The sequence below is a fragment of the Genypterus blacodes genome, unplaced genomic scaffold, assembly GCF_046128005.1.
Source record: "Genypterus blacodes isolate CSIRO-AG114 ecotype Tasmania unplaced genomic scaffold, CSIRO-AGI_Gbla_v1 ptg000214l_1, whole genome shotgun sequence".
Lineage (NCBI taxonomy): Eukaryota > Metazoa > Chordata > Actinopteri > Ophidiiformes > Ophidiidae > Genypterus > Genypterus blacodes.
In genome coordinates, this window is record NW_027467013.1 from 669,487 (window position 1) to 789,460 (window position 119,974).

Below are 119,974 nucleotides of genomic sequence, written 5' to 3' on the forward strand. Positions count from 1 at the left end.
CAGACACCGCCTCCAGGCTGCAATGGTATCATCTATATAGGGCACTTCATCATAACCATGGACCAAATGGGTCATTTCTGTGAAAGACCCATATCTTGGACAAGGTAAGAGCGAGACCTATAGAAATTCAAACACATCCTCTATATGGCACAAGGATAATTTGCTGCAAGTTTGGGGCAAATTTAAATTTTGGTCAAATTTGGGAAAAATGTCATGGTAACCATGAACCAAATGGGTCATTTTGTAAAAAGCCCATATTTTGACAATGGAAAGCGATGCGCTATGAGCGCTATGACTGAAACAGAAGAAGCGGAAATAGCTCAGTTGGGAGACCGTTAGACTGAAGATCTAAATGTCCCAGGTTGAGGCAGAAATCATCCTTGTCACCCAAATGTCAGTGTAACCATGGACCAAATGGGTAATTTTTGTAAAAGGCCCATATCTTGGACAAGGAAAGAGCAAGACCCCGAGAAATTAAAACAAACCGCGGTCATCGATCGTTGAAACTAGAGAAAACATGAAAAGCCCATATCTTGGCTAAGGAAGGACATAGAGAGTTAAAATTTCAGACGCAGCATCCAGGCAGAAATGGCATCAATTTGTGTGAATTTGGGGCAAATTGGGGAATATTGAATTTTTGGTGAAAAAGTTGACCCCGTGGTCAACGTTTTTTTCAACAAGAGAAAACATGAAATGCCGATATCTTGGTTAAGGAAGGAGTTAGAGAGCTCACATTTCAGACACAGCATCCAGGCTGCAATGGCATCAATTTGTGTGAATTTGGGGCAAATTGGGGAATATTGAATTTTTGGTGAAAAAGTTGACCGCGCGGTCAACGTTTTTTTCAACTGGAGAAAAACTTGAAACGCCCATATCTTGTACAAGGAAGGAGTGAGAGAGCTCCTTTTCAGACAAAGCATCCAGGCTACAATGGCATCAATTTGTGTAGATTTGGGGCAAATTGGGGAATATTGAATTTTTGGTGAAAAAGTTGACCCTGCGGTCAAAGTTTTTTTCAACAAGAGAAAACATGAAACGCCCATATCTTGGATAAGAGAGGAGTGAGAGAGCTCACATTTCAGACACATTATCCAGGCTGCAATGGCATCAATTTGTGTGAATTTGGGGCAAATTGGGGAATATTGAATATTTGGTGAAAAAGTTGACCCGCGGGTCAACGTTTTTTTCAACTGGAGAACATTGAATTTTTGTTGAAAAAGTTGACCCCGCGGTCAACGTTTTTTTCAACTGGAGAAAACCTGAAACGCCCATATCTTGGATAAGGAAGAAGTGAGAGAGCTCACATTTCAGACACAGCATCCACGCTGCAATGGCATCAATGTGTGTGAATTTGGGGCAAATTGGGGAATATTGAACTTTTGGTGAAAAAGTTGACCCCGCGGTCAACGTTTTTTTCAACTGGAGAAAACTTGAAACGCCCATATCTTGGATAAGAGAGGAGTGAGAGAGCTCACATTTCAGACACAGCATCCAGGCTGCAATGGCATCAATTTGTGTGAATTTGGGGCAAATTGGGGAATATTGAATTTTTGTTGAAAAAGTTGACCCAGCGGTCAACGTTTATTTCAACAAGAGAAAACAAACTTGAAACGCCCATGTCTTGGATAAGGAAGGAGTGAGAGACCATACATTTCAGGAACAGCATCCAGGCTGCAATGGCATCAATTTGTGTGAATTTGGGGCAAATTGGGGAATATTGAATATTTGGTGAAAAAGTTGACCCGCGGGTCAACGTTTTTTTCAACTGGAGAACATTGAATTTTTGTTGAAAAAGTTGACCCCGCGGTCAACCTTTTTTTCAACTGGAGAAAACCTGAAACGCCCATATCTTGGATAAGGAAGGAGTGAGAGAGCTCACATTTCAGACACAGCATCCACGCTGCAATGGCATCAATGTGTGTGAATTTGGGGCAAATTGGGGAATATTGAACTTTTGGTGAAAAAGTTGACCCCGCGGTCAACGTTTTTTTCAACTGAGGAAAACTTGAAACGCCCATATTTTGTACAAGGAAGGAGTGAGAGAGCTCACATTTCAGACACATTATCCAGGCTGCAATGGCATCAATTTGTGTGAATTTGGGGCAAATTGGGGAATATTGAATATTCGGTGAAAAAGTTGACCCGCGGGTCAACGTTTTTTTCAACTGGAGAATATTGAATTTTTGTTGAAAAAGTTGACCCCGCGGTCAACGTTTTTTTCAACTGGAGAAAACCTGAAACGCCCATATCTTGGATAAGGAAGGAGTGAGAGAGCTCACATTTCAGACACAGCATCCACGCTGCAATGGCATCAATGTGTGTGAATTTGGGGCAAATTGGGGAATATTGAACTTTTGGTGAAAAAGTTGACCCCGCGGTCAACGTTTTTTTCAACTGAGGAAAACTTGAAACGCCCATATTTTGTACAAGGAAGGAGTGAGAGAGCTCACATTTCAGACACATTATCCAGGCTGCAATGGCATCAATTTGTGTGAATTTGGGGCAAATTGGGGAATATTGAATATTCGGTGAAAAAGTTGACCCGCCAGTCAACGTTTTTTTCAACTGGAGAATATTGAATTTTTGTTGAAAAAGCTGACCGCGCGGTCAACGTTTTTTTCAACTGGAGAAAAACTTGAAATGCCCATATCTTGTACAAGGAAGGAGTGAGAGAGTTCCTTTTCAGACAAAGCATCCAGGCTACAATGGCATAAATTTGTGTGAATTTGGGGCACTTTGGGGAATATTGAATTTTTGGTGAAAAAGTTGACCCTGCGGTCAAAGTTCTTTTCAACAAGAGAAAACATGAAACGCCCATATCTTGGATAAGAGAGGAGTGAGAGAGCTCACATTTCAGACACAGCATCAAGGCTGCAATGGCATCAATTTGTGTGAATTTGGGGCAAATTGGGGAATATTGAATTTTTGTTGAAAAAGTTGACCCCGCGGTCAACGCTTTTTTCAACTGGAGAAAACCTGAAACGCCCATATCTTGGATAAGGAAGGAGTGAGAGAGCTCACATTTCAGACACAGCATCCAGGCTGCAATGGCATCAATGTGTGTGAATTTGGGGCAAATTGGGGAATATTGAACTTTTGGTGAAAAAGTTGACCCCGCTGTCAACGTTTTTTTCAACTGAGGTAAACTTGAAACGCCCATATTTTGTACAAGGAAGGAGTGAGAGAGCTCACATTTCAGACACAGCATCCACGCTGCAATGGCATCAATGTGTGTGAATTTGGGGCAAATTGGGGAATATTGAACTTTTGGTGAAAAAGTTGACCCCGCGGTCAACGTTTTTTTCAACTGGAGAAAACTTGAAACGCCCATATCTTGGATAAGAGAGGAGTGAGAGAGCTCACATTTCAGACACAGCATCCAGGCTGCAATGGCATCAATTTGTGTGAATTTGGGGCAAATTGGGGAATATTGAATTTTTGTTGAAAAAGTTGACCCCGCGGTCAACGTTTATTTCAACAAGAGAAAACAAACTTGAAACGCCCATATCTTGGATAAGGAAGGAGTGAGAGACCATACATTTCAGGAACAGCATCCAGGCTGCAATGGCATCAATTTGTGTGAATTTGGGGCAAATTGGGGAATATTGAATATTTGGTGAAAAAGTTGACCCGCGGGTCATCGTTTTTTTCAACTGGAGAACATTGAATTTTTGTTGAAAAAGTTGACCCCGCGGTCAACGTTTTTTTCAACTGGAGAAAACCTGAAATGCCCATATCTTGTACAAGGAAGGAGTGAGAGAGCTCCTTTTCAGACAAAGCATCCAGGCTACAATGGCATAAATTTGTGTGAATTTGGGGCAAATTGGGGAATATTGAATTTTTGGTGAAAAAGTTGACCCTGCGGTCAAAGTTTTTTTCAACAAGAGAAAACATGAAACGCCCATATCTTGGATAAGAGAGGAGTGAGAGAGCTCACATTTCAGACACAGCATCAAGGCTGCAATGGAATCAATTTGTGTGAATTTGGGGCAAATTGGGGAATATTGAATATTTGGTGAAAAAGTTGACCCGCGGGTCAACGTTTTTTTCAACTGTAGAACATTGAATTTTTGTTGAAAAAGTTGACCCCGCGGTCAACGTTTTTTTCAACAGGAGAAAACATGAAACGCCCATTTCTTGGATAAGAGAGGAGTGAGAGAGCTCACATTTCAGACACAGCATCCAGGCTGCAATGGAATCAATTTGTGTGAATTTGGGGCAAATTGGGGAATATTGAATATTTGGTGAAAAAGTTGACCCGCGGGTCAACGTTTTTTTCAACTGGAGAACATTGAATTTTTGTTGAAAAAGTTGACCCCGCGGTCAACGTTTTTTTCAACTGGAGAAAACCTGAAATGCCCATATCTTGTACAAGGAAGGAGTGAGAGAGCTCCTTTTCAGACAAAGCATCCAGGCTACAATGGCATAAATTTGTGTGAATTTGGGGCACTTTGGGGAATATTGAATTTTTGGTGAAAAAGTTGACCCTGCGGTCAAAGTTTTTTTCAACAAGAGAAAACATGAAACGCCCATATCTTGGATAAGAGAGGAGTGAGAGAGCTCACATTTCAGACACAGCATCAAGGCTGCAATGGAATCAATTTGTGTGAATTTGGGGCAAATTGGGGAATATTGAATATTTGGTGAAAAAGTTGACCCGCGGGTCAACGTTTTTTTCAACTGTAGAACATTGAATTTTTGTTGAAAAAGTTGACCCCGCGGTCAACGTTTTTTTCAACAGGAGAAAACATGAAACGCCCATTTCTTGGATAAGAGAGGAGTGAGAGAGCTCACATTTCAGACACAGCATCAAGGCTGCAATGGCATCAATTTGTGTGAATTTGGGGCAAATTGGGGAATATTGAATTTTTGTTGAAAAAGTTGACCCCGCGGTCAACGTTTTTTTCAACTGGAGAAAACTTGAAACGCCCATATCTTGGATAAGAGAGGAGTGAGAGAGCTCACATTTCAGACACAGCATCCAGGTTGCAATGGAATCAATTTGTGTGAATTTGGGGCAAATTGGGGAATATTGAATATTTGGTGAAAAAGTTGACCCGCGGGTCAACGTTTCTTTCAACTGGAGAACATTGAATTTTTGTTGAAAAAGTTGACCCCGCGGTCAACGCTTTTTTCAACTGGAGAAAACCTGAAACGCCCATATCTTGGATAAGGAAGGAGTGAGAGAGCTCACATTTCAGACACAGCATCCACGCTGCAATGGCATCAATGTGTGTGAATTTGGGGCAAATTGGGGAATATTGAACTTTTGGTGAAAAAGTTGACCCCGCTGTCAACGTTTTTTTCAACTGAGGAAAACTTGAAACGCCCATATCTTGTACAAGGAAGGAGTGAGAGAGCTCCTTTTCAGACAAAGCATCCACGCTGCAATGGCATAAATTTGTGTGAATTTGGGGCACTTTGGGGAATATTGAATTTTTGGTGAAAAAGTTGACCCTGCGGTCAAAGTTTTTTTCAACAAGAGAAAACATGAAACGCCCATATCTTGGATAAGAGAGGAGTGAGAGAGCTCACATTTCAGACACAGCATCAAGGCTGCAATGGCATCAATTTGTGTGAATTTGGGGCAAATTGGGGAATATTGAATTTTTGTTGAAAAAGTTGACCCCGCGGTCAACGTTTTTTTCAACTGGAGAAAACTTGAAACGCCCATATCTTGGATAAGAGAGGAGTGAGAGAGCTCACATTTCAGACACAGCATCCAGGTTGCAATGGAATCAATTTGTGTGAATTTGGGGCAAATTGGGGAATATTGAATATTTGGTGAAAAAGTTGACCCGCGGGTCAACGTTTCTTTCAACTGGAGAACATTGAATTTTTGTTGAAAAAGTTGACCCCGCGGTCAACGCTTTTTTCAACTGGAGAAAACCTGAAACGCCCATATCTTGGATAAGGAAGGAGTGAGAGAGCTCACATTTCAGACACAGCATCCACGCTGCAATGGCATCAATGTGTGTGAATTTGGGGCAAATTGGGGAATATTGAACTTTTGGTGAAAAAGTTGACCCCGCTGTCAACGTTTTTTTCAACTGAGGAAAACTTGAAACGCCCATATTTTGTACAAGGAAGGAGTGAGAGAGCTCACATTTCAGAGACATTATCCAGGCTGCAATGGCATCAATTTGTGTGAATTTGGGGCAAATTGGGGAATATTGAATATTCGGTGAAAAAGTTGACCCGCGGGTCAACGTTTTTTTCAACTGGAGAATATTGAATTTTTGTTGAAAAAGTTGACCCCGCGGTCAACGTTTTTTTCAACTGGAGAAAACCTGAAACGCCCATATCTTGGATAAGGAAGGAGTGAGAGAGCTCACATTTCAGACACAGCATCCACGCTGCAATGGCATCAATGTGTGTGAATTTGGGGCAAATTGGGGAATATTGAATATTCGGTTAAAAAGTTGACCCGCCAGTCAACGTTTTTTTCAACTGGAGAATATTGAATTTTTGTTGAAAAAGCTGACCGCGCGGTCAACGTTTTTTTCAACTGGAGAAAAACTTGAAATGCCCATATCTTGTACAAGGAAGGAGTGAGAGAGTTCCTTTTCAGACAAAGCATCCAGGCTACAATGGCATAAATTTGTGTGAATTTGGGGCACTTTGGGGAATATTGAATTTTTGGTGAAAAAGTTGACCCCGCGGTCAAAGTTCTTTTCAACAAGAGAAAACATGAAACGCCCATATCTTGGATAAGAGAGGAGTGAGAGAGCTCACATTTCAGACACAGCATCAAGGCTGCAATGGCATCAATTTGTGTGAATTTGGGGCAAATTGGGGAATATTGAATTTTTGTTGAAAAAGTTGACCCCGCGGTCAACGTTTTTTTCAACAGGAGAAAACATGAAACGCCCATTTCTTGGATAAGAGAGGAGTGAGAGAGCTCACATTTCAGACACAGCATCCAGGCTGCAATGGAATCAATTTGTGTGAATTTGGGGCAAATTGGGGAATATTGAATATTTGGTGAAAAAGTTGACCCGCGGGTCAACGTTTTTTTCAACTGGAGAACATTGAATTTTTGTTGAAAAAGTTGACCCCGCGGTCAACGTTTTTTTCAACTGGAGAAAACCTGAAATGCCCATATCTTGTACAAGGAAGGAGTGAGAGAGCTCCTTTTCAGACAAAGCATCCAGGCTACAATGGCATAAATTTGTGTGAATTTGGGGCACTTTGGGGAATATTGAATTTTTGGTGAAAAAGTTGACCCTGCGGTCAAAGTTTTTTTCAACAAGAGAAAACATGAAACGCCCATATCTTGGATAAGAGAGGAGTGAGAGAGCTCACATTTCAGACACAGCATCAAGGCTGCAATGGAATCAATTTGTGTGAATTTGGGGCAAATTGGGGAATATTGAATATTTGGTGAAAAAGTTGACCCGCGGGTCAACGTTTTTTTCAACTGTAGAACATTGAATTTTTGTTGAAAAAGTTGACCCCGCGGTCAACGTTTTTTTCAACAGGAGAAAACATGAAACGCCCATTTCTTGGATAAGAGAGGAGTGAGAGAGCTCACATTTCAGACACAGCATCAAGGCTGCAATGGCATCAATTTGTGTGAATTTGGGGCAAATTGGGGAATATTGAATTTTTGTTGAAAAAGTTGACCCCGCGGTCAACGTTTTTTTCAACTGGAGAAAACTTGAAACGCCCATATCTTGGATAAGAGAGGAGTGAGAGAGCTCACATTTCAGACACAGCATCCAGGTTGCAATGGAATCAATTTGTGTGAATTTGGGGCAAATTGGGGAATATTGAATATTTGGTGAAAAAGTTGACCCGCGGGTCAACGTTTCTTTCAACTGGAGAACATTGAATTTTTGTTGAAAAAGTTGACCCCGCGGTCAACGCTTTTTTCAACTGGAGAAAACCTGAAACGCCCATATCTTGGATAAGGAAGGAGTGAGAGAGCTCACATTTCAGACACAGCATCCACGCTGCAATGGCATCAATGTGTGTGAATTTGGGGCAAATTGGGGAATATTGAACTTTTGGTGAAAAAGTTGACCCCGCTGTCAACGTTTTTTTCAACTGAGGAAAACTTGAAACGCCCATATCTTGTACAAGGAAGGAGTGAGAGAGCTCCTTTTCAGACAAAGCATCCACGCTGCAATGGCATAAATTTGTGTGAATTTGGGGCACTTTGGGGAATATTGAATTTTTGGTGAAAAAGTTGACCCTGCGGTCAAAGTTTTTTTCAACAAGAGAAAACATGAAACGCCCATATCTTGGATAAGAGAGGAGTGAGAGAGCTCACATTTCAGACACAGCATCAAGGCTGCAATGGCATCAATTTGTGTGAATTTGGGGCAAATTGGGGAATATTGAATTTTTGTTGAAAAAGTTGACCCCGCGGTCAACGCTTTTTTCAACTGGAGAAAACTTGAAACGCCCATATCTTGGATAAGAGAGGAGTGAGAGAGCTCACATTTCAGACACAGCATCCAGGTTGCAATGGAATCAATTTGTGTGAATTTGGGGCAAATTGGGGAATATTGAATATTTGGTGAAAAAGTTGACCCGCGGGTCAACGTTTCTTTCAACTGGAGAACATTGAATTTTTGTTGAAAAAGTTGACCCCGCGGTCAACGCTTTTTTCAACTGGAGAAAACCTGAAACGCCCATATCTTGGATAAGGAAGGAGTGAGAGAGCTCACATTTCAGACACAGCATCCAGGCTGCAATGGCATCAATGTGTGTGAATTTGGGGCAAATTGGGGAATATTGAACTTTTGGTGAAAAAGTTGACCCCGCTGTCAACGTTTTTTTCAACTGAGGAAAACTTGAAACGCCCATATTTTGTACAAGGAAGGAGTGAGAGAGCTCACATTTCAGACACAGCATCCACGCTGCAATGGCATCAATGTGTGTGAATTTGGGGCAAATTGGGGAATATTGAACTTTTGGTGAAAAAGTTGACCCCGCGGTCAACGTTTTTTTCAACTGGAGAAAACTTGAAACGCCCATATCTTGGATAAGAGAGGAGTGAGAGAGCTCACATTTCAGACACAGCATCCAGGCTGCAATGGCATCAATTTGTGTGAATTTGGGGCAAATTGGGGAATATTGAATTTTTGTTGAAAAAGTTGACCCCGCGGTCAACGTTTATTTCAACAAGAGAAAACAAACTTGAAACGCCCATATCTTGGATAAGGAAGGAGTGAGAGACCATACATTTCAGGAACAGCATCCAGGCTGCAATGGCATCAATTTGTGTGAATTTGGGGCAAATTGGGGAATATTGAATATTTGGTGAAAAAGTTGACCCGCGGGTCATCGTTTTTTTCAACTGGAGAACATTGAATTTTTGTTGAAAAAGTTGACCCCGCGGTCAACGTTTTTTTCAACTGGAGAAAACCTGAAATGCCCATATCTTGTACAAGGAAGGAGTGAGAGAGCTCCTTTTCAGACAAAGCATCCAGGCTACAATGGCATAAATTTGTGTGAATTTGGGGCACTTTGGGGAATATTGAATTTTTGGTGAAAAAGTTGACCCTGCGGTCAAAGTTTTTTTCAACAAGAGAAAACATGAAACGCCCATATCTTGGATAAGAGAGGAGTGAGAGAGCTCACATTTCAGACACAGCATCAAGGCTGCAATGGAATCAATTTGTGTGAATTTGGGGCAAATTGGGGAATATTGAATATTTGGTGAAAAAGTTGACCCGCGGGTCAACGTTTTTTTCAACTGTAGAACATTGAATTTTTGTTGAAAAAGTTGACCCCGCGGTCAACGTTTTTTTCAACAGGAGAAAACATGAAACGCCCATTTCTTGGATAAGAGAGGAGTGAGAGAGCTCACATTTCAGACACAGCATCCAGGCTGCAATGGAATCAATTTGTGTGAATTTGGGGCAAATTGGGGAATATTGAATATTTGGTGAAAAAGTTGACCCGCGGGTCAACGTTTTTTTCAACTGGAGAACATTGAATTTTTGTTGAAAAAGTTGACCCCGCGGTCAACGTTTTTTTCAACTGGAGAAAACTTGAAACGCCCATATCTTGGATAGGTAAGGAGTGAGAGAGCTCACATTTCAGACACAGCATCCAGGCTGCAATGGCATCAATTTGTGTGAATTTGGGGCAAATTGGGGAATATTGAATATTTGGTGAAAAAGTTGACCCGCGGGTCAATGTTTTTTCAACAAGAGAAAACAAACTTGAAACGCCCATATCTTGGATAAGGAAGGAGTGAGAGAGCTCACATTTCAGACACGGCATCCAGGCTGCAATGGCATCAATTTGTGTGAATTTGGGGCAAATTGGGGAATGTTGAATTTTTGGTGAAAACTTGACCCCGCGGTCAACGTTTTTTTCAACTGGAGAAAACTTGAAACGCCCATATCCTGGATAAGGAAGGAGTGAGGGAGCTCACATTTCAGACACAGCATCCAGGCTGCAATGGCATCAATTTGTGTGAATTTGGGGCAAATTGGGGAATATTGAATTTTTGGTGAAAAAGTTGACCAAAAATTCAAGCGAGACCTCTAGAAATTCAAACACAGAATTATAACTGCACCATATTGCTATGAATATTTTTACACCTGCTGATAATTACAATAACTGCTAATATCAAAGTGTACCAGGTTGGCTGTTGCACGACATTGGTGTCACCTGTAAGTGTTTGTATTGGTGAGATTCTGCATTAACATACCTCACAGACTTACACTGCCGCCATTGTAACGCAGGAACAGGTATGTGGTTGAGCACGTATAAAGCATGTGCAACAATAAAGAAAATAGTTTCACATCCGGGCTGAAAAGAGAAAGAGAGAAGAGAAGAGGAGGAGGAGGAGGAGGAGGAGGAGGAGGGGGAGGGGGAGGAAGGAGCGAGGGGCACTTCAGCTGTTCTCGGCCTTGTGAGGTTTTTGTCAGCAGCGGGGAGGATGAAGGACACATAAGACTTTGTCCGCTTTCACTGTGTCTCATCCTTTTAAAGATCATTTTCTTCCTACGTACTTGCAAACACAAATCCGGGGACAAAAGCGTGTAGCGCGTTTAAAAGCCATTACTTTTGTAACATCAAGTCTTTTGTTCGATGAAAGAAAACGTGTATGGCAGAATATGATGACGTGATGATGTGGCTAAAGAGTGTGTGACATGTCATGCATGTGTGTGTGTGTGATGTCTGCGGGGAGCATTTATAATAGATTTGTTCTGAGGGCCCTGACATTACTTCCCAATTAAGGTATGAAGTCATGCTCCTTAATCAGTATAACAAATGGAATGTTTCATGAAGTAACCAGGTTTAGAGATTAAAAAACGCCTTATGTGCTGGATTTTCTGCTGAATTACATTAAGTTTCACATTATTGCCTTGCTGGTCATGAAGGTATAAAGGTACATTTTCTCTATATGTCATTATGGTGCAACTGTGTTGCCGTTCCAGTCCATTATAGTGTGTGTGTGTGTGTGTGTGTGTGTGTGTGTGTGTGTGTGTGTGTGTGTGTGTGTGTGTGTGTGTGTGTGTGTGTGTGTGTGTGTGTGTCAGCTATAGACACGAGATCAGACGCATCTAACACCCAGGAAGCCATAACCATAAACAACAACATACACATATAATTCACCTTTTCAAATCTGGGCCGGACTTCCTCCCTTCCAGCTGATAAACGTCCCAAATCCAAGTTCCCATCTCTGTTCTCCAGCATTCCAACATTCCTGTGCAGGGGAGATTAGTCACGCAGCGGCGTAATCAATCCCCGCTCATCTATCCCACCGCTGTTAATTACAACAAGTCTGCAGAATTTGAGTGCGAAACCACCGCGTGTCACAATACCAGGGTGTGAATCGGCACGGCCTAATCCTGTTAAAATGTAATAAATAATCCCTGTGAATTAATGTTGGCAAAAAAATTCATTTAAATAACTTCTTGGGAAATTGAGAGAGAGGAGAATGGATAGCATTAGACATGTCACTCGCTTCAAGTGTGTGTGTGTTAGTGTGTGTGTGTGTGTGTGTGTGTGTGTGTGTGTGTGTCTGTGTCTATGTCTGTGTCTGTGTGTGTGTTTCATTAAAGGTGCAATCTTCCAGCCTCCCAGATCTCTGTTGTACAAACTGAGAGGAATAATCTGGTATTGATGGGCACATATGTAGCAGAGAGAATATGCCAAGTGACAGGTACTTATCTCTGCCTCTGTCCTGTGTTACAGGAAGATATCATTCTCTGTCACTGCTCCTCAGGGCTTTGGCTCTTCAACTTCATTATTTCCTTATGATAGATATATTTTTCCTTGAAACACCCAGGAATTAATAGCACAGCCAGCAATCTGTGCCAGCGGTCATTTGGAAAGGGAACAAAACCCGGAGTGTCAGTTTGGAGAACATTTTTTCAAGGATGACATTATTCTAATTTAGTGATGGACTCCTAACATTATTCTGCTTCAGGTTTCGGATTATTAACTTAATGATGGAAGTGACTTCCTAGACCAGGAATAGAATCTTTTGAGGAAGTATTATCATGTCAAATATTTTGATTGTGTCAACTCACAACATTTGTGCATCAATTCATGACAAGTTTATACGATATTGAACATAGATGTGAACATATTAGTGCAATGAGAAGTTTTAAACAGCAGTGGGAGCTTTAGAGTCAGACAGTCTGCTGGGAGCAAAATGGTTGTTCTTCACTTTCCATGCTTCTTTCTTTGCACTCTTCTTCTGTCTTTGCTGTGAGGAATTTTGGACCTCCTCAAAAATGAAAGACACCAAAAAATAGCAAAATATCTACAGTATGAGGCATGTTCAGGGACATGCTCGGGTGATCCACAGAGCCCACAACTGGATGTGGGCTCCCTGAATCATCCAGGGTTTTCCCCTCTAAAGGCTTCTAATAGCTCCCATGGATACAACACACACACACAGAGAGAGAGAGAGAGAGAGAGAGAGAGAGAGTCAGGTCTGGCAGACATCCTCTGTTTCAGCTTATGTGCTCAGAGAGATTATACCACTTTAAGGGAGGAGACCGTTGAAATCTTCCTTAGAAAATCTTGGGATATCTTTCACAGATTTCATTGTTTTAGGTTGAATTTGGCCAGAGGTTAAAGTTCAGAAAATGTAACTATATGGATGTTAGTTTCAAACCTAACTTGAGACATTGACAGCAATATTGATGATTCTTAGGCCTTTAGAAAATGTTAAGTGGTGCCAAATGATGTTAAAACAAGTCTAAGGGCCTTGAACTGGCGATGGCTGCAATAAAGGGGGTTGTGAACCCAAACGTTGCTTTCTTAGAGCTTAAAATCTGCAACCACACTCCTCCACCTCGATCTCAAAAGAACGTTGACTTAACGAATTGAACCAAACTTAAACCTTCTTTGGTTTCCATTCCATCCCTTATTCCTTTGAGACTAGAACTATAGAGTGTACAAAGTGGGATCCGTCCTGCATGTATTCTCTTCCCAACAATGCTGCAAGGAAACATCAAAGTCAACTTGAGGGATCGCGCAAATGAAGATATATAAGAGCACAGAGAGCGAAGATTAAAGAGACATTTCACATATGGGATAAGATGTTGCTTTGCTATGCTTTAGTGTGCATCATCTTACCTGCAAGATGCTGAGGCCATCTTTGCAGCAGCACCACATGCCCCCCAAACCGAATTCAAGCCTTCCCCGGTCTCTGAGCTCCAGCTGCGGTTCCATGGAGTCCTTGCATTATGTGAGCGTTAAACAAACTCTGGCTTCTTGGAGGCGCGCAGGGCCCCACTTCAGAGCCGCCGTGGCCTGTTTGTGGGGACGGACTGTGCGAGTACACAGCTGTTTCTCATTTCTCCCACTGACCTTGGGCACAGTGACACGTGTATGGTTTTGAGGCTTTGATTTGCCACGTTGAGGTGTTGGGGAAAAGGTGCTATGCAAGATAATTTTTGGGGCATTTTCCCCTCCTGGGAGCGTAGAGATGTAAGAAATACATCAGTTCATACTCTGGAGATTACAGGTAATATGCCACCACAACCTTCATAAACATTCTTGACCCAACCTGATGATGGAGAGATTGCTTCAGGAGAGACTTTTCACACTTTGATTTGCCCAAAATGAGATGGAGAAGTGAGTGATCAGAGTCTTTGAGGTTCCTCACAGAGCACGGCAGCACACACACATACGCACACACGCACACACAGATAGACTGTATGGGTGTGTATCTCTCAGCACAGAGCGCACATACACACACACACACACACGCAGGGCCGTGACAACCAGGTGAGAAGCCAAGAAGCAGACTGCTGCAAACAAATAGAAAATAACCTCAAAGAGATGATATTGATGTATTATTCATGTTAGAGAAATATACTAAAGTGATCCATCTCCAGCCATTGAAGCTGGGTGATAATCCACATACTTGTAGGGCAGCCGTGGGCGAATTAGGGATGAGAGAACCATTGTGTGTCCCTGTAAGGTCAACGCGGTTGAACCGGTGCTACATATGTATGTTAATTTGCCTAATCTCACTTCTACAAATGTCTTACAGGCACATAAAGGGTTTAACGTGCAAAGATAGGACGATGATATCAGAGCCGGAGACGCGGAGGTGAGGCGGCCACGGCTTTAAATCTGATGATGTCAGTATTTTTTGAGCTAAATTAGAATATCAATGTACGTATTTGGGCTCATTTTCACTGATTAAACTGAGTGTGTTTGTAAGATTGATTTGATTTTAAATGCAAACTGAACTCAGACTATTTTATTTAATGTTGTACACAATGTGAGCACATTTTATGATCAGGTATTTTCAAATTAAAATTCCTTTTTACATTTTCTATTTCAAAGCTTTCTACATATTTAAAATATATTCAACTTTAATTAACAACACAAATAAGACTATGAAAGAAAACAATAAAGTATTTCAGTACCGAGGTCAGACTTTATCTCACAAAATATTTGATTTGAATTCTCTATAAATGAATTTCTCACACATCCAGACTCTCCTATAATGTCCATACAAATAAGCCACTCAATAATATGCTCATATTTGATGTATGGTGAAGTATTGAATCAAATTAAATCCAACATTTATCTGAAAAAAGAGATTTAAGATTTTTATTTTCTATTTTTTTTTTTTTTTTTTTTTTTTACATCTGGTCCAGCTTGTTGTCAGTGTTCACCCATTCACACACACTCACACTCATCCAAACTTCTTCTTTCTTTTTAAATAACAGAATAGATTTAAATTAGAAGGCAAATTGTGGGAAAGTCACTCACATGGGACGACAACTTTATTTATGTTTTTATTTATTTATTTATTTTCTGATGGGGTGTGTGTGTGTGGGTGTGTGGGGGGGTGAAAGCGGGTTTATCGGGTTGTCACTTTTGAACAATACTGAAATCAAGACTGACAAAACACTTCATGAGAGAGAAGAAGAAGAAAAAAAACTTGGCCTCGACTTATTTGCATCTCCACCTTTTCCCATCCAAAGTTGTCTTAAACAGAAAAAACACACATAGGCTGTCCATTCAAAAGGCATTTAGTCCATTTCTTTCTTGGCCGGTAAACCCATTCATCAATTGTTCTGCCTTGTAGATTGCATTCTAATGCTAATCTTGCGTGTTAAATATCTTTTTGTTCCCCTTTCACCGTTTTGTCATTCAGTTTATCCAGTTTTGGCCACCCATTTTATTTATTTATGCGCCTGCGTCTATTCATGCGCTCATGTATTTTTTATTATGTTGTTTCACTGTCATGCAGTGTCAACTCACTCCATTCACTGTGGGCTACTTGAAGGGCTTGCAGGGACAAAGCGTGTACACATTGCAGCGCTATTCACTCCGGCCAGCTGGAGCGGCTGAAAAAAAAAACCTTGTGAAAAGAAATCCTCCACAATGGACACAGAAGAAGTGCACAATGCTAACAGTTTTCCAAATACCACTGATTGCTTTCATCACAATGAGGGAAAGCAGCCGCTTTTGCTGAGCTCCACTTCAACAAACAACACGCTCACAAAACCTCCCAACCCACGTTTTGTTCCCGGACAAAACCTCCTCGACCGTCTAAACGCTCCCAGAGTTTAGAGGGGTGGGGTGAGAGGAGGGGGAAAAAAGGTTCTTTCAACTTTCTTCCCCCTTTTCCTCAAGAAAAATATAATAAAGGGTCTGAAGAAAGCGAGGGGACTGGCCGGTGAACCCGTCAGCCGAGTTCCTTTCACCAGCCTGGCGACCTCTCATGTGTTTGCATCAGACGTCTGACTCGACCTCTCACCGTCACAGCCATGGGATCATCAAACTTTGCGCTTATTTACACGTTTCCCCCGCATTTCTTCCTCTATTTTTAAATTCCGATCTCCCCAAAAAATAACGGTATTAAGTATAACATAATTTAGAAAAAATTAAGAAATTATTAAAAACAGAAAAAGCCAGAATAGATGAGATTGTCGTGTTGTTGGGGGGTGAGGTGAGTGTGTGAGATGAGTGTGTGACATGGGGAGTTTGGGGCTCTGCGGGGTCACCGGCGCGCTATTTCTAGGGGGCCAAGAAGGAAGTTCCGTGGAGAGAAGCGACCGTGGCGTCACAATGGACGAATCCACAGCCGCTCAAAAGGGTTTAATTAACCGTGACGGAGATAATTATCCCTGGACTGTCCAAATTAGTTTTGCATAATCGCCCCCCTGATCCTTATGAATTAATCTGCCAGTGTAATCTAAGAGGGGCAGTTTGCTGCTGAATTAACGCGGGGTTTGACGCAGAAACGGAGGGGCCTGCGACGTACACACGCGCGCGCCCAAAAACACACGTACACGCACGCGCCTCAGATTCCAGCGATGAGCGTCTCCTTCTTTTTTCTTTTCTTTTTTTAAAATTGAACTTTACATTAAACCCTCTTTCTTTTCATTTCCTGTCCCCCGGCTCGGGTTCGTGCTTTGCCCCGGCTCAAAGCCTCTCCTCCCTGGGAACAGCAGAGACCGAGGAGCCGCTGACACTTTTATCCTCCTCCTTCTTCCCCTTATTCACGATTAAAATTGTGATAAATAAAGGTTTCTGGCTCTTGATTACAATGGCTTGATTTAGATTCCAACTCCCTCCCCCCACCCCCACCCCCTCTCCAGTATAAAACCATTCACAGCGCGGACAAAAGCGGCCTTTGGAGGATACACTTACACTTCACCTGGACTGACCAGCACCAGGGTGGAAGAACTGATAACAATCTGGTTCATCTCATCAAGAACTGCAGCCGCGATTCTCTCTCCGTTTTAATCCGAACATCAGGCTTTTATTGTCGTTTGTCCTTTTTTGCTCAACAAGTGAACATAGTAGCAATAGTTTGAAGTACAGAACGGGAGGTTGAAAGAAAACACAAAAAAACATACAAATTCCATTAGAGTTAAGTTTAAAAAGTGTTTTTTTTTCTGCTGCACATGATAAGAAGAGAAGCAAAGAGAGGAAGCTTCCTATAATAAACCTCCTCCGCCATCTGTGTGTCTCTATAAGGAACTTTGTTACTGTCTGAGGGAAGGAAAGGAAAAGAAAGAAACCAAAGCTGAAGCAATGCACTGAAATATCACCTTCAAAATAAATTACATCCTCATGTGCAAATAGAACAGAACTAAAAAAAAAATTGTCCTCTTTAAAATTGTCCTGGTCACCATAGATTCCACTAAACAATAAATATTACAGACATCTATAAAACGGGTTTGTTTTTTGTTGAAAAACTCAAAATATACACCGGACTCCTAGAAACAGCTGAGATACGTCACGATCCTTCGCCCTCTAATATCAAACACTAAAGCCTATAACGGCAAATTAACTAAAGTCATTTTCTGCTCTGTACACATTTACAGTGATCGAGACTCTGTGACGCATCCTGTCCTGGTTGTTGTTGTTGTTGTTGATGAGGATGATGATCCTGCCGCTCTGATTCATCTCTGCCCTTCATCATTCCAACAGGTTAGACAGGTGCAAGTAGCCAAAAAGAAAAGAAACGGAGCGGCGTCCCTCCTTCCTTCCTTCCGCCTGTTCTGACACCTTAACCTCCGTTTTGCTGCCCCCCACCTGCCATCCAGGATCAGATCAGTGCTCCGGGGTCGGATATAGAGTTCTCTAAATAAGTATGACCTTATAGATAAAGGCATTAATCAATATACATACACATGTGATATCTGAGACGACGAGCACTTCATCACATGTACAAGAAGTTTGTGCATGCATAATAAAACTCTTGCATGAATAGCGGTTTTTTAAAAGTTTTTTTTTTCGTTTTCACATTTCGCGTTGCCATGGAGTCCAAAACTCGGGGCCCTTATCATAACGCCGCCGCGTAGGCCGAGTACGGTTCGAGCTGCGGCTTCCCCATCCCGGGCAACAGGATGTAGGCTAAGGGCGGCTGGAGCCCCGCTGAGGGCCAGGCCGAACAGTTACAAGGGATCATGTAGCCTGGGTTCCCCGGGGACGGATGAGAGTGCGTGTGTGCGTGCGTCCCGCCGCCGATGGTGCCGGTCCCGGCGAACGCCGTGGCACCGCCCGGGTAACCGAGAGGCGACCCGTACGGAAACGAAGGCGGGGAGAGCTCGGTCATCTTGGAGCCCAGGTCGAAAAAGGAATACGGATTCGTGGCCATGGACGGGTTAAAGAAAACCCGGGCAGCCGCGGCCGCGGCCGCCGCCGCCGCCTTGTCCGGGTTCCCGAGGAGCGAGTCGGAAAGCACTCCGCCGGTAAGCGCGCTCACCTTCAGCGCGTCGTGCTCCCCGAGGTTGTAGGGCACCGGGAAAGAAAACTTGTCTTTCTTCATCAGAGTCTTGGGCTTCCGCCTCGGCCTGTACTTGTAGTCGGGGTGCTCCTTCATGTGCATCGCCCTCAGCCGCTTGGCTTCGTCGATGAACGGCCTCTTCTCGGACTCGGTGAGAAGTTTCCACTCGGCTCCGAGCCTCTTGCTGATCTCGGAGTTGTGCATCTTGGGGTTCTCCTGAGCCATCTTCCTCCTCTGGGCTCGGGACCAGACCATGAAGGCGTTCATCGGGCGTTTGACGTGATCCATCGGTTTAGACATGTCGGCACAAACTTTTACTTTCTAGAAACAAATATAGAAGACACAAAGAGAAGTGTAAGGAAGTTGTACAAAAATCAGAACGCGATCACAACCACAGGTATAAGGTTCGACTACTCAGTGACACATTCAAGTGTAATGTTCTGGTTACTTACTTAAGACTTCAGTTCCATCCCACCGGTGGTTATCTTCAGTAAAAAATCAAGCGTCGGCGTCCAGATGTATGTGTGTGTGTTTTTCTCGCGGAATCTTAAGTTTTCTTACTCGCGTTTGCATCCATTTGAGCAAAAAGAAAGAGAAGAAGGTGATGTTGAAGAAGAAGAAGAGGGAGAAGAAGCGCTGCGATTCGGTCCTCTATGTCTCCGGTGACTGTCAGCCAACACTCGGCAGCGGCGTTTACGCGAGTGATCGTTCAGTCCCGCCTGCCCCATGTGAAATACACCACTGCGAGGCAGGTAGGGGAAAGTGCCGCCGGCGCATGCGCGGTACGGCCCCCGATCGCATCTTTGCAATCCCACTGCGAGCGCAAGGGGAGGGGGGGATGGAAGAGAGTGTGTGTGTGTGAGAGAGAGAGTGTGTGTGTTGTGGAAGGTTTTAAGTGATTTAACTTAATCCTCTGTGTTGTTCGGGATCATTTTGGAACATTCTGAGTGTTATTCTAAAGAGGTAGAATTAGCCAATCGCCACCAATCTGGTTTGTTAAAGTCGTTACCCCCCCTAACAAAAAAAGTCTGATGGTTTAGGGGGGCACGTGAACGCAGCGCACTTTTGGCATCATAAACGCGTTATAAAAAAGAAGCTGAAAAACAACACAAACCTCTTCCTCACCTCTTCCTCCTCCCTGCTTTATCTCGTCACTTCGTCTTCCATCACTTCCACCCCTCACTCCTCTCCTCCGCTTCTCTCCATCCATCCCGGGCGCGTCTGGCAGCAGCAGCCGGTCCACATCATGGAAGGAAGGTAACGGATGTCTCCTTCTTCTTCATCCTCATTCCTTCTTTCATTTTCTCGCCCATATCTGTCGTTTTTGGTCGCAAACACACACACACACACACACACACACACATACACACACGCCGAGTGTCTCTAATCGCGCCGGGTTGAAATTAATTACTTTCCTGAAATCCCTCCTTGCTTTTCTCTCTCACTTTCACTTCAAAGGACTTTCCCAAGGGCAGCGAATCGACAACTGGAATTAGGTTGTTCGAATATTCAACTAAGCAATTACAGCTATCTGGGAGACTTGTTGAGTAAATTGTATGTTTAAGTGGTTTGTTCCCGCACCTTCTCCGTTGTACATAATTATATATATATAATTGTTGTTTTTTTTTATCCCCCCTTTGCAAGAAATAGAGAAGTAGTGTATCAAACAATGTCGTAAATGAGGAATTAGGCTGCAGGTCGAGCGCTTAAATTGGGGCATAAATGGATGTCAAATTCAATTCACTGTCTTTGTTGTTCATTTTTTAAAACCTCGTTATTATATTAGGTTTTAATATTGTGATCATTATTTGTCGGCAGATTGTTGTGATTCTCGGTGGGGATTCGATCGAGATTTGAAGCTCACGCGTGAGGATCGGAACCAAGCCGGGAGATGATCCACGATGAGACGAACCCCCCCCGAGTCGCAGCATCTCTCAACGCCGGCGGTGGAGCACCTTTTGTCCGCCACTTGTCATTCAGCCTCCCCGCCACATTCCAGCGAGCCACACACACACACACACACACGCATGCAGGCCCTCACACGGGCTAAATGACTCTAAACGACACGAATGAGTCACTGTGGAAAGTTCTTATCGGGAGTTGACAGCTGCAACTGAACACACACACACACACACACACACACACACACACACACACACACACACACACACACACACACACACACACACACACACACACACACACACACACACACACACACACACACACACACACACAGCCAGATGCTTTTCACCTCACAGATTGCCTATCTGGACATTTCAAGAATTTAATTTCTCCCTGGAATGTTTTTGTTTTAGGCTTGTTTGCTTGTTTTTTTTATGTCAGCCTGGTTGAACAGCTTTTCATGTCAACCTGCTGTCATGGATCGTGTCAAAAAAAAGACAATTCACCTTTAAATTCTTCCAATATTTCCCAGACAACTCCCATTTAATTATAAGATCTGATACCAAATACAATCATTGACACTCGTTTGTTGTGTCTCCCCCTCCCTTCCACCCCTCCTCCTCCTCCTCTTCTTCCCTCCCATCTCTACCTCTGCCACCGTCCTATAGAAATAACACTTAAATAATTCAAGATGAGTTAGTGAGAGTGGGAGAATTACCTGCCGATAAAGCCTGCATGGGTCCAGCCTCTGAGACGGGGAAGCCACAGCACTCCCACCACCTCACAGCACACGGGCCGATAAGGCTGAATAGAAAAATATCATGCAAATAGGTGGCAGACAGCAGCAACAACAAGCCCATGGGGACATTTTCCTATATATATATTTATATATATACACACAGACACACACACACACACACACACACCCAGTGAGAGAGAGAGAGATCGCACGCAGTTAGCCGCAGAAAAAAGTGCTCAAGCCATCACTCTGAAATGGAAGCCTGAGGAGGTGCAAGCATCTTGGAGATAGCTGGGGTTATTCTGCTCCACACTCCCAACTAACTCCAGGAGAAATTACACAGACTTGATGAGGATCCCCTTTGGATAATCCCAGTTTGCCTATAAGAAGCCCTGGTGGAGAATATTTGTGCCGCATCCTCTCTTTTCTCTCCCATAAGTGATGGCTGTTTGGGGAGGAATTATCAAAAGCTTTATTTATTTAGTTCATTTCATCAGAGCAAAGGATGGCCTTTTGCTATCTGATGGCTTTTTTGTTGTTGTTGTTGTTGTTGTTGTTGCTTTTCTAAATGTGAGCACGAGGGGTAAACAAGAGAGCAAAAATCCTTTCAGCCACTTCATGTCCCTGAGGAGAGTGCAGAGTATTTACTGCAGCATGGAAGTTTGTTCATTATCAGGGGGGTTTGGGAGTGAAGCGGAGGGAGGGGTCCTGATGGTGTACCTGATGTGGCTCTTTCTGCTTGTCTGGTCACAGCCCTCTCCACTGGCGGACCCCCCTTCCCCTCCCTTCCCCCCTCCTCTTCCCCTTCAGTTATAAGCTGCAGGGCCGGGCCAAGACAGAAGCAGTAAAATAAAAACAACAACCCCAAATTCTTCTAATTTTCACGTAGGATTTCATAATTTTCATCAAATCTCTTCAGCTGATTTTCACATGAAGGATTTACAGTGTGTGTGTGTGTGTAAACAGCACAAATCTGGCCTTATAATATCACATTAATGTAGCTAAAGCCAATTTAAATGCATCCTTGGTGTCATAATACAGATCTAAGGAGGGAGGAATATCAATCATACTTGCTGTATTGTGGCAAAGATAATTTCATTTAACTGTTTTCATGGCGTAGCCTCGATTTATGAATCATTCCCGGAAATAAATTGCAATTAACAAAGATTAAGAAGAGTCGCAGTGAAAGCCAGGGAGATTAATAAGGTATCTTACATCAAAAATAAGGGCGGATTAAAGAATAAATAAGGTAACAAAAATCTCAGAATGCTTAAATATATTTTCCAAAGGAGGGGGGGGGGGGTTGACATGGCGGCACAGTGGAGGACAAAAGTCTTCCCAGCGTGAGCCGGCGAGCATTCAGAGTCAATTTGTCACTATCACATGCCATTAGCCACTGAATGTTATCTTAACGGAGCCTTTGATATATGGCTAATGACAAACAGTTTAGTATTCCAAAGGATTCAATTGATTACTATTTAAAGATGGTTGCATTTAGATTACAAGTCATTCTGCCTAATGAGGACGCTTTATAGTTTGGACAATATGTAGAAAATATGCTTAAGCGCGGGGAAACATAATGATTGGATTGGTGCGAGGGACAATGGCAGACTTTCAGCGTCACCTCCAAATGAGTCACACCGGCACGTCGGGGAATAAATGCATAATTAATGTGAATAAAAGTTAATATTTTGTTGTTGACCTATTTTGAATGTTGTGTGTTCTGGAAACATATTCAATAAGTGCCAAATGAGTCGTGCGTTCCTTTAATCGTTCTAATTATACAGTCATTATTGCTCCTTAGGGCAGACTTTTCCTGCCTTTGTCTCTGCCGGGAATTATTTTTGGTGACGGACCAAAATGTTTACTCAACCACAACCTAAATATTACGCATATCAGGAGGAATTGAGAAAATAATCCCCTCATACAGCGCAGTATTAACTTAATCACATTAGCGGGAATACTATTGATAGTGGTCGTGATCCTGAGTGAAGGAATCTGTAATTCAACAAGGAAGCACATACAAGGTGGAACACACTGCCGACTGAAGACCCTGAGGAGTCTGACTGCCTGCCTGTGTGTGTGTGTGTGTGTGTGTGTGTGTGTATCTGTGTGTGTACAGAGGGTTGAAAGGCGAGTGATTGTCAGTTCAATCTTCAAGCACCTGAATTGGCAGACACAACAAAGTTTTGAAAGCACATTATGGAGGGAGAATGGCTGCACAGAAGGATGTGGAGTCCACGAGCTCGATAAGACCGTCATCTTTAAACTGCGGCTTGTCAAAGTATTATATGTAATCTCACGCCGCGGAATATCTCCACACCCTGAGGGCCAAACAAAATAACGGCACGGCGGCGGAGGCGGCAGGCTGCAGTCAAACCCGGCTTGCTTGATCATTAAAAAAAAAGCCGCTCTGTCCCGTGCCTTTGTGCAAAGTCAGATTGGTGAACTCTGATTTGCTGTTGCCACCCTACGGGGCTGTGTGTGTTTGGCTTTACAAACCTTTCCACGTCTCCTCCGTCGCCGAGCCCACAGACGCTCGTTTCCCCTCCAGGCACCGAGATGACTTTTCCCATGATAGACTATTTTCAACCATTTAGCGGATACATTATCGCCGGCCCTTTTTCTCCCCCTCATTATAGCCTCCTTATCAGCACAGCATCGCCGCAAAAGCCCCCCAAATAGAGTGTTGTAATTACCCAGACTGCCACCTGATAGCGGCCCCCTTCTATCAGCTTCATCACTGCAGGTCCTGCTAACTCATCACGGGGACAGAGGAGAAGAAAAGGCCTGCTTGTGGCACAGATAGCTCATCTCTCCGATACATTTATAGTTCCAGTTGGGATCAGAGAAAAGTGATGCACCAAAGCAATTTTTTTCATCCTACCCCTTTTCCTTCAGCCCCCTACAAAGACTGCTCTCTCTCAGTCCTCTCCCGCTCTCTCCCTCTTTATGTGCGCGTTGAATTGAGGCCGATGGGCGAACAAAAAGTGATCCAATCTCCTTGAACCCGTGGCTGCACAGTAACGCGCTATATGAGGCCTTCGCCGCTCCGCCATCGCGTTCACCCCCCCCCCCCCCCCCCTCCCTTTAACATTGCACCAAAGTTCAAAGACGTCTCGTGCGCCCGTGTATACAAGTTGACTTTGACGAGATTAATTGTGAGTTCCTGTGACGTTTATGAATAGAGGGAGACGAGATGAAACTATGGATTTGTGCTCGTGGGGACTAAAGGAACACAGGAGGCAGAGTGGCACGGTGACCTTAAAGGGAAAGATTACAGGCCAGGAACAAATACTTTTCAGTATTCGCCACCTTTTCAATACTCTAAGAGTGCAAAAGGGGAAAAATAACTGAGGCTCTCCACAGTATTCACACGTCACACAGAAGAGGACATGATTGCCTGGTGAACCTGCTCGTCTCGTCTAGGGACGGTACCGAAGAAAACAAAGCACATCGTTTAATTACAGTGGAGAGAAAAAAAACTATTACTTAAGTGTCTTTCAAATACTGCGGCTCCTTCAACACATTTTTTAAATACATTTAGTAGTTATTAACTGGTTTTGACTGAATTTGGTGAAAAGGTGGAATGTGATCCAGGATGCAGGAATGAATTTAATCATTACAAGAAAGTTTACCATAATAATAATAATAATATACTAATAATACTGATTAAATACAATGAATAATACATCAGTAAATCATTCTTAGAAGACAAATACTGACTTTCTTCCTGACTTTATTATAATTCCTATTCATAATTTACTGAATGTACTTACCGCTCTAGCAGACAGGGAGGTGTCGTGTCTGAAAACGTTAAAAACAATTACAGTAAACACATTCTTGCCATTTTCTAAAACCCCCACGTGCTTTGAGTCTGTGTTTGCATTTGTATGACACATTGGCGGCTCTGCATGGCTTCCTGTCGTGCATTGTGGACGTCTGCTCTTCTCTATCCGTTGTAACAATGAAAGAAGCTTTTGTACGTCGCCTCTATCTATCAGTATGTCAAAGAAACAGCCCGAGTGACTGTGACCTCTATCAAATGGGGGAAATTGTAAGGATGCATTGGAACTCTATGGTTCCCATGGCCTGGGCGCCTTCTGACAGAGGCTCTCTAACACAGCCTGAAAGGGGAAATCAATCTTATTTGAGGAGATTAAGTGACCAAGATAATAACCATGTCATTGAGTGAGGGAAGAAAAAAAAAAACTCCCACTTTTCAGGAGTGAAATAAGTGAGTTCCTGCAGATGGTTCATTGTTACGGCTGAATGTCACATCTCTCAAGGTAAAACCCTGTGCAGCAAACATGTGGTCATGCAAACAGCTGGAGCCAGAGATCACGCACAGAGGAAGAGGGAAGAGGGAAGAGGGAAGGCAGTGATGATGTTCTCGCTGGATTTTGCCGTCTGAACTGGCGGACGTGTGCGATTCCTTGTTGCACGTGTGTGTGTGTGTGTGTGTGTGTGTGTAAGTCTCTCCTATGCATTGGCTTGAATGACAATGTGATCAATGGCAGGGCAAGTGTCCTGTCAGCATGTCCTCTGTGTGTGTGTGTGTGTGTGTGTGTGTGGTGGGGGGCAGTGACGGTGGCTGTCTCAGGTGATCTCATTATTTGATGGACACAGCGGTGGAGAGATAGCGTTCATACGAGCAGCTCTACACGTTGATGCTTAATCAGGCCATTACTCACCGGGAGCACCTGAGGCACTTATGGGAAATATTGATCATATTTTGACAGAGTATTCTCCCCTCTCCATAATCAGCAATACATTACCTCCATGACACTGATACTGTGCACACAGCACACACAACTGAGTCATTAGATGCCATTGGAGGAGGAGGGTGTGTGTGTGTGTGTGTGTGTGTGTGTGTGTGTGTGTGTGTGTGTGTGTGTGTGTGTGTGTGTGTGTGTGTGTGTGTGTGTGTGGCAGGGGGGGTTACACTTATCAGCATTCCAAAGGAGGCAGACTGTGTTTGTTAAGATTTTTGCCTAATGATTGAAATAATCTGTTTATTTCCTCTGTTTATCTAAGCAGGCTGGGGGGACGGATAGTAAAGCTCGTAACAGGGATTTGACAAATCAAAGACTTCAAAGCGTTAATCGGGTGCGTGGAGATTAATGAAGGACTGCTACGCACACACTCTTGCTTTTTTTTTCGCCGGTGCAGTTTTTATGTTTGGCAAAAGTCAATAAGCGTGCAGTGCTCCAGCCTGAATAGACGACTGAACCAAAAGGCCACAGCCCTCCAGGAGCCACACCGCCGTCCCCGGGAGACTTACGGCTAAAGACGCTTTGACACGCCCAGAGAGGCAGAGCTCCATCAGGGCCACGAGGGCTGTTTGCATTTGGCAGCCCCAGCCGAAAGCATCCTCTCGGTCCAAATTAAGCCTCGCCAAGGGTCAAGTGAAATCAATATGTTCATGCATAAATTGTCCCTTGTGATAATTACGCAGAGGAACAGTAATTACAAAAGACATTAATTTACTTCTTAGATTTTGTGCCAGTGCAGAGTTTCACACACACAGTCTGGATTCATCGACAGAGGAAGCATCCCTTTTAGAAAAGCTCCGGTCGATTCTTTGAGGGAACAGTCGGCGCACACAAGCTCTCGCTCAAAGCGCTTTTGGATACGCCACAGGATTGTTTGAAGGTTTTCAAACCCCTGTGTAGTCTGCTCCAGGGATCTTACATTGATCAGTCACTTGCAAGCAGCGGTGACAAAGCTTCCACAAAATACACACTTTTGTTCACTATGACAACGTCTCTCGGCCATTAGCATAATAATAATGTAAAAATCTATAGGGGCTGTTAGGGGATAAAACCTTGACGTCCTCCTGGCCTCTGGTGGAGACACATGGAGCGTCGCGCTGCTTTAGCACAGAGAGACAACCTGTACACATTTTGATCCTTTTTTCTTCCCGGCCACTTTGAGCCGTGGCACAAACATTGTCGAAGCGTTCTTGTCTAAACCCCGGGATGCAGCGGGTCTGCCGCTCGCTGTGCACTGCCAAGTGCAAGAAATGTGTCTCTTTTATCAGAATGGAGCAAATCTGGGCTAATGTGTCTGGTAGAGAGTGTCCCAGGGAGCCTCGCTCTCCCATTCTTTGGCCATTCTTTCCACTTTTCTCCTCTCCTGCACTTGGGATAATTGCAGTTTAATTGGGTGACAAGAAATGAAAACTGTGTCCACATTATCTAGGATTATCTCTTTTTCCTCCAGCTTGCCATCAATTCAAAGAAGCCCATTTATCAGCGCGGGGAAGCTGATGCTTGGTCAGCGGAGGAGAGGCTTTGAGCACCAGTTAGCAAAATGAAGAGAGAAAGGGGCCGGGAGCGAAGGGAGGGGGCCTGACAGCAAAGAAAAATGCTCTTTGTATCTTATCATAGAGCTACATTCATCTTCAAGATGCATATCTCTTTTGCATTATAAATCAATACAAGTACAATAATATTTTTCCTAAAGAACTGTGTCTTGAGAAATATGGAAACACAGTATCAGTCTTGCCACTACCAGCTGTCCAACTCCAATAGTTTGTAGCTTTGTATGCTTGTATTTAATAATTTGAAACCATTTCACAAAACCTGCAATACATCACATCACTTTAGCAACCGTGACAAAAACTGTTGATGAATACCAATAAGTCTCCCAGCATTGTGGTCTGGATGTGTTCATTCATTTGTATTCATCCATTCCTCAGCGTTCTTGAATTCTGCATGGCAAGGTTATAAACATTGAGTCATTCTCAGGCCAGCACTGGCTCACCTTCCTCTTTGTCTGAGCTGTACTCAACCTTAAAAGCCCTTTTCAGAAGGCATGAATGCACTTCATTTTCTCTGTAAGAACTTTGCACTGATAGCTGAAAAAGGGAAGGCTGTTTAGAAAAGGAAGGAGAGACAATGAGAACAAAAATGAAAGCTTTCAGATTCCATTATGAGGGTTGCCCTCCATTCTTTCCAACTGTTTATACATTTTCTTCACAATAATGCCCCTTTGCCTTGATACGCTGGCTGCTCTCTCAAGCACAATTCTAAATGGGCCTTGCATCAGGGTTATGGTAATACAGTAAATAATAGAGAAACGATGGTAGAGACTGGAGAATGGTACTCTGGAAGAGGATCAAGGTAAAGCGAGCAGATCAGAAAACGGCTTCATTTATACTTTGCTAGCCTCTGCACAGAAGCAGCAGAGAGGAGAGACCTTGCCGATGCACTGTACTATATACATATTCAGCCGGAGGAGCATTGTGTAAACATTTAAGACGGCCTGATCTTTTGGTGGAAAGAACAGGAGGCTATGAGCATCATTTAGGCAGGGAAATCAGCTCCACATTGATCAAGATGGAGTAGCTTTCAGTGGCAATGCAACTCTAAACACAAGACAGACCAAGGTTACAGGATAGATTATTTGCTCATTGGTGTGTGTGTGTGTGTGTGTGTGTGTGTGTGTGTGTGTGTGTGTACAGTATGTGTGTGTGTATACTGTATATGGGCGTAAAAAGAAAGAAAGATTATGGATATAAAAAAATAATCAGAAGAAAAACAGAAAAACACAAAGATTGTGGAGGTCTTCTTCTTCATCAAAATTGAAAGAAACAATAGCCATCTTAAATTCATGAACTGATTGCATTAGGTCAATATTTTATATCAATTTTGGCCGATGAAGAAAATCAGATCAGAAGTTGTTTCAGAGGTGAGAGAGGTTTCACAAAATAGCTGGTCCCAGTTCTGCACGCTGTCTGATTCACCTTTGCCATCGTTGTAGAAAATACTCATTTCTCTGGCTAGTTCTGTGAATATCCGTCTTAACACAGTCGCACACACACACACGTTTCTGCATGATGCCTGTTCCAGAATGAGGAACACACAGAAAAATTGCAATGGTGAACGTTTGCCACATTCACTCAGACGGTGTTAATCATTTTTATGCAGGGCGGCAGTACAAAATTGCTAAAGGAGAATTGCTTTAGCCTGGTCAGTGCGGGGAGCAGTTTGTCTAATCAGAGTGCAAATAAGGTTTGATCACTGTCCAGTGTAATCTGGCCCACAAGCAGCATTTACAGCACTAACTCAAGCGTCGGGGAAGCTGCAGGTGCTGCCTCGCAGACAGGCGTCCCCCTCGGGGGCCCTAGGCTGGGGAATAAACAGCAAATAAATAGCAGAGCCGGGAGAGCGATGAGCTGATTAACTCACTGCAGGGCAGTTTCTCATTATCCCCTTAACCCAGACAGAGACCTCGCCAATCTAAAGCCTGTCTCACTTACAGTGGAGGTGCAGCCTGAATGACACTGGCTGGGTTATATTTTCAATGCGATAAAGTTTGTATACATATGGGGATGAGGTGTAAAGAAGAGAGTGGATGTGTGTATGAGGGTGGGCGTGTGGGTGTGTGTGTGTGCGCGCGCGTGTGTGTGTGTGTGTGTGTGTGTGTGTGTGTGTGTGTGTGTGTGTGTGTGTGTGTGTGTGTGTGTGTGTGTGTGTGTGTGTGTGTGTGTGTGTGTGTTGCGTGCTCCATCTCTGGGGAGGCTGCTAATGTGTCAGCTCCATGGCTCATTTCTTTCAATTACAGCGGCCGGACCAGCAGAGCCCACCAGCAGTCCACTGACAGCTCCATATGGGTCCCATCAGCGCTTATCACAGGCCACTCGTGGATAATTCATTTACCCTTCATTGAATATGACATATTAGCACTAACAAAAGCAGTTATATATCACACAATTCACACGTTGTTAATTAAAGGCCGCTTATCGTGGCCGTCATTTCAAATGTGAAATGACGCTATTCAAATGTATGTAGAGTTATTTTTCCCCGCCAGAGATGAGCCGTTTACAATTTACTGCAGTGCACCGGAACACAATCAGAAATAATGGTATTGTGTTGGGAAAGAATGGCGTTTCTTGTATAAAGTTTCAATAACCTTAGAAACGTAAAAAGGAGCCGCATTCAAACGGAGCAAACTCACACTTTAAGTGTTCCTGACACTCGGGAGGAAAAATTAATTTTCTATTTTAAATTGTTGATTTGGCTTGTCACCTGAATATAAAGCATCCTCCGACATACTTTGAAATGAGCTGCACTCTTTCCCATTGTGCTTCCCCCTGTGGTTTCAAAGCGAATTAATTAACATGATACAGAAATAGGTAGAATGCAAATGTTGGAGCCCTCACTTTAAGCCTGGGTTTCCTTTTGTTCCCCTTTATTGTAGCAAATTATTTAATTGGGTCTCTCTGATTGTGCGCAGACACAAGGAGGAACACAGGCCATTGTTAGCTTCCATACAAGCCACAATACGGTATCAAATTCAATTCCCATCAAAACGGCGGGCTGCTGTAGAGCCCACAGCGGCCCCAGAGATTAATGAAGATCTGCATCAAGGCAAAGCGCTGGTCTGAGATGGGAGATTTCTCAGAAATAAAAGGCCCCTTCAACAAGAACAAAGGGGCCCCTGAAAAGCAACGGGATGTTCTGAGAGGATGAAATAAATCAAAACAAAGCAGTAAGAGTTTGGGACGAGGTGGAGAACGGCGCTGAAATAAACCGATTTCATTCTTTGTCACTTTTTTCAGTCAACAAACTCAAACAATCCAAGCGGAGGCGGTGGAAAAATTGATGTTAGTATTTTAATAACAGAGGTTTTTCTATCTTTTAATTCTGAACTAACAGCTTTCTAAATATTCTTTCTCACTTGAGATAGGCTCCTACTTTTAAAAAGATGTTCTCTGGTTATTGTTGCATACTACCTTAAGTAAATCCGGCACGTCATGGTTTACCTTGTGTGCACTGTGTGTTTTGGAGTATTAGGAGAGACTAATATGAAACAGCATCGGCCACAATGGAGTGAATGCAGTGACTGACAGCGCCTGAACTGAATCAATACGCAGCCTTTCTGTTTTGTTCTTTCACATAACAGTCATCCGCAGAGAGACACACTTCAACTGTATTCAGAGTGTGTGAATGGATTCCTTCTCTTCACTCGCTTTGTACGACTTCAACAACTGGATGACTCTCCAAGTGCGGCGTGTCGACAGGTGGGCTCTTTCAGCTGAAGGTAGCGCGACGCTCGGCTCCGATTCAAACGCTGGGCTCTGTGCTGAATTCTGATCAGGCTTCCAGTTGTGAGATTAACGCAAAAAAAATAAAATAAGCCACACGCTAAACTCTCATTTCCTTACATTGCGTCCTCATGTCTGTTTTGATACTCTGCCACTCTTTCACACACTACGAGCTGAATTCAGTTGCGTTGATATAATAATAATAACAATTACTGCCGACTAGATTCTGCGAGAAAGATTAAACTCAGGCTGTAAATGGAAGCATTATGTCTTAAACTTGCAGGTCAGCACCGTTTAAAAACAGTGCAGTCCACTTCCTCCCCATCCAACCCACAGTCTGTCTGCCCCAGCCCCCCCATATTTACTCCAGCGCCCCCCCTCTTCCCCTCCCGATTCATAGATGCTGCTCGCTGGACCAGAACCTTCCAGCTGCCACCTCAACATCTCATTATTTTTTCCGAAATATCAAGCTTGTATCTTCTTGATAAATAATTCGCAGTAGTATAATGTATCAGACTAAAACATATTTTCAGGGGGGCACCGAGGTTAAAGTGCCAATCTCACCTTTTTTAATTTTTTTCCGCCCCGAAGACAGAGATTTCCATATATAGAGTGACCATGGTTTGTGTTCGACACGAGCAATCGGGATGAAGCGCGCGGCGACACATATTGCTGTCAGAGATTGGAAATGAGGCCTGCTAACCTGTAGGCAGCCTCCCCAGACCAATCAGCTTTACACATTCCCAATGCATTTGCAGCCTTGGAGAAAGAAAAAAAAAGAATTGTGACTGTGAAGTTTTTATCGGAGTAGTTGACAAACATTACTCTTTAATGCAGTTTTGTAGAAATGCATTCTTATCCCTCTTGGAAGGCATTTATCTACTTGAAACCTGCAAAATGGTTGCCACAGGGAAGGATTTCTTTTAATAGACTACAAAAGGCTCAGTATGGGACACATTCTGATTTCGGTGGCAGATACGGCGCCCGGCCCATATATTCATGGGAAATTGTTTATCTTCAAGCGAGGGGAGAGAAAGGCCCATTTTACAATAGCATTTCAACTTTCATCTGAAATGATTCTTTTCACTCACAGAAATTGTTCTGTAGAATTCAGGCCCGACGCTTTTCAGGGGGGAAAAAAATAAATATCAATCTGCAAAAGGAGATGTCACCAAACATGAATGGAGGGAATAAAATGTGTCCATGCTCTTCTGTGTGCGTGTGTGTGTGTGCGTGTGTGAATGTGTCAGAGCAGACGGCAATCTTACCGACACATTTCTATTATAATATTATAGCAACATTTTCTATAATTATTATAATTAAATCAGCGTCTACAAAAGATCCATAACAATTACATTCCTGTTGGCATAAAAGTGGACGAGAAAAGCCCACTGTGGGAGGCAAATGTCCCAGTGCGTCCGCTATTCAGATGAAGCCACATTGTGCCTCGGCGCTCTCTCTCCCCCTCCCTCCCTCCCTCCCTCTCTCTCTCTCTCTCCCACTCTCCCTCTCTCTCTCTCTCTCTCTCTCTCTCTCTCAGGCCTTTTCCTGCTGCTCGGGGGCTTTTCCTTGTGAGGTCCTTGTGATGCTTGGGCAGGGCCTTTTTCCCTGGCCTGTCTCTCTAACACAAGCCGGCAACCGGGCGACACAATGCGAGAGCAGGGCCTTAACACCCAGGGGGGGTGGGGGGGTGGGTGGGTGTGTGGCGGGTGAGTTGGTTGGGGGGTTGTCGGGCTGGGGTGGGGGTCGGAGGAGGGGGGGAGTCTTGTGCGCCACTCTCAGGAAGCAAGTTGGGGGGGGCCGGCAATAAATCAATAGACTGTCCCTCTCCAGTAGGGGCCAAATGTAAACAAATTGAAAAGGATGGGGAACAAAACAGATCGTCAACTGAAACACACAGACGCTCAACAGGGGCACTGCCACAACTGGAATGCCTTTGTGGCTATTTCCTTCCCGGCGTGCAACCGTGATTTGCGCCGCCACCGCCGCCAACGTGCCGCCGAGATAGCAGCCAACCAAACAGGCTTTTTGTGTTGTTGTTGTGAAAAGCAGCACCTGCCTGCGAACGTCTACAGCTGTATCTGTCTACCTGCAGCTCATTCCGGGAATCAAAACCTGCGACGAACATACTGTACGTGATCTGATACGGTTTACTCGCGCCGTCGTGATTTGCAAGCGCGACCCATCATGCCGGTGATCCGCGGCGAACATCTTACAGCAGACATTATAGCGTTCAGCACTCAAGGGCACGAGCACAGAACTGGTGTGCATGTCAGAGCTGCATGCCACAAGTTCAATTAATGAATCTTTAAAAGGTTTAGTTTTTTTAATGAGAGAATCTGTTGTAGCTTTTTATCAAACCTCTTCATATTTCACTGAGGTGGAATGATGCACCGCATTTGCGAGGCAGAACTAATGCTATATAAATCTCAAGTAATAAGCGGGCCCTGGGGGCGCCATCTAAATGAAGATTTTACACCAATTTAAAAACCTGCCTGCAATTCTGAATCCCGCCTTAAGTGCATTTGTTTAACAGGTGCTGGAGATGTAAGCCTGTTCCTTCCAAAGTGTCGCTATGTCTCCTTTATTAATTTTCCGGATGGCGAGTGGGTGGGGTGGAGTGTGAAAGAGAAAGGGGAGTTGACAAACACTAATCAAAGGTTGGGAGTGGGCTGATTCTGCCGTGGAAGCAATGTACTCTTTGCTTCATTTGCAAACTAATGATTTTAAACCCCCGCAATCTGTTTGGGGTCAGCTCCTGTGTATTTAGGATACGCTTGGCTATTAGCATCAGTGAAAGCTTCAGATGTGTCAAGCCTACTCCCCCTCAAGTGATAGTCACCTACTTTAATTTCCCTGCAGGCCTCAGAGGGGGATGAATTCAACTAAAATCACAAGCTGTTTTGTTGGCAATCCTTTGTGGCCTATAATGAATCTAATGAATATAAAGAGAGGGGCAGGGAGGGAGGGGGGGAAAGGGATGGAGGTGAATACATTTCATCCACACTGTGTTGCTTTTACTTGACGATTTGTGACCCCGAACAATGGAACAATGGCCAGTGTTTTTGTACCCTTAATTTGCCTTTGTGTTTCAGCTTCATCACTTTCACCACCAAAGCACTGAAAAGTCGTCAGCTGAAGAATAACTGCTGACGCCACGGTCTGTCACACAAAGGGGGAGGCTTTGAGATGAATCCCTAACTATCACCCAGCCAGGGGAGCAGAAAGGGAAAAAGGGGGGGGGGCTCAAAAGACAACAACGGGCCAGTCAAAGGTAGCATTAGCTAGAAAAAAAAGATCTGAAGCACTTCCTCCTCTTGTCTCGCTCGCACAGCAAACGCCGCCGTAACATTTGTGCTTCCCCTTCTTCTTCTTCTTCGGAGAGACTTTTTTGGCACATTAATTAAAGCGGCTCATCTGATAGGAGCGGTAGGCTGGTGCAGGTAGCGGCCCAGTGGAGCTGCGGTTTGTTTCCCTGTGCAGTGATTTCACAGGCCCCTCAGGTGGCAGGATCGTATTAACAGCCTTATTGTTCCCGGCTCCAGCCTGCATTCAGGTCAGGAGTTAAAGTTAGACCAACTTTAACAAACGCTGCTTAAAGCCTTACGTCTATTCAGCAGGTAGAACAGAAGCTCTGAGACAATATAATAAAAAATGACCCGAGCTCAGCGACGGCACGCTAAATGTTTTAACGACAACCAACTTTTGAAGCGGCGTAGAATACTCGGTTAGATGATAAAAAAATAAAGTTCTGTGTCACTGGTCCATGCCGGTACACTCCCCAGTCCCTGTAATGATTTCTATTCATAAACATGCAGTGTGCTATCCTCCACCTGGCAGCTGCCTCTGTGCATATGAGATTACCATTATGCATCTTCCATCCCCAGGATAAACATCTCTCCACTTTTGAAGTTTGCAAGCGCGAGGCATATTTTAGTGCCATACGACTTAAGCATCCCTTCAGGTATCACTTGCCATCTCTTCTCATTCTATATACATTGTTCGACTTTAATGGGTATCTAATTTGTGTTATCAGCTTACAGGGCAGTAAGTAATAATTTGCATGGCTGCCCTAAGCAAATATGCTTCCATAAGCATCCCATAGTATATAGACAGTAGAATGGATTAACCTCCACATTGGCTATGCCCCAACGGTCAGTGGGTTTTTTAGAAATAAGTAGAAGAGATTGTTTAGTTTGGTGGCAATCGCGCTGTGGAAACTGTCTGGATTTACCACAAAAAGCTTCTACCTTTTAGATGCTGTAATGGATAAAGACCTTTTAACCCATAGCAATAATACAGGAAATCTCACCTATGGACTGGATACACATCTCCAGCGATGCTCTCTTACTCAGACAAACACATAATATGGAATTCCACCTGAATTCTTTAATGTTCTCCTCTTTCATCGCCCGCTGTAGCCTCTTATCCTCCACTCTGGTTCACACTCAAAACCAGAGACGGAGCGTATCGTTTCCCTTTGCTTGGTTTTAGCCCCGACTGCTATCTGTGGGTCTACTTGGCAGAGATATTCAGGCGTTCTCAAGTCCTGTTTTCCTGCCTCGGCGGCGATAACGAGCCCACAGGAGCGGCGAGGTCAGTGCGATTCCTCAAACGTGTCAAGACGTACACAACGGAGGCTATCACCGCGTATAACCTCCGCCAAATTCACTTCACTTCACAGGTAATAGCGCTTAAGACAGAGAAAAGCCCGTCGAATCTGCCCCGGGGGCCTTTTTCCTTTGGCAGAGCTAAATCTGACGAGCCCCCCCACAGGGATGACAGCCAACGCCAGTTACACTAACAAAAAAAACTCCACATCCGTACTGGTGGGAATAAATCTCATCTCTCTGGAGCAGCATCTTAATCAACATTTGGAAAACAGCTACATGGATAGCGGCTTCACGGCGGCATCGCAGGGTAAACAGGGATACGTGAGAGAGTCGCTACTGGCTTGCATCAGGCGTGTGTGTCATGCCTGTTAGCTTAGTAGACAGTTAATTGCCATGGTGGGTGGTTGGAGTGCTAGAAGCCTGATCTTAGGAATATGTCAGATTCGTTAATCGGACGTGCAGATGCAAATAAAGTGTGACAGACTGTGACCTACACTACCCGGAGATAAATGCCGTTAACTTCAGGAATGTTCTTGGCTGAGAGATGTCACTGCATAAAGGCTATAAAGACAACCCACTGTTTATCTATTTATTTATTTTGTTTTGCTGTTCCTGTTCATGGGCCAATGTGACAAAGGAAGTATGATCACCAAACAAAAATCCTACTGGAATAGCAGCATGCCAGATCGCGCTTTGTTTGCGGGGGGGACTTATGTCGCACGATCCCACACGATCGAGTGGGGGAATTGTCGGCCAGAACGCGCGACACAAAGAAAGCGCCGTACGCCGCCTCCTGTGCCGGACAAAAAGTGAACAGCGGTGATGCACGGCCTCATTCATATTCCTAGAAGGTCTTGTAATTTGCAAAACTCATCAAAAATATCTGACAGGAGGGTGCAGCCTCTTTAAAACTATGCTATTCAAACTTGCATACGGCTTGAAAAGCTTGTCCATAAAGATTGATTAAAGTTGTAAAGATTTTGTATCAAAGGGCGCTCTCTGATTAAAGCCATCCGCCACGGAGATGCGACTCTTTTGCATCTGTCCTGTAATCTCCCTCACTTGGTGAAATTGTTGTTAATGCAGAAATAATATCAATGCAAACTATATTAATAACCATGCTATGAGAAGCCGGCCCAATGTCACTTAATCAATGAAAACAAATCATGCACACCTTGCTATGATTATCGGAAGGAGTGTGAATATTAATGCTCGCGTCTAAATCAATGTTGAGGTTGCATATATTGCCTCCTGTGTTTACTTACAGTTAAGACGTTTCTATCCGTTATACTTCCGCCGCATCCCTGCATGTAATCAATTAAATACTAAATAGAGATATGATGCCGGCTATTATAGTAATTCAACAACAACGGTAACAAAACACCGGCAATTGTATCGTTCTAGATGGGACGTTCAAATTTCAATTAACTTTAGTTTGTATTTGCTGATATTAATTAAGAGGGTTTGTAGAAGAGACACAAAAGAGACAGGTTCATTGTCTCAGATTATTCTCATGAAAGTAGCATTAGTATGTAGTGCAACGCTACCTAATTAACTGGCATAGGAGGCAAGACATTACACTGGAAACCTTTTGATTTGTGGGAGGTAATGGCATCGAGCAAGAGACAGATTCTTTTTTTCCCATTATTTGATAAGGAGGCCTTTAATGAAAATATCAGCCAGGAGCAATGCAAGTCAACACCACCACTTTGGTTTTAAAAACTCCACTTCAAGGAGTATTGTTGCAGGCGATGAATTACCACACCACTACAGTTCATTAAATAAAATGTGAAACACACCTGGTGGGCTAATGGAGGTCAGACGCATAAGAAACTCCACGGGGCGTTCAGGGGGGGGTTTGTGGCAATCAAAAACAAAAAAGCGGCCTGAGCTTGGCTGACAGGTTGGACGCGGCTTAGTCACAGCGCATGTTCTCCTCCTCCTGGGTCTCCATTAGTTTGGAGTCAGCGATATAGTTGTGTAACGTGACATTGTTGTATCGGTGTCACCCAGAGCAATCATAACATTCCTGTCCTCGTAGTCCAGGGCTTGTTATAAATTCCCTTGGCAGCAGAATGCTTTAGGGGGTCAAACACACCAAATCTCGGAACAATAATGGGCCAACTATCGGTTACATCTCTCACCTGTAATCATTGGCCGGCATTAAAAGCATTTTTTCAGCCCCGCATACTTGACTGTGAATGCTTTTGAGCCGAGTATAATGTAATCTGTGCAGCAGATATCTTCTGCTTTTGTCTATCTATCCAAGCCGTGAATGGTGAAGACTATCGGTTACTATCTGGAGGTGATGTATATGCTTTCTAGAACAATGCTACAAACAGATGAAGACTATAGCTTGCTGCCCATTTTGCTCTCTCAATTTTCAAGGCTTCTTTTTTCTCCCCCTTTAGAAAAAACATTTTAGCAACTTTTGTGAATATGACAAAGATTATCTCCTGACTGGAAGTTACTGGGAACTGCAGTGAACACAACAGTATCATAAACAACAGAAAGATAGTAATGAAGTAATGTGAACACTCAATCCACCTCATACCACCAACAAGGCCTGAACAAGCTGATCAAAACTGTATGAATGCTTCTGAATCAGCTGCACATCAGAGGCTGTTGCATGACTGCAGCCCTAGTTGTTACTTTACTAATATCATTGCATTTATTGATAGTCAACATGGGCCGGGAACGTAATAAGTTAGGGCACAAAGACACAGTAAGTATAACAGGGATGTGTATTAAAGATGGGACTTATGATATCATTTTGACATTATCTTATAGACTTAAAGGTTTTTATTCTTTGATAGTGACATACGTGTCAGATTATCCACCTGGCTGTCCGTCTGTATTATCAGTTCGTTTTCACACTGAACATTACTAAAGAGTAAAGACACAGGATGTAAACAGATCAACCTCCCTGAATAGACATTTCCCACCAGATAGGAAGCAGATAAGAGTTAGACAAATCTCTGAACGCATCAACTTGCATATTAAAGGATTGTCTCAGATGACGACTTGTAGTATTTAGTTAGAGGTGAACTTTTCGGTCTATTCTAAACTTTCTTTTAATTAAGAGGCGCATATGTTTCTTTATATAAGCTATAGGGAAAAACACACAAATACAAACGTCAGTCATATCCTCAAATATAAACTAAAAGAACTGAAGCTTTTTCCCTGAAGGAGAGCTGTAAAAAGATGAGGCTGCAAAGTTTAAAAACAGCTACGTCCTAAGTAGAGGAAGCTATTTGAGTAATTGTAGAGGAACATGAAATGGGCCAGTTAGTATACTCTGTTTCACTTTATCAGGCATCTCCAGCATTGTCCAGAGGGAGTTAACTTTTAGACTGTTTACTGGCTCAAAGGCCAGGCATGCATCTGAAGCCACACTGGCAAGATAATGTATCCCAGGCTACAAAAGCGGGCAAATCACTGTGCATTAAGACTGGACACACAATAGACAACAATGGCTTGCATAAACACTATTTAGAACTATTCACATGGCATTGAAGAGATGGGCGTCGACTCACTATTGCTGCAAAGCTGGCGCATTGTGTGGAGGTGAAAAGAAGTCTAATGAACAGGAAGCCTTATTTGAGAGAGCTGACAGTAACCATACAACAGGCGCATTGTGAGCTTGCCACCAACCCTGTGGGTCTCTACATTAGGAGAAATGATGAGAAAGTAACCCGAAAAGACACAGAGGGCCCTTGGACCCACGTAAATGCAACCAGACAATAATGGGGGACACAAGCTGTCCCCACCTTTACCCAAAACTGCACGTTTACATGCACAGAACATCAACCGCTCTCATGGCCAAGGATAAAAGCCCCATGGCCAGATGGAACTTTGAAGTACATTTGAGTTCGTTTACCACCAAAGACTGCAATTTTAGTGCAGCAGCAGTTAAAATATATGTCATGCATTTTAAATCGCACCAAACTCAACTGGGGGAAAGTTAAAAACTCTAGAGTTTGGTGATCGAGGTCTGCACGCATGCACACACACACACACACACACACACACACACACACGAAGGCCCCTGCCTCAAGCTCCACCAATCTTGCACAAAGGGATGACATCACCAATAAGCATTGCTTTTATAGCTCTGAGCAATAAGTCTTATTTACTGATGAGATAATCCCTCTGCTATTGTCCGGCCCTCCACTTTTCTTCTTTCTCTCGCTGCTGAAGAATCAAACAGCGTTTCGCTAAAGTAACAGAACATGCCCAGGCTAAACATTGTGCAAAGGGCTTCCAAAGTGCACAGGTAAAAAAACCTAAAAACCAATGAGTTCAACCAAAACAATAAATGTAAACTTAAGAATTTGAACAGCTTTGGCAGAATCATTTTAGACAGATTAACTGCTGATTTCCATACGGATCTTTCATATCAAATATTGAAATTACGTCAAGGGGCTTTGCTGGATTTCTTTGCTGATATTCTGTCGTATATTAAATATTACTCATATTCTACATCGTCTGAAACAAACCACAGCCCTGAGGGTTTACAGAGAATAATCATCAAATGCACGTGTGACCTGTAATTACTGTTTGTAGTGCATAAGGCCACCAAAGTGCTGAGGCACGGTGATGCAGTGTGGTTGCTGTGTACATGCAGGGGGACAAGTACCTGCAGTTAATATTCCAGTTTGTTTGAGACGACGAGTTACACATCCTCTGGCGCAAACCTTTTGAACACAGATTGCACCAGGTAAGCAAAAAAAAATACAGTAAGTACTTCAACAACAACAGGCCACCAAGAAGAAAAATCGCTGAGAACCCTGAAGCCTACATGTGCGCCGTACTGATACTGACACGTTAGCAGTCTGTCCGTCCGCTTACAGAACGCTTACATGGCTCTGGGTAACCAAAGCAGCGCAAATGTCCCTCACCATAGCCTCGTCCCCGGGGCTCAGTGTGAAGCACTGAAGTGTGCAGCACAAATGTCCCCCTACATAGAATAGATGTACATAGTGTGTGGGGGGGCTGCAGTCTATCAGACAGCACACAACAGACACAAAAAGGTCAGAGTCAAATTGAATTTGAACCCATGACCTTCTTGCTGTGAGGTGACCGGTGTTAACCAGCAAGCAACTGTGCCACACAATTATGGGTCAATAATTTGCTGGAATTTCCTTCCATAAATGTTTTCATAATTTGCACGAAATTTAATATTGGTGGTGCAAAGTTTGAGAACCACTACGAAAGAAATTTGAAAAGGAAATAAAATGTCTCGCCCATTTATTTGTGACTTACTTACAAAAAAAAACAGATTACAATTATTTTGACTGTTTTGATCTTCTGCAGAAATGTTCCAAATCAACTGCCGCACGAGTAACACTGCTGGGACACGAACCACAGATTGAGAAACCGCCGCTCTACATCCACTTTTGGTAGTTCTTACTTTTTTTTACTTTAACAAAGTCTGTCACTGGGGAAAAAGAAAAGTAAGTCTAACTAGGTTGTTGCGACAATCTAGAAAATATAGTATCAACACATTCCCAAACTGAGGACCTATTTTTAACAAGATAAAAAGTCATTTCCTATCACACTGCATCCAGTGTCAACATATGTAAGTTAAAACGCGCCATTTGTTGTTTGTTTTTTTTCCCCCCGCTCTACATGGAGTCATGTCAGGTCTTGGGAACTTGTCAGATATTCAGTTTGTAGTCACTTTAGAAAGGCTGAGCGCGTAGTCTCTGGGGAATCACTCAAGTCCCCCCCCCACCCGCCCCATGTCACCAGCCAGGAACAAAGCCGCCATAGTCAATTCTCCTAATTTCACCGCAGCCTGTCGAAATCCTGTTCTCCCTTTTCTCCGTCTCTTCAACAAGTACTTTATGCTGGGATCAGTCAGGTCTGAGTCGCCCACAAAAACCGGAGGCTCTGGCTTCGTCGTCTTTCAGCGCCGGGTTTGACACTCCCCAACTCCCCGCCATTCACATGCCTGCATCGCGCAATTTGTTTCCATTTGTCAAACAGCAGTATCCATCACAAAGGAAAATGCTGGCACAACAAAAACTTTTTGAAAGAACATTGTCTCCTCAACCCCAAATGGCCAGGAGATTGTGTGTTTAGGAGCCAATAATAAATCATTTAACACTTTACAGCACTCCCAGTTGTTATGGATGCTCTCAACTAACAATAACACCTTTAACTGAATAGGAATCACAACATGAAATCAGCACCGACGTAGCACTTCTCTCTTAAACGGCTGCGGTCTGAATTCATCCATCGCCGCATTGTGCCAATTCTTATTTTGTGCTTTATTTCTTTAAGATTAAATTTCATTGTGCGGCCCAGCCAGGTTTGTCAAACAGCTATTTATTAAAGCTTACATCAGCACTATGTTGATGGCATTGCTATTTGCACACCTATTCAGTGACGTGTGAAAATGCGGCTATTATGAGGAGTATAGGAAGGTATCTGGTTAATAATAGTTATTGTGCAAACTTTGTTGTCGCCATTCTTGTGTTTGCTGTTATCGAGGGGAGAGCAGAGAGGATATATGCTGACTCTGATGTAGATAGTGCCGTGAGTATTGCTATTGTTGCGTTTGCCGTGTGGCGCAGTCCCTGATAGGGTTTAGAATGCTGTCAATGCTGTGTCAGGTGCATTAGCACCTCGGAGACCCATGATGCTCCAGCTGCTGTGTGCCCACGTCTCCCCGGGCCCTGGCCGCCTGCCTGACACCCGACACAAAGTAATCACAGATCACAGCGTTTAATCACTGAAACAAGCACTCCAGAGGACCCCACTGTCAATATCCCACTCTCTCATTATCTGTTTGGATTGCACATCCACACTGTCAGATAAACAGAGTGGAAAATTAAGATTAAAAATATGGTAATTTCATTTCAGGCAGCCGGCTCCTCTCACTGGCCCATTATGCTATTGATTACCTCTGAATTCAATTTCTCTTTTCAATGTAAACTTTAATCTATTCGCAACCCAACAATTCAACTCCCACGGGGCTATTTGAGAGTAAGTAACCATTTAATATGACGCTGGCTGAAGATTCACTGGCTTTAATGAATTGTGTAAATCACTCAGCTTTTAAAGGAACGGGTGTCGCCCAGGTCACAAACCCAAATCTGTGCCCCGGTTAAATACTGAGCTGTTTCCCCGGCAAACCCTCTCTGACTGTGCCATCGTGGCTCTGCTCTTTGTGGGAGTAAAAGGAGAATGAAGCAGCTCTTATTCTAATTGACCTCATGATGATATAACTACATTTTAATTAAAGCTGGTATTGTAATGTGAATGAAGTAATTGAGCGCAAATAGCTAGCAAATACGTAATAACTGTGAAGCTGAATTTAGAAATCACTTGACTCAACAGGATAATCACTGGGATCCTGCAGTACTTACCAATGTGCAGCACGGTGGTTAAAAGCAGCTGGAGCCACTGACCTGAGGCAAAACACACCATTCACACAAACGAACACAATGTGAGCAACAGCAGGACAAAATGCTAGATGAATCTGTGTAATATAAAGAGACAAAGCTATAATACCGACATGGATACACGGAAACGTTGTGAAACATTGTGCAACATAGACCCAATAATAGTCGGAATATGTATAATTTGAATTGCATGCAGTTGTCTGGATGGTTTAGCGGAAAATAAATCACCTGTAATATTCATTTGAATTCTGCAACTCGGTGCAATACAATGACTGTTTTTACAAAATACACTTCAAAAATAACTGATATAAATTATGAAACGTGTGTAATTAAAGTTACATATAAACAAAACATTAACAAAGTGTTCAATTGTCAAAAAAATAAGCATTATACTGGGAAACTTTCACTCTAATTTCCAGAATATGAGGCATTCTGTTTCACCTTTGTTGTCATTTACGACATAAACACTGTCGGCCACGCACACACAGCCCATTTAATTAAAACAATGTAATTACAAAGGATCAATACCCTGACTAAGAGCCGATAATTGGTGAAAACACCCGTGTCTCCTCTTAGGTTCTGCTTGTCTTGTCGAGCATTTTCCACATAATACAAACGGTCTTATCTTGAAAGCTGTCAGCCACCAATAATTTTAGTTTTGCACTCGGCAACAATATCTCAACTCTTTTGAGAGCGAGCCCGGGATTGAAGCTACCCAAGAGGCCGGAACACACACACACACAGACACACACACACACACACACACAGGCATTAAGATAACAGAGTTTAATCAATAAACAGCCATTCTTTACTATGCTGCCAATACAGGCACACCCTGCCCTGATAGCTGCCTCTTTACTGTTACTGCCTAAAAGCCAACGCCAATCAAACACACTACACACGACACAGTACACACTGCGCAGGAATGTCTGCTTGAGATTGTGTTGTAAGTATATGTGGTCACCTGCAACGGTTTAGGATCTGGTCAAGCTCAGGGGTCACAGAAACTCTCCAAACTCTCCAAATAGGTATTTAGAGATGACACAGCTGTGGAAAGCACACCGCAGGTCCGCCGCACGCTTTTTGTTCAGGTAAACCCGAGAAAGGTGTTAGGGAAGTGGTGTGACAGAATACAAGCACGCAGTCCAATCTGAGCTCTGATCTGGTTGAGGTGTTATTTATGACGGAAGCAGAAGCGGGCTGAAGGGATTTGTCACCCACCAGAGCATGCAAAAGTGGCTTATTTAGCTTTAGAACAAGTGTGAAAGATAATCACTCAAATCATTTATAGACTTTGTGTCATCAATATTGACAAAAACAGGCTTGGAAGACATCACGCCTGGCACAAAATGTCTGTGGAATCGCCGGATTTCTTCACACACAAAGTTTGCGAGAGAAAGGTGAGAAAGGTAAGAAACACATTCTGTACAGTCTACTTTGGGATTCTCTTTGACAACTGACAAAAGGAGCTTGAGGTCGATATCAGATTATTGAATGCATTTAAACCTTGACTGACAACTATAGGAACCTGACACACAACATGCGGACCGTCTCAGTATATAATAAGTGGTGCTAGACAGTCGTGGATGCTGCAGTAATCTGATCTAAAGGAGAGCACCCTATAATAAAGAAAGGAAACGTAAGGGCTTGAACAATGCCACTACCAATCCGCCAGTGTGCAGTGTAAGGCGATACCAAATAATACCACAGTGTGCTGAGTCTTTGAAATCAGTATTTTACTCATTTCACTCTCGGGGGCTGAGGAGATACAGTCGGGCTGATAAATTTGTGCGAGGGACAGAGAGAAAATGAAATGATGCCCACTTTTTTCTTATTTCACAAAGACCTGTTTGAAGTTGCAATATGGTATCTGTGGTCCCAGACAGATGCACATAAAAATGGAATTGAACAATGAATAGCCGCCTCTTATCTGCGCGGTGTCTGAAGGGGAAATACATCACAAATGAATTTCACAGGGAAAAAATATGGACATTCTCTATTACAGTAATCCCCATAGAAAGTTTATCCCAAATCGCGATGAAGTTTAAACCCAATATTTCAAAATAGATATAGTGCAAAGAAAGCTGCTTTTCTGGAATCATCGCCAAAATGATCTCAAAATTACATTATGAGGAAAAAAGATTATACGCAGAGTTTCTTTGATAACATCAGAGGATGTAAATCTACAAAGGGACAATTTCCCTCTTGAAATTAATGTTATGGTGTCGCAATGTTCCAAGTAGACTGTTTAAATTAAAATGGTAATCATGTGTCTTTGCATTGTCAGGGTTTATGCACATGACTGTATTATTTTGGAGGTGGGCACTTAAAGGGGAGAGTCTGGGATTTATCTGGAGACATTCTGGGACGGAAGGTGGGTGTGATTCACCTGTTTGGACATGCGGAGCGGCGTCGGCCTCCCCGCCTCCCGCCTCAGTTCTGCCTGTTTGTAGAGCATCGCGTCCTGGTTCTGGTAGCGGCACCTATGCCTCATCGCACTTCGGTATTCCGCCGTCATCCAGAACCTGCAATCACACATACTCAGTGACGGGCGTGTGTGTCGGCACCCGTATACTTTGCGCAGTGAAAACTAACATTTCAGCTGTTTGGGTGCTGAGTGATGCACACAGACGGCACAAAGGGAAAGGGGAAACAGTAGTTCTCTGCACCTTGAACCCATCCATTTTAAGTGACTCACGCTGACAGCAAACGCCCGTGCCTGCTTCTGTTCCACGGGGCCTCACACAATGAGCGGCAGGCTGTTAGCAGTGTGAAGGTCTAGCACGCTGACACTGACAGACTGGAGATCAGGCATTTATCCATGTGTTTATCGCAGCGTTTCACTGGCTCAAGGGTGGTCCTCAGTCAAAGCCAACAATCACACCTTTTACACGTGCTTGAAAATTACCATCATTTCTCCGTTATCGCATGCCATGTACACCGCACAAAAGAATAGTGCCAATTCAAGCAGTTTGGAAAAGACTACAATTATATCACAGACAAATTTTAACAAGCGCAATCCGCTTACGGTGGTAACGAGTAGTTTGTCTCAGCTTAAACCCGGTTTCAGGGATTGTCTGGTATAGAAACACACTCCTGCACCTGCTGTCGCCCTCTACACTTTACTTGCAGGATACTAAGAGATGGAGTTTGTATTTTGCAGAAAGCATTCTTGGTGTAAATATGCCACAGTTTAAGATTTTGGATGAGGCTATTCATGCAGCGCCGTGTTCAGCGCTCCCGGAGAGTGAAACAATCTCAGGGCATTTAACAGAAATGTAGGTGTGAAATGGTCCCCCGCTGTGTGATATTTGGCTTTTCTCAGCGACCCTCTCAGTGACCAGTCAGCCGCCGGGTCATGCCCATCCTCAATAGACACTAAACAAACGCTGCCACAAATGGCACTAATTGGCACCTCTGCAGGCTGCAGCACGGAGGGGCAAAGGATCGAGTGGCATGGGGCACGGGGCTGAATGAGAATAAATGGAGTGAGGGAGACATCATTGCAGCTGTTGCAAAAGAGAGATTGAATTAAAATTCCATAAAGATCATCGATTTGGCCTCGTACAACAAAACCCCGGAGCTGTTTGTCAGCTCTGAACCCCAGGTGTGTTGGACTTAAGGTAATACAATTTACTCAAAAAGTGGAGTTAGTGCAGGCTACCTCACAGTACGGCTCACATTCAGTAAATATAAAAGAATAAAGTCGGGTGTTCAAAGTTCATGAAGAGCTATCGCAAAATTTGTCCTTCTGTAGTCATCCTTCAATTTTTGTCTGTGTGTGTGCCAGGCAGACATGCTGAAACTTAAGTCTGCGGTATGCTTCATCCAAAAAGCCTGTTAGAGCGTTGGAAGTTGGCGGAAAGTCACACTCGGTCACACTCGTTTCATGCGGCGATTGACCGGGTGTGGTGAGGTGTGAAAGTGGGAAGAGCTTCTATTTTCTCTCCAAAGCTCTGTTTCTTGCTGTGAAACTGAAAGTGTTGTTCTTTATCTCCATTTGTAACGTGGGGAGATTACAAAAATATACACAAGACCATTCCTGTTGAGAAGCCCGTACATTTATATGGGCAAGAGCATCCTGCATCATGAGTTAATTTCATGTTTTAAGTTCTTCCCTAAATCAACTTACAACCATGTAATCTAACCCTGTAGACAAATTCCGATTTTGATGTTGTTATGGAGTTCATTTATTGGTGTTATCGGAGTAGAATTGGAGTTTGCAACATGCCGGTGATTCTGCCAGGTTGTGTGACTATGAACAGACACTGGGTGAGGAGCTGGACCGACAACGGAAATGCACTCCATCCTAATTTACCAGTATTAATTCAAGTGTTAGCATTGAGCCTGTGAGAAATGCTGAGGACTGTGCACTATTGAAATTTGCCCCAGATAGTCTGCTGGATGACACTGTCAGTTCTAAAGGAGAAAGGGAACACAACACCTCAGCAGAAACAAAACTCTCTTCCTATAGACCCTTGGGCAGGGATTTTACTCCACACAAAACAAAGGCTGATCCTCAGCAGGTATGTGCAGTGGTAGACACACTTGAAATAAAGGGCAGCAGAGGCCGTTCTTGTTACAAAGAGCAGATGCAGGGTTCACTTGTTGAATTGTGTGGTGTATAACTTCTGATTTGGTGAAGCTGAAAAAAGCCCCAAGCTGAAGAACCGTCAACCGATTCTGTCGACTTTTCTTCAGCATTGTCCTTTTTTACTTGTACATCTAAGAAACGTCCCAATGTGGACTCAGTTATTTGAGTTGCATGTCAGTGTTTTGAGCTTCACATTCCCACCTGGATGGCCTTGGGTCCACATTGGTGCGGTCTCATCTCAGCAACGATAAGGATATTGTTGTCCCAGAGGTTGACCCTTGCCAGACACATCCCTTGCATTTGACCCTCGCTTGAAGTTAGAGCCTGACTCGGTAAGCGCTGTGTCCGGCCTATTGGGCAGCTCCTCCACCGTGGCCTTCATCTGCACCTGCAGGGAAGGAGAGCAGAGCACCAACCCTTCATTACTCCTGCATAAAGCCCTCATGTGGAGATGTCTTTAAAGAGCCATCCAAACACACCCATTAACCGCCTGGCACAAAGCAGGGCCAGGTCCACTGATGACCTTGGCCAGTGCTCCCTTGTGGCCAGCCTCTAGCTTTAATCCAGGCCACCAAACCCATTCAGACGCAGGACCAGGAGCTGAAGCCCTTCACTGTGGGGGGAGCCTTCATCCTGGTTGGCCTGACTGCCCAAACACATCTACCCCAGCTTTTTCAATGGTTCCCAGTTACAAGCCGCACATTGAGCTGGGCCCCATGGCCTTAATGGGATTTCCCCCCATGACTTGTGGCGAGCAGGGAGGCTGAATGGCAGCATTGTACAGGGGGACAGAGGGATCCCCCCTGGGCCGGCAAGGGGGAATCATTCAGAACCACGCTGGAGTACCTCTTGGAGTGCATTCCACAGGTCCTCATCTGTGTGCTGCCTGAAAGGGTCCAGATTCTTCCTCATAGTGCCCGTGAAGAGAACTGGGCCCTGTGGATAGATGGATATAGAAAGAGAAGGCCGTGGCCAGTTAAGATAATGACAAGGGGGAAGATGTATGAAAGGGTTAAGACAGGCTTTATAGAGCGCCGCTAGGCTATGTGTGAGGGAAAGATGTTCACAAAGGCCGTGCTGCTCTCAGGAGCTCTATTCAGCGCTTCTGCCCACTATGCTTCAATAAGTTGATCGTTTTACTTGGAAAACCAGAGCTTGTGCTCTAGTGTTGGTGGAGAATAACTGTCTGAATATATAATGTAGGACAAAAAGGTGCCCGCTTTCAACATTCTCTCACCAAAGATATTGCTTCATTCAGTTAAACGTTCAAGCATCTGTCAATTGAACGCCTTCGCGAAAGGACAGCCTTGAATTCCAGACAACTAGGATGCGCAAGATATGTGTTTATGGTGAGCCGCACACCTGTATCAAGGTTCAGCCACACAGTCGTCTATAAGAAAGTAAAGAAAGCTCTTTATTATAGAGCGGAGGAAGCAGCCTCCCAGTGCACAGGCACCGTTCCAACATGCCACTGTGATTGCGGTAAACCTGATAAACAGAAGAGAGGCGGCTTCTCCTTTTGTCAGGTCAGATATTTATTCATAAATCCTGTTTAGGGGATTTACAGAACACTTACAAGGCCTCTGCTAGGTCATAAAGAGATGATCTTACCTTTTGTCTGGCACAGAACAACTGTAGATAAACACGTCCTGTTTGTTTTGTCCTTGTGTCCTCATTGTGAACAAATACAGCGAGGCTTTTGTTGATCACATCAATGAATTTATGACACTAAAAGGGATGGAATGACCATTTGAAAAACCATTAACAAGCCGTAAATGAGTCTATAACAGCCACAGAGATCAGGCAGGGAGACTAGCAACCATGTGCAGGCAGAACTGAATCTGTCTCTTCAATATAATCAAGGTAATAGGATAAATCGAGCTGACTGAATACAACAACCTCACCTTGAATTAAGATAGGAATGTTCACCTGGCAACCGTGTGATGAACCACAAGCACACTGCAATAATAGAATGCGCTCAGTCTCATACAATGGACACAAATACGCCGCTCAGATACAAAATCATTTCTCGACAAACCTTCCTTTATGCGCTAAGACTCTGGACTAACTGCTCAATTCCAATCACAATCCAGAGGGAGAAAATAAAACATTACAGGACTTCATCCCTGCTTCCAATGCCATAGAAAATTGTTCCACCTCTTTACTTCCAATAAGCTTTTCTCCCTGCCACCCAACGACCACCTTGTCATTGAGCCAGCTGAAGTCCCAATTCAAACTAGTTTTTTGACACACTTTAATTGAGGATTCAATGTTATGCTGGGGAGAAAAAACTGCTTTTAAGCACAGCTTTCCACCGACCGATTATGTGCTCCACCAATTCTAAGACCTCTGTTTGCCACCAAATTCATTTCTTACCGAGTCATTCCCTGAGAATTGAATAGAATCTGAAATGGATCCTTTTTTTAATGTCACATGCTAATAAATGCTTATCCTAATCAAATCTGGCGCGAGGGAAAAAAAAAAGAAGAACAAAACTCCTCGCCGGTAAGGCAGGAGTGCACATATCAGGATCTTGACATGAAGAAGCAAAGCAACACGCAGCTCATGAGATATTTTCCATATGAAAGGCCGACTGAATATCAATTTATCTCTGTCATCTAGCGAGAGAATAAAACGGCTTTGATTTGATTTTTTTCTTTGTAAATCTAACCTCCCTCCATATAAGTTTGCCTAAGTAAAAAATCAACTACTCCAAATATCTGTGAGACTTCATATCATGTACATGTCACCCTGCATGTGATCCAGAGGGGTGTGCGGCTAAAGTTCTGACTCTTAACCTGCCAGTTCATGCACGTCTTTCCCCCCCGGGAGAGTAAACAAAGTCACATCAAATACACATCACATCCATCTCAAAAACTAGTTTGGACTCGGGAGCAAAACTTTATCTAAGGTAGTAAGCAATGCCAGAAAGCTATCAAATCCATAGAACGGCATTAATGAACGTGTTTTTGGGCATCTGGCTGCACCCTGGAAAATGTTTAGAGATTTGTGCTAAGTGATGGTGTAAAAGGGGAACTCTGACTGTGAGGATGGGGGAGACGTCTTCTAAGCAGCTTTCCCATGTTTGGGGGGTAGAGGGCTAATCCTCTGTCAGGGATGGGGAGCTGCTCTCTTCACAGTACAGGCCGTGGGAGTCTTCTCCCCTCCCTCCTCCCTGCTGACACTCACCCGCAGGCTGGCATTTTCTTAATGCCGTATCAGTTTCAACAAGCGGAAATAAAGTTAAACTGTCTCAAGGCATCCGTTTGTCTCACTTTCAGAAATCCCCTGAGTGATGACTGTAATTCTCCTCACTTGTTTTTGCTTCTTAAAAGTGTGAAGGTTTCTGTTACCAGTGTTCATCTGACGGCGACACAGAACCTCACAGGAAATGTCACATCAAAAGTCAAACATAGCATAGATGAGAAAACACCATAAACACAATCACTGACACTGTGGCATCACATAAAAGACAAGTATGGGATGATTGACACACAGCATGTTGACCAATGTTGGCTTGAAATCCTCTTAACGGATCAGGACTCGGGTGTTGTATTTATTCTATTTTCCTGTATTATTACATCATTTCTGTCTCTCTAATTTAAGTATTTTCCCAACTGCAGTAACGACTGCACACCTGGCCATTAGAGGAGAGGAATCTCCCTTTCAACTGCCTCTCCTAAGGTTTCTTCCTTCTTTTCCTTATATGTTACGTTTGTTTTTAAACCTTGTAAAGCCCTTTGAAACACTGTATTTAACATTAGGCTACACAAAACTATCACTATGGCATGGAAACAATACAAACTGGATGATGAACCACTGTATATAAGAAACATTGTATATACTTGTACTTGAATATTGCAGAACTAAGACCTGAGCTAGTTTTGGTACCAGCCTTTACTTTACATTGATAATGTCTTTTTTCCTGAATTTCCCCTCTCATCTTATAAATAACATACTAGCACAGGTTAAAACCACACATTATCTCTAGACAGTAGATGATAGTGGAAAATATTCACGCAAAACTGGCAATTCTACACCACAGCGCTCATTCTAAATGCAGCGAGCAGTCCCTCTGAGAACAATGGCCCAGGCTGGGCACTGGGCATATGTGCAAAAGACTGGTGAGACAAGCAAGAGGTGGAAGGGAGGAGGAAGAGGCAGTGTTGTTGCCAATGGTGCACACAATGAGTCGAGTCCTTCCTGGTCAATGTATACCTCACTCAGTGCAGCAGGTTTACTCATGTTACCCAACTGGCACTTTGGTAAACAGCCACTCTGCTCTCTCCATAAGCTGGTACCCAAAGCTAAAGGAGGGACCGGTACTGCTACACCGTCTCAGCCGTGGCGGCTTCTGCAGTAAAGAAGGGCCAGGAGACTGCTAACCTGCAGCATGACAGTAGCAAAGTGTTACTATCTCAGCCACAAACTCTGGCTTACACAGGAAATACAATTGGGGACATAATGAGTAAAGACTTCTGAGAAACAATGTGAAAGTCCAACCTCACAAAAAGAAGTTGGAGATCAGCAAAGAGCTATCTGAGGACATTTGAGAAGATCCTCCACCATTGCCAATGACTGTACGCCCTGACAGCTTTACACCAAGGCACATAAAGAACCTCTCATGCAGGCAAAGCCACATCTTTTAGTACAGTTACCTAAGGGTGAGAAGCTAAGCCTGCAGAGACTATGGAGTACAATTACAGGGTAAAATGCATGTGAAGTACAATGAAATGTCTCGTCTATTAGAGCATGAGTGAAATTAACACTGATGTCTACACACAAACCTCCCTTTGTTCCTGATGAGGTGCAACTGGCCGACTGTACATCAGCTGCAGCTTCGCTGTCTCAGACAAGATTGACCAGGGTGGATCAGTCGCACATTTCTGGGCCTTTATCAGGAGAAAAATAAGAAAAAGGGTGATCACACAAACTGTATACTACATACACACACACACACACATACAAACATACAGTGTCTCAATTTGATTAAAAACATATTGGGCAATCATAATCTATCAGTGCCAAGATGTGAGCACAAAGCGTTTGTTTTGCTGAGCTGTTCAATATGAGGTCTGTAGGTGTGAAGTGCAGGTTTCCTTGAGAGACGATGTCAAAGAAGCAGTCAGGATGCACAATGCCTTTCAGCCCTGTGGCATGCGGCGAGATCCCTCCCATGGGCTGTCAGAATCAAGGCCTCTCTACTTATCAACTCATCCATTGTGAAATCAGCAGCCCTGGCCAAGCATAGCCATGCAAAATACACCCCCTGCATTAAACACAATTTCAATCATCCTCAACCATCTCCCTCTGCCTTCCTCTGTCTCTTCCGTCTCCCCCCTCCCCTCTGCTTCATCGCTCTCTTTTAGTGAATAAACTGTCGTCACTGTCAGGTAGCTCAAAATGCAAATGGGAACAAATGGATCCACTTGAACAGCCTTAATTACATGATATGTATTCCATGAATCACAAATGCTATAGTACTGGATATTCAGAAGCACAATATGGTGTCCCTTTAATAATTGATTTGAATATAATGCCCAATAAAAAGGAACCACACCACACTAGCTGCATATCAACACAAGTCATGGGCTGTGCACACCAGTACACACAGCACGTCTGGGCATGAAGACAAGAACCTCTCCTCTGGATGTGATTACAGCACTCAGGTTCTTTTGGCTGGCTGGTGGAGCTGGTGTGTGTGTGTGGGTCTGTGCGGCCCAGGGCAGGAGCTTGAAAATGGGCCCCGACAACATCCCATATATAATAGAGAGTGTGTTTGTGTTTGTGAAACTGTGAAATTTACTGTGTTTGAATTTTCTGCATAATATATGTTGTGATCTTCATCCAAGTCCCAGTATAACACAAACACAAAGCTGCTTAAAGTAATGACAAATAAATGTTTCTACTTAGTCCTCACATTCACCTCAACGTTTTAGACAGCAGGGAGAGCTGTAGGGATCCATGAGACTGGGAGAGGCCAAGGGAATCTGAGGAAATGGACAGAAGGAGACAGAATGGAGACAAATGCAGCTAATGAGGATTTCAACTAATTCTACAAATTCTCCTCCGTTGCACTTTTAGAACTGCGATCTCTGTGCTATGTCACTGCCAATGCAGACCTCAGACTCACCTGCTGCTGCTTTATATTAAAAAATTTCAACAGCAGAGACCTAGAAGAGCAATATCATATCAGTGGCCAGGGTTAGCCACCACCTCCTAAACATTTGCCAACTCTATTCTATAAGGCTTTTAGTGCATACATTTAAATACACCCCTTTATTCTGGGGAAATGTGCTATTTAGAGTTCATTGTTTCTATCTGTTAAGTTTACAAAACCCAGGACAAAACCTGTATGTTTCCTAGGAGCTATTTAATAGAACTTTTGTCCTTTAAGAAGCAGTTGTCCAATGTGCATTTGGGCTCTCAGCCTGGAATAAAACAGATGAACTAAGGCTTGCACTGGCCTAGTCATGCCCACTTGGCATTTTCCCCATTGTATGTGATGTCATGAACTCCGTCTCTTGAGAAAGCTGCGTGTGGCCAAGGCATAGGCCACTGCCACCTTTAGCCTTTATGCTAATGACCATGGCTTAATTCAATGGTCTATTAGCATTCCCTTGGTTCTGCTTTTGTCTCTTACCACAAATGGACACTCCCCCCACCCCCCCCAAAAAAATACTGGAAGATCGTAGGTGCTCCTGTGCTTCCTGGAGGTCTGCAGGAAATAACATCACAGAAACAGGAAGGCAACCACAACAACAGGAGTGTGTATCCAGGGCATGGCACAAGCAGCTCCTGCAGTCGCTCCAAAGACTTGGAAGGAAGAATACCTGGAATAGAGGGAAAGTTGTGAGTGCTCCCTCACAGCCAAACAGAAAGCGGAGCCAAAAGTGTTGCTGCTGTTCCTGTGTGGGCTTCAGCTGCGGCAGTGAGGCCTGGTTCTTAAGTCGGAACATGCAAAACTCTTTCACTTGTGTTTATGCAAGATCATTACGGCCCTACAGTAAGGTAACAGCAGGTTGTGGGACTGAGGTTGTGTGAGCCGCAGTGTGAAAGGAAAACGATCGCAGCGCTAATTCTCACTTAGTAGCAGGTGAGAATTTACCACTTGGCCACTGTGCCTCATATCGCTGGCTCCCCCGGGCTTTCCCCTCAACACTTCTGGCCCGTAAGCCTCGCTGGCAGAGCAGCCAGCCAACAGGCATGGTCACAGTGACTGGCAGAGGACTCTGGGAACCACACTGTGGGTGTCTGATACATCACACTCAAACCACACAGCCCTCAACAACACAGTGACTCATCACCCGTGTTAATGGCTATGTGACACATCCAGACCACAGGCCACATGCACTCCAATGCCTAAACAGGATTAGAGGCCACGAGGATAGCAGCAGTAAAACAATCATGCAGGGGGGGGAAATGAAAATGGAAACTGATGTGTAACAATACAAATAAATATAAAAAAATACATATTTACAGTACATACAGATTTTTTAGTTTATGAATAATTACGCACGAGAATGTAGGATTATTACATGCAAGAATCAAATCCCCTATGCGATTGTAACTGCTTATCACGATGACGAGATAGTTGCTTGATGTAAAACAATTAAAAGGATAAAAAAAACAATGTACAGGTATTCCTTCTTAATTGAAAGCTATACTGTGTTACATATTTCCTATTCGATTGATAGATGATAAAATTGAAACCCCACACCTTGAAATTAGAGACATCACAAGAGGACGACTCCTACGAGCGGCGGGGGAGATTAGGATCGAGCGGTTACCTTCAGTGGTCGCACGCTAGCCCAGAGAGATGAAAATTTAATTTAGCACCTTAATTACGGATGTTATCAGTCACTTAAGCACACATTTAAGCATGATCACTTTCAGCGTGGTTTTTATGATGAAAAGCCACTCAATTCCATTTGCAGTTCAGATAAGAGGGTATTACTAGTCGAACCACTGCTGCAGTGAACCCCACACAATCAAACAGAGAGTGGAAGCTACTGAGCACAACTGATCCTGAGAATTTCACAGTACATAAGTTTCAATCTGAGCCTTCTGATGGAAGGCTACCAGACTGCAAAGTGAGATGGTGGCACGCAGGCTATTACTGCGTGTTATCCAGCTTTCCTTAGAGGGGGATCAAATATTAACCTGACAAACGTGTTATTATATTAACTGTATTTCTTTTAAGCCTTCCTGCTGTGGAGAGGGGCAACCCGGTGACATCGTGTGTTCCTGTGCGCCCGCCGGGTAGCTGTAATTCCAATTAGCCCCTATCAGGGTCGGGTGGGGGCCGGGCCGGGCCGGCGTATCTGACAGTGGGGGTCATCTGAGGGGACAGGAGAGGAACAGGAACTATTAGATAGAGGTCTTTCCTCCTCCTCCTGCTCCCCAGAGGGTCTGCTGTCGCCAAGGCTCCTGTTTGATGTGATCCATTTGCGCGGCGCAGCACTTATCATGTCAGCATCGGAGAACACCGCGGCCCCCACCCACACTACACACAGATGACTCTGATAAGCGGCGACGTACCCCCCATACAGACCAACACTCCACCCCCCCAACCCAGCTCAGACCACATTCATATCTCCTATGAAACCACACAGGAACAGAAAACACCCAAAGCCACATCCCATTGCACATAAAAGTGGATGAAAGGATTTGTATACAAACACTTTAAATAAGAAAATGACCTCTAATTGCTCTTTAGCGAGAAAAGAAAGCTGCTGCACGCATGTGATTCAGCAGTTCAAGTACACTGGGTGCACGTCTGTGTCCAAAGACCATTCAGATCTCTGCCCACTGTAATTGCTTTGTTTTCTCAATGATTCTATCGTGGTCTTTGATGTCCGAAAAAATATCGAAAATTGAAGTTAATTGCTATATTTGTGTTGGGCGATGATAGCGGGCTGTTGTTCCACGGTGGAAAATAAAGACTTCCCTTTAATTAAACATCCCTCCGGACACAAGGAATCAGAAGAGTTTTTACAAGCCCTTTTCATCCTCCCTTTATTTACAGACAGTGGGCTGCCACCGGGGGGGGGAAAGCGCAAAGAAAACGGGAAATGAGGGGAAAGAAAATTCCTCCCAAGAAGTCTTCTGTTATCTTTGGCATTTTCTTTTTTTTCACTCCACACTTTCTCTGACAGAGCGGCACAATAAGTTGCAGGGGTCAGTAGTACTGAAACAAAACGGGGCTGTTCCACTCGGGCTTTGGAACAATGGCACTGACCCAATCCATTCTGTTCTGTCTTTGGGCTTTAGTTTAGCAATAAATGCCCAGATGCTGTGGCCTTTCTTTGGGAGAAATGACTGTGGACACCTCCTTCACATTTTCCCTTTCTGGGCCATTTTCACTTCATAAAGCTGCAGTCAATGTGTTTTGTGTGTGGTGAGGAGGGTCTGACACATACTGTGGTGGTCTCAGTCGCTGTCTACATTGGTGGCTCAAGTAGTCCTAGGATTAGGCCTTTGTGTGCTGTGAAAAGGTAAAAGAAGTCACTTATTTGGGCTCAGTCAAGCTGTTGATTTCCACCCCCATTTTGGAAATAAGAGAAAGGCTTTGAAATGCTCTCTCTCTCTCTCTCTCTCTCTCTCTCTCTCTCTCTCTCTCTCTCTCTCAGTCTCTCTCTCAGTCTCCTTCTCTCTCCACTATAAATCATTTGGGTCCAGCAAACTGCAAATGCCTACACATACACGCATGAGGTCATTCCTGTTTTTCCTCTCACAGACGGCACAAAAACATTTCAAAAGGATTCACAAATACCAAAGTCTCTTGACAGGAAGTGCAGAATTCATCCTCTTCAATGTACTGATATGTGTGTGTGTGAATGTGAGTGTGTACGTGTGTACGTGCTTGTCTGTGTGTGTGTGTGTGTGTGTGTTTGGGGTGCGGTCTAGATTAGCGTTAGACTGTTATGTAAGTTGCCATGTAAGAAACGTCTCATATGTCTGAGTCAGAGCAGGTGAGGTGCCACGCCGCAGCATCACGGGAGACCACAAACACACACACATACACACACACACACACACAGTGGAGGCTTTGGCCATCTATCAAATGACCATGTGTGGCATTGCTGAGTGGCCAGTTCCACCCAGCATAAGCACACATGCGCCCTTTTTTTTTTCTCCAAGCTCTTCCTCGCTTGATTTTGGCAAATAAACCACGGCGGGTAGTTCATCTTTTAGACTCTCACCTTTCTGTGTCACTCTTGTGTTTTTCCACCTTGTGCACGAGGACAAAGGCGCTGCCATGAAACAATGGTCAACAGGGGGATTTATGACATCGCCTATATATTTCCACGTGGGACGCGGGCTGAGTTTCTCAGGCTAACCTGTGTCACGCCTGGAGCCAGTGCATTCTTCCCGTCTTGTGTCACCCCGGCTTGGAAAAAGAACCAGAGAAAGCCGGTGAAATCCCATCCTACAGCACTCACGGTTACGTCAGCAGTTCTCATATCCCACAAAGCCACTGAAGAGGCCTGACACACAATGTGCCACAATATACAGACTCGCACAACGATCCACCCGCCAGTGTTTTGAGACAATAGCCGTGTACGCCGTGTGTCCCTTCGGTGTGTCTGCGCCGGGGTTTGTTTCTGCAGTAGTATTGAACTCTCACACACAGGGAGAGACAGACACAAACACACATCTCTCCCTCTCTCTCCAGATAACCGTAGGGTTTACTGCTGTAATTTATGGTGACACAGAGCCAATGTTTATGCATGCTTATAAGCTAGTAACAGTGCTGAGACCAGGTTAAGTCCCACTCAGTGAAAGTCACAATCATGCTTACTGCGATACTTTGACTAGACGCTGATACAGTCTCTGAAGCCGTATTAGTTATCGCTCAGCTCTTTCCCTGGGTGTTTCAGCGTAAACATGCCAACAAACTAAATCTGGGTAAGATGGTTAAGACCTACAAATGTAGCTTTAGACCTCACAGTTAGCAGTGTGTCTTGGTCAAGAGCCTTCATAAGAAATCCGCCCCCAAAAGACCCCAGTGCTCGGCCCTCATTGTCTTGCCCACCTCCTCTGCCCCCTCTGTGAAAATAGAGGCAACCCCAGGATTTAAAGGTCAAGGCCACACAAAAGCCGATGGCCCCCGAAGCCTGAGGTGTTTTAATTGACATTTCTGTCTTTGTCCCACCACCCATAAAGAACTGAGGGAAAGAGAATCTGTTAAAAAAAAAGGGAGAAAAAAAGCTAAATTACTACTAAATGAGACCTGTGGAAAAAAAATAGAGCCTGTTCCCTGAGTTTGAGGGAATCCCCTTGTTAGGCATGTGTGTGTGTGTGTGTGTGTGTGTGTGTGTGTGTGTGTGTGTGTGTGTGTGTGTGTGTGGGGGGGGGGGGGGGGGGGGGGGGGGGGGGGGGTGCAGGGCTGAGGGGCTGCGAAGTGCTTACTCCACCGTAAAGGGCTTGGCTCTGATGCAAATCCCCACGCAGAAGCGGCCTCTCCCCATAGAGAGAGATAAACCAGTTAGGGCATTGTTTATGAAGTTTCACTTTATTCCCCCCTGACAACCATTTAAACAATGACTGTGGGGAAATGTCCTTCCACGAATGAGCAACAATGGTCGGGATCAGCAGCTTTTCTGTCCGACTAATGCTTTGATAAAAAGAGTGAAAATCGTCCTTCCTGAAAGCATTAAAGGCCGCCTCATGAAAGACACCTGCAAACAAGAGCAGCAAGCAGCACAAACAAAAGTACTTTGTCCCGAGGATGACACTTTTGTCCTCCGCCACAATCGCCTCCCATTTTCTACTGCAGTAAAAAGGCCGGCATCAACAATGTGCACATAATATGTCCATTCTTATTTTAGCAGTTTGTTGAATTATCACTCCACAATAGTTAACTGCAGGACTGTTTTCATTGTGCCGCAGACAAACAACGCTACTGTGGTTATTTGTTGGTCGTATTTAACTATAATCAAAAACAGACGGGCATTTGAAATGGAAATATGGATATGTATGTATGTATGTATGTATGTATGTATGTATGTGTGTATGTGTGTATGTGTGTATGTGTGTATGTGTGTGTGTGTGTGTGTGTGTGTGTGTGTAGTACAGTATTTATGTACACTCCTGCTTCCTGGCATGACCTAGTCTGCTTTCACTGGTTTTCGGTTGGACCTATGGGCCTTACTCAACGTTATTATTTTACTCTAACCATTATTCACCTTATTATCAAAATGAGGGGAACTATAGCAGACAAAAAGCTTTTGTGGGTATGATCTTTTGTGCTTTGAGCATTTAAGATGGCTTTTGTCTCCTGTGAGATGGGTATCTGCCACAAACATCACTCAGGCATTGTGGAGGGGGGATTCGTTTTCAGCGCGTCTTTGTTCTATTCTTTGGCCCTAACCAAGGAGCCACGCCTGCTCCTCTACCTCGAATTGTGCAGCGAACATTCCCTTCTTTGTGGTGCTAGGTGCATGAGCTGGCTCATCTCTGAGGACTTTCGTGGGAGATGGCTGTCATGGTGGCAGGGTGGCATTTGGTAACCCGACCTGGCTATGCATCAGGGTGGCCTTTGGCTACCAGACCTTCAACTACAGTAAGGTAGATTAGCCTACAGGAGCTGTTGAGTAGATTAGGTAAATGGTAAGTTCTCACTCTGGACCCTTCCCCCTCTACAATATTTGCAGCACCTTGTGAAAATATCACACCCCCCCGTGTTCGCTCCTCTTCTCCTCCCCACTCAACACGTTAACCTTGTCATCCCCTCCCTTCCTGTTGGCTTGTTTTCTTCCACATCAGACCTGTCGTCCTGTGGCCATTATTTCCTCTGTGGTACTTTTCTCTTTCCCAATAGCTTGCTCAGTCTCCATACACGTTCTCTAAAGATGCCGCCTCTGTTGTGCCGCACTGAGGGAGCCACGCCCTCAGCCTATGTGCACACTTTTATTAAATCTGTGCAGGCGCTGGGCCGCGCTGGCGGGTAATCCTACAGTAATTGTTTCCAGATTAGGGGACCTGGACCACAAAGCAGGCTTAGCCAGGCATGAAATGGCCTCCCCATGCTGCAGCGGCAGAGACCAAACCTGCCGACGTGAGACTCACCTGGATAAAGTCCACAAACGTCCATGGGAGCAGAGAGTCCAGGTAGCCAATGTCCTGAGGGAACCTGTTGAGGATTCTTCCTGCAGATCAGCACAACAGAGGAGAACAAATGAGATGAGATGAGGTCATTATCACACAATCTACAATACAGAAATAATTCTGGTATTAAACACCTGAAACGTTAAATAAATAAATATAACTTGTGAACATGTAAATGGTGCTGAGTATTTATGATTTCTCTATCAAATGAATTTTAGAAATAGAAAAAGATAACATTTTGTCAATTTGTATTTCTGAAATGATGTCACCCATCTCACCTGATCGTCAGGTGACATGTGGAGCAACACTCTCTAAGGCAAACACAGATAGGCTTTTTTCCATTAGCTAATCTGCAGGCATACATTTCAATTTCTTGTTTGATTTCCCTCTAGAGTCTTAAAGGTATTGAGTAAATGTTACCAAAGTCCCCTCCACGTTAACAGAAACAAGCTTATACATCCAGCGTGATATCGGACCAAAAAACGGAGAGGCCTATCTCGATTAAACAATGAATCATTATTTGTCTTGCATTTCATAAAGACTGCCCTACTCCTGGCTGAATACGTGAGGGAACCTTTTGTTTGGAAACAAAGGGGCAACAGAAGCTGTGTACCGGCTTTTATGTCCTGACTGTCAGTGTCTGTGACGTTAATTGAGTTGCCTCCAATCTGCTCAGGTGTTCATTATTTGGGCTGTGGCTCTGCAGGTGCTCCAGCAGCCCCTCATTGTTGCTCCTTTAGAAACTTTGCTCTCCTATTCTGATCCCAAGGCACATAAGATTACACTCCAGCTGCTTTCACACACTGTTTACTGCAGGGTCAGTGATAGCCAATCCCCACACCACGGCACCCAAAGGCAGGCAAGACTGAAAGGCTTTCTCTATCTCTCTTCCTTAAAGAATCCTTCAGAAGTACAAAAAAAAGAGAAAAACACTCAAAAAAAACAGAGAGGTCTCACAAGCTACCAGAGTTAAAGCGCAGTCAGAAGGAGTGGATGTGGGTTGTGTCGCCTGCAGTGTTTTCCTTGCTAAAGTCCCTCAGAAATTGTGTCATAATGATTCCTACGCGAGCAAACCGCTATCTCCCACCGTGACGCATCACTAAGCAAACAATTCAATGCATCTGAGCGAAACGTAAACAAAGCCGCTTTCATACATTTAGGGTTGAACCCTTGACACGGTAACAGTAAAATGAGCAAACATGCAGATGCACGCTTGTAGACTGGCTGGAAAAACAGGATGCCTCTGGGTTTAGGAAGCAGTGGAAGGAATTGGTTGAGGGGTATGTTGGCAGCGTGTCGTGGTATGGCATTCTGGAGGTGTGGTGGAGCCGGGGCACGGCTGACCTAAAAGTTGCCTCCCTGCCTCCCAGTCGCTCCTATGGCGGTGGGCCCTGTAATCAGCTCTCTCCACGGCCGTAAGCAGCTTACAGCTTTATCCAAAATGCCGCTCCTGCCTAAAAACATGCATGCAGACGAGGCTGGGCTCCCCATAACAGCCATTGCATAAACCCAGCCAGCACATTATTCCCCGCAACAACCCCAGCAATGCTCCAAATCAGCGCTGATTCAAAGTCAAGTGGCGTAAGCATGTTGTACACTTTGAGGCAGACTAATCTTATTCACAGTGTGAGTGCCCCTTTAGCATACAGACATCCTGAGGGGAGGGTTCAAGCGACGGGTTAGTGCTGCTACTGTGCTGCTGCAGAATCTCCCTGCTTATGTCTGGAAACCAGGGGAGTCCTTGTCAAACTGTGTGTGCAGAATATCCAATAGTATTTTGTGTAATTTTACTGTCTAAACCATAGATGACCTAAATTCATGCGTATCTGACAAACAATGCCAATAAGAAACGGATATGTTGCTCCTGGTTACATCATCCCGTGGTTCGAGGGTGTTGGAATAGAGAACATCAGTCAGCTATCAGCTGTTTGACAAGCGCTCCAGTTAACAGACGGGATGAAGTCAAAACCTTCCTCTATCTCCTGCACACTATAGAAGGGATACATTACACTGATGCAGTTACACAAAGACTGTCACTGCATGGAAATGCCTATGAGGTAAGATCGGTATAGGACAATGGCTTCAATCACGATGGGTGGTTGTCAACAATATCACCTATTGTGTAGCGACGGGTATAGACATTTCAGGATTTCAGCTGCATTAGTATCAAACAATTTCTCATGGTTTAAGACTCCAGGGGTGATTTGCACCACTTTTCAAGGCTCAGGACATCTCAAGCTCCGCCAACCAAGGTGGCCCCTTAGGTGAAGATATTAGGTGAGCAGGGGCCCCAATCATAGTTAAAGAGGTGGAACAGCGGGGTCCAGCTAGAGTGGGGCGTGTGGCAAATCCCTGTTCCCTGTAAACATCAAGATAAGGGGAAGAGACTGAGTCACTCCATGTGTGGGCCACAGTACAGTCGGTGAGGCCTTTCAGGGAATCAAGTGCGATAATGAAGGAATACTGAAGAGGGGGCTGCCAAGGCTGGAGGTGGCACAGCTCACCTGTACTTCCATGAAGGGCCCAGGGCCTGGGGCAGCCTCCCACCGCCGGCGCCTTGCTGCCAATACTAATACATTCTAAATCCATTCTCTACGCTCACACTGCCAGGCTCCTGCAATCTCCTCTCCTTCTCTTTCATGCAATTAAATAGTGGAAGTGCCGAGCGAGGGGGAGCCCTATCAGCCACACTGCACACACACACACACACACACACACACACACACACACACACACACACACACACACACACACACACACACACACACACACACACACACACACACACACACACACACACACACACACACACACACACACACACACACACACACACACACACACACGGCTGCATCTCCACATTCAATTTACACACTTCGATATCATCATCCTCTCTGCTGAACTTCCTCCACTTCACTCCTTACACTCTTGCATCCCAAACCTGGAATGTAGACGTTTCAAAACATCGCCTCTGTACGGCACAATTAGAATCTCCGACGGGAGATCTAAAGTTCCTCGCGTCAACAGCAACTGAGTGACACCCAGTAGAGATGGCTAATGATGTAAAAGGAGAGCGTTAGAACTGTGTGTGTGTGTGTGTGTTGACTGAAACCCCACTCCTTCCCCCTGCCTGTGCTGATGAGCTGCAGCCCTGGCCTGCAGTCTCTGAGGGGATTAGCCCACTCAATGACACTAAATTACAGGGATCAACATCAGCTCAACACATCCACTGCTGTCTGCGCTGCTCTAACTGGATCACATTTGTATGAACAGATATAATAAGACTGCTTGTATTCCTTCAAATTCAATGAAAAAAGGAGCACAATACATTAAATAAATTCATACAAAACGGAGGAAATGTCGAGTCGAGCCGCATCGTCGCCAGCATCTAGTCGGCCTATCAAAAGCTTTGTAAAAAGGTTTGTAATCACCTAAACTCGCAAATCAACTATCTTCACACGGCGCAACAGATAACAGAGAATACAGGTTTTTGATAGAAATAGCACAGAGGCGTTTGGCGGCAGATACAGGAGAGCCACAATATGTCTCCATCAATCATAATTCACCATAGCTGTGCTCCTTTGTTATTAAAACCGCATTCACCGAATTACAAATAAGACCTTTGTGCAGCGACGCCTGAAATGGTAACCTTTAACTCCGGGGACGGCTATCAAACACGCTGCCTTGTTCGGCGGCGAGAAGCACCTATCGCTTACACGTGTAAACAGTTGTCAAAGTCTTAAACACGCAGGCACGCAAATCGCAAGTGCATCACTCACATCTGTGGCACCGGCGGTCTCAGAAGTCGTGGGAGAAAAATCTGAAAAACAGTAAAAAAATGATGTAAGGATATAAGTAAATAGTTCATGTGTCAAAGGTTGTGTCAGTAAAGTTTCATTCAGGTGAGAGAATCGATTCAAAGAACAAAGAAGGAAACGATCCGAGAGAAAATATTAAAAACAATGTCAATATGTTTGTGCTTAATCAGTTGACTGGAACAGGAACAAAGACACACTTGGACAGTTGTCTATAAATCCAGTCATACAGACACACACAGAGCTGTTTGCCAGCCCTGAGGCCGAGCCGTAATGACTGGACTGGTCACACAAAAGCTTACCGATAGCGGCACAACAGCAATCAGATAGCAGGGTCTGTTAAGCCTCTCCTTTGCAGCGCTATTAAACAGATTATTACATTATTCAAAGTGTTTGTTCTTCTCCTGTGTGTAGATTACCGAGCCGCGGCACGCCCAGATAAGCCGGCAGGTAGTCCAATGCGCAACACAAGAGCAGGCAGTAAAAACAAAAGCCAAAGATTAAGACCTCTGGTGTTTGCTCTAAACACAGCTTTGCAAAGGAAAGCTTTGTCGCTACACCCACCTCTAATGCCAGGAGAAACCGCAAGCTGCTGAACACCCTCAAATCATATTTAGACTTGTGTTAGCAGCTTATTATGACTCATTATACAGATACAAGTTTCCCTTCTTGTTGAGAATTCCCACCCGAGATGATTGTGTTGTACATGCATGTCACTATGAGGAGATTAGGCTGAGTAATTATCCTCTGACAGGTGAACAATGCTCCAGAAAAAATTAAAGTTATCAAAGTGGGGCCACTTGACAGTTGACTTAGGATATGAATGACAGATGATAGCGACATCGCTTCACCTATTGAAAAGAGGCCTGAAACACTAAATCACAGAGGGAAAATAGCATTAAAGAGAGGGAGATATTCCTCTAAATAAATCTGGAAATATGTCCTCAGATTCAATGCTGTCTAATTGAAACGACGCTGGAAAAACCAACCGCATCCCCGGTAAGTGCACACTTACTCCAGGTGTTTGCTCACTTTTGAAATCGTGTCCATCTGCCCACTCCGTTGACCCGGCAGCTACAGCCTACAAAGCTAATGAAATAATCAAAGATTTCTGATACGGCGGCACAAAGGCAAACATGTCTGCGTTTGCACAGCTCTGCAGTCCAAACACAGCGCCGTCCAAGATCTACTGCACACACTCTTTATTAAATATAATTGTTTGCTTGTTTTTGTTCGTGCTGGCAAATAAGAGGATAACATTCAATTTGCTCATTTAAAAAAAAAATACTTTCAGGTTAAAGGGTTATTTTCTTAGTTGAGTTCTTGATTACGTCGGCTCGACAACCAAACTATGATGTCATATCTGTTGTCCAATTTTCAAATTATTAAATATATCATTTTATTCTCTAATTCATATTAGATCATCTAACCACTACGCACAATATCAGTCTAAATACACAACCGTAAAACAAACATTTTAAATATTACATAAGACCTCTAAATGTGGGAATTAAATTCAAAGTTTGAATAGAAAAATATGAAATTTGATATAAGACAGAGGGATTCTGTAACCTCAGTGCGCTCTATGATACAGTGTGTTACGGGATACAGAGTAAGTAAGTGGGGAGTTTGGGAGCAGGTGTACAGATACTTGACGAGTGATCACAATGTGACATAGCTAAGTAACAGTCTGCTCTCTAGTGGTGAGATGTTAGACCAATGTGGAGCTACAGCCGCTCTGACTCCACTAAACAGGTCACAATGGGATATTTGCTTTCTTGCAACACTATTACTCCTTAAATAAGTTGCATGTTAACGTTTCCATGTAGAATATAGAGGTGGTGGGAAGTCCTGTTACCTAGACAACTATTAAGTTTCTAGAGGAGGATGTTAGGAGATCAAGTCAAAGGTGACGGAAGTGGCTGTTAAACCTGGCAAGAAGAAAACGATATACCAGCAGACCATAATGCTCCTCGTCAAGTTCCCCTTTCTTTATGAAACATTTAGCAGAAACAGATCGGCTATGTTCCACTTTTTTTGCTGATCTATCAGTGTGAACACAGAGCCAAGCAGGAGGATGGTGCTGCCATGCTCGTGCTGGGGGTTAATCAAAGCAATCCGACAGCAAAGGACAAGAAAGACGCTGCTATCTCCTTGTACAGCTGAGGCCCGTGTACACACTGGGCCTTGAAGGCCTTGGGCCACAGCCAAAGAACTGTGGATGTGTTGAATGAATGGCTGGCGTATTCACAGCTTCAATGGTACACAAAAAAGCAATGTGCACTCAGTGAGCTTCACCTGCGTAAACACCTAGGTACAGGTCAAGGTCCAGCTGCTGGAGGGGGGAGCTGCCATTGAGGGGCTCTGTCTCATAGATGTGCGTCTGTTCAGAGGCCCAGCAAGTCAGCCACAAAAGAATAAAAAACCCCACAAGGACAAATAACAACAACAACAGCCATTAAAGAAAGAATCTGCACGATGAACAAAACACAAAACACATTCATTCTGACCTGAAGCACAAGGTCAGTCTCAGCGAGCGACACAGAGATGCCAGGAAAAACACTGAGGCTGAATCTCTTCTATTAAACATCAACCATGAGAAAAATGTGTCTGTTTGTTTTCATTCTTGTCTACTATCTATAATTCAACACGGTGTGAAAAAAAGAAGAAGACGTCACACCAACGAGAGGCAGAACAAAAAGTAAACACAAAAATCATTCCTTAACTAAATACTGGATAATCCCTACACACATTGAACAAATAATTCCTCATTATAAGATCATTTAGAATGTCAGTAATTAACTTCAACCTTTGCTTTTTATGGGCTTTTTTTTACAGTTGATAGAGAAAAACATTAGTAAAGCACGACAACATCTACAGAAATAAACTCACAGGGCAGAGAGGAAGAGGACAAGGACAGGCAGGAAGTGGAGCTCCTGCTCTGGTGTGTTTCACATATAGATGAAGGCTGATGATGTTTCCTTCTGACAGGTTTTCCTCCTACTGATAGTCAACATTCCATTTTTGAGACCAGGATGAAATGAGAAATAAGGCACTAGTGAGTATCTGCTGCCAGCTGGTGGCGGAGGAGGAAACCTTCAGCAGCTGAGAACGATTTATCTGTTCTGGTTCTAATAATAATTGGAATTGTGGTTGTTTGGATTCATTCCAAGCTTAGGGATGTCAAAGAATATCTAATTGATATAAACATCATAAATACATATGGCAAACATCCATACACAAATTAAAGTGATTTACCGGAACTGTTCATGCCAGCAGATCCGAACAAGTATAGTGGTTGTTGTTTTTATGCAAATGCATACTGTGCTAAAAACTGTACTGTTATGTGAACAAATTAATAGATTCAGACTTCCTGATGTCAACCATTTGTTCCATTATTCCGTATCCTTTATACTTTTGATGTTTCTGTCTTAAATTATATATATATATATATATATTATATTGACATATGCCTTTTTTATGTGTCCAACTTGTTCATCAATGGTGCAGAGTTATGTGATGGCGCTTTCTTTAGCCTATATAGTTACCAAAATAACTTAAAACACATTAAGTTACATAAGAACATTGCTTTGACTGTATAGCACTGCTTTACATACAGTAAATGTTGGGGATGATGCATTGAAATGGAATTGTTCTGTCATTAGTGTGACTAATGCAGAGGGATGATAATCTATAGTAAATGCTATAGGACAGTTACTGTAAAGGTCCAGTGGGCAATCATTAGTCATCAGCAGTTTCTAAACATAGTGTGCAGAGATAGATAAGCCAGTAGCTGGACTTTGCCACATAGCATCCTGTCCTAAGGTTTACTGATTACTCTTTTGTTATTTCTTATGTTAATATGAGACTTGACCTTATTTTGGAGGCCAAAAACGTGGGCGCAGAAAGTCACAAACTAACCTTAAAGGGACATTTGGGATGCTGCTTGCTATGATCTTAATACCTAACCACCAACTCAGAGTCCCTTTACTATTTTACTTGCGGACACCTGTGTCCATACGTTGGCGTTAACCAGCCCGGGGTGAGATGCCCTGTTTGTCAATCATCTCGGTGAAACACATGTCCACTGTGTAATTTGCCTGCCTGGGGCAATTTTATTTCTTCTCATTTGGGTGCACCTTATAGCCCACATATCTGAAACCGGCAAATGTCAGGCTGGCAGATTTTGGCTTTTCTCAGTGGCTTGGCGGGCCTGTGTGCCACCATCGGCGCCACAGTGTCCAACGAATGGAGGGCCACCAGCAGGGCGTCTTCGGTTATCACAGCCACATGGGTGCTCCAGGGTCTGTGGAACAATTGTGCTGGGAACGCTATTGGAGCCCTGCACTGCAGACCGCATCACTCTATCCTGCAGCTGGAAGGTAAGGTCAAGGCTTTAGCTTGATACCTACGACACGTATGGCCCTGCTGTTAACTCGCCTCTTGTTTGTAAGAGCGTAAGTAGGTTGTCTATGGAAATCTTAACACTTTATCTTTATCTAACGTAACTCTAAAAGTTTCAAAACCAGCGTCTATACTGTTGACATATCAAAGAAGAACCACTAGCTTGATGTCCAAAACTGTATCAAAATGTAAATGTACCTGAATACATTGGCGTTATTGGAGAAAAACCCAAGAGGTAACAATAAGAACTTCCATTTTAGTGTCACTTTTATTAATTAATGTTTTTTTTAAACTGCAAATATCTGTTTTGAAGAGAAATCTTTACTCCTTTCAGTTCAACATTCAACTTCTCTCCTCGCTGACGTCTTTTTAAGGGCTTATATCCCTGACTTTGTGCTTTCAGCTTGTGAAGTCTCATTCTGTTTCACTTTATATTGCAGCTATCAGTTCATCGCAATGACACTGATACGATCACAAATGGCGACGGCTGATTGAAAGATTTTCTCGTGATTAGACGCGAGAACAAATTTAAAACATTAAAGCATTTGATGATATTCATCTGCGTTCTGGTGCCGACATTGGCAAATGTGTAATCCTCTGAAGGAAACATCAACCTGAGTGTGTCTGAGTCACAGCAGCTAGGGGCCAAAGAGAAGAGAACAAACAAACAAACAAACACTGCAGACACCAACCAGCCAACATGGGAGGAAAATAAGACAATCTGATCAGATTCCCATGGTGCAGTCAAATCCTAACCTGTTGGGAGACACTAAGAAATACACTGTCAGCCATGGAATGAAAGCACAATGGTACTTTTGTCTGAGTGTGTGTAGTTAGACTGATAGACTGACAGATACAGTTATGTCCCATTGTTTGCTAGGCTTTCCAGTAGATGTCAATACTTCATATAAATAAATATGTTCGTCCATCTCCTGAATGGTTTGAACTCAATCTCTAACAGAATCGGGGGATGACAATTGTATTTAAAGCTTTTGTGGAAATTCAGGGCATTTGTTCCAATTTTATTTCTGTTCGGTTTTTCTCAAAATCTTCTCAAATCATTATTAGTATTATTGTTGTTGTTGTTGTTTTTAAATATACGATTAAGATAGAAGCTCGGCTCATAGAACAGATACAATTTATTTTACTACAAATCAATCATATATGAAATAACTGTAATATTTGACAGGTAAAATGTTGTTATCACCCTGGCAACTTCCAGCTTGTTTATTGTCTGACTGTGACTGTTCACTTCTGCAGTTTCACCACCAGATGGGCCTCTAGGGTCAGTTTAGAGCGGTTGGGAATTCTTGACTTCCTTCCTTGTTCCTCGCATTTTGTGTCTTCCTGAACATTGTTATTCATCTCCAGGACTCTTATTAACACACGTCTGCCAAGTCTAACTAAAAGTTTGCTTCCCGTACTTGTTGAGACGTCAGAGGGGGCCCACATGCTGTCAATAAGTGATCGACATCAGGCTATTTTAGGCCTGTAACTCTGTATTAATTATTGCCGACAGATAGAAGGTGACACACACAGCACGTGATCCTGTCAGCCTTGTTGCCCCGTGTGTGTGTGCAAGTGTACGTGTGGGCTTTGTAATGTCACTGTGCGCCACACAAATCCAGCAACTCGATGTAACTGATTCAAATGAGAGAAAACTGTGATATTTTCTCGTTTTAGGAAGAATATTGAGTTATGGTTGAGAGAGTTGGAGAAGCGTTGGTTCATTTCTCACGTCTGTGTGTGTGTGTGTGTGTGTGTGTGTGTGTGTGTGTGTGTATGTGTGTGTGTGTGTGTATTGGATAGCATGAAGCCCTATTGTCCATCTGGGTGGACATCTTACACTGTACCATAATGTAGAGGTTTTACAATAAGCCTATCAAATTCAATCAAAACAACAATATGGCCATTAAAGATAGTTATTACATATTTGACATTATGGCATTACTACCTTAAGAAGTTCTCCTCAAATCCTTTCATTACTTGGACACACACGCCCACCCACCCACCCACCCACACCCACACACACACACAGTCCTATAACATGAACTGATGTCATCGTGAAACCCTCTACATCATTAACTTCCAGCCCTCTGTCCCGTCCCGCACAGTCCTCGCCATGAGTCACGGTGACACGTTCTGGAGGAGGTCATATAGACTATTGGCCCCCTCATGATGTTCAGGGCCAAACTCCTCCCTACAGAAAGTAACAGTCCATAACACATTAACTATCAATCGCAGCCTATCCATCTAACTTACTAAGTGCAAGACCTTAGCTACTTTTTCAACGAGCCCTTACTGGCCGGGGAACCATTAATCTAATTTGAGGTTCCCACTGACCCCGTCACGGCGCTAGAGACGACTCCTCTCTGCAGTATGAGTAACATGTTTACGGAGATCTGTGCCTTTGTTTTAACCACTTCGGGTTTGGTGCTGGTATCGTCTACCTTGCCAACGGAATACTGGAAGGTGTCTACGATTGATGGGACGGTCATCACCACGGCCACCTTCTGGTCCAATCTGTGGAAGACCTGTGTCACGGATTCAACGGGAGTCTCCAACTGCAAAGACTTTCCCTCAATGCTAGCACTGGATGGTCAGCTCTCCGTTTTTTAATTCTCTTTCTGGGTTCCTTGGTCTTTTCTTTTGTGATGCGGCAACCCTGAGCCCAGGCATTTGTCCGACCATTTGGATGTGATTTTGTGTTTCTGTGTAAAACGTGAGCTTTCCGGGCGAAGAGCATGATGGAATTGAATGTCTTTTATACCTATTTTGTTACGTGTGGACCCCTGAGGACACGCAATCTCATCTCCATGCTCGTTCCCGTCTTGTTTTGTGTGTCTGTGAGTAGACGAGCGCTGAATCATCCTCAATGCCTTGTGCCTTGTGGGAGCTGTGAGATTCAGCACAAACCTTCCAGCCTTACTTCTTTAAATATGCATTCCATTCCAATTCAAACTGAGGCTCCTTGCCGTTTGTCAGGGCTAATAGCTATCTTCCAAACTCTAATACGAGTCTGCAAGGAACAATTCGTTTACCTTGAAATGTGTCAATGTTTAGCCTCAGTTCTCCGGGGCTGAAGGCTATAAATGTGATTTAGTGGGAGCCTCGGGCGGTTTCTACCATGGTCGACTAGTTTCAGGGGTTAAGTACCGAGGTAATATTTGGCAGGAAATCACATCTAAATAGGAGGTTTCATACCAACCTTCACACCTTTATGGTCGCTGCTGACAAATTAGACCTCGTGCGTCAGTTGTAAATCTGTCACAAATAAGCGTTGTGACCTTGTGCAAATGTAAAGGTATGTCACACGTTTCTGACTGTGTATCTAACGCCACCGGTGTTTTGTTCTTGCAGGTTACATCCAAGCGTGCAGGGGGTTGATGATTGCGGCCGTCTGTCTGGGTTTTTTCGGTACCGTCTTTGCCCTCGTCGGGATGAAATGCACCAAAATCGGAGGCACTGATAAATGCAAAGCCAGGATCGCCTGCTTTGCGGGACTGAATTACATTCTTAGTGGTAAGTGTGCTGGAACATCAGGCCCGCTCTGTGTGACAACATCGTCCTACATACTAAAGGCCTTCTCTTTTTCTACGTACAGGCCTGTGCTCTCTCTCGGCGTGCTCCCTGTATGCACACCGCATCACCTCTGAGTTTTTTGACCCGATGTTTGTGGCTCAGAAGTAAGACGAATGTTTGGCCTGCAGACCCAGACGGCTTTAATGTGATTCCACTGCTTAAGCCTGACTTGGAATGCTCTTTGTCCGTAGGTACGAGCTGGGAGCGGCTCTCTTTATCGGCTGGGCAGGTTCTATCCTCTGTATTCTGGGAGGCAGCATGCTCTGCTTCTCCATCGCAGACACTTTCACCAAAAGGTTGGTGTGTGTGTGTGTGTGTGTGTGTGTGTGTGACATATTATTCAGAGGACGGGTGTTATAACTATGCCAGCCTTTACAACTATCTATATATTTGGTTGAGGTGTTTAACGAGCTTGAATCTACGTCCTCCGTCTCTCGACAGCCGTATTCGGGGAAGCTACATCTACAGAGGTGCCGCTTCACAGTCTCATATCTCTTCCTACCCAAGAGGCCACGCAAAGTCTGTGGGCCAGAGGCCCCCCCCAGATTACAGCAGCTCCTCCAGGACGCAGCACTTTGATAAGAATGTATATGTGTGAGAAATGTGAATATAAAACACAGTCAGACACGGGCAAAAATAAATGTAAACATGTATTTCTAAAGGATATAGTGAGGCAAAGGTGGTGTTTTCTCTAACAACTGATTATTAAAATGGCCGATAATGATTTTAGGGCTCACAAGCACTTATCTGTTTATTGTTTAACATTTATTTATGTATATTTTATGAATAAGCAACAAAATCAAAGCCAATCGGTCGAAAGGTAAATCTTCTGAGGCATTTTTTTGCACTTTTTTGTACTTTTTATAGCTGTATAGTTCAATAAATGTGGTAAATAAACATTTGTTCAGACATTGGCGTTGTTGGTTGTGTCTTTCGCTCTCTTGTCCCTCTCCGAGTATCGTTAACTCTAAGTTACATAAAGATGTTGTTAATCTGTAATGACAATATTAAAACAATGTCGAACACAGATCGTCTTGTCCCCCATGACATAATCATTAACTGTGATTTTGTAATATGCAAACACATGGTAAGGACAAAAAGAAACAGGATCTTGTAATTATCTCTGGAACTGATAGGTGAAATAAACAAAAGAAAATAATAATTTGCTACTTTTTCCCTTTTCATTTACTTTTAGTTCGTACAACAATGTCCGACAGGAGGTCAAAGACTTTTTTGTGTCAGGGTTGTTTGGTTTAAATGTGTTTGGGGACGCTGGGCCTCTGTCCTGGAGTGGGACATGCTTCAAAGCTGCCCCCCTGTGTTCGCACCATGAAGTTGAGAATCCGAGCAGCAGAGTCGGTCCTGACCTCCCTGACCCATGAGTCATGTAAACCACTTTGCTGTTGCCACACACTCACATCTGACACCCCAGTGCTCCCACTACAATCAGTTTGCTCCATGTGTCGCTCTAAGAATAAGTTCACCTATACAGAACAGACTGAGGTATAAACAAACAATATTTAGCAGAAAAAACTAAAACTATGCAGCTCTGTTATTAACTAGTTCTCTCTACATGCCATGCAGAAATGGAAAATAGACTACTAGAATTTTCGATGCCTTCAATAGTAAATCCATGTATGTGTGTCTAATATGACTTATATGTCTCATACTATGATTTACTCTTGAAAGTGGCCCACTACACATTTTTCCCATAGAACATAACTATCAGAATCAAGTATGAAAAAGTAAGAATCGTTTGTAAAGAAAAGTACCTGGCGCATCTAAGTAAAACTGAGAGATGTGAGATCCGTATTGCACAGTATGCCAGCTTATCAACATTTTAAATGCAATATCTATTCAATAGTCAATCTCAATTAATCGCTTTGTGTTTTGCAATACTAAAGATTTGTAACTAAACCTTGACTGAGAGACTCGATAATCAGGCGCCTGTGAGGAGCACGTATGTCTGAACAGCGCCACACAGTGGCTGCTACTGGAACAATTTCATTCCGTGTACGCACATATGAATATGAGCTGCAGTTTGTAAAGCCGGATTGGCGTTATTCAAACTTAATCAATAGCTGTGTTATTACTCACACGTTTGCCATAGTACACAGAGACACGCACTGCCCGGCTAGGTTAGCAAGTGCACTGCAAGCTTAGCTAGCGCAACAACGTAAAGCTAGCGCAACAACGTAAAGCTAGCGCAACAACTTAATGTTACTGTTATTAATGAAACATCAAACTTGGAGAGGAGAGAAAACAAGTTTACCTTTCTGCTGTTCATCAACTCACTCTCATGTTGTGGTTTTTCTCTGATCGTGACTAGAAGCAGCGTTCCGCGTCATCCTCTCATCGAAGTTGTAGGTGCCGACACCCGCTTGAACCTGAGGTAGGGGGCGGGGCCTTGCGTATTTTGCGGGGCCCTACTCAACTTGCACAGTGAGCGTACAGGGCCGCCGCCCACACTGAAGGCAGCTGTTTGTCCCACACTGATGATCATTTCATCATATATAGAGAGCCAAATACTCCCTGGGTCAAGTGTTGTGTCTACTAATACTGATTTATATTAATATTTAATAAATCAACTCTTTAAATCAGATCAGTCAGACTGGGGCAAATAGGTAACCTTCATGAACACTGATATCTATTATGCATAGGCAGAAAGTAAAAAGGCTAATGGCAATTCAAGTTCAGTTAATAGTTAAATAAAAGATTGTATTTGTAATTTTCTCCGTTTTTATGCATTTATCAGAAACAGTGTACGGTCTTTCAACTGAATACTATAATAGATGCTACATCTAATTTCTTCCAGAATGCAATCTGCAAAATGCATATGAATTCAAGGAGATGGGATTTATTGCTGTTAACATTAATACATATTTTTAGCAATATGGCTGTAACATGTATGTAAACCTTTATATTAAGGAGACACCAGCTTATAGTGTTGAGGAATAGCTCATCCGGGTGCCACACTCTTGAAGTTACTGTAAACACATCCCACAATGATGCATTTCCCGCATCAACACTAATGACACAAGCCTGCCTCGTCTATAGAGACACTGGTAAGACATCAGGCACAAGCGTGTCTGTCAACCTAAGCTGGGGCTGCACCGCTGAGCCTCTTCTGCCTCTCTGCATTCATTAATTCATTCATTTCAGAATGAGAAAACGTCTGTTACAAATATTTGCCTTCTTGATCTCGTCATTGGGATGGTTGTTCATACTGTGCACCTTAGCCATGGACTACTGGAGGATCACCCAGCTGGGAGGACAGGGAGGATCCTTCATCATCAGGGTGGCCTGGTACTGGTCCAACCTGTGGAAGGACTGTTTCACCGATTCCACGGCAGTAACCAACTGTAGAGACTTCCCAGTGCTGTGGACGGTCACTCGTAAGTGTCATCAGTGTGTCAAAGTGTCACTGCTAAAATACCAAATTCCTCCTCTGACTGTCATTCTGGAGGAATTTCTTGTCAGATAAAGGCTTGTTTTAACTCTCTGCTAAGTTTTGATGCCATCGTTTGTTGTTGTAGCACTAGATTACACAGAACACCTACGATTTATTGTGTACACACCCCCGTAATTAATCTTTACAGAAAGATATCCACCCAAAAGTTTGTGATCAGATTTCATCCAAACACAGAAGAATATGATGCAGTCGTAAAAGTGGAATTTCAACTTTCATATATTGCTTTATTCTTGCACCAAATCTGTCTCTGTGTTCCCCACAGCTTACGTCCAGGCCGTGCGGGGCTTGTTAATGTGCGGCTTATGTTTTGGCTTCTTCGCCGTGCTGTTCTGCTTTCTCGGGATGGAGTGCACCTATATTGGCGGGGCCGAAATAACCAAAGACAAACTAGTTCTTGGTGGAGCGGCGTGTCACGTTGTTGGTTGTGAGTACAGAGTGGATGGTGTGTTCACCTCAGTAAATGTCAGCGATGTTTTGCCCTGACTGTGTCTCGGTATCATCGAAACCTCTGCAGGTATTTCGGACCTTGGTGCCTACTGCTTATACATCAACAGGATCGCCAAAACAACCTTTGCTCGGGCTATTGACCCAGGTGTCTTACGGTATTGTGACCATGACCTTTGCCTCCATTATGATTCCACAAATATCCACCTTCTAATTGATCCTATTTTAATTTCTTTAAACTAATTCCAGGTACGACTTAGGACCCCCCATCTTTTTAGGATTGGTGGGTTGTTTCCTCATATTTGTAGCATCTGTGCTTTATGCCGTGACCGTCTGCCGACTCATCTTCCCTGAAAGGTAAAAGGTCACACGTTTTTACTATTTCCCTGTGGCCATGGGGTCAAATTGTATAATTAACCTTTGTTATATTACGGTGTTACAGGACAGAGACCTATGTGTATGGGACAAGGACATACATGGATCCTCGCTCCAAAGGAAGGACTCTTTACACCGGATACTACGGCCCATCCAAACTCTATGGAACTTATTATGGCTCAGGACAATACAGCAGCTCTAAAATCTCAAAGATTTCACAGACAACACCAGAGAAAATGTCAGAAAGAGATGCATTTGTGTAGAAACTAACAACCACCTGAGGTCGTACTTTAGCTAGGATGAAAACACATCAGTCTGTCTCTTCAGTGCTCCATATGTACAAATGAAAATTGTTTGTTGTTTGTTTGTTGAAATCAATGCACCCAGCTGTTTGGAGTGGCTTGGTTTCCTTTGCACAGCACCTTTAATAGCCTTTATACAAAATCCTTTATACAGTTGATTTCACATTGTAAATAATCTTCCCCAGACTAATGAACTGTAAAATTGGTGAGGTCCATCTTTAAGATATATGTGTAGTGTTTACTTTGCTAATTTTGTTTGTATTCTATCATATAAAACAGAATGGGATCTGTCATGTGAATATCTATGAATTCAATGTACAATACAATAAAATGACTTTGCACCGGAATCAAAGCCTTCTTTTCAGTCAATACACTGTATTATTTCATGGTATTGAAGTCTTTTCTCCATCATTTTGCACCTGTGTATCCTCATATAAGATAAGATAGAGATACTTTATTCTAGTCATTTTGCATGCAATTCACAGCAATTACACACAATTGAAATTTGTCTTGCACCCCCTACATATCACCCACACAAACACATGCATTACAGAGGGAGTAGGGGGTGCAGCTATATGCAACTATAACTATTTGAATCAACTATTCTATCGCCATTATCTACATTGCAGTACACATGATAGGGATGTGCTATAAAGTAAAGACAGTTAGAAGTATGAAGACTGAACCTAAACCAAAACACAGTGACCTAAGCAGGAGCTAAACACGAAACTAAATCCATGCTGGTAGGAGATCAGTGACCTTCACAGAATGAATGAATCAAACTGCAAAAGCTGTGATGATGTACACAGACTGCACGCAGCCTCGTGTTTGTGGTGTTGTGATGTTGGTGTTGGGTATCAGAGGTGTGGCACTGAGCTGACGGGCGAGCAGCCGGGCCAGCTCACATTCACGGGTGCCCACAGTTTAGGTGCAGGAGCTCTCACCTTTACCTGGGTTTGTCTTTCTACGTGTGGCGGCTCCACTTTAGCAGGCAAACATGAGTTACAGGACTGTGGTGATGTACATGGAGATTGGCTGCTTTGTAATCTGTGTTGTTGGATGGATCCTGGTCTGCTCCACCATGGTTATAGAGATCTGGACCTGGTCTGAAGTAGGTAGCATAGTTCTGACCACTTCCAACTACTTCTCCAACCTGTGGAAGGATTGTATTTCGGATTCAACTGGTGTTTCTGACTGCAAGGGAATCCCGTCTCTGCTTGCCCTGAGCTGTAAGCAGAAATGCCTTTCACCACAAGACTAACTAATAACAAAAATGTGAGTTTCAAACTATATTTGTGCAAATGTTCTGATTAAAGTCCTAGTCCTCTTCATATACAGGGGACATTCACATGTGCCGAGCCCTCATCATCATCTCTATTATACTGGCTTTCTTTGGATCAATTCTGGTGTTAGTGGGGATGAAGTGCACAAAGATCGGAGGATCAGAGGTTGTCAATGCGAAAATAACCTTCGCCGGAGGGATGAACTACCTTATCTCAGGTAAGGCTACCTGAAACAAACACAAGTAAATATTTGATTGATTCTTATAAAAGTATGAATAACCATGTGTTTGTGCTTGTTGCTTTAGGGTTGTGTGCTATGGTTGGTTTCTCCTATTTTGGAAACAAAATAAGATCTGAATTTCAAGACCCTAGCTACAAAGCTCAGAAGTACGTCATATTTTTAAGTGATACTGAGGTTTACTCAGAAGTATATAAAGTAATCATATTCCTTACTATCCTACTATGAAAAAATACAGAAATACTCAAACACAAATGTTTTATTATTGGATTTCTTCTCAGGTTTGAACTCGGTGTTGGGTTGTTTATAGGCTGGGGAGGCTCCACCCTACTTGTTGCTGGTGGCCTTATTTACAGTATCTTTGGAGGGAAGGAAGGGTTTGAGTCCAGGTACGGTACCCCCACCATTGTTTTTCATTGGTCATTTAATCTCACCACCCGCAAGTCAAATAACCACACATTTATTGGATTGAATCCCACAGTTCAGAACCAAAACAATTCCCTCCATACCTGTTGCCTGAGCCCTACCCAGCCGCCCCAGTGAAAGAGATGCTGCTACCCTCGCCTCCCACAGTGAGCAGTGACAGCGGGAAGTCCAGGAGCAGCAGTGAGAGCGGGGCCAGTGGAGCCAGTGGAGCCAGCTCTGTTTCTGAGATCACCAGGAGCAGCAAAACATCTACAAATGCTTACGTGTGAGAGATGTGTTGTCTGCTATGTTTATAATGTTTTTTATTTAAATATGATATTTGTATGTTAAAAACAGAAGCATATACTGATGAAGTCCAGTTATTGCATAAGGATGCTTTACAATAAAAACATTTGAAAGAATGAAATATTTTGTTTGTGCTGATCTCTCAGTTTTCTTTGCCTTTATAATTTTCTTTTCTTTTTTTCTTTTCTTTTATTAGCTTTGGGATGAGTCAGGAACCCTTCATTGTGTGAGACATTGTGAGTGATAGTGGGCCATGTGTACAAACTGACTTGAATTGACCATGGACACACCATAGCTGAATTGGAATCTGTGAAAATCACTTGATTTATGATTGCTCAGGCATGTAAGGAATGTCTGGAATGTTTCCCTACATGGCATATAGCCCCCTCAACACCATATTTGGCATATGAGGGAATCCTACCAATCATATCTATTTACTATACATCTGACTCAGCTGCTTTAAAAACTCTACAAACAAATCAGAGAATAGAGTTCATGTTAGTGTAAACATCTGGTCCATAATGCCACAGGGAGCCCTTGAGCTTGACTTGAGGCACTGACTGCACTTCAAAATGATTCCTGCACGGCCCTGGTGACAAGGGCTTCAGAATTTGAATGCTTTTTCCATCCTTCACACACACACGCACACACACGCACACGCGCACACACACGCACACACACGCACACACGCATGCATGCAAACTAGACTGCTGCCGTGGCTTCCCTCTGTTGAACCCGATAGAGGTGGGCGGAGTTTTCAGAAACGTTTCAGCCAATCACAGTCACCCACGACCCGTCACTTCACGGAGAGCCTCTGTGGCTCGGATACGCGGAACTCCGTGAGTTACACTGATTAGCTGTCAACTCATGGGACCGTCAGGGCTCCAGGAGAGACGCGCGGTACAATACAACGATCGGCTGTGTAGAGAGACGCGGGTCCAGAGTCAACCATGGTGTCTATCGACCATGTCGCCCACAGAGTCCTGACTTACATCCCTTACGTCCTCGTTTTGATTGATATGCGGTATGAAGGTAAGGAACGCAGCGCTGTCAGCCGGGCTAACGCTAGCTGCGCAAAACAGCGTTGTTTTGAGCTTTAAATTAGTGATTTACAGCCTCACAGGTGGTAACTAGAGCACCGTCGCTACTCTTGAACCTGAAAACACGAGCTAACTTTAGCTTAGCGAACCTTAGTTCACGTCGTGGAAGAGTAAAGTTGTGATGTTGTGTCTGTTTGTCAGGAGTGAAGTGCGGCAGGGACGGTGGCGTGGACAGTCACATGGAGATGGGGAAGAAGCTGCTCGCTGCCGGCCAGCTGGCTGATGCTCTCTCCCACTTCCACGCAGCTGTGGGTGAGTGACAGCTGCCATGTTCATCTCACTGTTTACGTCACAGCCAACAGTGTAGTCACGTGTTTGTTTGTTTGTTTGTTTGTCAGATGGAGATCCTAAGAGCTACCTGGCCTACTACCGGAGAGCTACAGTGTATCTGGCCATGGGGAAGTCCAAGTCTGCACTGCCGGACCTGAGCAGAGTGATAGAGCTCAAGCCCGACTTCACCTCTGTGAGTGTCTCCATGCTGTGTCACCCTCCAGTCTGGGTGTCACAGGGTGCTGCAGTCCTCCTGTCTCTCTCTCTCTCTGTCTCTCTCTGTGTCTGTCTCGCATCTCGCATCTCACTCTCGTTCTCACTCTCGTTCTCGCCCTCGCCCTCTCTCTCTCGCTCTCGCTCTGGCTCTGGCTCTGTCTGTCTGTCTGTCTGTCTGTCTGTCTGTCTGTCTGTCTGTGTCTCTCTCTCTCTCTCTCTCTCTCTCTCTCTCTCTCTCTCTCTCTCTCTCTCTCTCTCTCTCTCTCTCTCTCTCTCTCTCTCTCACACTCACACACACACTGTCACTACTAAACAAGGGCAGGTATAAACCATGTATTACCTGAGGGGACCTGTCTATATTATAAAGTATATATAGTCTGTAACTTTGTTAAAATAAATCAACTGAAGTGATGAAATAACAATCTTAGAATATGAAATTAACAATAGTATTACAGTAGAAAGTATAAATCAGTTAAAGCTTAGAGCTGGAAACCTTTTCAGTCTGTTTGTCATGTGTTGGAATGGTTCCAACTCAGACGATAAGAGTGTGTTTATGTATTTGCATGTTTTGTATCTTGACTTCATGTTAAGTACATTTTGTAAAGTCCTGGGAAAGTGCTGGGTTAGATCAGCTGTGCTGTGCATATCTAGATGATATGTGACGCTGTAAACAAACCGCCGCCCCGTTCCGTCTCTCTCTCTCTCTCTACAGGCTCGACTTCAGAGGGGGAACCTCCTCCTGAAGCAGGGGAGGCTGGATGAAGCAGAGAGCGACTTCAAGAAAGTGGTGAGGAAGTGAAACTGAAGTGAAGAGGGGTTCACCAGTAGGGGTCAGTGTTGATCTGCAGCCCGACGCTTCAGACAAACTTAAGAGCTCACTGTGAACGCTCAGGGTTTCAAAAAGCTCATAAATGGACATAATCTAATGAGAGAAATCTGTTTAAAAAGCAAACAAGCATCAAGGACATCAATACAGAATCTGTCATTGGCTGTGAACTCTGATCTTACTGATGTATTTGCCAGAGTTATGAGGATTTCTAACAGCACTAGAAGACCAGAATGGTTTTGAACCTTTCTCCTATCGTGTCCCTTGCCTCCCCTTTTAATTTAAACACACATAAATCCTTGTCAGCCTCGTTTCTCTTCTTTATCTGAAGATTAAAGCTCATCAGCTGGTGTAGTATTTCTGTTTAGATTGTTAAATAGTGTGTTTATAGCATCCAGAGGTGCAGATTGTCCGCAGCGCCGGCGTGCCTCACACATTCGTCTTCACTGGGCTGAGTGAGCAGGACGCACTGAGGCGGCAGCTGAGTCTGTTTGTAAAGTGTGTGTCATTAGCTGAGATTGCTCTTGTAAAGACGATGATCTCTGTGATGAGATGATTACAGTGTAATGGTGCTTCCAAGCTGTAAACTTGGCACCAGCGCTCTCCTGAAATATGAGCTCAGGCGTATCGGAACGAGTTGCCGTGAGACAAATCTGAATGTTATTGTCTAGTTTACTGTCTGTTCGATACTCTCTCTCTTTCTCCGGCTCCAGTCGTTTCTTTTCCCCTTTAGTTTAGAAGTCTTTTAATTACAGCTGAGTGTTCTTGACGTGACGCTTCTTTGCCTTGAAACGTTGCAGCTGAAGACTGGACCCGGGGACAAAGAAGAGAGGGAAGCCACCGGCCAGCTGACAAAGTCGGACGAGATCCAGCGGCTGGTGTCGGAGGCGCGCAGCAGCTTCGACAGCAGGGATTACGTCACGGCTGCGGCCCAGCTCGACGCCGTCATCGAGGTGAGCAATGTGCATGGTCAGCATTCCTCCAGCTGGGATCAAAGCGGAACGGCAATCTTTTACTACTACGTCTATAATTGGAGAGCAAGCGGCACCCATAATGTGAACACTGCAGTTTGGTGATGGTTCCTTCCTTGCTCCACTTTGTTGCAGACCTGCGTTTGGGACGTGATCTCCCGTGAGATGCGAGCCGAGTGTTTCATCCAGATGGGCGAGATGGGGAAGGCCATCACCGACCTGAAAGCTTCCTCCAAGCTGAAGAGCGACAACACCCAGGCCTTCTACAAGCTCAGCAGCATCTACTACAACCTGGGAGACCACGAGATGTCCCTCAAGTAAGGAGCCGAGCCTTTTGTGTGTCGCTGCGGGTAGAATAGGAACATGGTTCAACATCGCCCTTATTCCCGTCTGCCTCTCCTTCCTGGTGCAGTGAGGTGCGCGAGTGTCTGAAGCTGGATCCTGATCACAAGCAGTGCTACGGCCATTACAAGCAGGTGAAGAAGCTCAACAAACAGATCCTGTCTGCGGAGGAACTCATCAAGGAGCAGAGGTAGAGTGTGTGTGTGTGTGTGTGTCTGTTGTCCACCTCTTTACTCACAACTACCCCTAAACTTCACTTCTTAATATCCGACCAAATTGTTATCTTAATGGAGCTTTTAATAATTACTTTAATCCCGTTTTAGGTACGAAGAAGCAGTGAGCAAGTACGAGGCGGTGATGAAGACGGAGCCCGACGTGCAGCAGTTCTCCCTCATCGCCAAAGAACGGATCTGCCATTCCCTGGTGCAGGTACGAGTCCTCACCGCACGAGGGACATGTAAACACTCTAACGTGTGTGTGGGTGTGGACTGAAGCAGGTGTGTGTGTGTTGTGTCCCGAGCAGAGCCAGCAGGGGAGCAGCGCCATCAAGGTGTGCAGCAGCGTCCTGCAGAAGGACCCGCAGAACGTCAACGTGCTGAAGGACCGAGCCGAGGCGTACATACAAGACGAGCAGTACGACGAAGGTGAGGTCATCTAATGTTTAAAGATGTATGTGGTAATAACGGCGTCATGGCAAGAGTCGAACACAAGGGGTCCTTCTAACTGCAGTACAAGTGGAGACATCATCAAATATCAATGTCACCATGTGATCTCTGGTCGCTCCCTCAGCTGTCAATCACATCTCGAGCTCACAGGTAGGAGAAGTTGTGTAAGCAGGACGGGGGGGCGGTGGAGGTAGGAAGAGGGAGTCGGTAGTCCACAGATGCTCCAATCAGTCAGACTGCTGCTTTAGCCGTCACAGCAGATGCTTTAAGGAGACAGGAAGTCCTCCGCAAAGTCACAACAAGCAACTCACTCAGGCTGAAGTTCCAACAGATTTTCTGCAGCACCAGATTCATTTGGAATATCAATGGGAATGACGCACAATAAACATCAAATCTGATAAATAACAGATTTAGATTCCAACTTGCGGTTCCATTAAAGTGTTTACCTTCATCACCTTTAGCCTCAGAACACACACACAAGAGTCGCTCTGATCTGCATAATGGAGACTCGCCCTGCCTGCTGGCTGGAATTATGCAGGATTTCTCATCTAGGAAGCCTCAGGCCATTCTGAAGTAGTGCCAAAACACACACAGACACACACACGCACGCACACTCTCCCCATAATGCCTTTGCTGGCAGAGGAGGCATTGAGCTGAGACAGCGGCGTCCCCGATCTTATCAAGTCGTAGAAAGTCCAATGATGCTGAGAGGCTTTGTCACCGGCGCCTGACACTTTTCTCTGTCTGCCTCTTGTTACACAAAAATGATGTTTTAGTTGGAACCTCTGTTCACATTTGGATTGAAATTTACAGTAAAACATCGACATCGACCCCTGAAGTTGATCCACAGAAGTCTACAGCTTGACTACTCTTGTTTTAAATGTCCACACATGAATTTTACATAAAGTCAGAGGTCGGGAACAATGCCAGCTAAATGCAAAAATGAGTGTTGGCTGAAATTTAATAAAAACTACAAACATTCAACAAGAAGATGAGAGAAGGGAGAAACAAAGTATTGCAATTTCCAAGTTGTGTCATTTCCAACAACACTCAAACACATCTTGAGGCTGTTTGTGGTTGGACAGGAATGCAATCAGGACACACTCACTTCCACTAACGACACACACTGAACATGAGAAACTGTTCTCCCAATCTGTGTTGTGTTTGGAAAAAGAAAAGGGAATTCTTGGCACTGGTGGGAATTCCCCCGGAGCACAAACAGTAAATATAGATCATCAATAGAGATTAACACCTTTTTAGTTTAGGTGTTTTCAGTCAGTGTGCATAAAAGGGCTGCAGCAAGGAAAACAAGAAAAACATTTTTTTTTTTTAATATTGAAACACATCTCTGGAATTAGTTCAACCAGTGGAGAAAAGTCAAAGCTGGAATATCTCCATGTTGGATGTCTGATCAGCAGCAGGGTGAGAGCGGCGCTTCCTCTTAATGGAGCTCCAGCAAAGAATGAATTATGAACTTTTGAGCACGATCTATCGCCGGGATGGCAAGATTGAAGAAATGCAGGCCAAGGTAGAAAATAACAGTAATTATGCTTTTACTGAATGATGGGCTAGCCTCCAGTCTGCTTCAAGGTGTGGGAGAATTGATGATGGAAGATTATCTGTTCCTCCTGGATCATCGCCATACAAAGAATAATCCCGAGTCTGGGCTCTGGCACCTCATCACATGTAAATTTTTGCCGCCTCGCTCAAAACGGCTCAGCCACATTCGGGGACTGAGAGATTGTCTCCCCCCCCCCCTTCCTCGCTACGCCATGCAACCCATTAGATGCTGTCAGCGAGTAAATCGGTATCGATTGCATTCTGCATTTTTTTTGTTTCTCCAGCTATTAAGGACTACGAGACCGCCGCACAACACAGCGAGAACGACCGTCAGATCAAAGAAGGCCTGGAGAAGGCTCAGCGGCTCCTCAAGCAGTCTCAGAAGAGGGATTACTACAAAATCCTGGGAGTGAAGAGGTGAGCAAACAGCCGGTCGCTCAACGTGGCGAGCTAGATGCTTGTATACAGGGAGGGGTCAGGTCAAATCCTGCTTAGTTGGCAACCATGGCAACTCTTGCTCAGTCGATGCATTCGTGTCTTTATTCATACTTTATGTCTTTGTGCGGCAGAACTGCACAGAAGAAGGAGATCATCAAAGCCTACAGGAAGATGGCACAGCAGTGGCACCCGGACAACTTCATGGATCCAGAGGAGAAGAAGAAGGCTGAGAAGAAGTTCATAGACATCGCTCAGGCCAAAGAGGTCCTAACTGACCCAGGTACAAACCCTCCCCCACCCCACCCCCCTAAAAACCCCCGCAGTGCTGCACGTCAAAGTAGAGTGAGATGAAAATCATCAGCTGATACCACAGAAGCATTTTTTAATCATAGTTGCAGTGGAGATTAAACCTTAAATCCTTTGTGTTCGTGCCTCTGCTGCAATATCTGTACAGCTAATTCATCCTGCAGCTCTTGTAGGATATCAAACATTTATAGTTTGGAAGGTAAGCAGTGATAAAAGTTTTCTAAAATGTTATATTCATGTTGTGTGGTCAGGATTTCATCCATTTGAAAGATGTTTTTCTACTGATCAATGATTAATCTGATCAGTTTTGACCAGAGATCAAAGCTCTAATCTATTCATCTACGCCTTCTTTTTTGAGTTTTATCTCTGTCGGGGTTCCTCGCTCTGATGTGTTTGTGATTCCAGTTGTGTAGGCGGTGTGTGTGAGTTTGCATTATTCAGGTGGTCAGTATTGATGTGCCAATCTGTGTTTCTAGAGATGAGAACAAAGTTTGACCACGGTGAAGACCCCATGGACCCGGAGAGCCAGCAGGGTCACCATCATCATCAGCACTTTCATGGAGGTCACCATGGTTTCCAAGGGTTCAACCCGTTCGGCTCAGGACCCTTCAACTTTAAATTCAACTTCAACTGAGAGAACTTGTATCCAGCACAGCTGGAGTGTATTTTGATTTCCATCCCTATTGAAAGGGAAGAGACTGGCAGAGGGAATGCCAGCTCACACCTCCATGGAGCAAACGGTGACTTTAATTCAGTGACCTTAATTAAAGATGCATTTGTCTTATTGAAGGCTACAATTTTGAGTTCCATTTGAGGAAAGTCTGTTTCTATGCAAATATCTGCCATGTTTGAAGCCGGATGTAGGAGATTACATCCAGTCTGTGCAACTCACACCCATACTGAAGATTTGTACATAGTCACAGACTATTTTTATATGAATAGAATTTTCTGGACTGTAAATAAAGATCTATTTATGTACTTTAATTTGAGGTGAGCAGTTTCCCTCTCTGGAGTATCTCTGCATACAAATCTACTGTGTGTAGCTTCAGTATGTCACGTTTTTTTTAAACCCTCATTGCATCCTGATTGGATCTGTGGCTTCTCCTAATGGAACATTTCCTTGCTTTTGAGCCTATTAGTTACCACCATTAGCCACAAGTCGAGTCATTAAGTCAGTTTTTTGATTCGGGTCTCATGTTCCCGGGTGGGAGGAGCTGTGGAGGCAGGGCGGGGCAGCAGGTAGGGAGGAGGAGGAGGAGGAGGAGGAGGGAGACGATTAAATGTAGTCCATGACTCCACAATCTTACAGACTGCTGCTTTAATAGGCACCAAAGTTTGATGAAATTGCACTCTGAGCTTCTTAATCATTTCTTCTAACCTTTTGCAGATTTGGGCTGTCTTAACTGCTTTCTTTCACCATAAATTCAGCTTCATAAGGTTCAATGGTTCATCGTGCGGAACCAATTACGAATGAAGGTCTCAAATGTAGACTTTTACTGTATAAATCACACACACACACACACACACCCTAACCCACAGCAGAGAGGACTGAAGTCAGAAAGCTCTTCATCACTGGGTTTTGTAGCAAAGATTTATTTTTCCCATCAGACAGCAATGTAAACATTTCCATGTGCCACCCACAGTGAGAGATGGGTGCCCTCCCTGCCTGAGAGCAGACTTCCTGCGCCCACTTCCTCTGCACTGTTGGGACAGAACACTTGATGTTGGTTTCAGTCGAGCAGCGACGCAACGCTCACCTTATTCCTGAGACAAATACTGGTTCATTGTGGAATTTAAATGAAAAATCCATTCTAAAAGTCGAATACGTGTACGTGCTGAATGTACATCAAGTGTAAACATACTGTAATAAGTTAAAATCCTCTATTGAACCAATAAACCATGACCTTTCCTTTGCAAATGAGGCTTCTTTGATCCCTAATAAAGGCTGGCTGGACCTGCTGATGACTCATACCTGACCTGTTATGTGACTTTGCTGTGATTTGGACACACACACACACACACTGCCAGCCACCGTGGTGATGGAACATCCTTGAAAATATGCTTGAAGTGATCACAACCTTGATAAACAACTAGACAAAGTAATGAATGAATAATAATACAATTAAAAAAGATGTACAAGCCTCTGATGACTTTCTCAGGGATGTGCCTTCATTGTATGATTCTTTGCAAACAGCTTCAGTGCAACAAACACAAATGTAACATTTAGACCCTTAAGCCTCCCTGAAACTCTTAAACTCTGGATTCCACATACTAGGCACGTCTCGTCTGCAGTGTTGACAGAGTTCACAGTGAGCCGTTAACAGCACCTGGTGATTTTTGTAAGACTTGACAGACGACACAAACAAATACGTCATCTATGAAAACATCTCCTCTCCTCTCTCCCAGACCGGAGCGGAGGGAGAACTCGATGGTTACGTTTGTCAAGCTTCACGGGACGACTAAGGGGGGCCTCCTCCTCCTCCTCCTCCTCGGCCTCTGGCAGACACTAAAGTTCATCACGTTTGTTGTCTGCAGAAGAGAGGACAAGATGTGAAAATGGACGACACAGAGACACAAATCTGGATAAGAAATTGAGCTGGATCGATTTTACAGAGATGCTTTTCCCTTCACCTTTTTTCTCTTGCGACCCCGAAGCGGTTTGTCTTTTGGCCGTCGTGTCCTCCTGCCCCTGAACGCGTCCCAGCAGCTGCTTGATCTCGTTGTCGTACTCCACCCACTCGGGCACGATCCTCGCCGCCGCCCTTAGCTTGGGCTCCTTGGTCTTTGGGTTATTACACTGTCGCACAGAAGAATTACAAAACATCAGCCGTGTGCCTTCAACGCAACTTCTCCCCGCGTGCCAAACTGTCACTCTGAGCTGCTGTGTGTGTGTGGCAGCCGCTTAAACCTCATTTGAGATGCTTTTCACTTAAAAGAACATCAGTCAGTGTCTTGGGTCTGAAGTTCCAATTAATGTCCCATATCACAGTAAGAAAATGGTTCCTGTCCCAGTAAATGAAGCCTGTCCTAAAACTCTCCTTAATTAGTTTGAGACCGCAGCGATGCTCCTCATTTCTCTCCTGAATGCTCAGCGATTCATGGACAGTAATGCCTGCAAACACACTCCTTCTTTACAATGCTTTGATGCTTCAGCTCCCACATCAGCGTTAAGACGTGCAAGAGGACTCAAAGAAACAATATCACAGTAAATGTCCGTGATGGAAGTGTAGATTAGATGAAGTGCTTGGCTTGTGGTGTCACAGTGTGAGCCTCACCAGGTCTATGGTCTTGGCTGTGGCTTTGGAGGTATTGTCGCACCACGTCTCACACCACAGCCAGTCCTGGGGGAGGGACTTGATGGCCACCTGGTGGATCATGTTGTTAGGAAGGTCCTGGGGGAATCATAGAGCAGAATGTAGTGTTGTACATTTAGTATATAAGACACAGTGTAGTAGATAATAGTAGATGATGCATTGAGTGGTTCTCTGACATACCTGGTCCAGGTTAGACAGGCTGTTGGGGTCTTGGCTCAGTGCTTGGTATTGCCCACGTAATCTGTCCCCTGCTGCAATTTTACGGAACTTCTTTAAATCTACAACATACAGAGCACTGGGGGACAGAAGGGGGGACAGGGGGGAGGGAGAGAGAGAGAGAGAGAGAGAGAGAGAGAGAGAGAGAGAGAGAGAGAGAGAGAGAGAGAGAGAGAGAGAGACAGAGAGAGAGAGACAGAGAGAGACAGAGAGAGACAGAGAGAGAGAGAGCTGTTGGTTTTAATCTGTCCTCCACTAACAACAGCTGTCAAATTTTCTAAAGAACTGAGCGTATACACAAGATGAAATTCAATTAAAGGGACGAGGGCAGAGGCGTTTCAGCCGTCAATATTTTACATTATGAATTCTTGTGTGACCTTTATCTAAGACACAACAACAGAACCGGTCAAAGCATTTAAGAGTTATAAACATGTTAGCATCACACAAATACACACAAATAATGCTACAAAAATTCTCAAACGTAGCGGCCCAGTGTTGTTTTTCACGACAGGCCGAATATAAAAGATGGCCGACGATCTTCTTGGGCGTTGTCATCGTTGGTTGGGAAGTGTACCTGATGTGGTATTTCCTGTGTCCCAGGTGCGAGGCCCAGTAGCCCGTTTTCCAGAAGCGATAGCCCTCCATTTCTCTGCGGCTGTCGCAAAACGGCGTGTAGCCGTAGGGGGCGCCCTCCAGGTCCAGATCCCTCAACTCCTTCAGATCAGCCCGAACGATCTGCGTGTGAGAGAGAAGGAGAGAACCTGGGTAAGTGAACGCGGGACAGACAGGAAAGGTAACATCAGTACGTCCCTGTCGGCCCTTCTGGAGCGTGATGGATACCTGATCGGCGTCTACAAAGATGATCTTGTCCACGGCCAGGGGGAAGAGGACGTCCAGGAAGAGGATCTTGTATCCCCATATGAGACGCTGCTTCTCAGTCTGCTGGTGGAGCCAACGGGGCCACTTGTACTGCACTAACTCGTACTGGAAGCTGTAGGACTCGGCCATGTGAGCGATGGTTTCCTACACCAGAGGGAGGAGAAACACAATATCAGGAGCATGGTTTTGCAATTTTGGTCGTACCCAAGAACTCCAGTGAGCAATAACACAGGAGAGAGAGAGTGACACTGTGTGACACAGACGTACAACAATGCTGCCTAACGTATTAAAACCTTGTGTCATTTTGTTGCGGTACCACAGTTTAGCGCCGACAATTAAGGCCTCGGTAAGCTGCAAAAAGAAAGTGGCTCTCACACGATACGACAGAGCCTGGAACCTTCTGTCCAGCTGTCAAATTAAGGGCTGCTGCTTCCCAAAGACAGAGTCGCTCGCTCTTTACGGAACTGCGGGCCAGGAGTGTCAAGGTGTGAATGTCAAGCTGTTATGGCAACAACAGGAGAAGGCCTCTTTGGATTCTGTGAAGGCTCCGCAGAAACAGCTGTGTGTCGCGGTCTCCTAGGAGATGTTTCCCATCTGTGTTACCCAAAAGCCCACAGATTTCAGAAGTGTTATGATGAAGTTTCTCCCACCACAACAATGATGCTGGTTAGTCTGTCTGAACCAGGAGGGGACAGTGAAGTTAGGTAATAGCGTCTCTGCTTGGATACTATTTGGATAAAGTATTAAAATTCAAGTTTTCATCCGGAAAAGATGTCATGAATATAAAAAATGCAGAAGAAAACAGTTTCCTCTTCTGAGCCTTTTCTGAAGTTCAGCATGGATCACAGATTATACAGCGGAAGACTTCAACCCTACAGGAAATCTCAGATAAAACACTGTTTTCAAAGAGGAAGCAACACACACACAAACACACACAAGTTCTTTCATTGCCTTGGTATAAACAAGTCTAGGATCCTCTGCGGAACTGGGGGGAAAAAAAAGTTAGTGTGACTGAGGGCAGACAGATTGTGCGGCGCCCGGATGAGACGGCTACCTTGAAAGAGGGCGAGAGGTAATTCTTGAGGAACCAGAACTTGACGGGGGTTTTTGTATGCCGAAGGACGGACAGCATCATTATTCTGAAACAGAGACGCGAGCGGTGAGTGTTAGAGAACCACGGTTAGCAAGTAAAGTGAGTGTACTGCCCTGAAAGAGCATGCAGTGTGTGTGTATTTGTGTACTTGACTCACCTCAGAAAACGCTCGTACAGATGTCCAGAGGCCACGGAGAATATGTTGAGGACGTCGTCTTTCTTCTGCTCACCCTCGTGTTTCTTGGAGCCGCCTGTGATGCTGTGAAGGAGTGCGTCACAAATGAGTCGGCCGCCTTTTGATTGACGTCTGTGTTTCATGCGGTGACAGCACATCACCGCGACGCCGGTCACAACCGTGTCAGGCTTTAGCACAGCCGGGAGTAACGGCACCGCGTCAATGTTTAAACATGCAACAAAGTGAGGGGCATTCTGAATGGAAAACTTATAAAGATGACGACAATGCTCTGAAAAACCATGCCCTTTGTTTTTAAAAGAGAAAGTTCTGTTCATCAGGTTATTAGAGTGTGTGGCATGGCTGCATTCACTCATGCATCTGTACCTCAAAATAGACATTATTAATCACTTTGTTCTATCACCCAACTCAAATGCAGAATGACATACGAGCCCCCATTACAGTTAAATCTAAAGGACAATCGCACCAACATACCCTCACTGCCATTAAAGAGCAATGGCTCAGAAATCAGGACGTGTGCTGCAGGGGAGATGTGTCTGCAGTCAAACTGTGTGTCCTTGTCTTTAATGCTGATGAGGGGAAGAGTGTCTCTTCCACAATCTATCACGGCTGCAGCTTCAGCCCAGAGGCTCCAGAAAGAAACTTAGTGAGGGAGCGGGTCATATGAGGGCTCAGGCTGCCGCTCCGTGGCGGCTCAAACTGGATCTGGCCCAGGCCATTTACACGCACTTAAGCCGTATAGATATGGACGGAATCAAAAGGATTCTGCCGGTCGGCGAGTCTAAATGACGCGTTGCATAATTGCCGTATGAAGCAAATCCTCCCACTGAGGAAATGCACAGGAGTCGCAAGCCTGGGAACCCAACGGGCCGAAGCTTTCTGGGTCAGATAATATGCAGTAATGTCTGCTGTATTATCAGTACGGCTCTCAGCGGGCAGCCAGCACCATATCTGAATCATATCAACTGACTGGGTCATTTCCAATGTCATTGCATGGCCAGACCATGTAGGTCAGAGGTCATCTTCAACACTCTTCCTTCCAATCTTTAAACGTTGCAAACCATCTTCTCCCAGCAGCATGGGAGGGGGCATCGCTCCATGAGCCACATCCTCATGACTACATGTGTTTAAGCTTAAAGCGTTTGTATACGAGCACATTCACGTGTTTGTTTTGTGGGACTAACACATCCTAACATCCTTGGCTACCTGCAGTCCCAGCCCACAGCACAAGTCTGACTCTCTCCAGCCGAGTGGGTCGGCTTCTGAGGTGACGCCACACTGCCAGGGGGTCTGGGGACGCCGGCTGCTCGCCATGACTAAGCCGGCCATTATGAAGGGCCTGCAGTCCTACAGTGGGACCCCCAGATAAGCAGCTTTAGCAGGTCAGGTGAGAGGCCGTTTGGCCGACTAGCCCCAGATAATCTGGACCTCTGGACGGATCCACACAGCTCTGGGTAAATCCAGAGCGGTGGACGGCACAAACTGGACAAAAAAAACTCCACTCCTGCCTTTCCTCTCTCTCTGTAGCTTATGACATCATTCTCATGCCATTGTGTGAAAATGATTCAAAGAGACCAACATCATGTGTGTGTGTGAGAGCATGGAGAGACAGACAGGCGTACAGAGACACAGTATACTGTGTATGTTGATACGTATATAATAATCTTAAAAAGGATGGGTTTTGCTGGGTATAATAAGAGAAGCATTCAGTGCAGCTACAGCAGAACTGTAAACTAAACTTGTTACGAAAGCTGTGAGCTATAACTTGAAGATCACAAACAAAAACACACACACACACCACCTCCTGTGTCTCCAGCGTATTTTGTCATAATTCATAGTCTGAGCATATTAAAACTCCATTTGTCTGGCATTGTGACATAAACCCAAGCAAGTCTCTGCCAGCCTCCTCTGTCTGTGTAACCGGGGAATTACAAATAAGGTCTGGTAGCAACCGTTGCTTTGGTTTCTAACATTTCCTAAGACCAAAAGGAGAAACCGTTTTGATGTTACATTCACAGGATCACACAGGACAAAAGCACTCACGGGACGTTTCTGCCGTGCTTCCTGATGTCTCCTCTCTTCAGAAACTTAATGTGAACTCAATGTATTCATTCATTTTATACATTTTCATATTAGTTCAGTAGTGTTATGTACATGTACGTCACAATCCCATCTATAATGATATGTTTTAGACTTAGGGTCAAGCACTCATTACATGTTGACTTCTCTATTTGACTCCACGGGTGCCGCCTTGTGGACTTATGACAAAGAAAAGTTTGTTCCATTGTGCTGTTTCAGGTGGATGAGTCATAGGTAATTGTGAGGGCTGACGTTTTTGATTAACCTCCCCAAAACTGTTCAAAAGACGATTCATGAAAAAATCTAAAACTGAATTTTTGTTTTGAAATGCTGATATTGCTGTACGGGCAAAAGATTACAAATAAGAAGCGGCGGCGGCTGAGCAGACGGATCGATATTCTATTCAGAAACGCTCTCTCCACCTCAGAATGACAACAGCTGCTTTGCAATCTAGGGCCGCAAAGAAGTTATCACCTGCTTTTCAAAGACAGTAAATCAGAGACGCAATTACCTTTGCTGCAACCGTGACCAGCCATGATAAATCAGCCATAGTGAGCTTTATGCATAAATTTCCATTCTCTACTCCCATTTTTATCGCTTCACATCAGTGCGTCCTAAAAATGCATATGCATAACCCAAACATGCAGATCTTATGGGTATATCATAAGTCTATTTATGGATTTATCTGATGACTATGTATCATTTATTCAGAGGATTTGGTCCAGGATCGTTTCCTCCTGTGATTAAAACAGAATTAAACTACTTAACTATGAAAGCCTGGCTGAGGGAAGGCACTTTTAGAGGACAAAAGTTTTGCTCCAACTCGGCTTCTGGCTGCCACTCTCCAGTACAAGTAAGTGTCAAATAACACACACACACACACACACACACACACACACACACACACACACACACACACACACACACACACAGCACAGTGTGACAGATAGAACTGCTGGAATCCATTACAACCAGTCCCGCCACCAGAAATACAGACAGTGACCTTATCAGTGCGGCCCACCACTCCACTGCGATTCATGTCGTCTGATCTACGAGGCCAATTCAGCTCGACCAAACATGAAACGTGTAAATTACTTTTTTGCCTTTGCAGATAAAAAAGGACATTAAACCCCAGGTATACACAAACTCACAGAGAAACCCAGTCATGACACAACACATGTCAGGTGGTGCTACAGGAATAGATGACAGTTATACACACTGGTACAGGGACGAAGCCTTGTTAAAGAAGTGTGACCGCTCTGCTACATTTGGATCCAGCCGGACGTTAAAATGATACTATCTAGTGGTAATTTGAGATAATTAACACTCCACTGCAGGTCTGTTGACCTCCCTTACCTTCTACAGCTCACTCTCCCTTAAAACGGCCTTTTTGAATTTTGCCAGGGCTGCATTAAGTACTTTCCACTTAAAAGTTCCCCCCAGGCTCGGACAAGCAAAAGAAATAAAGGACAGAAAGAAAGCCGTTTTCACTCACGCTCATCAATGCACTACAGAGATAAAACTGCCTTAACGAATGAAAGAATCTTCCTCATTCTCATCACTATTTTCCTGTCTGACGTCTCTACTAACTTCCACTGTAAATAGACTTTTTCTTTTCCACCCTGCTGGACTCTAATGATTCATTTATCTTCTGCTGCATCTCATAAGGGTTCTGATAGACAATCCAGCTGAGTTCTGATTAGATCTACTTTCATCTGTCTTGGTAGCAGGATAGACAATGTCAAATAGATAAAGACACAGTTTTCAAAGAACAACACACACATCCTATGCACCAGTGGCTGTCAAACTTTTTGAATCAAGCAGCATCAAACCCGAACATCATAGACCACAACAACGAGTCGCCAACGCCGAGACTAAATCACAGAGAGGCCTCATGCCTGCATGCGTCAATACGAGTGTGAAAATCTACTGACAGCCACCCAAGTACACAGTGTGCACACACAGGACACGTTTGGCTACTTTCAATTTAAAATTCTAATAAATTTGAAAGAAAAGGCGATGATAATCAAACTTATTTTTAAACATTTCTCAATACAACTCATTGTATTTAGGAATAAGTGGCAACAAAATCATATTTTCCAAAACAAACTGGACATTTCCCCACAGAAACGTCCAGTCTGATGTACAACAAGGGAAAAAGCACGGCAGTTAGAGAAACACTGTTCTACAGTATTACAAAATGCTGCTAGAGAACCCAGAAATAAACACAAACACATACGTCTGCTAAGTTACAGCATAAACACTGCATGCTCACAAGTTTCTGGTGTTAAACGACTGCCTACCTTTTTTCAAAAGTGCTCCAAACACTTCACACAGCAAGCATTAAGTAAGGAGACAAGATCACACAGTTAGGAGGATGCACTTGGAGATCACACAGATGCACACACACACACACACACACTCTCACACACACAGACACATACACACATACCTACAGAGGCACATATTTTTTGCAAGACTAGATCTTACAGCGTAATAGTGCAGTCTGGATCCAGGGGAGAAACGAGTTCTCCTGAAATCGTGACATGTAATTGAAAAAAGAAGGCACATCAACACAGCCACCAATCAATGAGCTGAGAGTAGTTACTGCCAATCAGCCGAGGGGCCTCCTAAACCTGTCAAGTTTATTTGCAGAGCCCCGTGCTGTGCCTCGAAGGGCTCCACCGGCCCACACAGCCATAGATCCCGACCCGGGCCCAGCTATCAAAAGTCAGGTGTGTGTGAGGACAGGATACACACCTTGCTATGGAGTCCCACAGGCCTTTGCTTTCAGATGCTTCACTTAAAAGATCTTCGTTAATTTTCTCCGCCTTTTTCTGCACCTACAACAACAAAATGCCCCCCATGGTGTGAGTCAGAGCCGTACACACACACTATAGAAGAACACACAGTGTAAATTAGGATTTTAGGTTGAATAATGTGCGATGGAGAATCAAAAGTCTTCACTCACTCTGACTTTGATGATCTTACTATGGAAACTGTTAAGGACAATGATGACGTCACCAGCGTCTGAAGGAGAATCAGTTCCATCATGCCTGAAAAAAAAAATAATAATGAACAAAATATGAGTCTCTCACAATTTGCATGCCAGAGCTACAGAACGCTCTTCACACTGACATGAAACATCCTGCACACTGGGTACATTTTACATTTACATTTTTTTATTAAGCATATAAATGCTTGGGGCAGTGTGACACAAACTTAACTTACCTACCTTATCAAAAACCTAATTTTAAAGATTATTTAAAAAAAAAAAGGTTATATAGTAAAGAGACTTTATTAAGGACCAATCAAGCTGAATCAGATTGTCATTAAGTACTAGAATCTACCACCTGTAGGAACAGCTGATGAATATTCTGCACGGCCCTGACTGAAGACTCATGTTTCAGCAGCACATGAAGGAAGCACACAGGCCGGCCTCACAAAGGACCAAACTGCCACTGAGAGACAATGAGAGCAACGCACTCAAAAGGGGATTCTGGGACAGCTGCCAGGGTCACACTCTGACAATATTCATTACCCTCCATCATCATCCACAATCACCTTCCCATTATTTTATCCATCACTACTTCCCAGTCATGCTTTAGCTACTCCTACATTAAAAGTGAACGTCTGTACAGTATTGATTGTATCACACTGGCCTCTCACTCTAATTGTTTTAGGACTGATCTGCCGTGTGTAGAATGCATGTTGGCAGGCACAATCTGCAGGCTGATGGTGAAACACCAGGGAATGAACTTTAGCCAGACATGAGCAATAGGCTATCATGCACGGCAAGCCATCATGACCTCAGTGCTTACTAAAGGCAGAAAACTAACCTTATCGCTATGATAAATGCTCCTCCTCAGTGGGCACAAAGTGCATTTTTCCCTGTTGCACAGTAGTGCTTGTGTTTTGCTACCTCTGCTGTCGCCGGTGCACCTCAGCCTTTAGGGCTTCTGTTAGAGAGCACCAGAGATCAATTTGTATCCCCGCTCTGAGGAGAGGAGAGCTGGCTATGTCATTCATCCCTGTCATGGCAAGGCGCAGTGGCAGCACGCCGTGCAAGAGGAAAATGCAGACTCTGGGACTGGAGTGTACAGACGCTCCCACTAGGCTCTGATCGGCCACCTAACCAGAGCAGAGTGCCGCTAACTGCAAGAATAATGACGCTGCCAAGGTGAAAAATGACATCACCCCTTAGCTTCACCTGGAGGATTGGGGAATAAATCTTGCTTGTCTGATATGATTCCAAAGGAACCAAGGCTTGCATGCATCCTTAATCTTATGAGAGGATGGCAAGAGAGGACAATATCTGTGATTAGACGGATATCCACTATTGATGCAGACTCGCCTATGAGAACCATTTAACCATTTAAGTACTATTAGCAATATTTGAGACCAAATTAGTTCACCGTTGAAATCAAACTGAAAAGAATGCAAGATATGGAATAATGCATTTTATGAGAAATGCAGCAGAAAGAAAAAGCAAAACAGTGCGTACCCTTCATCTGGGGAAATAAGAGTAGACCATTGTAGCGTGTCTAGCATTTGCAGCCTGTGACACCTTCACCTCCCTAACAGCTAAAACAGATACTGTGCTGCTGACATCCTGTGGTTTGAGGCGGATGGCATGGCAGGTGACCAACTGAATCATCCCTCCGCTCCGTCTTCTCTGAAATAGCGGCCCCTTTCCTCCTACCTGTCTCTCTCCTGGCCTGTGAAGAGCACAACTCTCTGTACTCATCAAAACCTTGAGCTGATACAATGTCAGCGGCTCTCCTTGTTACCATAGCGATGGGATTCATAGCTACCTATGAAACAGAAAGGTGGCTGGAAACACTGATGTTCAGCTGCTGATGGAACTGTCTAAATAACACTCCTGCCTAACATTTTTCTAAATTGCATCTGTAAGGGCTACACTGTGAAAAGATCCTCCATTGCTCACTCCTTAATACTTACGTGAGAATCTGATAGATGTCCTCTGACCTCCCTTTACGTAATCTCAGGGTCCAGGCACCAGGATTGGCTTTCAGCTGGAAATATCCCTGTTGAAACGGCACAATACTGAATATGATCAACACTCATCCTAGTGTTCGAGTGAACCAGTTGAAATAGATTGATGTCTCTGGTAAGGGTAGACAATGTTGCTGACCAGGTTAGCCATGACAATAGTGTCATACATGAGTGGGTCCCGACTCATGCCCAGGGTGAATTGGAGTCCGCGGGGGGGCTGGCCAGTTGACAGGTCGAAGCAGTGGCCCTCCAGCAGAAGGTGCTCCAGCTCATACTCTGCTGCCACAACCCCACTCACCTGGAGTGAAAGAAAAGGTAACAAAGGACAAAAGCTAATTGGAGATGATTAATTGGGAGCACCTCAGTGCAGTTGAGGGGTCAGAGAATGAATACTGTGTGGTATTGACTAGAGAGCAGGATACCTCCTGCAGGTGGATGTTGTCCAAGTCGTGAGGGCTGCGCACAGCCTGCACTATCCAGCTCTCTGGTGTGATCATGTTAAGGGTGAGGAGTGGAGACTCCGGCAGATCCATGAAGCGGGCAACCGGTCCAGCAGACACTGTATCATTGCCCAAGAAATTAACGTCAGAGTCCAAGACAAAGCGGTAGAAACTGTGAAGGAAGACAGAGAGAGAGTCTGCATTTAGATGCTTATCCATTGATGGCAGAATAACACGTTCAAAACACGTATTACAGTGCTGTTTGTAGATTAAACATGAATTCCTTACAAGATGTTTTCCAACAATAATTCCACCCAACAAAGGATTCTTCTCATTGGCAAGCACAGAAATGATGACAGATTGTGTAATAATGTCCTCTCCAGGACAGGAAAGATGGGTTCTGTTGTGTCAGCAGGGGATATACAATGTCTTCGAAGTGAGGAATCTAATACTATTACAGCCAGTGTTCCTGCTCAGCCAATAACAGAAATGCATTCTCTAGCCCGTGCACTAAAAATGTTCCCTTTCTCTATTATTACTCAGAGCTGTCTCAGAGGCTAGCTCCAGGCTAATCTTTATGCTAATTGCTTTCCTATAGTATGCCCTCTGACACTGAGGAGTCATAGCAAGTCCTGATAACGTGGCTGATGATCCACATTACTCAGACTGTTTCTGTTCCCATTAATGCCTTCTTGCTACCCTCAGAGTTCCTCGTCACATCTTTTTACACTAGGAGATTTCTCAAAAGTTAATTTTAGCCCCAGAAGCTTGCCACCCTGCACCACAGAACAGAACACTCAGAAGGAGGGCGCTGATTCTAGGGTGAGGAGTGAGGTACTACCGCATGAGAGGGTGGTGCGGCACAGGATATAGCAACTGAGGCATGACCCAGTCACCAGAGGAAACACGCTCTCTCTGCTGGATTGGTCCCAATTTGTGGGATGACCAATTCTCCACAAAAAGAGAAGTGAGAGAGAAGATGAGTGGCCCTGTGGTCCCAGCTGTGGTCTCACCACCAAAGTGTACCAATGAAGAAAATGATCCCACTGACCAAGAACAAGATTCATGTGCGCCCACTGACCGCAATACCTCCAGGGGTGAGCTATAGGATTACCATCCAGTGGCTGGCCAGGAGACATGAAGGAATGACCATTTGATTGCAAAACGGATCTGCTGTTTGTAACCAGATGGTGAACCCCTCACAATCCTACCAGGACAAAATCCCTAAAATGCAATATTGTAAATATTGTCCTATCAACCAAGACCGCCTCAAAGCACCAAATGACAAAAAAAAAAAAAGATTTGCACCCCATATTGTCCCTATGTACACAGAATACATACTACATGCACATGTAGTCACACATAATAACATAAAATATCAAATAAGTTGAATTCATAAATGTTTCTGGATTTTTTCTTCTTCTTCAATTTATTCATTTCTGTTGGAGATCTGCTTTGGTCATGTATCTAATCTTTATCTCTCTTGTAGAAGTGTGACTTTACAATTACAGCTTTCTGTCAGTCAAGGGGGCAGGAGGTGTGACAGGGTTGGGGGTTGGGGGTTGGGGCCTTTGTCAGCTGTGTAAGGGGGGGAAGGGGATCATTTCCATCTATCTAAATTCAACTTTCAAAGCCTGGTCGAATTTCCTGAAAAATGTCATCTCCTCCAAAGAAAAACAACGGAGAGAATCTGATGTGCTATTAGAACAGAACACATTAATTATATGTTTTGGAAAATTGTCAAATACAAATTCATTCAAACACTAAAATTACATAATGAAACCAATTCACCATGTGGTCAATTTCAAACACTCCTCTATGTGTGTGTGTGTGTGCCTGTGTGTGTCTTTACTACATGAGCTCCGACAGTGTACGATGTAAGCAATTTGCCCAGAGATGCAAAGGGAGGCCCAAAGCAATAAGGTGGTGTTATTAAGCAGATTGCATCTGTGCAGTGTCGTCTTACAAAAGAAGTCTACGACGGTCAGAGGAAACACATACAAGCCGACCAGCCAAATTTAATTACTGTTGGAGCTGAAGTTTACCTCTTGAGGGGCATCTCAGACAACTTGGCTCGGCAATTCATAAACACCTGCAGTCTCACATTGACCACTTGACTGAGCACCTGCAAGAGTCACAGGACGAGAGACATGGTTAATGTGAGGCGCAAAGTAGAAGGAGTCCAGGTAAGAGGTCACTGCTGTAGACACGCAAGAACAACACAACTAAAAGCAGCACCAAATATCTCTGGCCAATGCTAGTACCATAATAAACCTTAGTCATTAGAAGAAATAGCAGTTATTGACACATTTTCATAAAAAACAACGCAAAAAACTGCATATGCTGGAAATGTGGTTTCGACTATATATATTGCTGCACTGCACAAGCAAATAGTGCACTGTGCAAAGAATGGCTACTGATGGTGAGTGTCTGCAGGATGAGTCATCTTTTCAAGCTTTCACCTGAACCCAATTCATTAGCACAGTGGGCCTCCAGCAAACTGTAACAAATGTTACAGCTACTCACATGGGGAAGGTATTAACCTGGGAACCTGATGTGATTTAGGAATTACCCCCACTACCTGTTTGTCTGGGTAAATGTGTCCAATAAGTGAATTGCGTACAGATACAGATCAAATGCAAGGGACTTCTCACTGGGAACTGCCATTTTGTTCTGCGTTTCATTTGGCTGGTTCTTCATATAGGTCTCCATGCCTCCAAGGAAGGCTCGGAATTTTCTCCAATTTTCACCTCTCCTGAAATGTAGCTGGTAATTTGCAAGTGATGATTACCATACTTGTTTTAGCTCACACAGAAAGCCCCACCTGCACTCACACAACAAAGATGAGCTCATCACACTGATTTTGTAAATGTAAAAAAAGAAAAACTATCCATCTGTACGTTTTGAAGAGGGATCAATAGAGAAGGATGAAGGCTTAAAGAACGGCTTACAATCAGCAGAGGGGACATCTTCTGCGCCTCCCTGGTGAGCGGATCAACAATGGCCACCACGTCATAGAACACCTCGTTTTCACGTGGGGACAGGCGGAGCACACTGAGGGGGAGAACAGCACGCCAAAGTGGTTAAAGCCAGACGGCCCTTATTCAGCAGCACAGCTTCAAATGATGGCATAGCAATTTTCAGATCCATTACAACAAAAAGACAGTGAAAACTTCCCTGCGAGACTGCAGAGCAAACAGGACAGAAAGCAAAGAAAAACCATTGGCCACCTGTGGCTGTCTTTGATGAAGTGGACGTCCCTCCTGGCTTCGCCCTTGGGGGTTGCAGTTAGGAGGGCATCGACTTTCATGACTAAGTCACTGGCTCTGGAGGGAAAAGAGGTGTAGTCAGGTCAGTCCATCACTTATTAATGATGGCGGTTAGGAGGGATGTCAAACGTAGCCCAAGTAATGTCATGTCAAGCTGTTTTAAATGGCACCCGCACAGTATCAATCAATGACGTCCACCTTTGTTCTGCAGAGGTGGTCATCGCGCAATCATGCTGTCAATGTTTTCTTAACAAAAGGGAAAGAAGGTGGTGTATAAATCTGTTTAGATTATTATATATAAAGTGAAAGAAAGTTTTTCTCTCTATAAGAACAGTAAGCTACTGTTGCCTGATGTTGGGATGCTCAGAAATGTCCTTTGCAAGAAAAAGGAAGGCATTTTGTTTCAGTCAAGAGGGAGACAATGGAAACATACTGCTTTGCCTTCATTCCCATCTGTTTAACTTTGGCTTTGACATTCCTTGCAGAGCCGCTCAGTGTAATCTTCTCCAGCAAGTGGAAATCCTCCAAAGTGAATTCCTCCTGCTCCTCCAACAGCCCAAGTACCTGACATGGAGAGGATAATGCAGACAGAACAACATTTTTAATTGTTCTCTGGGAATGTATTATTTACTACCTGTGAAGGCGGTGTTAAATCTAATGTGCATATAACTTAGAATTTCATGGTTTCCAGCCATGCGTCTTGTGTTTTTCTCCTTTCTATTTTTGGCGAAGAGCCCTGCCACTGCAGCAGAGGAATGTAAAATGATATTAATTGTTACTGCCATCACAGAAGCCAGCCTCTTCATCCAGGGCTGTCAGCACCGCTGTTGCTAAAACATCAGTCATCAGCTCTGCACACACATACAGGACCCTTGCAGGCACGCAAAGACACACACACACACACACACACACACACACACACACACACACACACACACACACACACACACACACACACACACACACACACACACACACACACACACACACACACACACACACACACACACACACACACACACACACACACACACACACACACACAATTTCGCACAACTTGTGACCTTTGAGAAACGGACCTCATGCTGAGCTGACAGTTCTGAGGAAGCAAACATATTCCCAAGTGCAGCAGCTTGAGGGATCCTAAACAATTCCACTAAACAACGATGACACCCTTTAACCAGGCCTTTACTTCTCTGATACCATAATGTGGTCCACTCACCCTGCCATTGCCGACCACTGCTCTTTGTCCAGGAGTCAGTTTCAGAACCTCTCGACAGAACAGCTGCTGACTGCGGATGAAATCCACCTCCAGTGTGTTGAACTTCTTTTCAAATGCATCTTCATCCATGCCCTATAGCACAATAACAAAAGTTTGTTCAGAATGTCAGATGTATTGATTGCATTTGTTGACTCACACATGATTGAAGAGTTTGTATTATATGATCCAATAGGCTAGCTTAAGGACGTTTTTCCCATTCCCGCCCCGTCTAAAACAAAACCTGAGCGACGCATTGACATAAAGTATGATGTATGTGATGTGTGAATTACTCGGTTATTCACAAAATCATTGAAGCCCTGCATCAGAGGAATCACTGCAGTTTTCAAACATAAATATTTCAGCCAGAGGACCAAGCTGTCAGAAATGCACATGTGTGGAAAATGAGATTAATCAATTTGTAATTAATCTAACAAACTCTTAATTAAACATTGGCCAATTTTCTCTATAACAAATTAGGTGTGGGGGTGTGGAAGGTCTGGGGTGTCAGGTTATTAGTTTCTCCAACATTTCGCTCCTCAGGAGAACAGGTGAAATACCAATAATGTCAGCACAACTCAGTCAGCAAGTCTGTCTGGCAGCCAATAATAAACTCATATCCCTTGACTGTGGGTCTCAACTCACACAGCCACCTCCTACCTTTGCTATTTCCAGTGCATTCTCTCCTCATTGTGTAAGTAAGGTAGGTGCTGTATAACCCAAAGCCAGTTTGTCGTGGTTTGTCACAAATATAAGGCATGTCTGATTTTGCGTCGTTAATAAGGAGGCAGAGCTTTCCTGTCAGCTGATTCATTGTTGTTGATTAGTCAATGGGGAATTCACTTTGTTATGCGTGATGATGTTTGAGTTGATATCACACATTCCAGCATGGAGAGCACAAGCTGGCAGCAGACAGCTCGGAGCAGCCGAGTGACCATCGGGCTTGGCAGGAAACACATGATTCACACAAGCATGAACTCTGGTCCTCCCCGGGGATCAGGTATCCACCAACACTTTTTTATTTAAAGATTCAGTGAGTGGAGCGCCCCGACTTATGCTGCCCCCTCTGACAGATCAAGTGGAACTGACAGTGAGTGGGCTGCTTGTCTTGGCATCCGCATACTGTGGAGCATCATGCTTGCTCTAAATGTATTCTGTTCGCCGATGTTCGAGGGAGGAATGAAAAGATGGGCTCATCAATCACCATTTTCCCTGGCTGTAGACTTAAATCAAGTGGCTACTCCCAACCAAGACCTACTTTTAGCTGCTATGCAAGTCAAATCTGTTTAAATTGTTACCATTAATGTCAATATAGAGGAAAATATGGCATCTCCCAGTTTAGAAGGAATGTTCCCTGAAAGAATCAGATGTAATAACCAAACCCAAAAATCAATCAGCATGGCCAATGCAGTCATACATAAATAATGGAAAATAAATGGACATACATCATCACACTGCTCACCAAATGTAAACCTGAATTTAGCCAGTCTTAGGTAGAAGGTATGCCTGTGTTTAACTCAGATGTGTGTAGACTAGAGACAATGGACAGATGGATGCTCATATGAAAATGTGTATTTATAGAATTGATTGTATTAGTGTGAACAATACAAAACTTTTGAAGGTTGTGTGAGTGCACTGTTAATAAGAGCGAGGCTTTAACCAACCCTGTTAACAGCTGTTCATGCTCATTTTCTAAACGGTGACAGCATTGGCACAAAAGCATAAATGTGAATCCTGTTGGTAAAAGATTATGTTAGATATTTATTTTTCTACATATTTTCTAATCTGAATATTTATCTGTATTTATTTACTCTGGACCAATGTAAGACAGACCGATTTAATTGAGTTCATGGGCAAATTGTATGAACCTCGCTTAGAACTGTCAATTCAGACTATGTATCACTTTGAATCAATCAAAAAAGAAATGTATGGAATCTGATGATTTTTAAACTAAAGAAAGAGTGGAACTTTAAACAATGCAGGCCTTACCTTTAGGAGTAAGTCTTTCATCTTTGCTCCCTGTTGAAGGAGCTGGATGCTTTCCTCTTTCAAGAGCTTTTGTACAAAGTCTGCCGCAGCCTTATTCTTCTGGGTGAGGAGGGAAGCCCAGAGAGCTCTGAAGAGCACAGTGTTATCTTCACTGGGCTTACTGCTGGGGTTATCTATCACCCCGACACGGACTCCAGGACTGGCCTTCTGCTCGCACACAAACAGAAGGGATATCAATTGTACAGAAATCACACAGGACATATTTCCACTAGCTTTGCGTGTCATTAAGATCAAGAACTAAAAAGATGACGTTTTATTGCTTTAATGTAACAACTCAAGGTTTCTCTTTTTCTGCCTTTTGTAGCAATAAGGGATCTTTTTACTGGCAAAGAGGAAATGTCTTGTTGCTGTTATGTACCTTTTTCCTCCCCAGTGTATCGGTGTCAACAACAAATCTTTCATTTTAGTGACATATGTATTCATGATCCTTGTGAGAGCAGACAACAGAACAACATTTGTGTTTTAATTTGGTTTTTGTTAATTTTCCCATACCTGCCTAAAAAACAGGAGTGTTTAATTCCTCAGCTACAGACATGTGAACTATATGTGACTAATTATCTAGGGACAACAACTTCCTTCATGGAAGCTAGAATCATCAGTGAGGAGAAATGAGGAGGACAGAATGATATCACACTCACCATGTGTTTCAGAGAGTTGAGTAACAGTGTTCTTGCTGAGGACTTCTCAAAATCTCCAGCTATCCATATGCTCATGCCACTCATACCGTCTTCATCTAGGGGAAAATGACAATCATAGGACTACGAATACATATATATATATATATATATATATCACAAAATCTGCATATTAACTGACACATTATGTTGAAATTAGGTTTTGTTATACAATCGTAACAGTGTGAGGGAAACAGCAAAAGAATGCTGCTACCCGGCAGTCTGTAATGGACACTCCTTAAACTGCAAACTAATCAAAGCACTATTGGAAGGCAAAGACATTTCAACCATTTCCTCTTTTGGTGTCAGGCTATAAGATTAAGTTGCTTATCCTTGAAGTAAAAAGTGAAAAGGGAAATGAAGTAGTTTGTTATATGCACTTGAGTGTATGAGAGAGGAGAACAGATAGGGGGGGCGAGTGTGTGTGTGTGTGTGTGGGGGGGGGGTTGGGGGGGTGCGCGGTGGCACAGACAGAGAGAGAGACAGACGAGCAGAGATCTGGCAGAGAGCTCAGTGTATAAGTAGAGCACTGAGCCACTAACATTACAACACAGGTACAGCTACATGTTCCTTAGTCATTCAGCCAGCCAATCAGTAAAGCAGGCCGTCTGCCAGTCAGCTAGTCAATATCAGTTGGAGGATGGCAATCAGCCTAGTCTCAGCTACACTTCAGGCCAGGGCTGTGAAATGCTGCCTCTGACGACCGTTGAGACCGCTGGCCTAAGGCCAATCAGCAAACACAGCAATCATATGGCTGAAGGCACAGACCGTCTATCTCAACAAAGGTCAGTTTCACACTTCTGCAACACTGTAACATTTGAGTTAAGACACTTCTCACTTTACTGATTTTTTAACAAGTAAATAGGTCATTACACTCTTGCTTGAGCAGCCACTGGATTACTGAAAATGGGTGAGTGAAATGGGTCTGAAAATGGTCTACGTCTCAATCTAGAAACAACCATTTAAAAAGTGTTATTTTTAGTCCAGTCTAACACATGGCAACCAGTCAGGAACTTTTAGGAGATGACATCAGTCTCTGGTTCTACAGACACCCAAGCCTCTACTCTCCACTACATTTCCTACCACTGTTAGTGAAGTACTTCATTTTCTTGGCCATCACAGCAGTTTTATCTCTGGAGTCCAGGTATGAAAACATAGTTGTGTCCTCCCAATCATCCGCAACTACAAAACAAGGAAGAAAAGGTTTTTATAGCCAACAAAAGGTGTGGTGAATTATTACTGGAGAGTTGATTGATTGATTAATAAAACAGGTCACCTGGGGAGGCAGTGAAGTCCAGGTAGCTTCGGTCAGTGGTCAGAATGAGATGGTTCATCCTGGGAACTACATTGCCCTGCTCCATTAGGTAATCCACAACATCTGTCCCCTCAGTCAACTGACCCTATAAGCGTGCCATAGGAGGAACCTCGCTGTGAGTGTGGATCCACATGGATACACTGGAGCTCATGTATAAGAGTGTGTTAATGGTCTGCAAATCTAATAATGTGGAGAACCAGAAAGGAATGCTACATACCTCCTGCATATGTGGGAAATTGTACATCCGTAATAGCATTGGAATTATCATCTATGGTCTATCCAGTAAGTCTGGTCCAATAAAACCTCTATATAATTTATCATCATTGTGCACTTCAAGATTATCACATTGTGTAATACACAGTATGCTATCTTTTTATACAGATCATATTTGCTGCATTATCTGCTACATTTTTGCCCAAAGGGATTATTAGTTTCATCTTCATGTCAAAGCACCAAAGCAAACCTAACTGAACACAATAATTGTTTCTCTTCCTTTTTCATTCCTGAAGGTCAATCTATTTCAACAAATACATAACACAAAGCACGTAGTAAATGCGTAACGTTATGTAGAAACTTGTGTAAAATGTGAGCATTGTTTAACTGCATGTAAGAAGACTTTTTCATGCAGGCATGTTATACCATAAAGACAGCTCTCTGGAAGACATTGGTGTTGTCCATTATGCGCTGCAGGATAATGGTCTCCAGCTCATCAGGATCCATCTCCTCTGAGCTGAGAGGGACTCCGTTGAATAAAGCCAGAGGCAAGGCACCCAGGCCACTCTTTTTGTAGAACTGAGTACCTTCCTGGAGAACAAACACAGCAAGGATGGTAGCTTGTTACCCTTTAAAAATATTCTGGCTTCAAAAATGCAAAAAGGATTTCCTCACCTTTCTTTTGTCATCATATTCAGATTCTATTCCTAGAATCCTTTCAGCATTGGCTTTCGGAAATTTCCTTTTCAGATAATCTGTGACTGTGTCAATGGTGAGCGTCTCCCCAACGCCGACTTTGTTGTACATCTGCGTGAGAGTGGAAGTCAGAAGAGATTGGACCATCAATGCCTGCACACATTTCCGCTTGTGTTTGAAAGAACTGATGCCAGGGGCAAAATCCCTCTCACCCGTCTAGTTCAATAACGTTTCACACTGTGAGTTAACAAGAGGAACAATAAAATAACTGACTTCTACAGAACTAACAGATACAAGATGACAAGCGGTGTGCTTCAATTATTTTTTTCAAGGATCTTCTGCTAAAACAACACAGATTTATAGACGTGTAATACTTACTGAGACCATTGACAACAGAGCCTGGGATGAATCATACTCGTCTGCAATGTAATTCAGAAGGCGGTAAAATGCAACCCCGGCATCAGAGAAGCCATCAATCTCATCTTTGGTGGTGACAGCAAAGACAAATCCAATTCTATAGGAGGTGGGGAAATACAAGGGTTCACTTTACAGGTGAAATCTGAGGCACTAAATGGTAAAGAGTATACGTGCCGAGAGTAGACCACATAAAGAGGTGTACAGCCGTGTGACTCAAGGGAACCAACCTCAGGGGAATCTTATGCCTGTAGAAAAGCTCTGCTAATTTCACAAGCTCAATACTTTCCTCCTGCACTGGATCTAGGAACAGCACCTAACAACAAAGTCATCAGAGTCATTTACAGATAATCATTATCCTTCTTGAGTACTTAGCTAAATACACTGAATCCCAGACACTCAAAGGTAATACAAAGTATTCAAAAGTTAACTTGGTGCGCTTTGTTGTGAGCGTGTGTTTGTAATGGCCCGATACAGAACTGAGCGCAAATTGACAAAAGAAAGTAAGTGCAATCTAAAGACTAAAGGTGCTTCAGTCAGTCCCAGGACTTACCAGGTTGAAGAAATTACGCCGGATCTGCCGGATGACTCCAGGAAAAGTGGCTCTGAGGAGTTCCTGTACACCGGTTGGCCAGTTTCGGTACAATGGATCATTCTCAATGTCATTTATCCACTGGAAAATGAATGACAAGTGGCCGGCAAAAGAAAATTAGTATATTGGAAGGATATTAATAATCAAAGCCCGAGCAACAGAAAGTCACGTATATACGTATGTAGGGATTCAATCAGCAAAACACAGGTCACCATTGGTAGACTGGTGGTTTCTATGTTATGATCATATTCCTTGATTATTGTCAGTCACTGTATGACATCAGAGAAAACATTCAGACTTTGGTTTGTGTGATAAATAGCCAGAATTACAGCAGCAGCTCACAATCAATCCTCCCTGAGGTACACATATTTGTCTCTCAGCCACACTAATCATCATCTTACTCTCATTTACTCTCTCCTTTCCTCTCTCTCTCAGACACATACTCACAGTTTCTGCAAGGTGAGATTCAGTCTAAAAAGTCTGATTGGAATCTTGGTCGAAGACTTCATAAATCACATTCATTTGTTTTCACAGAATCTCTATTAAATGACCCGGTAAGATTTTTATGTGGAAGTTTTTCTTGGCCAACTTCCCATATTAGAACAGAGGTTTCTGGCAGGCCCGGCGGTGTTGCAGCCGCCTGATGACTGATCTGCTAATCCGCAACCTGGTGCAAGCACGTAAAAGAAAACACCTGCCGTGCCGGTGAGTTTGTTGTTGTCAGAAATGAATGTTTCTGCCTGAGTGCTCTTACAGGTACACTTAAAACAAAGGCATGAGTACAGACATGGGTGGTACTATGAAACTTAGTACCACTGTTAGGTGCCCCTAACAGCCCCTAACAGACCCCCCTGGGTATAATTATACACGCACACTGCTGGACAGGACTTGACAAAAACGCTCACCATTATCGCAGGATCTCTGATATCTAAGGCGTAGCTATCATCCACATGGTTCACAGGTAGCCTGAGCAGCTTGGCCTGATCTTCTCCTTTAATGCCAAGGTTATGAAGACCTTCCAGGACCATGGCTTCTCCTCTGAGGATATCTAAGATACTGTGACAACAAAAACACAGGTTAGCTCCTATCCATATTAGCACTGCAACAACAGGTTCATTGAGCTGGAAGGACATCTGAGGCTTCCTGGAGAGTGCAAGTCCACTGCTGCTCCCTCCCCCGCAGGGCTCCCCACCTGAAAGGATTGTGGACGTCCAGATCAATGTGCAGCCCATTGATGAAGAGCACTCCGTCTCCTGGGTGAACCCCTATGGTCTCACTGAGATGCTGAAAGAACAAGATCAAGGTTGTTATTGAAATGCCAGAACACCAATGTGAGTGAATCTACCCCCAGCTTTTGAAAACAGAAATTACAGCAATAAGTAGAAAATAGACACAGAGAAACTAAAGCAGATATGTAAGAACAAATACAGATAAGAAACACTTAATGTAGTGCAACAGTTATGGATGCAATCCAAAAAATACACTCTCTTTGGTACATTGCTTATGATATCACACCTTTTGGTTCTCCTCAATTTCTTTTCTCATTTCCTGCTTTACAGCCACTCTTGTCAGTGATCTGTGGGAACAGTAAAACATGTACAGTCACCATCAGCTTTTTCTACATCCCCAGCTGGCAGTAAAATGCCAGTTTTAATCTCCAAAAAGCTATGGGCCCTCAAGATGGGCACAACACTCACTTCAACTCTGACTCAGCACTTTGGCGTGTTTGTGTAAGTTATCGGAGATGAAACAAACAAACGTTAAATAAAAACTTGATTCAATCTCTATCTATTGAAAGCTGGAATCTATCACCGGAATAACCACTCTGAAACAAATGGTGTTAGGAAAAACACAGACTAAGACATTGTGGCTGGATTTACACACGAGAACACAGAGAAATGATCCAAAAGCTTCATTGTGATAGGCAGGAACTGAAATGAATGAAATGTTTCCTCTGTACATATCTTTGCGTACTTACCTGGCTTTACTTGGAAAGTTCTGACTAAGATCTCTCATGAGCTTGAGACCATCGTACTTTGGGACGGACGTGATTCTCGCAGCTGCTTGGAAACTAAGATCTGTAGGAAGAGTAACGAAATCATCAGCATTTAGAGATCTACTTGGGATGTCGAGACAAAAACAAACGCAAGACAAAAACATTACCAGCTGTGTTCAAGTTACTAATTGTTTATCAAACCCTTACTAGTAATCTGCACTGCACTTCAATCTTTAAATAGCAGGCTGCAGCTGCTACACCGAGGCAAAACCAGAGCTAATTAAGCGGCACATAGTATAAAATACTGAAATTCTCCATTATAGTGACAGGATGTTCCAAACTGGAACATTTTTATTGTTTTTAACTATAGTTAATCCAATATTGAAATGGAGAATCAATACCTTGTAGTTCCCACACTTTAAGAGGGGCCAGGTCATTGGTGCTCTCCAGGAGGTGTTTGCGGAGCTCGACAAGCTGCTCCTCCAGTTCAGGGTGAGACTTCCTGAAAAAAGGTATAAAATGAAATCATACATGCTACATTTTCTGCACTTTATAACTTCATTTATACTGCAATTACCGTAGTTTAATCATCTTTTATATACACCGTAATGTGAATGTTATCGGCACAAAGTGGAGAGTCCGTACAGACTCAGATGTGCAGCTCTGAATACATTTAGTCTTAGTCAGAATAAGCCACCTCTTATGCATTTCTTCAAGGCAAACTTTAATTATAATGTGATCACCTAACACATCATGTTTACTCAGAGAACGGCAGAATACTTTTAATTCCATCAATGCATTCCACCTAATTGCATTTTAGCCTTAATCACAGTGTGGACAAATCATTGACAGGATATAGACGTACACATAGTCAAGAGAAACAGAAGCTCAGCAGTAACAGAAAAATGTTTTCAAATCTTTGGGTGAATGACCCTTTACACGTTAAGTACTTACTTTAACGTTCCAAAGAAGAATCCTTGGACTTCATCATTATCCTCATCCTCAGCATTTGTAACAGTTTTTGAATCTGCAGAACAAAGTTTGGTGTTTTAATGCGTCGGGCAGAAAGCAGAGATCCAGAATAAATGACAACTCGCTGACTGACCTTTTACTTTGGTGTCATCCACTGCTTTGTATTCTGTGCTTTTAATGGCCAACTCAACACCATAGCCAGATAAAAGCATCCTTTGAGGCTTTGGCTCCTAAAGCAGTAAAAAAAAAAAAGCACACTCGTCTTACATGGTAACCAGGCTAGAGTTTAATCTACAGTATATGTGCATTAGTGTCAAGACATTGTGTTCCTAATCATTAATTCCTGAGATACAGGACCAATTTATGGGGGATGTGTTCTATGTGCATATTCATGATTTTCATTTTCACATGTTCCTCCATTAGTGTTTGTTTTGTAAGTTGGCTGTTTAAAAGACATGAATGCTTAAATACATTAAATTAACATTAAGAGAAAGCACAGCTAGTGTAGTAAAGTAAACAATAAAGTATCAAGCTTGTGTAATGAAAAAGCACATGGATGGCCACACAAGCCAGCAGATTTACTGATACTGAACCTTGACACTCGGATTCAAAGCTCTGTCTCGGTGTTACACCAGTATAGTCAAAAGCCTTTTACACCTACACTCTCTGCTTTTCTTCACAATAAATCTCTTGCACCTGTTGCAATCACAAACTCAGTCAGAGCATCTGTAACACATAGATTTGACCTTCTCCACAGGAATATTTTATTCCATTTCTTGCAAAGGTCACTAATGCAAGTCCATCGCTCTGATAACCCCTGTGTTTGCGAGTTAGAGTGAAGAGTGAAAATGCATCGCTGCAGTATCACTCCGAGTAAAGCTGAATGTTGATGCTATGGGCTTACGATCAGAACATGCACATCATTTTCGATTAAAAAGGTAATTAGTAGATATAATTTACACAGGTAGATCCATATCGTCAGCATGCTTAAGCTCTATATGAAGCCATTGCTAAGAAGGTACAGGGAAGAAGATAGGAAAGATATCTACCCTGTACCTTCACCTTCACAGGGGCGTGAAGGTGGTAAAGACTTATTTTCTATGAAGCACACAAACAGTGCTTTCTCATCTCGCTTCTTTTGCACAAAAACACAAAATATTTGGACTGTTCAGAATGTTTTGGCAGATATGAATACACAACTGCCCCCAGGTGCGCACCACACAAATTAACCATGGCCAGCTGAAAATGGATGGTCCAGGTCTGATTCCAAATGAACTCTAGTACAGTTTGCTGCAGGTCAGCACACATTCTTACTACAGTCTGGACCAAATTGACACTGAGACCAAACAAAGGAAGTGCACTATGGATTATGTGCATTGTAAATGGGCCCCAATGATAAAGTGTCTACTGGAAATATGGGCTGATGACTACATAAAGGATCAATTGAAACAAAAGAATGAGCAAAAAAGGCTTTCAGAGAACTGCATTAAAGTGTGCAATCTCCTCTGGAAAGCTGTAATTTGAGCAATGAAAGGGACAAATGCCCGTATATGTATATCTGACATATGTGCAGAGCAGAGATTTGTACAGTTGCTTCCACACCATCAGCCGATTACGTTATTATTAAATTATAAAAGGAGCTATTGCATTGCAACCCTGTGAGCTTTAGGAAACGTTTAGAGAAACAAATAACTGAAAAATGAATGAGAGCATTCGAAGCTCAAACAAACACTCGCGTCCAACATGTCACAGTTTGATGCACTTTCTGTAATGCAATGTGAAACCAAGTGAGGCAAATAAAATGAAATACAGCTAACACAAAAGGTGCAGACCCAAGGTGGGAAAACGCATTTGTCATTATGGATCATTGATCAGTGGAGCATCACTTTCAAATGGTGGCAAAAGCTTTGTTACTCACCGCAACAAAATGCCGCAGCACATATATAAGCGCGCCCGCTTCGGCCTTCTCTGACAGCACCTTATGAAAGGAGCTGAATTTTTTGGTTCCAATCTCAGCATATAGGATCACAAGTGGCACATCTGTTTTGTTGATCCCTGGGTATCTGTGGTCAGTTTTATATAAAAATGGACCTGGCCTGCAAATGTTGGAAAAGGCTGTTTACATGTTTCACACAGAAAATAATTATGTGTATCAACAGGTAAAGACAGTCACTGAGAATGTGAAATGGTAAGAACAACAGCTTTGTACACTTTTGATCTGGTTCAGTTTATGGATTCAGTGTGTCCACAGAGGATATGACAATTCTAGGTTACCTGCCTGCAGCTGCCTTCAGGAGCTTCTTGATGTCCTTCGTACTGCAGCTATATTGACCATGGACTGAGACAAAGGCAGGACAAGCCTCAGGCGGTGGTTCATCACTGGCTATCTGTAAAGAGCAGAAAAGAGGAGAAAGTTGTTCACTGCTGGTTGCATCCAGCAGCACTTCCACTTGTTATCTGCGCAAGGATTTCTCTAACTAAAATGAATGTGTTTGCATCAGTGTAATGCCATTTGGATAAAAGAGTCGGTCAAACAGCCAAGCCAAAAGAGAACCGGGGGTCGGATCATGGTAAACAGTCGATCAAAACTATGTTGTAAAATCTAAAACATGCTGTGACCATCGTGAACAAATCTTGACTTAATGAGAATGTAGATAGGAATTCCCTTTTATCTGAACTGCTTCTAAAAAGGGTTGATCCTGTCTCTAAACCATAACATTTCCAGGTTGTGTGTGTGACGATTTTAACCCGGTCATAGTTAGCTTCATAACACAGTGGGCATACCTGCTGGGATGCATGGACAGCTGGTGAGTAAGACCGTAAAGACAGAGCAAATTTGAGGAGATTGATTTGAAGATCTGTGAGGAACTGGCCAGCCTTCTTGAGGACCAAGTTGTAGTAGGTGCGAACGGACTCTGTGACACACATGAGATATTTTAAAAAGGGTGAACTGTGTCTGTTGTAGTATTTAAAGTATTTTCTATAGAAAATGTGGATTAGCTACATGTTAAAATAATGACTTGGTTCTATACCAAGGTACCTCCTTGCTTGTAGATGGTGAGCTCTTTCACAGTGTCAACAAACTGCCAGAATTTCTCATTCCCATCTTCTGCAACAAATTCACTGTACAGGACAAAATTGGGAAGACATTGTGTTAGTTAATAATCAGAATTTATACATAACAACCTCTAATATGTGCAGTAACAGCAAGTTCAATGCCCGTCACACGGTGCAAGTCTGTGTGTTATCAAGTCTTATGCATGTCAATAGTGTGATAGAAATATGTCATCTGCTTTTATAGGCACCTGTCAAAAGTCTGAATATTTGACACGCGCCGTCTTTAGTCCCAACTGTGCTAAATTGCTCATCAGGTCATCAGTGAACATGTCACGGTGCAATCTAGAACCACTATTATAGATTGACAGCCAAAGATGTCTTCTCTGCAGCTGTCAACTTTCACCTGTAAAAGCCCAAGTTCACAGAGTCTGTGGGCGTGAACACTAAAACCAGTGACCGCACAATCATTATTTTATATGCAACTTGTCTCCTATCCAGGTCCCATAATGCCAGCTGTGGACCTCTGCTTAAGGAAATCCACATATGGCTACTTCTAGCGATAATAAAATACTGCTTTATGCTTTGATGCAGCATAGATACAATATATAATGGGCACCTGAGGACATTTTAAATTGTCTGCTGGCTGCACAAGACAGCATACTGTATTTCTAAACTATTTTTGCATGCAGGTAAATCACTGGGGTTGGTGTTTACGTGTCATACAGCACTGCACAAAGCTCACAGCATTATTGCAGATAAACAATAATATCCTGCAGACCAAGAAGAAAAAAAACCACAAAGACCATGAATTAGAGCAGAGGTGATTCACAGTGACAAAAGAATCATGTCTTTTCTCCGGCAAGTTTCATTCCAAACAGATGATTGACATGTTGAGACAATGATGCCTACCAACAAACATGAACAGAATGCTCTCAAACAAGCCTGACAATGTGTTGTTTCAATCTCACAAAGCTTTTCAACTATTTCATCTTTATTCATTCAAACTTGTGAAAGTAATCAAAACAGCTTATCATGCAATTAATTCAGATGTTTTTGTTTTCAAACTGGCACTATCTCAGCGACTGAAAACTGAAAATAGAATCAGGTGTAGCGCTCCACAATTAACTGAATTCACCTTCAAATTGCAATTTGACCACATCCAATAACCAAATCATAATAAGCTGCAGATTATTAAATAAAATAATAGTGTGAGGAGCACTCCAATTTATGATAGTGGAAGTGTGCCTGTGGCATTCTGGGGCGATAACAGGAATCCTGCAGCTGCCTCATGCAGACTCAGGAGGAAGTCAGTCACTCCAAAATGCAGCTTGTTTTGCTCAAAGAGATGGTAGATGTGTCGTGCAATATAACCACAAAAAGCTGGTGTGTGTGTGAGCCAAATGTACTTAAGTTTGTTTTCATCTAATGTCAGCTAACATGGTTCTAGCAATAATTTCCGTAGGTTCATCTGTTTATTTATGTATACCACAGCTTGGTAATCCATCCGGTTGTAGTTAGTGACTGTTGTTAAGGTGCAGTGCAGGTGACCTACAGGTGCATCTCAATTAATTAGAATATGGTAGTCTTACCCATGATTGTGTAGCCTACTGGGAATCAACAGGTTCAATTCAAATTCACCAAAAACTACATACAGTAGGAGCTACACGGTTCCTTTGTATGTCCTTCCTCACATTCCCACCACGCTTACAGAGCTATGATGATGATTGCTACTATTGAAAATGAGAAATGTGTCCTGGCTGTGAAAAAAGGGACTGTTGCAGACTCCCTGAAAAGGTTAAGGTTGCTTATGATTTGTTATAGGGGTCAGTTTCAGTCACTTAAACCTTTCCTATGGCTGCTTTCACATTCTCCCTGTGACCAATACAGTGAATTGGATGAGTAGTCAGTTAAAATGATGTATTTTCAGTCTTCAAAGTTAGTTTGTGTTGAATGTTGTACAGTACCTTGTCTCTAGGAGGAAAGGTGTCATGTTCCATTTGGCCTTGAGACTGGCAGTGACACCTTTGGGTGCTGAGAGGGCGAGATGGACATTTAACAGCAACACTGACAGCAAGGTGACGGTCCTCATTGTTTACACGGCGCGACCACAGCGACCACGTCAGTCCGGGCTCTCTGCTTTAAGAGGTACCAGTGCCACGTAGTGTCGCCTGGGTCCCACAACAGAACGTTAATCTGACAAAAACCTCACAAAAAGAGAAAATAACTGACGCGTATTTTGCCGAACCACGCCGTTGTTGTTTACCGGATTAGCTAATAAACAGCAAACACACAAGTTTACTTCTTTCACCGGAACTGCAATGCTGTAACGTAACGGTGCAGTAGCGTGATTTTAGGTATGTGAAGATTTGTTTGCTACAAATATATAACATTATTCGGTATTCATTAGGGGTATATTGTTGTTTGTTGTCCGCTGTTTAAACGCATGTTAGCTTTAATCCCGTTTATGACGCTAACCGCTTCCATACAAAGCAAAGGTCTTCGCTCGCGCTAGTATTATTTTGGAAGAACCCATTCATAGAGCCAGCGAGTGCCCGCGCCGTGTGGTGGCTAACGCTGTGCGCTCCTCCAGGGGAGAAACAAACGCGCTACAAAAATTAAATAAGCCATAACATGACTTGTTTTGGGGGGTTTCTTTAATAGTCTGCTAGCATACCGCAACAAAATAATTAAAAATGGAAGAAACCCGGTCCGTAAAGTTACAATTTTGTCCGGCACTGCTACAGACACCTAACTTGGTGAAGCCGCAAACTTGGAACATTTTCCCACAAACATCCTCCTCCTCCGTGTAACAACAGTTAGAATGGAATACAAACACTGACGTTTAATTTAAAAGTATATATTTTAAATACAAGATAAAAACATGCAATAGTAAAACAACACTTATATTATATAAAAATTAAATATAATATTATAATTAAATGATAAATACTTACAGCACACAGACACATTATTAGTAGAAGTATTATAGATAGATAGATAGATAGATAGATAGATAGATAGATAGATAGATAGATGATAGATAGATAGATAGATTGATTGACTTTTTTTAAATAGTTGTCAGGTATGAACGATTTAAAGTCTTCGCTTTGTTGTTGTTGCACTCCTCCTTTATTATTAACTGAAACAATTAAATTGGTTATTTGTTACAGCTCTAATTATGCTGTGTGTAGCTGTAGAATCAGATAGTTTGAATATTTGGGCTTCGACAAAAAATGTATAAATTACTTGCCATCTTACTTTTATATTAACGTGAAGGCACAGTTCCATTTAAATGGAACTTAAGTAAGTATGTTAATTTAATTTGAAGTACTAAATGGACACTGACCCTCCACACAGCCCAAAGTGTCCCTCTCACGCTGGTCAGGCAGTGCAACAGTTAGTTTCCAGCAGCTGATCCCCTCAGCATTGCTGCATAAGGATTTTTTAATCTTATTTTATGGCCTCTTCCAATAAAATTGTATTAACTCATTAACAGGAGGATTATTGCATCGTACATCCCTATACTGTTAATAGCCTTTTGGCTGTAAGCGCAAGTTTAATGAAGAGGCAAGCTTAAAAGTGAAAGTGGATTTGCTACATTCATGTGCGATTAAAGCTCCGTTGTCTCGGTTCAGTGCTCCCATCCTTCTGGCGTTGCACCGTACAGAACACGATTATGGGATGGACGGAGTGGGATGTTGAGTTTCCTCTGCCCAACCACGACGCGTTTATGGGCTCGGATGCAGCAGCAGCAGCAGCATCATCCTCCTCACCATCATCATCATCATCCTCATCATCCCC

The 119,974-nt window shown here is 43.6% G+C and overlaps 6 protein-coding genes across 8 annotated transcripts; 4 read left to right on the forward strand and 2 right to left on the reverse strand.

Moving 5' to 3' along the window:
• Window positions 1-17,245: 17,245 nt before the first annotated feature.
• On the reverse strand, window positions 17,246-20,513 carry sox21b (SRY-box transcription factor 21b). Of its 2 annotated transcripts, none has more exons than XM_076170134.1 (2): window positions 19,814-20,513; window positions 17,246-19,009 (listed from the first exon to the last, which is right to left on the reverse strand). In XM_076170134.1, exon 2 carries the CDS (start codon window positions 18,986-18,988, stop codon window positions 18,245-18,247), a length of 744 nt encoding a protein of 247 aa, XP_076026249.1. In that variant the 5' UTR covers window positions 18,989-19,009; window positions 19,814-20,513; the 3' UTR covers window positions 17,246-18,244. The 2 variants fall into 2 exon arrangements, with proteins under 2 accessions (XP_076026249.1, XP_076026248.1); XM_076170133.1 differs by lacking the exon at window positions 19,814-20,513 and adding an exon at window positions 19,141-19,406.
• A 48,588-nt stretch (window positions 20,514-69,101) lies between these two features.
• Window positions 69,102-73,517, forward strand: LOC143015887 (claudin-10-like). The gene is made up of 5 exons (XM_076170023.1): window positions 69,102-69,315; window positions 72,698-72,859; window positions 72,942-73,023; window positions 73,111-73,215; window positions 73,361-73,517. The coding sequence occupies exons 1-5, from the start codon at window positions 69,102-69,104 to the stop codon at window positions 73,515-73,517; spliced, it is 720 nt and encodes a 239-aa protein (XP_076026138.1).
• A 2,465-nt stretch (window positions 73,518-75,982) lies between these two features.
• Window positions 75,983-77,853, forward strand: LOC143015889 (claudin-10-like). The gene is made up of 5 exons (XM_076170026.1): window positions 75,983-76,314; window positions 76,654-76,815; window positions 76,906-76,993; window positions 77,085-77,192; window positions 77,278-77,853. The coding sequence occupies exons 1-5, from the start codon at window positions 76,083-76,085 to the stop codon at window positions 77,471-77,473; spliced, it is 786 nt and encodes a 261-aa protein (XP_076026141.1). The 5' UTR covers window positions 75,983-76,082; the 3' UTR covers window positions 77,474-77,853.
• A 505-nt stretch (window positions 77,854-78,358) lies between these two features.
• On the forward strand, window positions 78,359-79,865 carry LOC143015888 (claudin-10-like). The gene is made up of 5 exons (XM_076170024.1): window positions 78,359-78,741; window positions 78,851-79,012; window positions 79,101-79,182; window positions 79,315-79,422; window positions 79,515-79,865. Exons 1-5 carry the CDS (start codon window positions 78,510-78,512, stop codon window positions 79,726-79,728), a joined length of 798 nt encoding a protein of 265 aa, XP_076026139.1. The 5' UTR covers window positions 78,359-78,509; the 3' UTR covers window positions 79,729-79,865.
• Window positions 79,866-80,550: 685 nt separating this feature from the next.
• On the forward strand, window positions 80,551-87,422 carry dnajc3a (DnaJ (Hsp40) homolog, subfamily C, member 3a). The gene is made up of 12 exons (XM_076170022.1): window positions 80,551-80,776; window positions 80,986-81,096; window positions 81,183-81,307; window positions 82,043-82,117; window positions 82,957-83,109; window positions 83,263-83,444; window positions 83,540-83,659; window positions 83,793-83,898; window positions 83,993-84,113; window positions 85,979-86,111; window positions 86,264-86,412; window positions 86,915-87,422. The coding sequence occupies exons 1-12, from the start codon at window positions 80,695-80,697 to the stop codon at window positions 87,070-87,072; spliced, it is 1,515 nt and encodes a 504-aa protein (XP_076026137.1). The 5' UTR covers window positions 80,551-80,694; the 3' UTR covers window positions 87,073-87,422.
• A 404-nt stretch (window positions 87,423-87,826) lies between these two features.
• uggt2 (UDP-glucose glycoprotein glucosyltransferase 2) lies at window positions 87,827-118,726 on the reverse strand. Of its 2 annotated transcripts, XM_076170020.1 has the most exons (39): window positions 118,138-118,723; window positions 116,157-116,239; window positions 115,901-116,031; window positions 115,391-115,503; window positions 115,035-115,212; window positions 113,250-113,346; window positions 113,099-113,171; window positions 112,546-112,646; window positions 112,127-112,226; window positions 111,664-111,724; window positions 111,341-111,432; window positions 111,054-111,204; window positions 110,110-110,229; window positions 109,787-109,872; window positions 109,521-109,656; window positions 109,122-109,253; window positions 108,873-109,037; window positions 108,195-108,318; window positions 108,002-108,100; window positions 106,883-106,977; window positions 106,185-106,391; window positions 104,160-104,291; window positions 103,371-103,501; window positions 102,899-102,994; window positions 102,620-102,722; window positions 101,714-101,793; window positions 99,651-99,840; window positions 99,368-99,526; window positions 99,175-99,260; window positions 97,184-97,268; window positions 96,973-97,055; window positions 92,098-92,199; window positions 91,902-91,986; window positions 90,809-90,991; window positions 90,543-90,703; window positions 89,933-90,047; window positions 89,714-89,830; window positions 89,070-89,235; window positions 87,827-88,967 (listed from the first exon to the last, which is right to left on the reverse strand). In XM_076170020.1, the coding sequence occupies exons 1-39, from the start codon at window positions 118,260-118,262 to the stop codon at window positions 88,945-88,947; spliced, it is 4,566 nt and encodes a 1,521-aa protein (XP_076026135.1). In that variant the 5' UTR covers window positions 118,263-118,723; the 3' UTR covers window positions 87,827-88,944. The 2 variants fall into 2 exon arrangements, with proteins under 2 accessions (XP_076026135.1, XP_076026136.1); XM_076170021.1 differs by lacking the exons at window positions 87,827-88,967; window positions 89,070-89,235; window positions 89,714-89,830; ... (1 more) ...; window positions 90,543-90,703; window positions 91,902-91,986 and having other exon boundaries at window positions 90,815-90,991; window positions 118,138-118,726.
• Window positions 118,727-119,974: the final 1,248 nt, after the last annotated feature.

What these genes read in the sequence shown, in the direction of transcription:
- sox21b (XM_076170134.1), bottom strand. Translation starts at nt 18,988, where the DNA reads ATGTCTAAACCGATGGATCACGTCAAACGCCCGATGAACGCCTTCATG.
- LOC143015887 (XM_076170023.1), top strand. Translation starts at nt 69,102, where the DNA reads ATGTCAGGCTGGCAGATTTTGGCTTTTCTCAGTGGCTTGGCGGGCCTG. An exon ending in ACTGAATTACATTCTTAGTG is followed by an intron (nt 72,860 to 72,941) that starts GTAAGTGTGCTG and finishes TTCTACGTACAG; the next exon opens with GCCTGTGCTCTCTCTCGGCG. An exon ending in CCGATGTTTGTGGCTCAGAA is followed by an intron (nt 73,024 to 73,110) that starts GTAAGACGAATG and finishes CTTTGTCCGTAG; the next exon opens with GTACGAGCTGGGAGCGGCTC.
- LOC143015889 (XM_076170026.1), top strand. Translation starts at nt 76,083, where the DNA reads ATGAGAAAACGTCTGTTACAAATATTTGCCTTCTTGATCTCGTCATTG. An exon ending in AGTGCTGTGGACGGTCACTC is followed by an intron (nt 76,315 to 76,653) that starts GTAAGTGTCATC and finishes TGTTCCCCACAG; the next exon opens with CTTACGTCCAGGCCGTGCGG. An exon ending in GGCGTGTCACGTTGTTGGTT is followed by an intron (nt 76,816 to 76,905) that starts GTGAGTACAGAG and finishes AAACCTCTGCAG; the next exon opens with GTATTTCGGACCTTGGTGCC.
- LOC143015888 (XM_076170024.1), top strand. Translation starts at nt 78,510, where the DNA reads ATGAGTTACAGGACTGTGGTGATGTACATGGAGATTGGCTGCTTTGTA. An exon ending in CCTAGCTACAAAGCTCAGAA is followed by an intron (nt 79,183 to 79,314) that starts GTACGTCATATT and finishes ATTTCTTCTCAG; the next exon opens with GTTTGAACTCGGTGTTGGGT. An exon ending in AAGGAAGGGTTTGAGTCCAG is followed by an intron (nt 79,423 to 79,514) that starts GTACGGTACCCC and finishes TGAATCCCACAG; the next exon opens with TTCAGAACCAAAACAATTCC.
- dnajc3a (XM_076170022.1), top strand. Translation starts at nt 80,695, where the DNA reads ATGGTGTCTATCGACCATGTCGCCCACAGAGTCCTGACTTACATCCCT. An exon ending in GATTGATATGCGGTATGAAG is followed by an intron (nt 80,777 to 80,985) that starts GTAAGGAACGCA and finishes TCTGTTTGTCAG; the next exon opens with GAGTGAAGTGCGGCAGGGAC. An exon ending in CCACTTCCACGCAGCTGTGG is followed by an intron (nt 81,097 to 81,182) that starts GTGAGTGACAGC and finishes TTTGTTTGTCAG; the next exon opens with ATGGAGATCCTAAGAGCTAC.
- uggt2 (XM_076170020.1), bottom strand. Translation starts at nt 118,262, where the DNA reads ATGAGGACCGTCACCTTGCTGTCAGTGTTGCTGTTAAATGTCCATCTC. An exon ending in TTCATCAAAGACAGCCACAG is followed by an intron (nt 102,723 to 102,898) that starts GTGGCCAATGGT and finishes TCTCCCCCTCAG; the next exon opens with TGTGCTCCGCCTGTCCCCAC. An exon ending in GGGGTCGCAAGAGAAAAAAG is followed by an intron (nt 88,968 to 89,069) that starts GTGAAGGGAAAA and finishes TCTCTTCTGCAG; the next exon opens with ACAACAAACGTGATGAACTT.